The sequence below is a fragment of the Phyllostomus hastatus genome, unplaced genomic scaffold (genome assembly GCF_019186645.2).
Source record: "Phyllostomus hastatus isolate PE091 unplaced genomic scaffold, TTU_PhHast_1.1 phas_contig_65, whole genome shotgun sequence".
NCBI lineage: Eukaryota > Metazoa > Chordata > Mammalia > Chiroptera > Phyllostomidae > Phyllostomus > Phyllostomus hastatus.
The window spans coordinates 7,861,114-7,983,009 of record NW_025333932.1 but is presented as its reverse complement, the minus strand read 5'-3'; the positions used below and the strand labels follow the sequence as shown (position 1 = coordinate 7,983,009).

The 121,896-nt window shown below is 36.5% G+C and overlaps 1 protein-coding gene across 4 annotated transcripts; it reads right to left on the bottom strand.

Moving 5' to 3' along the window:
* Nucleotides 1-1,243: 1,243 nt before the first annotated feature.
* Nucleotides 1,244-107,896, bottom strand: PKIA (cAMP-dependent protein kinase inhibitor alpha). 4 transcript variants are annotated; one of them, XM_045849483.1, is made up of 5 exons: nt 107,710-107,883; nt 59,741-59,926; nt 35,521-35,647; nt 6,512-6,689; nt 1,244-4,690 (listed from the first exon to the last, which is right to left on the bottom strand). In XM_045849483.1, the coding sequence occupies exons 4-5, from the start codon at nt 6,660-6,662 to the stop codon at nt 4,611-4,613; spliced, it is 231 nt and encodes a 76-aa protein (XP_045705439.1). In that variant the 5' UTR covers nt 6,663-6,689; nt 35,521-35,647; nt 59,741-59,926; nt 107,710-107,883; the 3' UTR covers nt 1,244-4,610. The 4 variants fall into 4 exon arrangements, with proteins under 4 accessions (XP_045705439.1, XP_045705440.1, XP_045705442.1 ...); XM_045849484.1 differs by lacking the exon at nt 59,741-59,926; XM_045849486.1 differs by lacking the exons at nt 35,521-35,647; nt 59,741-59,926 and having other exon boundaries at nt 107,710-107,896.
* Between the last annotated feature and the right edge of the window lie 14,000 nt (nt 107,897-121,896).

The window sequence follows — 121,896 nt, the reverse complement described above, 5'->3', positions numbered from 1 at the left end:
TGCAAAAAGATAAAAAATAAGAAGGAGATGCATGAAGATAGAAAGCATAGATTACTATTTTGAGAAATATAAGTGGTGAAGGAAAGAGGGGAACTTGGAACTTGAGCATATTTGTGGAAAAGGGTCAAGTCAGTGAAGGGAAACATAATTAATATACCTCCTGTTAAGGTCAGAAAGAAAATGATTTTAAACCCTCAGATGAAGGGATAAATCTTAGATAGGAAGTGGGAGGCTTCCACTGTCAATGGGTTATAGTTAGATAGTTTTGTTCATTTTGACTTAACAATGAATGAGAGCTGGCCAGAATCCCAAATCCCCATATCCTGTACCAGATAGATGCAAAAAAAAAACCCCGCTAGCGATGATATAGCGGTGATGCAAACTTGCTGCACTGGCCAGCAGTTTGTCCCACATCCACATGTAGTGTCCTACCCTGTGACTCCAGTTAGATGAACTGAAAGATCTACAGTTCTCTTCTGTTCCTTTGGCTTAAGACCTTCCCTGGACCCACACTGAGTGCTGTGTGATGCTTACTTTCTCCAGAGCCCCACTTTAGTCTCTACTTGGTCTTTACTGACTGTATGTGGTAAAAATAATATGATAAAAAGAGAGCAACAGAAAGATAAAAGATTTTCACTTCTCCTTGCTCCTCCAGACCAAGATGTTATTCCTGATATAGTAAGATCTTGGGTGTCTGTGAGCATGATGTGTTGCTATTGACTCATTTTAAAGCTTTTTGGTGGAGTGAATGGGGCAGGTGCATCTGGAAGACTTGCACTTCTAGTTCTCTGGTTCTCAAATTGCTGGGATTGAGGATGGGAAGAAAGATATTAAAGTTGCATAGGAATGCTTTCAAGGAAAGAGAATGTTTGTGAGTGAATGTATGTTTGTGGGAGCTGGTGGAGGAGGGAATGTTGTAAAAACTTTCAAGAGATTCTGATAAACATCTGTCTTTCTTCTGGTATTAAATCACTGCCCTACAGATGAACAAGTAAGAACCACTAGAGTGACATTCGTGTTTGCAGTTTAAGAGTTGGCTGTGTTAGATGATAAAGTCTAGGCTCCCATTGGGGAATGGAGTCAGAAATAATCGGAGTAAAGCCCAGGAATAGGTGAGGCTGGAATGCTGGGTTTGTCCACCACAGGATGGCTAAGGCTTTGCATTTCTCCTTTATCACCCACAGCACTTTCTCAAGCAACAAATACATATAGCGCATTCAATAAATACTCTTAATAGACTGTGTACATTTCAGAAAAAAATGTATTCTTTTTAATATCAATTATGTGAGCATGCAACATTGCTAAATACAAAAGTCATACAAGCTCACAAATGACTTCAGAGACTGCCACTCTTTTAATTGAAGAATAATTTAGGGCCTATTGAGATACCATAAATCATAGATCCTTTCTTGTTTTCCCTTAATGACTATGCATTTGCCTCTATTACTATAGGTTTCACAAAGCATTCTACCCACAGGCAGTTCCATTTCTTTACCCTTTATCTGAAGAGAAATAAAAATGTCATTCATCTTTTAAAAGGATGTATTTCCACTGAGTCTGAGTAAGACTCAAGGGTAGGGAGTTGCAGTGCACAGCTCTTGGGGCATTGCCTAAAAATTGAAGGCTGCCTATTATCTATTGGAAAAAAATTCAATACATTTATGATAACATTATTCTGGCATAGATGCTTACAACTGATAAAATGCAAATCTGGTAAGTTCACATTTGTTGCAAATGAGTTGAAAAACTGAATGTGTCCTATTTCTAGTTAAATTCAATGGGCGACATGGGGCATTAAAAACATCTGAACAATGCTAAATTTATAGACTACATGCCAGAAAAATAACTTTTGGGAAGGATAACACAAAAAATAAATACTATTTGAATTTTTTAAAAAGCCCGCTTTCTATGATTTATACACATCTGTGTCATTACATAGGTAACTTTGAGAGAAACAATTCCCATTCCTTGGACTCAACTTCCTTCTCTAAAATATGGAGGCTGAACCCACCTGTCTGTCATTATTCCCTTCCAGAGAGACATATTCTGTTACTGGTTTTAGTTTTGTGGCCTGTGCAATAGAAACCTCCTTGGAGACAAAGATAGGTTCAAATCTTAATTTCATCATTTGTTAGCCTTTTAAACTTGGGAGAGCTATACCTCAGTCAGCCTTAATTTCCCAATCTGTGAAATGGGATAACACTAATAATTCACTTTTTAAATGAACTATTTGAGGATTAAATGGGAGCATATGTGCTGGGAAGTGATTAGTATGTTGGTTAGTTAATGGGCATTTAATGTGTAGTATCAGCCAGTGCCCTAGACTTCTACTTTCCTTCTCTCCCTAAAAATTCAATTCCTTGTATATTATTGACTTGCAAGTAAAGTATATTACAGTAAAATTTGGTAGATACTGTGAACTTTTGCTGTGTAACATTTGTAAAATAGCTGTTTTGGAAAGTAGATTTTTATCTTTCAGCTTGGGAATGCCTCTGGGTTTGAATACAGCAGACAAAGCAGCAGTAAGAGGTCAAAATAATTCTAAAGCTCCATACAACTTTGCAATTCAGCACTATTATATATTCAAAGACAAGCATGACACCACATGCATTAATCATAGTATATCACATAGGAACATCATCCTCTACATATACTCAGCACTAGTCCTAAACTACATAAAACCACATGAAATCAGAGTGGAATTCCACAAATTTAAGAGTGAAGAGAACTTAACCTAGATTCACAATAAAGCTATGAGGATATTGAAAAAGTCATTTTATGGGTTGGATGTTTTAAATGGACTACCAGAGATGGTCTAAAATAGCCTCAGAAACCAATTTTCCCACTTATAAGTCTATTAATAGGTAGATTTGTTTGAATTTAATTGGACATGTTGGACTCTTAACAGTTTAGATAGAAGGTAGTACTTTAAAACTTAATTTTTCTTCTATTTTCTGGGAGACTCATGCTATAACATTTTCCCCCTAGGAATCTATGATTGAGGACCAAATGATACCTATGCCCCACTATCCTTCTCATTTGAAAAGTACTGTAAAGGGAAAGGGTGAGGGCAGACTTATCTTTCATCTCATTTGCAAGTACAAAGGAGGGATGAGTTCTTGGTAAGTCCTTATACAGCTACCTGTTGAAATGCTGTTTAGCCTGCTTTACATGGGACTATTCTAAGACTTTGAGGACAGTTAAGTGGGCTCTTTATTGTAAAGTTCTTCCTGTTGTTCAGTAATTCATGAGCCAATTTATTATCACTGATAAGTGAGTTCATAATACTGACCAGAGGGATCACACAGCTTACAGAAACTTTCCAAATAAGAACCATGATGTCAAAACACAGCTGAGGCCATCAACAATATTAATGAGGATTTTGTTAGCTTCTAATTATGATGATTATTATATCAGAATGTAATTCACACTAGTTATTAGTAAAAGTTTACAAACATTAAAAAGTGCATAATAATATTTGGATCTGATAGGGCTGAAAAAGGACAAGAAAAACACAACACAAGGGTGTTAGCTTTGTGATTGGTGTCCACATGATTGCAAGGAGATCATTTTCTCCATTATTTTCATTTTCCTGTGCTGTCTTCCAAATTTAAACATTGTGAGAAAAATACAGCATTGTGAGAAATTTGATTCTATAAGAATAAAACATTTCTATTAGTTATTATTATCTTGGCTGTTCTTTTCTACCTTCCCAATTCTTTAAATCCTCATAATTAAAGATAAAAATATTAGTTGGGAAAAGTGTTCCACTTGGGAATAAAACAAGGTTTGCAGGTGAAATTCTGGTCTGTGCAGACACCAAACAAACTGATTTCAGGTAATATTCATATTAATGGAAAATTCCAAATGCCTGCATAAAAAGCAAAGGAGTCTTATTGAATCTATTAGACTTAATTGATCCATCAGCAGTGGATCAAGGGGAAAGATTGTTAAAAAAAGTATGTTCTATCCTGTGTACACCACCACACTATGGAAAAGAAAAAAAGACAGCCCTTTAAAAAATGAGTAGTATAAAAATTCACAGTAATGTACATTATTTTTGTTTTTCATGAGCAATCAAAGAAGAGGGCAGTGCCGAGCATCTCTGTTGTACAATACAAAAGAGTGTAAGTAACACAGCAGGAACACATGGACACAAAATGCTAAAAACAGTGCTTTCTGTATGGTATTCTTACTGGGTGAATACTTGGGCCAGAGATAGTTAAACTCTGGGGTTCAACCAACCCTTTGCAATTACACACAATTAAATCCTCTGACATTGGGAGGGGCCAGATGCTATAGGGAGAATCATCATCTAGGTCACTGCTACTGTCTACAAGCATTTCATCATGTGGTCAAGTGAAAGGATCCATACATAATGATGTCCAGACACAAGCCACATGACTTCAGCCATTGCTAATGACAAGGGCAGAGAAGAGTCTGTCTGCAGCCAGAGCCTCTGCCCCCATGTTTAACATGACAGCGAGCAGGTTCCTGCTGTGTGGAACAACCATGTTCTTTCTCCCTTTGTCGCTCATGTATACAAATGCAATCCAACCAGGCCTGGAGAGCTGAGACATGGTCAGGTAGAGGAAGATAAAAGTGGGGTATTAGCTTTCAGATTTGGCTGCTTCCCCCTCAGCTTCCCCACTCTGTTCTGTTGAGCTTCGTTGAGCATCTTCCTCACCTTCTGTAAGAGACAGTGGAAAAAAGAACAAGGGTGAAATAAACACCATTGCTTATATTTACCCACCCTCAGTATATCACATTGGAAATTGACAAAATATTCCGAAAGTCTGAAATTCTAATAGAGAAAGTGTGTTATCTTTGTAATTAATTACCCATCAAGAAAATAGTTTAAGTTGGCTAGCTAATTCTGGTTCTGTGAACTTGGGATAATGTAGTTCAAAAACAAAATAATAGCTGAATTTTTACAGTGGTTAGTGATCATCTATGTTTTTGATAAATAACTAGGAAATCTCATGCCCAGGTCCTGGCACTCATTTTTAAAAGGTTTACAGGTTACAGAAATCACAAGTGTCTTTGGGCTGAAATCAGAAGTGGAGAGCAAGTTTCACTTTTTATTCCTGACTTTTTTATTTTAAGAATTAAAAAATGCATTTTACATTATTTATAGCACTTGATGATAACCCAGCTGATTTCTCAGCAGTTTAATTAGTTTAAATAAAAAGCAACCGTGGAAGATGAAAGGTCATTATGCCAGCTGGTCAGTCCCTTGTTACACAGTAATAATGACCTCTGCCCTGCCCTTTGAGCACCTACACACTACTCCAATAAAACAACCCTCATAACTGCACCGTCTGTAGCACTTTCAGTGAATGACTTGGCAAATACTGAGATTAAACAATGCTTTCTCTCTACATTCAGTCACTTCACCTGAGTGCAGGCTGTAGGCAATCCTTGATTCAATGACTCATATTTTTGCATGTGTTAGTTCACTACTAAGCAACCAATATAGCTTAGTGGCCAAAATATTTTGGTGATGCTGCAATTATGTAAATCATAACAAGGCTTGCTAAGAGTTTGTTATCATAATTCAAATGCATAGAGGTATGTGGGCTGGTCCATTCAGGGGTGTCCAACCTGTGGCTGCAGGCCACATGTAGCTCAGAATGACTATGAATGTGGCCCAAAACAAAATTGTAAATTTTTAAAACATTATGAGATTTTTTTTTATGATTACATGTCACAATGTATTTAATGTGTGGCCCAAGAAAACTCTTCTTCCAGTGTGGCCCAGAGACACCAAAAGCATGGACACTCCTGCAAGTGATTTATTCTTTATGCTTAACAAATACACATAAAACATCTCACCATATACCATGTTTTAGAGAAATTGAAAGTAATTGTACACTTAAAAAAATTCTGTTCTAAAGGGGACCTAAGGGGGTCAGGCATTACATATTTTGAATATGTCTTGAAAATAAGAAGTGTAGATGAGCAGGCAACAAAAACTTGATAAGTAGAAGATGTTCTAGTAACCAAAGGAATAAATTCAGATTAGGTCAGAAGCAATAGAGTAGACTATTTAAAGATGAAACTGCTGTATAAATAAAAGATGAGGAATTTAACTCCCATGGTGCTTGGGACTTCCTACGTGATTTTTCTAGAGACTTTCTGGGTATACTTCTCAGGGTTTAGCATAATGCTACAAACAGAGCCAAGGCTAAATAGGTGGCTGTTAAGCCAAGGTAAACATGGGATAGCAATATTGTCAAGTATAAATTAAAAAGAAGGTGAACACTAAAGAATTTCAAAGGAAGTCCCTCACAATTCTCAGCTAGTGATATTTTGTCATTATAGTTGTCATTATTGAACAGTTTTTGAGGGGGAAACCCTGTAAAGAGAAGTCACTGACTTTTATCCTGCTTTACGCTGTTTATAACTCTATAGGCTACTTTTGAAGGTGGTTTGTCATATCTTAATCCTACTTAGTAAAATGCTGCAAATCATCCCTTATTCATAGAGAAACATGTGTCAAACAGCTTACCTGTCTTGTTGATATCAAGACCTGCTAATTTCAAGGCTAATTCATTGCTGTTGCCACTTGCGGAGGAAACCAGGATGTCATGTATTGCATTTCTTCTACCTGTTCTTCCCGAAGCAATAAAATCTGCATATGTGGTTTCCACATCAGTCATTGCTAACAAATATCCGCATAGCAGGGACTGAAAAAAACAGAGAAAAATTAACAGGTAACTATAATGTTGGTCAATGGTAAACATTTAACCAAAATACATTAAATTATGATCCTATAATATGAATATGAAATAATTATCTTGCTTACATGTCTACAAAGCAAGCGATGCTTTGATTCTTGATCAAGAGTCAGGGAATGTTTTTGTAATGAGCCTGATAGTAAATATTTTAGGTTTGGGGGGACATATGGTCTGTGTCTGAACTACTCAACTCTGGTTGTAGTGCAAAAGTAGTCAAAGATAATATGTTAAACAACTATAATAAACAAACTGTGTTTATAAAAATGGGCATAGGGCCAGATTTGGCCCACATGCCATAGTCTGTGGCCACCTGGTTTAGATTATAAAATTCTCCTTCTCTAACACCATTTTAGTCAGTCCTCTACTCCAGAGAGGAGAAATTGAGGTCAGTTGCATACCGAGGTCAGGGGGAGAGTGGAAGTGGTCCATCCTAGAGGTAAGGAGTAAGCAAGCAAGTGCCTTGTCTGCAGAAAGTCTAAGAACAATTATGAAACTGACCAAAGTCCAGTTTGCTTTCTATCATCACCATAGACCCAGCAATTCTAAACCATGTCAGGGATCAAATACTGCTCCCAATTCAGGACAGCTCCCATGTAGCCCCCTTGGTAAGCCATTGCTTGAGAGGAATAACAATCTTTCTTGACTGGATCATTACAAAAATTTTTCTGAATAAACTTGATGATACATATCCTTAATTAAAGACACAATGAAGACAAAATATTTTCAAGGAAAAATATGCAACATGTATTAACAAAAGAACATAAAATGCAAAGCTTTAATTTATTTTTCTATCTTTAAATTTTTATCCTTCCTTGAAGGTTGAAAGAGGGATGGTTACTAAGATGAAATGACTTTCTTCTTTTTTAATCATTTTCTTCTTTTTAATTTAATTATTGTTCAAATACAGTTTTCTGTCTTTTACTCCCATCCCAGTCCACTCCCCAGCCCTCCCCACCTCCCTCCCATTTCCACTCACCCTAGTTTTTGTCCATGTGTCTTTTATACTTGTTCCTATAAACCCTTCCCCCTTTCCCCAGAAATTCCCTCCCCTCAAAATAATGACGTTTTGTTGGGTTAATTTGTTTAAACAGGACTTTTAAAATAACACAATTTCCCTCCTATTCCTAAATGTTCCTATTACATTTTACTATAGTTTAAGATTAAGAACTCATACCATTACTCAAGAGAAAGTAATCTTTTCAAAACGTAAGTATGGAGGAAGCTAAAAGTGTAGAGCCCATACATTATCATGGATGTGCACCCTGCACTCTGAAATAGCTTAATGCCATTGACAGTGCAGTTGAGGCTGCCAGCACATTCCTTTAGGCTGATTTCTTCTCCCAGTGCATATTGAGGGAGCTTCTAATTCAACCTCAAGAAAACTTGTTATATTCTCTCTTCTTTAAAGCTGACAGAGGAAAGAGGGAAGAATTATAGTATAATACAAGCTTTGAAATAGGAAATATTTGTATACTATATGCTTTACTGTGACCATATTATGGATAACATCAGTTTCTTTTCCCTTGATTGTATCTACCATTCATTTTTATGAGAATATGATTTAATGGTTGTTATAATTTTATTTAAAATATCAAAATGCTCTTTAGAAGATCCTGGGTTTAGTCCTGGTTCTGCCACTGGGTCATGGAATTACTTTTGGAAAAATCACTTGACCTCCTGGTCTTCACTGTTTTATAAGTAAAATGGGACAGCTGAGTGATATTATCATTAATGGTACTTCATATGAAGGTGTAAAAGCAATGACCATTCAAAACAATATCATATCTAAAATCTTGAACTTGGAAATTCCTTTCTGTGACCATAACCACCTGTTTTTTCTTTTCCTCTTATTCTTTTTCTTTCTTTGAAAATCATACTTTATTATTTAAAAATATGTCAGTTGTATCCTACCAAGGCATCCTTCTCTCTCTCTCTCTCTCTCTCTCTCTCTCTTTTATTATTGTTCAAGTATAGTTGTCTTCATTTCCCCCCACCACTCTCCTCCAGTCCAGCCCACCCTCAATCCTTCCCCCATTTGGCTTTGTCCATGTGTCTTTTATACATGTTCCTTGATGACCTTCCCCATGCCCCCATTATTCCCTCCCACTTTCCCTCTGGTTACTATCAATTTGTTCTTTATTTCAATGTCTCTGGTTATATTTTGCTTGCTTGTTTGTTCTGTTGATTAGATTCCACTTTTCCTCTTACTCTTAATGAATCTGGTCACATCTTTAATTCTTTTAACCCTTTTAATTTTATTTTCTCCTAGATCCAGTTTGAATCACCCACCATTTCATGTAACCTCTAATTAGTATCAGGAAGTCCCTCTGATCTACAGTGACCTCGACCTTATTAAGCCTCACCTGGGAAAACAGCTCAGTGCAATTTCTCTGATCTCATTACTGGGTGGCTAGTGTTACCAGAAAAAAATCACAAAATTGTGCCAACTGGCTCAACTAGAAATTTTTGACACTATTATTAGTATACACTCTGAGTTGCTGGGAAATTCTTTTTTCACCTCTAGTTGATTCTTCCTTTTGCTTTTCACTGTGAGGATTCCAAACTCTTTTCTGTCCACACAACCAGACATTACCTGCCTCAAGAGATGACTTAGATATTTCTTTTCTGAAAAGATATAGGACATATATTGTAAGTTTTCTTATATCTCATCTTTCCAACACATTTCTTAGTAAATCACTATTCTTTGTTTTCTAGATGAACTAAGCTCTTTGTTTTGGAGGCATGCTGCTTTTTCTCTTTTCTAACACCTCCTTAATTCATCCATTTTTTTTCTCAGTAATTTGAGTCTCGTTTCTTCTCAAAATCTCTTCCTTAAGTTTATAAGCATGTTCAAGTCTTCTTTTACTAAAAAAAAATTGAACTAACCATTAAACAAATACGCTTTCTTCAACCTTCACTCATCTTTGCATTGACTAATCTTTTTCCTTCATTAAACATCTCAGAAGGGTTCAGCTATTTTTATTTTCACTTTCTCTGAACAAACCTTTATAATTTTTATATTTCATTGCCTTTTATATAGTGTATTTTATGGATACTACTTTCTTATAGATCACTGCAGTGATCTGTGTTAATATGAAGTAACAGCTTAATGCTAAAGTTTCCTGTGAGTGCCCATCCTGTTTGAGCTTTCCACAATGCATGACACTACCAGCTACATTCTCCTCGAAGAGAATGTAGCTGGTACTCCCCTAGCATAAAATAGCAACTTACAGAGGCATGTTTGCTATTATAGGAATCAGACCTATCTGTATTTGAATCTAGACTTTCTATTAACTTGTTATGCTATGTCTAATCTCTCTGTACTCAGTTCTTCATCTATAATATATACTTATATTATAGATGTACTTAGATATACTTAGTAGTCAAGGTGGCTATGAGAATTTATTTGGATTATGTATCTAAAGAGGCAAACACGATGTTTAGCACATGATGGGGAGGTGCTGATAAAAAACCAGTGGTCACTTTCTTAGCTTCCATGATATTTTACTATCCTGGTTCTATCCTATTTGACCTGTATATTTTTCGTGGATTTCTCTTTCCTAGAGTCGCCTGTTAAAATAAGAGAATATTTTGTAGAAATTAAGGACCAGTCTTTGACCTTCTTTATTTCCTGACTGAATAACTCATCTAATCCTAAAGCATTAATTCCCCACTATGGATAGTGCTGAAGTGTGCATCTCTTATTCATACTGTCCTCCCAAGATTCTCGCTCATGAGGGAAACTGCTATTGAATAGTATTTCCACTTGGTTTTGCACAAGCATTTCAAATTTAATGAAACAAAATAAGACAACAAAACACACAAAGAAAACTGGCCTTATGAATACATTATCTTGGAGTATATTTTTACTCATATCTCCCACTTGATATCCATATCTAATCATTTACCTAGGTCATGTTGGTTTTTATTCAATGTCATTCATATTTATTTCTTGTAAAAGATGGAAAAGCAAGGATTATTGCTATTCATACAGAACCACATTTGCTGCTTTAACTTCAATCACTCAGTTGGATAGAGTGAAAGATAAAATGATGACTGTGAGAAGAGCTAAAACATCCCCTTCCCTTTAGCATTTATGAAATATATTTGCTAGACTGATGTGCACCCAAATTTAAACCTTTAAGGTAACATAGAAACTAAATGCTGGGCATTTAATTATGGTAGCTATTTTGATTATTATAATAATAATAGATATTATTATACAAGTAGTATTTTATTTTTTATTATATTTTCTTTCTCCAGGCAATAGGCTTCTTTTTCAGTAAAAAGAATAACTGACAAATAACACCTAAAGGAATATGAGAATGAAGGAAGAGTAAAATTATATTTTTAAACAAAATACACAGATGCTATGAACTCTATGTATTTTTCTCTCTCCATTATAGTTCTTTTAGTGAATTCTGATCATATGTTTGAAAATAGTTATTTTTATATGCATGGCAGCTATGTTACTATTCTCTTTCAGTTAAACATGTAGGCACAGCTCTTTAATTACACCAGATATACCACTGTATAATCACTTGGAGATTTGCTTAGAAATTCTGGGGGGAACTGCTGCCAAATGATGTTTTCTGACAGATATTCACCAAAAAAATGACAAAAGTAAAAAAAAATTCCAGTAAATGTCAGAAGCTGGTAGAGGTTTAATAGAGTAGTAATTAGCACATAGTGTGGATTTATAAAAATAAACAAATTGGAATAAAATCTGGAACATTTACCAAAAGTGGGCTTTGCTTCTTCAGTAGAGTTTCCCTATTTATGTTACTATAATTAGAATTTTTCTAGACATGATAAAATGGTAGTATTGGGTATAAACAAGATAACATGCTATTTTTTTAATACCCAGTTTTACGAAAGAGCCAATTGTACTAATATTTACAGTCTGATTAGAGAAGGAAAAAAGACAATTTGTTATTTAAGTACTATGTTATTTAAAGGCTGATTAAATTTTAAAACATAAATATCTAAATATTGATGTCTAAATTTCATAAAAATCCATGACTAAGAAATAAGCTTGTTCCTTTTTTACTACTTCTTTAAAAGGCCCTCCTTTCTCACTCTTTAACAAAAGAAGCCATATATTGGTATTCTAAAGATTCTTCCTTTGTATAATGGCTTTCTAAACTGAGATTTGTGATTCTGCTGGTCTCTTCCTTGTTTATGCCATTACCTTTTTAAATATCATATATACAAATTATTAGAGAAAATAAACCAATATATTTTACTCTAGCAGAATTTACAGATTTAGATAGATTGTAGGAGGCTAGGAAAAGCATATACTTACGTCTCCTATATTAAACAAATTGAAGCGTTTCACATAGATGTATCCTAGAAGAAGTTGGGCCTGTGAAGCTGCTGAAATGATTTTTATAGTGACATTGAGTCATGAGCCAAATGGTGACTGGATAACATGCTAATTTTACTCCTGTAAATGGGGACATATGAAATGAGACTCACAGACTTGGAAGAAAGAATGGAGAGAATGCCATCAACATGTACTGAAAACTTTCCTTCTAATATGAATGGCATGATTTAAGATTAAAAGAGAAAGGAAGTTCTTCCTTTTAAGCATATAACTTCTCAACTGTTACTTTATTAAATCATGGGAAGGGTTAAAATCCCTTGAGTAAATTACTGTGTGCTTAGGGTTTGGTCTACATTAGTGTTTCTGAAGTGTTTTAGTCTCTGATTTTCATTACATTCTCAAAAATTATTGAGAACTCTAGTGAACTTTGGTTTACATTATTATGTCTGCCAATGTTTACCATATGAGAAATTAAAACAGAAAAAATAAATATTAACTACTTAAAAATATAGATAATAAGCCATTAAATGTTTCCATTAATGTTATTAATGAAATAACATTCTCCAAATCAATAAAAGATTATAAAAAAGGCATTGTTTTACATTTTGAAATTATCTGGCTTAAATCTGTAAATGTCTGGCTTAATAAAAGACATTTGGTTGCTCACATCTGCATCTACAATCAATTTGTCTCAATATGTTGTTTTAGTTCAAGTATATGAAGAATATCTGGCCTCACACAGATTTTTGAGTTGGAAAAGTAGAGTGAATCTTAATAGCCTTTTGAGATAATTGTGGAATTAAAAAAAAATTTGCAATGTGGAATCTAAAACCTTGTTAATATGCTTTCCAGATTCTGTTTTATAAAATCTACTGTATACCTAGCACTTTAAATGGATCTTTTGGCTATGCAGATCTTTTTTTTTAATATCAGGTATTGGTCATTTGGTAAATATTGGTTTACTGGGTTATATAAAATTTATAGATTCTATCATATTTCATTATACAATAGTACATTTATTAGTATAGCTACCGCTCTCATCAGAAAAGTCTTTAAGAAGTGGGAAGCTGACAAATTCACAGGAACAGAAAATAAGTTTTCCAAAATTGTAATTTTTGTTTGAAAACTCAGGTTTTATCATTGACAACAGGTACATTTGGATTTTTGCATGCCTTGAAATAACAAGCTCACATTATTCATTTTTAAGAAAATCTCTGCCAAATACCCAATTTTGAGAAACCACAGTTTGCCAGTCAGTTCTTTCAAGTAACAATTTTGATTTATGAAAAAGTTGCTAGTTCTGGCTCAGTACAAGCATTCACAGGGCTTTACTTGGGACAACCATGCCTCTGGTATGCATCAGGAGTGCCTTATGACTTCCCGTTTCATCACACAGAATATTAAAAAGACCTGTACTTAAAGTCAAGATTTGACAAAATAACTTTTTTACTTCTTCATCAAGATTCTGTGTAAATCTTGCATTTAAAAATATTAACTGTGAGTGTGGGGTGGTGAGGTATACAAGGGTTACTAGTAGAGTTTGGTGCCACTGACTTGACAAGTGCTGAGATGCCAGCATTCCCCCACCATGCTTTTGTATTGGCGGTGCAAATATCAGATAAGTAAAAAAAGCAGATACCATTAGGACTGTTAGAAAACTTATTCTGAACTTGTGGGCCTATTGACAGTGTCTCAGGGAATGGCTGAAAGGGCTCAGAGGACATGCAGGAATCCAGGGACTAAACTTTGAGAACCATTCATGCACACAGTAAAAGGAAGCTATTTGATAAACACTATAAATTAGAGAAGGAAATCCTTTTATAAAGAATTAAAGCAAATAATTAATTCCTAGAATATTCTAGAAGTATCAGCTGATCCATTTCTATGCTAAACGTTATCCATTTTTTTCTCTTATACTGTATAAGGCTATCACTTGCCCAATTGAATCTTAAAACCAATCTAGTAGCTTGTTTCCATAAATAGCTTCCTTTTTTTTTTAAAGTGACCTGGATTTCTTTCTTTTTTTTTTTTAAGATTTTACTTATTTATTTTTAGAGAGGGAAAGGACGGAGAAAGAGAGAGAGAAACATCAATGTGCGGTTGCTGGGGGTCATGGCTTGCAACCCAGGCATGTACCCTGACTGGGAATTGAACCTGAGGCACTTTGGTTCGCAGTCCGAGCTCAATCCACAGAGCTATGCCAGCCGGGTTGTTTCCATAAATAGCTTCTTAATCTCACAAGTCAGAGGGCTTCAAACTAAGTCTTAGGAACTCAGGACAGAGTTCCATAACTTGATGCTACTTCAATTCCCTATTCTCTTGAATTGGTCTATCGTCAAGTCACACTTTGGAGTAAGTGACAGCAAAGAAAAAAATTGAGAAACACAACTCTATAAATAGAAAGAATTGGAAAATGTCCACAAAAGTCTCCTCTGTTCAGGGATAATTATATTTTCTGCACCAGATCATGGCTTGAATGCTCTAGACTATCATTTGGTATGACAGAGGCCTGTATTCCCCTTCAGAGGAGTTTGGATAGTGTCCTATGAAAACCACACTTAAAAAAGTGATCTTAGACAAATACCATATTATCTCACCTTTAACAGGAATCTAATTAACAAAATGAACAAGCAAGCAAAGTATAACCAAAGACAATGAAATTGAGAACAGGCTGACAGTGACCAGAGGGGAGAGGAGAGGGAATTGTAAGGGAAAAGGGTGAAGGGTTTGCAGGAACAATTATGAAGGACACATGGACAACAACAAGGAGGGATGGAAACAGGGAGGGAGGTGAGGAGGGTTGGGGTGGTGAGAGGGGTGGGGGGGAAAGGCAGAAAACTGTGCTTCAACAACAATAAAAAAATGTTAAAAAAAGAAGGTGATCTTACATACTGAGTTGTATCACCAAGATATACTAGCATCTATTAACTAGGTCAAGCCAAATTGCTTTTTTTCTATTCTAAATGCAAAGCAATGAACTTTGTTACTACAAAACATTGCTAGAATAAAATTGGCTCAATATGAGAAAAATGTATGGTCTTTTATTGGTTTTTACAATAAGATTTTTTACTGATATTGTTAGAGATAATATCCCATCTCTTTAGCCAGGGGAAGTTATTCACCCCTTCTCTGACTGTCACTGTGTAATAAAAGTTTTCATTCATGAAAGTTCTGCCCTGGCTGGTGTGGCTCGGTGGATTGAATGCTGGCCTGCAAACCAAACCAGAAAAGTTCCAATATTTGATAATGATTACTCCTCTCAATTTTATCCCTATTCATCAATTTATTTCTGATGTGAAATTGTGACCCTTATACCTTCACATATTGTTTTATAAATTCATAACGTAGTCAAATATTATCATTACTTAATTTCTTCTCAGAAACTTTCTTTAGCCAAGATTCAAATCTTGTTTTTTACTTCCACGATGCTTAGCAAATCAAAACTTTATAATGAAAACTCTAAGCCTATACATTTTATGAAGCCAGAGGCCCAGGCTATCTACATTGAGGAAATATTTTCTGTCTACGTTGGCAACAAGTAACCTTAAAGCTACTCGTAAGTAGCTCATCTCTAGCTCACCCCTTGTATCATAGCTAACAACAGCAATTTCTTTATTTTCCTGTAGTTCTTCATTTATTTTTCAATCACAGTCTGCTTTCAATATTTCAGTATCAGTTTCAGCATATTGGAGACAGCAGATTCAGCAGTATCCATCAGCATAACGGTTAAATAGTCAAGTATTTTACAGAGTGGCCCACCCCAAAATTTTAAGTACCCACCTGACCCCACACACAGTTATCACAATATTATTGACTATATTCCCTATGTTGTACTTCACATCCTCATGACTAGTCTGTAACTACCAATCTGTACTTCTCAATCCTTTCACTGTTTGCAGTTTTATTTATATTCTATTTTCTTACTCTTCACAGATAATCTTGCCTACTAACTTTATGAAGAAGTAAAGGTCATGCTACATAAATTTTATCAATTCCCCTTGATTATCATATCAAAAGTTGTCCCTCTCTTTATTCAAGACCTTTTGCCCAACATTAACACCTGACTGGTGCTTGATTCTGTATTCTCTCCCATTATTTGTCCCCAGTGCTGCCTTGTGCTTTCACAGTCTTATTTACCCTACTTCTCCACTGCCCATAAAGTGGCTTACATTTTCCTTGTTGTAAAGTAGTTCCTTATTTTTAACTCTGTATTCTCTTTAATATACTCACACATTTTATTTTCATTTAATCTTAGACTTACAAGAACACAAGTGGATAGTAATTGTTTCTAATTCCTCTAGATTGCTTTACTTTTCATTCCTATGTCTTACGTATCTATCAATTTACTATTATTGTTCTCTTGAAGACAGATTCTTACAGATTAATCACAAAATTCAATTGTCCTTTTACAATAATTATCTGTATTAAATTGTACATGGCATTTTACATTATTTCTCTCTTCTGTAAACATTTTTCTCCCTTGGCTGCCACAGATACTGTATTTTTGCTTCCCCTATAATTATCTTGTCATACTTTTTCTTGTTCTTTCCTCCACTTACCTCTTAAAGAATCTTTATTCTCTTTTTTATTCTTCATGTTCTGTTTGGTAATCACATTCACCCAAAAATCCTTAAGTGCCACCTGCATATCAAATCTATATGCTTAGGGCCTGATATTTCAAGAATTTTCACTGCCTATTGAATATTCTACCATTGATGTCCTTGAAAACTCAAATTTAGTAAGTTCAAAATTGAACTTCTTGATTCAATTCCACCTTCACCCTCGAAACTATTCATTCTCCTCATGTTGTAGTGTATTAGGTCTGTTGGGAAAAAAGTCCAACCATTGTTAATATAACGAGAATGACATCAATGTAACCTGGCAGCTCAGGTAGAGTGGACTGAGATGTACATGCATGCATGAACAATGACAACTTCACTGTACTAGTCAGTAGGGGCAATAGATGCTGTCGAGTGAGCATGTGTACTGTGTGGATGTCTCATTCAAAATGATTGAGCAAGCCCTGGCTGGCGTAGCTCAGTGGATTGAGCTCAGGCTGGGAACCAAAGTGTCCCAGGTTCGATTCCCAGCCAGGGCACATGCCTGGGTTGCAGGCCATAACCCCCAGCAACCGCACATTGATGTTTCTGTTTCTCTCTCTCTCTCTCTCTCTCTCTCTAAAAAAAATAAATTAAAAAAAATGATTGAGCAAATTGAGCAACAAATCTGCATCCAATTTTGCATTAAGCTGGAACATCCCTCTGCAGAAACTACTGGGATAATTCAGAAAGCTGCAGCTATGGGCAACTGGAGACTGGCAGATTCATCACAACGTACCTGCTCAAGCATCAGGTGCAGAGATTTTTGGCCATCAAATCACCCAGGTGACTCAGCCCCCCTACAGCCCATATTTGGTGCCCTGTGACTTCTGACTTTTCCCAAAACTAAAATCACCTTTGAAAGGGAAGGGATTTCAGACCATTGATGAGATTCAGGAAAATATGATGGGGCAGCTGATGGTGATTGAGAGAACTGTTTGAGGTACCAAGGTGCCTACTTTGAAGGGGACTGAGGTATCATTGTGCTATGTACAATGTTTCTTGTATCTTCTTCAGTAAATGTCTCTTTTTGCATAGTACATGACTGGATACTTTCTGGACATATCTCGCATACTACCACTATTTTCTCAGGCACCTATGACAGAAATCTTAGGACTGTCTTCAGTTACTTTATCTCACTAATTCTTCACAACCATTTTGTAAATCTCATTGTTTTAATTCTATTTATTCAATGTCATGTTAGTATTCTTTCCCTTCTTTTTCTGGATATTACCTTTGTCATCTCTTTCTTGACTATCACAATTGTGGACCAACTGCTCACTTAATCTAGACCTACTCTTCTCCAACTTATCCTAATGAATAACTTTATTACAGTGTTTAATTTGGCACTGTAGAAAAATTATTTTCATAGTACTTTCTCCCTATATCATGTTTTTCTTGAGATCTGGCTCTTTAATTTTTGCATCCCCACAATGTTTGGCACAGGATTTTATATGTTGTTTTTACATCTATGAAAAGTATGCCATTAATCTGTTTTTAATTATCTTAATATCCTTATTGGCTAACTACATTTGTCAAAGTTGTTCTATTCTCAATAATAAAAGTAGGCTGAGAAAACATGTTCCATTATTCCTACTCAGTTTATTTTCCTGTCTTGTGGTACTTTTAATTTAAGAAGGTGATGGGTAATCATTTACACTAATATACATTTTTCTATATATTATTAATTATAACAGAGGATTTTAAAAATTAAACGCAGCTCAAAGCACTCTAGAATTCTTTTTTTTCAAGGGAAATACATATTTCCTTTATTGTGTTTTTTTATAATTTCTTTTTTTAAGATTTTATTTATTTTTTAGAGAGGGAAGGGAGGGAGAAAGAGAGACAGAGATAAACATCAATGTGTGGTTGCTGGGGGTCATGGCCTGCAACCCAGGCATGTACCCTGACTGGGAATCGAACCTGCAACACTTTGGTTCACAGTCCACGCTCAATCCACTAAGCTACGCCAGCCAGGGTGCACTCTAGAATTCTTACTAATTTATCCTATTTTCACTTTATTGAGGGCTACCTCTTTTTAAGGTATTTTATTTTTTCCAAAATATATATGACTAAAGTAGAGAATTAATAGAATTTGTTCTGTCCTCTTGTTAAGGCTTTTTACATCATTTATTTAATATTTCAAAGGGTTTATAAATTATTTATCAGCTACTCATTGCAGCATCCCTGCTGGGACAGTCAATTAGCTGAAGAAGAAGTACTGAGGGTTGGCAAGTGACAAGTAATATTACTTGCACATTACAGATGAAGAAACCAAAGCAGAGAGAAGTTAATTGAGTGGACCATGTCTTACACAGTCAGTGGTAGTACTGATGTAAGACTGGGAACATGGGGTTATTCACATCAAAGTCAAAAAAGCATTAAGAGCCTGGAGCTGGGGCTGTCCTTTGCTATATAATACAGTACTTTCTAAATCATTGTCTTATATTCTCCTTTTGTGGCTCTGTATGAATCCAAGGAAGAAAAATACTGTTAAACTACATACCTTTTCATTAAACTAACACTAATTTTCTTTCTTTTAAAATATTTTATTTATTTATTTTTAGACAGAGGGAAATGGAGGGAGAAAGAGAGGGAGAAAAACATCAATGTGTGGTTGCCTCTCACATGCCCCCTTCTGGGGCCTGGCCTGCAACCCAGGCATGTGCCCTGACTGGGAATCGAACTGGCAACCCTTTTGTTTGTAGGCTTGTGCTCAATCCACTGAGCAACACCAGACCAGGCTAACACTATTTTTCTTATGTCAAATAAATATTTAGCTTCTAAAAGTATTTTAGAACATTGTCACATTTCTTCTCAAAATAACCCATTATTAATACTTTCATTTTTAAAATTACAATGAAAGGTCACATCAAACCCAGTAGTTTTATTTTGGAGGGCAGGATCTCTTCCAACTTGTAACAATGACCATAAGAATTACAGAACAGTTTTTGTTTACTAGTGCATTATCAATAATAACAAAATACCATATATTTGCCAGGTATGACACTAAGGAGTTTATATGAATTATATAACTTAAATTTCTCAACAACTGTATCAAGTAGATAGTTTCATTATCTCTCAGTTTTAAAGATGAAATAACAAAGGTTTAGAAACATTAAGTCATGAAACTGTAAACTGATTTAACCACTTACTAAACCAGTTGCCATTTTCAATAGTTATTTGAAAGCATACTAAACAGTATTTTCTGTTGATGGATTCCCACTGAGGTTTCTTTTTAAATATGTAAGCACTTCACATATGATTTTTGAGACATTACTCTATAAGGTGATATTTTATTGACATCCCTATAGAATCTGGCTTTTAATACTACCAACTGATATACATAATAATACGTGACACCACCATCTCTTCCTTGATTTCTACATTTGTTCTCCAAACATTTTACATCCCAACTTCATGTATCTGGTCTACTCATCCAGGTGATAATTCTCATCTTCATATACCTCACTGTCAGGGCTGCCTTGTGACAGTAAAAGCATACCTGCTAGGAACTATGGATTTGAGAAGGAGTCACAGAATTGTTTAAGATCTGAAAAAATAATTCTAAAATGTGGGAAAAATCTGCAAAACTTCAATAAAGATCTATTTAATTAATATTTTATCACTAATATTGGTACATTTCATCAACTGCAGTGTCACTTAGCTCTCATATATTTAGTTATCTATAAATTCTATGGAATATTTGATTTGGGTGCATTTTAAGGCATTTGATAAGAGGTAGAGGGGAGCTTGCAAAAGTGCCATTGCCTAGGAATGAGGCACAGACGTCACTTCAGAAGGAGGCTGCAGGCAGGAGAATGAGAGAATGGACGTACACTGGAAAAAACTGTATGGTATACAAAAGCCAGAAATTCATGACTTACTGAGTGGCAAGCATAAATGTAGGGTACTTTAAAATGAGACTATGGGGATGGCTTCTAGATTTGCAACTTGGATAAGTGATAGGATGGTATGCTTTGGTGAATGCCAGAGAAACAGTAACAGTAGCAAAAACATAAGAATGGCACTTTCCCCTATCGCAGTGCCATATTTAAGGAAATACAGTCTTATTTTCCTTTGTGAATGAGTGAAAATGCATTGATTAAACACACACATACCCACCCATGCTGACACCTGCTCTTCTGCAATTAAGTATTTTCTGCATAGTGTTTAAATATCTCTTCCAATTGAAATAGTGCTTAAACACTCCAATATGCCTCTTTTTGGCCAGAAAGAAAAGCTGTTGCTATGACTATGTTTGAACATATTTTAAATATATGTACAATCATTGACAATTTATCACTTTGCAAACTAGTTTCCTATATAATATTTAATATCTCCCCTTATTGAAAATGTCATCACTCAGTATTACAATCAAGATTTTCATCCTTATTACGTTTGAGTATTAGAATTGTTGATATCTTTATTAACATGATGATCTTAAGCACAAAGTTTAATAGTCTTCTTCTCCACCATCACTATCTGTTATTTAAAACATTTTCCATACATTCACTTTAAATGGGATTTTCAGATTTTTCAAGCTTTTGAAGTCAGTGGGATAGGCTGTACAGAGAAAAGGTAATGCTGAAGAACAGCCATATGAACTAAACAAATTTAATTAATTGAGAAAGTATTAATGTAGCTATTAAGAATTATATTTTTATTTTTTGAAGGTTATCTGTCCAATTTTCCCAACATCATTAATTGAATAAACTTAAAAAAATTTTAATGTTTTATTTTTCAAGTATAGTTATCTCCATTTCCCTCCCTACACTCTCCCTCACCCAAGCTATCCCCACCTCTCACCCTCGATCTTAGCCCTCTTTGACTTTGTCCATGTGTCTTTTGTACATGTTTCTTGACAACCCTTCCCCCTAATCCCTCCAATATCCCCTCCCACCTCCCCTCTGGCCCATTATGTTTTTGCCTCCTCTGTCAAATATTAATTAATATTAACTATACAGGCATGGTTTATTTCTGGGCTCTTTATTCTGTTTCATGGATCTCTATGTCTGTTTTTTTACCAGGACCTTATGTTTTGATTACTATGGCCTTATAGTATAGTTTGATATTAGGTAGTGTGATTCTTCCAACTTTGTTCTTCTTTCTTAAGATTGTGGTTGCTATTCAGGGTCCTTTGTGGTTCCATATAAAGTTTTGGAATATTTGTTCTAGTTCTGTGAAATATGAGTTGACTAAAAAAATCATTTGGTATTTAAGTAAAAAATAGAAGATACATTTTTCATTTTTGCAAATAACTTTATTGGATAATGTATTCACAGTTTGATTTTTCTGCCTTCTTCCATCTTTTAGGCACTTCATAATTCATTCTTCCCAAAATTTTTATCTTTTTGAGCAAAGAACTATTCCAGGTACTTTTTGCAGTCTTCCAGGGAATTGAAGATTTCCCAATAAAATAATTTTGTAAAGATGGAAATAAATGGAAATCCAAAGGTGCAATGTCTGGTGAACATGGCAGATGAATGAAAACTACCTGGTCAAGCTGTAAGTTTTTTTCTTGGTCATCAAAGAAATAGGCAGTCTTGTGTTATCCTGATGGAAGATTATGGGTTTTCTGTTGACTAATTCTGGATGCTTTCCATCGAGTGCTGATTTCAATAGATCTAATTGGGAGCAGTACTTGTTGGAGTTTTCATTTGGTTTTCTGAAAGGAGCTCATAATAGAGGACTCCCTCCCAATCCCACAATATACACAACGTCACCTTCTTTGGATGAAGACTGGCCTTTGGTATGGTTGGTGGTGGTTCATTTCACTTGCCCATGATCTCTTTCATTCCACATGATTGCAAAGTAGCCACTTTTCATTGCACATCAGTATTGTTTTCAAAATAGAATGCTTTCCTTACTTTTAAGTAGAGAATCACATGCAGAAATAAGGTTAATAAGTTTTTGTTTTGTTTTGTTTTGTTTCGTTTTGTTTTGCTTACCTTATGTGGAATCCAAACATCAAAGCCATTAATATAACCAGTCTGGCACAAATGGTTTTAATGCTTGATTTGGATATTTTGAGTATGTTGGCTATCTCCCATGCAGTATAATGCTCACTGTACTCAATTAATGTCTCAATTTGATCTCTATCAACTTCAACTGGTCTACCCTACCATGGAGATCTCCAGACCAGAGCATCGCAAACCACTTTTGACATGTTTGATCAGTTATAGGACCTTCTTCACACACTGTACAAATCTTTTGTTTGTTTGTTTTGCCTTTCAGTTGCATTTTTACCTTTCTTGAAATAATGAAGCATAATGTGATGAAAATGTTGAAGCATAATGTGATGAAATGCCTTCAACCCAGGCATGTGTCCTGACTGGGAATTGAACCAGCAACCCTTTGGTTCTGAGGCCAGTGCACAATCCACTGAGCCACAGCAGTCAGGGACAACCAAACCTTTCTGAAAACCCAATATATAATTGGTGTCTTGATAGGAATTTCAATGAATCTATAGATTGCTTTGGGTAATATGGACATTTTAATGATGTTAATTCTTACTACCCATGAACATGGTATATACGTCCACTTATTCATATCTTCTTCAATCTTCTCATGCCATATATAAGAATAAACTCAAAATGGATTAAAGACTTAAATTTTAGACTCAAAACCATCAAAATCCTAGAAGAAAACATAGGCAGTGAAATCTTTAACATTTCTCATTACAATATTTTTTTCTGATGTATTTCCTTGCAAGGGAAACAAAAGAGAAAAATAAACAAATGTGATTATATCAAACTAAAACATTTTTGCACAGCAAAGGAAACTATCAACAAAATGAAAAGACAACCCACTGAATGGAAGAACACATTTGCTGAAACATATGATAAGGGGCTAATATCTGAAATTTATAGAGAACTTATAAAACTCAACACCAAAAAAACACAAACAATCCAATTACAAAATGAGTGAAGGACATGAATTGACACTTCTCCAGAGGACATATATATGGCCAACAAAAATATGAAAAATGCTCAGTGTCACTAATAATCAGAAAAATACAAATTAAAACCACAAGAAGATATCTCACACATGTCAGAATGGCTATCATCAATAAATCAACAAATGAAAAGTACTGGCAAAGTGTTTGGAGAAAGGGGAACTTTTTAGCATTATTGGTGGGAATGTGAATTGGTGCCAACTACTGTGGAAAGCAGTATGGAATTACCTCACAAAATTAAAAATGGAACTGCTTGATGACCCAGCGATTCCACCTCTGAGAATTTATCTGTACAGACCCAAAACACTCATTTGAAATAATATATGCACCCTTACATAAATAGCAGTGCTATTTACCATAGCCAAGATTTGTAGGCAGCTCAAGTGTCCATAAGTAGATGAGTGAATAAAACAGCTAAGGTACAGTTACACAATGGAATACTACTTCACCATAAAGAAGAAACTTTTACTCTTTGCACGGGTGAACCTGGAGAACATAATGCTAAGTGAAATAAGCCAATCAGAGAAAGATAAGTACCATGCAATTTCACTCATGTGAAATCCGAAAAACTGAGCTAAGAAGCAAAATAGAGACAAACTCAGAGAGTAGACTCACAGCTCTGGGGTAGAGGGACTGAACAAAAAGGAAAAAGAACTCATGTGCATGAACAACAGTGTGGTGATTGTTGGAGAGGGAATATGGGTGGAGGTAGAAGAGGTTATAGAGGGAGATAAATGGTGATGAAAAATACAATAAAATAATTAAAAAGAAATATACATTAATATTTATATAATATATAATGAGTATATTAATAAATAGATTAAGATGAGATAATCTACTGAATAAAATATCTTAAAATATGTATTAAAAGATATAGTCAAGTCACTATGTTAATAAAATTTAATTTTTTTTGTAAAGTGATAGATTAATAAATATATTTCAGTCCAGAAAACAAGTTATCTGGAAAGCATTATGACATTTCATAGATTATCAAAATCACTTTACTATCAATATAGATCATCTCTTCTACCAACTCTATTGTAAATATTGTAAATTATCATTTTGACTATATTTTATTACTAAGTACATTCAAGAAACTATTTAAAGTGCTGAACACTGGTTTTAACAAATAAAAATACAACTTATCTGAAATTACAATCAAATCAGAAATTAAAATATCTCCAAATAGAAACTTTTCAATAACTGCAGTAAAAAGTCCTTGAGTGTGAAGAGTTTCTATTTTTCTAGTTTGTGCTCCAAATTTCACAAGAGGATTCTGAATATGCATAATGCAATATACCAAGTAAATATTTAACAAATAAAAATTCTTGAATTTATTACCTTGTAATACTGATTATGATTTCTTGTGTATGAACATGTAAAAGATTTGTAATTTAACATGAATTATTCATATCTTTAATTCCCATATTATTTGTATCAAACATACTTATTTGAATGCTAATTAGAAGACCTCATGTTCTCCTGTTTTCTAGGCTATCATTTTGATATCACTTCATCATTCATGCCACCTCTTGACATGTTATAGTATAAATGAAGAATAAAAACTCATAGAACAAGCACTTGCAAAAGAATGAAATAAAACAGTTTTCAGATATGAAATTAGTGCCATGTTAAGTTACACATCTATTTAAGTGCTTGATCTGAAGAAAGCCCTCAAACCATGAGCGGTGAAAGACAAATACCATATGATCTCATCTTTAACAGGAATCTAATCAACACAACAAACAAACAAGCAAAATATAACCAAAGACACTGAAATTGGGAACAGGCTCACAGTGACCAGAGGGGAGAGGGAAGGAAATTTCAGGGGAAGGGTTTGAAGAAACTAGTATAAAGGACACATGGCAATAACAAGGGAGGGTGGAGATGGTAGGGAGGTGGGAAGGGCTGAGGGGTGGGCTGGGATGGGGGTAAAGGGCAGAAAACTGTACTTGAACAACAATTAAAAAAAAAACATGCTGCACATGCAAATCACCTAAAGTAACTTTTACCAATTGCTGGGCCCACTGTCATATCTTATTTTTATCTAGGTTATAATAATTTTTTGACTGAGCACTCTATTTTACTGGTTGCAAAGGCAGCACACTAGTTGATAGTAAAGCATGTGTGTGTGTGCACACACATATACAGGATTCCCACTGGTTTAACAAAATGTGGGACAGGATGAATCATACTATAGAGTTTAAATGCCATTTACCAAGTTATTAAAGTACAGTCAAGGAGGGAAAATAATTTAAAGACAACTCTTTTTTTATTTACTCAAAAAAAATCTTGAAGAAATCTTTAGGAAAGCGATACAAAATGCTAGAACACAAAAATCATGTTGCTTTGTTTACTCCCTAGTTCGTAACAATGCAAACAACAAAAGTTAACCTGGAATTTAAATTAAGGAGGGCTATATTATATTAGGTACAGCCAAACATGATCTAATTTGCCATTAAGTTTTTTAAATATCAAACTTTTGTTCTCTTACCTCTCTCTATCTCCCTTTATGTCAACTGTTCCCCCAGCCTTGTTGCTCCTACTAAAATGTGTTTCTGTGCTTATTGTTTTATTATAGTTCAATAATAAAAGATCATAAATGCAGGGCAGAGGCATTTCAAAAAGGAAAGAAAATGCCTCTACACTTTTAAAACAGAGATAACATTTCAAAATGAGATACAAAAAGCAAAATTAAAAAAATTTTAATTATGGATAAAGTTTCCAAATAATGTTATCATCCCTCATAAAGAAGCAAAGAGGAATGAGGCATCATGGGAATGTGGTATTGTGGATGATGAAAATAAGCTGTTATTGCAATTTATTATAGATGCCACATTCAAAGGATTTAGAAGACAAAGGTTTTAGTGCCATCGTTATTACTTGTTTCCCATTTGATGCTGGGAAAGTAATATTTACCTCTTGGGTTTCAGTCTTCATGCTTCCAGAATGTGGTTTCCCAGACTAAGGAAAATACTTAAAATCTTTTCAAGGTCTATGAGTTGCTGACCTTTCTGTTTTTGTGCCCTTTATAAAACCCAAGTTCTCACAAAAGATAGCATCCTTCTAAAAGCCTTTACAGAAAGGAAAAGCTATATATAGAAAGTCCATTCAGTGTCCAGGGGTTTCTCCAGTCTGACTGCTATTTATAACAAGGTTTGAGCCTGTAGAACAACACACTTTCCTTAACTAATAACTGCCCAGCCTTCTTGGAGTTAAAGATAAGTTTTCTATTTTTCTACACATTGATTTAAGAAACTGTTGGAAACAAGAATTTTTTAAGTGTACTTATTGGATCAGTCAGTTGTTATGCGGCCTGGCATGGAATGTGATTTAAAAAGTTGCATTTCTGTTTGGACATACATATAGTCTGTTTTGATCATAGACCACTTATAAGATATACATGTACAACCATTTTGAGCTCCCACTGTTAAGTATTCATTCTAATTTTTTCCTTATGAATTTCATGTCAATTTACTTGAATTTCAATTCAGGTAGAAATTTATAAATTTCTGTTAGAATTTATTTTTATTCCTATGACTCACTGATTTTATTTCAGTACAGAAGACTTCGCCAAATTTATAAACATTTGATACAGTTAAAAAACAAAAGAAAAAATAATCATAAGAAAAAAACCTAACATAAAAAATGAGAGAGAGACAGAGTAAGTGAGTTGATTTTGTGGAAGCTGCAGTATGCTAAATTTTAAATTCCTTTTTTAATAAAATGGATTTTGTTCCTCTTGGGAGTACATGAGATAGCAACAGCAGATTATAAAGAGATAGCTGTTGTACTATGGCTGTCCTATGTACCTATGGAAAAATATAAATAATAATTTTAGCAGCTAGTGACTCTGAAATTGCCCTTAACTTAGTCTTTATAAAAATACTCTTAAAATTGTGTTTTATAAATAATATGACACAAGCTTATAAGAGGGAGTTTCTATCCATATTCAAGTCACTTAACAGTAGGTCTAGACAGAAAAAGATGGCAGCAAAGTAGGTGGGAGAGGATCCCAGTTCTCCCTGTGCCCAGCTGGAACACCTAGCCAATCTTCTGAGGAACAGAGTGAACAGCCAATGAAATCCCAGCTTATATGAAGTTTGGAGGCCAAATAGTGTAGAGGACATTGAAAAACAGATGATGAGGAGATTGCATTAGGATAAGGTCCCTGGGATCTACGCAGACACCTAGGCTGCTGTGGCCCACCAACCGGTGCCTGCCACAGGATACTGGGAGAGTTACATCACCAGCTCTCTACTTTATTAGCCCAGCACTAGGAGGAACCCAGATACTTGAAGTCACTGGGGGGAATAGAGACAAAGAGAGACACACAGAGGTGGCATACACCTGCTGGGACTATGGACACTGGCTAGGTCATTACCAGAGACATTGGGGAGCAGGGCAATACCTGGAGAAGAGGGAAGAGCTGGGATGTGTTGGACCCTGACCCAGATAGTCTAGAGACTTGTTAGAAAGTTGGGCTGTGTGAAAAGCTGTGTGCTTGTTAAGAATGGCAGGCAGCTGCTTTGTAAGGAACTCTCTCAGAGCAGCTTGCTCTCCCCAAAGGTGATTTGAGCTTCCAGCCTGCACTTGACTCAGGCCGCTAGCCTGGCAGCTGAGTCATGCCACTTGCATGGTGGCTGACTGGTAACACTCGCCCTGCAGCTGATTCTTGTGGCACCACTTAACATGAGGCTGATTTGAGCTCAGTGCCAGAGCTTGAATCTTCCAGCTTGCCCATAGGCTGAGTGGTGCGGCTTGCCTGGCCATGGGCTCTGGCCAGAGTGGGCTCAAAAAGAGCAAAGAAGAGGTACACTGCACAGACCTCAGTGGAACTGGTGAATTAAAGGCACAGGACTGGTGCAGATGGACAGTGGGGACCTGGCAGCTCAGAGAACCTAGACTGGAGGCTGGACTACTGTGAATATTGTGGCCCACACCTGGCTCCCACCCTTGCAAAACCATAAGAAGGGAGAAAAGTGAAGGGAGAAAAGTGAAGAATGCACAGCACCTCTCTTCCTGTGGTATCCAGGAAAACTAGCAGAACTTGATCAATGGGTTTGAAGTCAGTAGGAGGCTTATTTTTTTTCTTTCTTCTCTCTCTTTTTTTTCTTCCCCAAGTGAGATAATAAAACAAGAAGTTGTGAAAGATACAGAGACAAATCCAAAGGGGGATCACAAAGCTAACCACAAAAACTGAGAAACTGAGACAAATGTCACTTTGCTATCCCATAGAACTGGCATTTTATTGTTTATTTCTCTTATTATTTTTCATTATTTTTACTTCTTTTATTTTATTAGCATTTTTTAAAAAATTTTAAATTAACAGTTTTTAAAAGATTTTATTTATTTATTTTTAAAGAGAGGGGAAGGGAAGGAGAAAGAGAGGAAAAAAAAATCAATGTGTGCTTGCTTCTTATGTGCCCCCTACTGAGGACCTGGCCTGCAACCCAGGCATGTGCCCTGACTGGAATCTAACCAGCAACCCTTTGGCTCACAGGCCACGCTCAATCCACTGAGCTACACCAGCCACGGCTTATTAGTATTTTTTAAATTTCTCTTGTTTCTGTTTAGTTTTCTTCATTTTATCTCTCTGTTTAGTTGCATGGTTTGACTGGTTTTCCTTATTCTCTCTTTATTTTATTTTAATTTTCCTTCTTTCACTTCACTTGTGTTCCAATAACAGAGTACTCTTGATCAGGTACTTTCTGTTCTGGTTATCCAAATCATATATTTCTTGTCATATTATTGTTGATCCAGTACTATTATAAATAATTGTTGTTCCATACAATTGTAAATACTACACAGAAACCCTCCTTGATCTAAGGACACTTTACTTTATTCCTGAGCTTTATTATTATTGTGGTTAACTCTATTCTCTCATACACTATGCTTACTTTCTATCCTTTAATCTCACTTTATCTCATCATCTAACCTTGCACAAGTGCTCTGTTTTCTGGATTCAGCTCACAATCCTCCTCCCCCCTAACAAGAGTCTTATCTCTCACCTTTTATGAAAAGTGGGTAGTTGGGTGACACATCACAGTTAACACTATACTTATCCAAAAATCTCCCATCTCTTCTGTACTTGTTGGTACTTTAAATCCAATAGAATACTCTCCTAACTCTCTGTCTTAATCCATTTTGTCTACCCCTCAGCCATTGATCACATACAAGAATAGGTGGGAGCTGCAAACATCAGTATACCTGCTGGAGGAGAGAAACCACCAACAGAGGAACCACCAAAAGGTAAAAACCCAAGTACAACAAGAGAGGCCACACAAACAAAAGAAAGGCAAACCTAGAGCATCCAGACAAGATCAAAGAGACCACACCACTGAATCCCACAGAATTCCTACCACAGAAGTTCACCCTACAAAGACGGCTAGCAAACTGAAATATCATGAAGCACAGAAACAAACAAAAAGAGTCAACTAAAATGGGGAGACAAAAAAAAAGAACATGCAATCAAAAAAAATGAAAGACTCCCTACTAAAAAAGCTAAATGAAATGGAGGCAAGCAAACTATCATATACAGAATTCAAAATAATAGTTATAAAGATGCTCAAGGAACTCACTGACAACTACAAGGAACTGAATGAGAACTACAACAGTATGTGAAAGGAAACAGAAACTATAAACAAAACCAGGAAGAAATGAACAATAACATCTCAGAAATAAAAAACACACTAGAAGGAATTACAAGTAAGCTGGATGAAGGAGAGGATCGAATCAGTGAGCTGGAGGACAAGATAAGAAAAAACACCTAGATAGAGCAAGAAAAGATACTCAGAAGCAATGAAGAGGAGTCAAGGGAACTGCAGGACAACATGAAATGTAATAATATCCATATAAAAGGGATACCAGAAGGAGAAGAAGAAGAGCAAGGGATAGAAAACTTGTTCGACAAAGTAATGATGGAAAACTTCCCTAATTTGATGAGAGAAAAAGTCACACAAATCCAGGAAACATAGAGAATCCCAATCAAGAGGAACCCAAAGAGTCCCACTTCAAGACACATCATAATTAAAATGGCAAAATTCCAAGATAAAGAGAGTCTTAAAGGCATCAAGGGAGAAATAGGAAGTAACGTACAAGGGAGCCCCAATAAGACTAGCAGCTGACTTTTCAATGGAAACACTCCAAGCCAGAAGAGAATGGCCTGGAATATTCCAAGTAATGAAAACCAAAGGCCTGAAAGCAAGAGTACTTTATCCAGCAAGGCTCTAAATTAAAAAGAAAGGTGAAATAAGGAGTTTCTCAGATAAAAGAAGCTTCAAAGAATACACCTCCACCAATCAGCAGGGCAAGATATGTTAAAGGGACTGCTTTAAGAGAAGAGAGAAAAAGAGTGAGAGAGAGGAAGACAAGTACCAAAAAATGGCAATGAATAAGTACCTATCAACAATAACTTTAAATGTAAATGGATTAAATACTCCAATCAAAACATTGAACAATGTCCTAGATCAAATGGACTTAACTGACACATATATAGAGAGAGCCTTTTATCCTAAAGAAACAAAATATACATTCTTTTCAAATGCACATGGAACATTTTCAAAGATAGACCACATGATAGGACACAGAACAAAACTCAACAAATTCAATAAAATTGAAATCATATCAAGCATTTTCCCTGACTACAAAGAATCTAGAAACCAACCTCAAGAAAGAACTCAAAAACACTCAAACTCATGGAGACTGAAGAGCATACTATTAAACAATGAATGGGTCAAGAATTAAATTAAAGAAGAAATCAAGAAGTTCTGGAAACAAATGAAAATAAACTCACAACAATCTAAAATTTATGGGATACAGCAAAGGAAGTCCTGAGAGGGAACTTTATAGTGATACATGCCTACCTAAAAAGGATAGAAAGATTTCAAATAAACAACCTAACAAGAACTGGAGGAATAACAACAAAGACAGCCTGGAGCAAGTAGAAGGAAGGAAATAACCAAGATCAGAGCAGAATTAAATGACAGAGAGACTAAAAGCACAATTTTAAGGATCAATAAATCCAGGAGCTGGTTCTCTGAAAATATAAACAAAATCAACAAGCCTTTAAGTAGACTCATCAAGAAAAAAAGAGAGAGGACCCAAAAAAACACAATCAGAAACAGAAGAGGAGAAATTACTACTGATAGCACAGAAATACAAAGGATTGTTAAGAAAGTACTACAAGGAACTGTATGCCAAGAAATTTGAAAACCTAGGTGAAATGGATAAATTTCTAGAAAAATATAATCTTCCAAACTGAATGAAGAAGCAGAAAGCCTGAACAGACCAATAACAGCTGGTTAAATTGAAGCAGTAATCAAAAAACTCCTGGCACACAAAAGCCCTGGACCAGATGGTTTCACAGGAGAATTCTACAAAGCATTTAAGGAAAAGCTAACCCCTATCCTTCATAGACTATTCCAAAAAATCCAAGAAGATGGAAGACTGCCAAACTCATTTTATGAAGCCAGCATCATCCCAATCCCAAAACCAGATAAAGACACAACAAAGACAGAAAACTTCAGGCCAATATCACTGATGAACATAAATGCTGAAATCCTCAACAAAATATTGGCAAACTGCATCCAACAATACATTATAAAGATCATATGCCATAATCAAGTGGGATTCATCCCAGGGATGCCAGGATGGTGCAATATTCACAAATCAATAAATGTAATACATCACATACACAAAAGCAAAAACAAAAATCACACGATCATATCAACAGATGCAGAAAAATCATTTGATAAGGCTCATCAGCCATTTATGATTAAAACACTCAGCAAAGTGGGAATAGAGGGAGCATTCCTCAATACGATAAAGGCCATATACAAGAAACCTACAGACAACATCATACCAACAGACAAAAACTAAAAACTTTCTCACTAAGATCAGAAACAAGACAAGGCTGTCCACTTTTACCACTTCTATTCAACATAGTATTGGAAGTCCTAGCCACAGAACTCAGACAAGAGAAAGAAATAAAAGGCATCCTATTTGGAAAAGAGGAAACAAAACTCTGATTGTTTGCAGATAACATGATAGTGGATACAGAAAATCCTATAGACTCCACCAAAAAACTGCTCCACCTAATAAATGAATTTGGAAAAAAAGTGGGATACAAAGTCAATATTCAGAAATCAAAAGCATTTTTGTATACCAGCAACAAAATATCAGAAACAGAAATCAGGAAAAAATTTTATTGTATAAAGCAACAAGAAAAACAAAATACCTAGGAATAAAGCTAACTAAGAAGATAAAAGACCTGTACTCAGAAAACTACACAACACTGAAGAAATTAAGGAAGACACAAGTAAATGGAAGCATATATTGTGTTCATGGATTGGAAGAATTAACATCATCAAAATGTCCATACTACCCAAAGCAATTTTTAGATTTAATGTGATGCTCATTAAAGTACCAATGGCATATTTCACAGCTATAGCACAAACACTTCAAAATTTATATGGAACCATAAATGACTTTGAATAGCTGCAGCAATTTTGAGAAAGGAATAAAGTAGGATGTATCACAGTACCTGATATCAAACTGGATTACAAGGCCACTGGAATAAAAACAGCCTTGTACTGGCATAAGAACAGCCACATAGACCAATGGAACAGAATAGAGAGCCCAGAAATAAACCCAAGCCTCTGTATCAATTAGTATTTGACAAATGAGGCAGCAGCTTAATATGGAGCAAGAACAGCCTCTTCAACAAATGGTATTGGGAGAGCTGGACAGCTACGTGCAAAAAATGAAGCTCTACCACCAACTTACACAGACAAAAATAAATTTAAGGTGGATAAAAGATTTAAATATAAGTTGTGACACCATAGAAGTTCTTCATAAGAATATAGGCCGGAAAATCTCAGATATTGCACATAGCAATATTTTCACTGATATGTCCCTTAGGGCAAGGGACATAAAGGAGAGAATAAACAAATGGGACCTCATCAAAATAAAAATCTTATGCACGTCTAAAGTAAACAGCATTAAAATGAAAAGAGAACCAACAGTATGGGAAAACTAATTTGCAGATGATACCTCAGACAAGGGTTTGATCTCCAAAATATATGAAGAACTCACACAACTCAACTCTAGGAAGACAAGCAACCCAATTAAAAAATGGGCAAGGACTTGAAAATACATTTCTCCAAGGAGGACATACAAAGTATCCAGAGAGATATGAAAAGATTCTCAGCATTGCTAGCTATCAGGGAGATTAAGTTAAAATAATGAGATACGACTTCACACCACACAGAATGGCCATCATAAACAAATCAACAAACAACAGGTGTTGGAGAGGATGCAGAGAAAAGGGAACCCTAGTGCACTGTTGGTGGGAATGTAGACTGGTGCAGCCACTATGGAAAACTCTATGGAATTTCCTCAGAAAACTAAAAATAGAACTGCTTTTTGACCCACTAATTCCACTGATGGGATTATATCCTAAGAACCCTGAAACACCAATCCAAAAGAACCTATGCACCCCAATGTTCATAGCAGCACAATTTACAGTAGCCAAGTGCTACAATCAACCTAAGTGTCCATCAGTGAATGAATAGATAAAAAAAACTGTAGTACATTTACACAATGAAATACTATGCAGCAGAGAAGGAGCTCCTACCCTTTGTGACAGCATGGATGTAACTGGACAGCATTATACTGAGTGAAATAAGCAAGGTGGTAAAGGACGGATACTATATGATCTCACATTTAAGTGGAACCTAATTAACAAAACAAACAAGCAAGCAAAATATAACCAGAGACACTGAAATAAAGAACAATCTGACAGTAACCAGAGGGGAGGAGGGAGGGGTAATGGGGGGAAGGGAAGAAGGTTTTTCAGGAACTACAAGGACACATGGACAAAATCAAGGGGGGTGGAATAGGGGAGAGAGGTGGAGATAACTGTGGTCGGGGGGGAGAGGTGGGGAGAGAAGGCAGAAAACTATATTTGAACAACAATAAACTTTAAAAAAAACCAGTAGGACTAATATAGGTAGTATGCTGAAGTGTAATGGGGTGATATGTAAATGGCTAAAACTAGAAAAATTCTGTCTGTTATATCAAAAGTCTGAGGTCCATACTTTCATCTCATAGATACTTCTGCCATAGACCTTGGCAGATCTAGACTTTTGGTTCTGTGTTGGCTTTATAATTAGCCTTAGAGTCATGGGGATTTATCTATACTTTAAACAAGTTTTATTGTTTACATTCCAAGTATCAGTTACAGTGCTGGGTCCTTCTAATACAGAAGTAAACACACAGGAACTACAATGATAAATACCTTTTCTACCATATTAACCTTTTTTTCATTAATCATCCATCAGTCATCCAACACGTCTTCACATTGAGTACTAACTAGGGGTCAGGTGTTAATCCTGGAGGATATAACTGTGAATGAGATGGACAGGCCCTGATTTTGATGTCACTAGGGTCTTTTATCTTGCCATAAAATGGGATATCTTCATTATTCCCTTTGCTCTAAATTTTTTAATCTCAAGTTGCTAATGAAGATAAAATTGTTGTCTTTAGTTTTGCTAAGCAGCTATATCAAGAAGACAATCTATGAAGATTATTTGTCTTAGGAGAAAGTACCCAAAGGGTTAATCTGCTTTCTACTTAAACTCTGGGGAGTAAGCCATAGCCACCAAGATCACTAAGTGTACTCAGCAACAATGAGCTAAAAATGGAAAAAAAGCATCATACTGTTATTGTATCCCTTTTCCTCTAAGGAATTATCTGATAAACACCACAAACTCCAAGGGAATTGCAAACAGCTTCCTGTAGGGTAGGTTATATATCCACTTTTTTCCAAGCAGACATATGTCCAGCCATCACCACACTTTATTTAAGGTGGTTGCAAGTATGAGATTGAGGTCCTACCTGAGTGGAAACCTTCTTGTCCTTAATTCATTGGCTATGCTGGATTTTTTTTCTTTGATCAGACCTTCAGACTTCTACCAGAAATTGCTCCTTTGGGGAAACCAGGCCTTCCCAGAAACTCAAGAAACTGAAATGGAGACAGCAGGAGAAAGGGAAATTAACTACACATATAGATCTCAGTTTTTTAAAGTCTTAAGTAAATGTTCAAGCACAGACTTGTAAACAGTTTAGTAAAAAATTAAGGGAAATTCAGTTTATAAGTCTGAATACTCACAAAGTGAACACATGAAAAGAGTCCAGGTAGCATTTGGGTCTTCTAGCCAAGCAAAGACTTCAGAAAAAGCCCAGGTATCATTTGTTCATTAAGACGTAAAGTGACAGCAAAAAGACAAGTTTTCTTATCTTTTTAAAAAAAAGTTACCTCCTTTCTTTAATTTTTGCCTAGATTTTCAGGAAATTATTGATTTGACTAAATTTAATTACTCATGAAAATAAACATAGGAACTTGCAGAAGGATATTTCACAGAGACCTTTAATGTGCAATGTCCATTGCATACAAGCACTGTGACACACAAAAGTATACATGTGCATACATGAGCATGGGTGCACTTGCGTCTCTTTTTGTGATGGCATGGAGGGAAGAGGCTAAATCTGTTGACTGCCAATCAGTGGTTTAGAAAGATAGTTATTAGGGTAAAGGGAAGGCTACAACAAGTGAAGCAATAAAATCCTGTGGCTGTGCTTCCAAAATAATAATCACAGTGTTTTGAGTAACTAAAGGAGTAAGTGGTCTCCTCAAATTATAGTCACACCTGTTCCAGAACATCTGCCTATAAATTCCACACCATTATTCATGGAAAACAAGTGGCAGTATCTCTCCTTCCCTTTCTCCATTGGCCATTCTCACATACATTATTTTTCTCCTTAAAGTTATGCTCTTTCCTACTGTTTGAAAACATTAGGATCTAGGAGGAATGACACATAATGTGCACCATCTTGGTACTTCTACTAGTGATGGCTGTGTAAAGAGCATTGGATTATTGGGGGTCATAAATTGTTTGGGCCTGTATTTCTTAATGAATATGTAACTATTCTTGATCTTTATTAATATTGATGTGGAAAGAAAAAATTAAGTAACTCTGAAAGGATTTGTAACATTAATCCAAAAAGCAATAGTTCTTAGTATCACCTCTTTGGAAGAACCCACTGAATAAATCAGACAAATTGTCTTTAAATGCTGACTTATTTTCACTGTTTAATCTTTTATATGACTCATGTATACCACAGGCATGATTCCACTCCAAAGGCAAAGATGATCTTCAACATTGATTGTAGGCAAAGACTAAAGTACAGGGAAATATTAATGCCAGATGCTGTAAACAATTTTAGTAAATGAATTTTATGTTATCAAAATTGATGTATCTTTATTCCAGCCTATAAAGGCTTCACTTTCATACATCTCCTAACCAACTTTTTCCAAAACCTCACAAGGAAATAACACTATCATTTCATTTATGTTCATCAATTTATTTTTAAGTATATTTTACTGATTATGCTATTATGGTTTTCCCAAATTTTTCCCTTTACCCCCCTCTGTCCTGCAGACCCCATTCCTCAGCATTCCCCACCCCTTAGTTCATGTCCATGGGCTGTACATATAAATTCTTTGACTTCTCTGTTTCCTACACCATTCTTAACCTCTCCCTGTCTATTTTAAGCCTACCAATTATGCTTATTCCCTGTACCTTGTCCTCCATCTTCCCTTCCTCCTCCCCACTGAAAACCCTCCATGTGATGTCCATTTCTCTGATTCTGTTCCTCTTCTAGCGGTTTGCTTAGTTTTTCATTTTTATTTTTTTTTGGTTCAGTTGATAGTTGTGGGTTTGTTGTCATTTTACTGTTCATAGTTTTTGATCTTATATTTCTTAGGACCTCCATCCAAGATCACTCTGTCCAGCAAAGCTATCATTTAGAATGGAAGGGAAGATAAAGTGCTTCTTTAATCAGGTCAAGTTAAAGGGGCTCATCATCACCAAGCCCCTATTATATGAAATGTTAAAGGGACTTATGTTCATCAATTTAAATTGAAGTTGACATTTATAGTTTCCAATGATATTGGCATGTGTGTTACTTTTACAAATTGCTTCTTTGGCAAAATCTGATCTTCACAGGGACCTAAAAAGCCATTGTCTTATATAGCTTTGTAGGTAGATTGCCAAGCATTTTACTTAGAATGTTGAAAAGGCCATTCTTTCTCTGTCTTTGCTATTCAAAGGTCACTCACTATCTTACTTTTTATTAGGAAACTTGCAAATGTTTCATAAAGTTATACTACTTAATGTTATTTAATGTGATTAAAATTCAACATTCTGTCTATAATATGGTTCTAATCTTACATTATTTTTATTGGTGCCAAATATGGAAGTTATCAAAAGAGTTTTATGCTTAACTTTTAAAAATAGTAAAAATAAGTTATTCAACAACATTTTTCCTTGTTTTTTTAAACAGCATTTTATTCCTAGGCAGGGCACACCCATGAGTTGACCTTTTTTTTTCCCCTTGTACACTTTACTCATCTGTTGCACTAACTTATGTTTGTTCTACTTCTCAAAAAGTAGCATTAAATCATTCATCCATGTACTTATTTGTTAAATGAAACTTTTTAAATTTATTTTTATTTTTTTTATTTTTTATTGTTGTTCAAGTACAGTTGTCTCCATTTTACCTCCGCCACTCCCCGCAACCCCAGCTAGCCCCACTTCCCACCCTTGATCCTACCCTGCTTTGGTTTTGTCTATGTGTCCTTTGTACATGTTCCTGAAAACCCTTCCCCCTTTTTTACCCCCATATCTCCTCTCACCTCTCTTCTGGTTATTGGTCAGTTTGTTCATAATTTCAATGTCTCTGGTTATATTTTGCTTGCTTGTTTGTTCTGTTGATTAGGTTTCACTTATAGGTGAGGCCATAAGGTATCTGTCTTTTACCACCTGGCTTATTTCACTTAGCATAATGCTCTCCAGTTCCATCTATGCTAATCTTTATTGAACTACTACAAATGACAAACAGAAAAGGCAGAAAACTCATCTGGGTTGCAATGGAAGTAATGATTTAGGTTAAAATCTTTCCTGATAATAGGTGTAACTCAATTTATTGGAAATCGCATTTCATTGTGAGGATTTACAGACTCAGGGAAAATCAACACCTAAATAATAAGAAATAAAAATAATAGCCACAGCCCTGGCTGGCATAGCTCAGTGGATTGAGCATGGGCTGCGAACCAAAGTGTCACAGGTTCAATTCCCAGTCAGGGCACATGCCTGGGTTGCAGGCTACAGCCCCCAGCAACTGCACATTGATATTTCTCTCTCTCTCTCTTTCTCCCTCCCTTCTCTCTCTAAAAATAAATAAATAAATCTTTAAAAAAATAATAGCCACATATTTAGTTCCTGCTTTACATCTGACAGTAAAAGAAATCTCTAAAATCATAGTGATGCTTTGAAGATTGTTGATATAAATAACTGTAATCTCCTTACATATGAAAATAACAAGGCTCAGAGATATCAAGATACTTGCCTAAAGTGAAATGGCCCAGAAATGGAAGAGCTGGAATTAGCATCTTAGACTTCATAATGCCACACTCTATGCTCTTAATCACAATACATGTGTATCTCATGTGTATCACTGTGTGTGTGTGTGTGTCTGTGTGTGTGTGTGAGAGAGAGAGAGAGAGAGAGAGAGAGAGAGAGAGGGAATTAGTTTAATAGAGAACTTCTGAGAAATGGCAAATATTGCCAGGTTTCCATCAACCAATAATTTAAGAGTTAAAAACTATGCTAATAATTGGTAGTCACATCACTAAACTAAGGATCTTTGACTTTTGAACTAAGAAAACAAAGGCTTTCAGAGGGTTAGTCCAAATTTTATATTTACATAAGATAGTTATTACACAGGGCCAAAGATGAATTTAATAACTGAAGAGCTCTGAAAATAATGGAAACATTCACACTAGCATAATTTCATGATGTGGATAATAGGGGATATAAGAAGCTGGAAAATATACCTGCATATTCATTTGTTTTCATTCTGTGAAGGACAAATTAAGTGAATAAAAATGAGAAAAGTACCTGGCTGGCGTAGCTCAGTGGATTGAGTGCGGGCTGCGAACCAAAGTGTCGCAGGTTCGATTCCCAGCCAGGGTACATGCCTGGGTTACAGGCCATAACCCCCAGCAACCGCACATTGATGTTTCTCCCTCTCTCTCTCTATCTCCCTCTCTTCCCTCTCTAAAAATAAATAAATAAAACCTTTAAAAAATGAGAAAAGTAGAACAGAGTGGTTAGCAATTTTGGAACTTTGCTTAATCTCCATACTAGGAAATATTAAACAAACAAAAAAATCTTGAAATTATATATTTAAAGCACTAACATGTGCATATGGTCTCTGTACTGAATAACATGGAAGTATGAACTGTTAAAAAAGTTTAATCTTCTCTGATGATAGAATCATTTTTTATTTGAAAGTATGAAATATAATAGTCAGAAACCCTTAAGAAAAGGGGTAAAAGAAACTACATTAATCTTCTTAAAAATAAAAATTATAAAATAATATGTGATATGTTAAAGAATGCTTTGAAAACAAATAGAAAATTCTCATTACTATTACAGAGCTCCTAAAATTTTATTTTGGTTTAGTTTTTAAGAAATATTTTCATGTTTACACAGGGGTTGTCAGAAGGTAAACAGTATTTTAAAATCAGCTTTCTCCATTCTTCCTTCATTAAGAATTATTATATTTTGCCATACAGTCTTATAACTATAATAGAATAACTAATTTTCTACTAAGTAGATATAATTTTACTTTAATAAAACATTTTCCTATTGTTGACTATTAAAGGTGGTTCCAATTTTTTTGTTATTAGAAATGACATGCCCATAAGCACCTTTATTTATATAACAATTTTCTAAATATAAATTATTAGAAATTTCTAGAATTTTAATTAATGTGTAGAAACCATGAACATTTTTACTTTTTTAGAGATTTCCAAATTACTTTTCAAAAGATCAAACCAAATTATATTCAAAGAACTTTGTAGGGAGAGGTGGGGTGGTGGGGAGGGGTGAGGGGGAAAGGCAGAAAACTGTACTTGAAAAACAATTTAAAAAAAGAACTTTGCCAACAAAATATATATATTAATAAACTGAAAACTCATGTTCAATTTCTTTAAATATTTTATAACTAATGATGTTGAACATTATACATATAATATGTACATATATGTGTAAAGTACTAATTATTTTCTCTTGTTTGTCATTTCTCACTATTTTTTGTCTTTTTGTAAGAGAGCTAAAGAAAAATCATGTGGCAGGGAAAATTGATATTCTAATAAATCAAACCAAGTTCAAATGAATTTTTAAGACTGGAAATCTGTCCTGACTTACCAGTAAGTTCCTTCTAATTCTCCTTAATGACTATTTTTTATTTTATTTTTGAAATTATATGTTATCAATTATGTTATTACAGTTCTGATTTTTCCCCCTTTGCCTCCCTCTACCCAGTACCTGCCACTTTCTTAGGTCTTAGGATATCCCCTCACCATTTTTCATGTCCATGGGTCATGAATATAAGTTCTTTGGCTACTCCATGTCCTATACTGTACTTTACATCCACATGGCTATTCCATGTCTACCTATTTGTACTTCTCAATCCCTTCACTTCTTCATCCATTCCCCCACAGTCCCCTCCCATCTGGCAACCATCAAAAGCTCTCTGTATCCATGATTCTGTCTCTATTCTTTTTGTTTGCTTGGTTTGTTTTTCAAATTCCATTAATTAGATGTATTTTTGCCATTTTATTATTCATAGTTTTGATCTTTTTCTTAAATAAATCCCTTTAACATTTCATATAATAATGGTTTGGTCATGATGAACTCCTTTAGTTTTTCCTTGTCTGGGAAGCTCTTAATCTACCCTCCTATTCTAAATGATAGCTTTGCTGGGTAGAGCAATCTTGGCTATGGGTCTCTGCTTTCCATCACTTTGAATATTTCTTGCCAATCCTTTCTAGCCTGCAAAGTTTCTTTTAAGCAACCAGCTGACAGTCTTATGGGAACTCCCTATAGGTAACTAACTGCTATTATCTTGCTGCTTTTAGAATTCTCTCTTTATCTTCAACCTTTGACATTTTAATTATGATGTGTCTTGGAGTGGGCCTCTTCACATCCATCTTGTTTGGAACTCTGTGTTTCCTGGACTTGCATGTCTATTTCCTTCACCAAATTTGGGAAGTTTTCTTTCATTATTTTTTCAAATAGATTTGAAACAAATCTATTTGATTTTTTTCTCCTCTCCTTCTGGTACCCCTATGATGTGAATGTTGGACCTCTTGAAGTTGTCCCAGAGGCTGCTTACACTTTCCCCATTTGGGGGGATTCTTTTTTCTTCTTGTTCTGATTGGTTGTTTTTTGCTTCTTTATGTTCCAAATCATTGATCTGATTCTTGTCTTCATCCACTCTACTGTTGTTTCCCTGTAAATTGTTCTTTGTTTTAATTAGTGTATCCTTTTTTCCTGACTGGATCTTTTTTATGCTGTTGAGGTCCTCACTAAGTTCCTTGAGCATCCTTATAAATAGGTTTTAAACTCTGCACTTGATAGATTGCTTATTTCTATTTTGCTTGTCTCTTTTCCTGCAGTTTTGATCTGTACTTTCATTTGGGCCATACTTTTTTGTCTCTTCATCTTGGCAGCCTCTCTGTATTTGCTTCTATGTATTAGGTAGAACTGCTTTGACTTCATGTCTTGGTAGTGTGGCCTAATGTAGTTGGTATCCTGCGGAGTCCAGTGGCAGAGCCTTCCCTATAGGTGTACCTTTTGTGTGGGCTGAGTACACTTCTCTATTTTAGTTGAGCCTTGGTTGCTTTTGGCAGATCAATGGGAAAGAGTTACCCAGGCCATTCAGCTGCAAGCACCAGCTGTGACCAATTACTACCAACCTATCCATGGAGGATAAGCTGTGCAGGAACAGGGTGGTGGTACTCTGATGCGGTCTGTAGCTGTCCACTGGATGTGCTGACTCGGAGGTGTCCTGAGTAATGCAGACCAAGGTCAGCCCCCAACAATGTTTTGCTCAGGGCCACTCTGCCTGACCTTATAAAGCAATCTTAGATAGCTGCTACTTATGCTGGGCTTGGAGATTCCCAGGCAAAGCCAAGCTATGAATCTAGGCTAGCTGCTGCTATTCAGGCCTGGGGCTCATTGAGGCCAACTATTGCTTATTTGATAGGATATGAGAAGTCATGAAGCATGAACCAAGATAAGCCATTCATATGGAAAAGAAGCTTGGGTGGGCCCATACATTGTGTGGGGAAGAGTCTCTAGGGATCTCCAAAGTGGGTCAAAAAGTGTTATCAAGTTGATGGAGTCTCGGATATGGCACCAGTTTACCAGCTCTGTGGGAGGAGGGTTCAGAAGGACAATGGCCTCTATTCACCTTGATGCCAGACACTTCAGTTCCTCCCTGTATGCCGTGGTGCTTTTCAAAGTGCTACCTCAGTGCTGGAGCTTAGAAGGAGTGAGTCTGAGTAGGTGAATCCATGTGTAGGCTCTTTAAGAGGAACTGCTTAAGGCTCCAACACTTTCTTCCATTGACTCTATTCACACTGGTTTTGAAGCCAGAAATTGTGGGGCCTTATCTTCCTGGTATGGGAACCCTAGGCTGGGGGGATTGGTGTGGGAAGGGACTCCTCACTTCTGAGATATCCCTCCTGAATTTTTATCTAGCACACATGGGTGAGAAACCAGCCAGTTCCATGTCTGCACCCCTCCTCCAGTGTGTATGGATGTGGTTTCTTTAGATGTGGTTTCTTTAATTCTGTGGTTGTCTGACTCGATTCAACTTGATTTCTGATGGTTTTGAGTGATGGTTGTTCTGTATTTTAGTTGTCATTTTGATGTGTTTCTGTGAAGACATGAGCCATGTCTGCTTATCTTGGCTAGAAGTCCTCTCCTTAATGACTATTTTTTTAAAAGCCTTCTCTACTTTCCTCAAGTATCCGTCTGTTGTCTCTACTTTCTTTGCTGTCAGCTGATGAGTTGCCTCATATCTCACTAAGAAAATAGAAATCAGTAAATAGCCCACTGTCCAGTCCATTAGTTCATTAACATTCACACTAATCTTTGTATTTCCTTTTATTACAAGAGTTAAAGTTAAAGTTAAAATACCATTTGCATTACCTATGGTATGTATTCCATTTTCTCTCATCTTTTCAAGTACTTCACAGCACTGCATTTTCTATGAGCTATCTTCCTTATGAATTATTACCATCAAAATTCAAACTCATTTTAGACGAGTAGTCACACCTACTTAGAAAGCATACATACAACATGAAACCCTCCCTTGATTCTTGCATATCTTCTCTATCTACTTCATGGCTGAGCTTTTCAAAGTTATCTTCATATATCATTTCTATTTCTGGTCTCATTAACTCTATAAGTTATTTCATCTGGCTTCTCTAGCTCCAACTTCCTTGCCCAGTGTGCTGAAGTTTTCCTGATGAAGGTTACCAGAGATCTCCATGTCAGCACAGTCACTAGATAGTTCTTGTCCCCATATTTTTAGGCTCTTTTCTTTAAAAAAATAAAACAAAAAACTATTTGTTTTTATGCTTGTGTATATTTATATTCTCACAATATTCTACCTGACTGTATTTTACTGGCTCTTCTTCTTTAATCTGATTTTTAAACATTCTGCTAGTTTCATTTATCATCAGTGGCATATACAACTACACAAAGGATTATTCTCAACATTTCAGTTTCATATAACAATACTAGTCACAACAGCCAATACCTCTATAATGCTTACCAGGTACCAGACACTATTCTAGGACACTGTTTTATATATATGAGTTTATCCTTCTCATAAACCTGTGAGATAAGCTTTATTATTTTTACCATAATGCAAAAGAGGAAACTGAGGCATTGAGAGGTTAAGCATTATTTCCCCAAGGTCACATGATCAGTAACTGGTGATGCCCTTAGCTGAGTTAATGCTAGAACTTTAGAGTAGGCAAGTTAAATAATGTCTTACTGATTGGCTTCAAGTGAACAAAATTTAATTAATGCTTTGTAAAATATCAGAAAACAATGGATATTCTGTATTGAATGGGAACAAGCAAGTCAAGTATCAGTGACTAAGTATAATTAATGTTATTGAATGAAATTATTTGTTCTTTTTAAACTTCAAAGATTTTATTTATTTCTTTTAGAGAGAGGGAAGGGGAAGAAAAGCAGGAGAGAAGTATCAATGCTAGAGAGAAACATGAATTGATTGCTTTTTGTCTGTGCTGGACCAAGCATGGAACCTGCAGAGTTACAGAACCACCATCAATGGGGAAATTCTTCAGAATAGACTTCCAGGTCCAAGATTTCCCCACTGGGTACATTTAAACAGTGAGATGAAAGAGAAACTCCAAATAGAGAATTAAAAGTGTGGGAATTTTGGAGGATAGCACCTGGGAGCAGGACAGAGAGCTTTGACTCTTACTGAGGCCTGGAAAAGAGAAGAGAATTGATCCCCCACCTGTTGTCTGGGCTTGTCCCAGCACCTGTGGGAAGCTTCCTGATTTATCCTCTGATGTTCAGAGCTTCTGAGTTTACTCATACAAAGGGGAAAGTAGAATATATACCCATTCTGAACCAGCAGTGATCCCCCACCCCAAGGAAGCAAGTGCCTAAGTTTCTGGAAAAGACTGAAGGGGTTGGCTGTAATTAGGGGTCACTCTCTTCTCACTGATTACACTACAGACTGCAGAACTGCCAAAGAGGAAAGTTGCTAGTGCTATCTCAACAGACCTGGTCTCATCTTACAGATCTCATCAAAAAGCTCTATAGAGTAACAGCAACCTCAGGGAAGGGCAGAGAAGCTGAAAGGAGGAGGCTAACAACAGGGAGCCCTGGCTCTTAGAACTGCCATTGGCTCCAAGCAGGAAAGAGCTGACTCTCTTACACAGATTGGTCCCTTAATGAAATGGGTGGCTAACTCTTCAGAAACTATTCACTACTGGAAATAATCTTGGACAGATAAAGATGTATGGCACAGGGGTTGGGGAACACATGCACCATCTTCCCTGAAGTCTGAACAGCTCCTCCTAAGGGAGATCCAGGGGTCCCATCCTCCCTGGTGCATTAGAAGCTCTCTCAGAAACAGATGGGTCAGTGGCTAAGTTAAGACTAATAGCAAGACCACAGACAGAATCAGGTGCAGGTGGTACCTCAGTATTTTTGGTCATTAGTTGACCCACCCCTGGGCCTTATGCTGATAAAAAGCCAGCTGTGTAGAGCAGCAAGGACGACCCTGAACACAGTAAGCCTGAAGGAAACATCCACAGACTAGGTCACTTGTAGCTTTAAACAGGCTACCTAGAACTACACAGGGAGAACATCTGACATTAGCCTCCACCAGTTTCAGACACTAGACTTGTGTCCAGAAAGAGAACTTAGAAAGCATACACTAAACTCTCCTGAGATACTTTCCACTATTATTTTTCATTAATTTTTTCCTTTAGCTTTTTAACACTTTTTCCCTTATGTTTGTTCCTTTTCTTATTTTCATTTAAAATTTTATTTTCCCCTTTCTTTGCCATTTTATGGTGATTCTTTGTTTCTAGTCCTTACTTTATTATTTCTCCTCCCTCTATCCTTTCACAATCATCTTTCTTTCCTTGAGTCATCTCATATCCCTTTTTCCTTCCTTATAATATTCTTATTACTTTCTACCTTTATTATTCTTTGCTCATTTGTCATTGATATTGTTGTTGTATTTGGGGGTTGTTTTTGCTTGTGTGGGTTTTGTTTTCTGTGTTATTTTGTTTTCTTCAGTCAGCACCTGTAAAACAGCATACAAGATGTGGTGAGGGTTGTGACTCTCAGTCAGCCAGCTGGAGGGGACAACTCACCAACAAATTGGTCAACAGCAATTGAAACCCAAATACATCAAAAAAGCCCACATAAACTGCATAAAGCGCATTCTGAGAGCATCCATCCCTGTCCTTGTGGGGTGGCCTTCTGTGGTAGGAATCTTCTGGGACTCAGTCACAGTATCCTTGACTCATCCACTGTGACTTAGTCCCAGAAGATTCTTACCACAGAAGGCCACCCCACAAGGACAGGGAGTAGGAGTAGATCAATTTAATACGTAGAAACAAACAGAGTTACCTTCAACTGGGAGACAAAGAAAAAAACCTCAGTTGAAAAGAAAGGAGGAATTCCCAGAAAAAGAGCTAAATGAAATTCAAGTAAGCAATTTATCAGACATAGAATTCAAAGCAATAGTTATAAGGACGCTCAAGGAACTTAGAACCTCAAGGAACTTTATGGGAGCTATAAGGAACTTAGTGAGAACTACATTAGCATGAAAAAGGACATAGAATAAAAACAGGTGGAAATGAAGAATACAATATCTGAAATGAACAATACACTAGAAGGAATTAAAAGCAGGCTAGATGAAGCAAAGGATCTAATCAGTGAGTTAGAACACAAGGGAGAAAAAAAATCCAGTCAGAATAACAAAAAGAAAAAAGACCTAAAAAGAGTGAAGACAGTTTAAAGGAGCTTTGGGACAATGTGAAATGCAACAATATTCACATCATAGGCATAGCAAAAAAGGAAGAAAGGAATAGAAAATTTGTTTGAAAAAAATAATGACAGAAAACTTTTCTAAAATGATGAAGGAAAATGTCAGGCAATTTTGGAATTACAGAGAGTTCCAATCAAGACGAACCCAAAGAGGCCCAATCCAAGACATATTGCAATTTAAATGGCAAAATTTGAAGACAAAGAGATAATCTTAAAGGTAGCAAGTGAGAAACAGGAAGTAACATAGAAGAGAACTCTGATAAGGCTAGCAGCTCCCTTCTCAACAGAAACAGTACACACCAGATGGGAATGCCAAAAAATATTTCAAGTAATGATAAGCAAGGACCTACAACCAAGACTACTCTATACAGCAGGGCTCTCAATTAAAATGGAAGGCCAAATAAAGTGTTTCCCAGATTAAAAAAGGCTAAAGGAGTATATTTCTACCAAACCAGTAACACAAGAGATAATAAAGAGATGGCTTTAAGAAGAAGAGATAGACAAAGAGAGGAACACAGGTACAAAGGGAAAAGTGGCAATGAATGAGTACTTATCAATAATAACATTCAGTATCAGAAAAGATGGCAGAAGAGTGAATGGAAGTAACACAAACCTCCTCCTAGGACCAATCTGGAATTACGATTAAATTGTGGAGATATCACCCAGAACAAACAACTGAACAGTAGCAAAAGAGAAGGCTTATATAACCTTGGATAGTCAAAAGAGTCAGCTTCAGCCCATCCTGGTTGGTAAGGAGTGTGGTGGAGACCTGAGAAGGCTGGCTGCACACCCCCAGGGAGCAGTGCCAGAGGGATAATTAAGTGGCTGCTTGGATCTCCCTGAGAAGAGTGATGTTGGGAACGGCCCTGACTGGTATCAGAGGCTGAAACCCCCACCTAGCTAAAGCTAAGGGAACGCCCTTGGAACCGTGAGCCAGCAAGGAGACAAAAGCTTGTCTTCCTGGCAGGAATGCTGCTTCTGCTGCTTTATTCATGACTGAACCCCAAAAAGCTTGGTCGGTTAGCCAAAGACAGGTAAGATTCCCCACGGGGGGGAACGACCTAAGCCAGGCACGATCACTTTGGGAGGCCCCCCAAAAGAAGGACTTGAGGGGCTGCAGCAAAAGGGGGTGATGGACCCTCACTCCTCGGCTTTGACAAAGTCTGAGTTCTCAGCGTCTGGAAGAAAATCTCCTTATCTCTCGGTTGCCTTAGTTCCCTTGCTCCACCTAAGCCTGAAACAATGACAGGGTGGTGCAGCTCAGTACTGAGAAGTGCGGATTCCCCAGGTGATCAGGCCTAAGAAAGAATATGTAAATTACTGTGAAACCTTCTTTGTTTAGAATGCTCTCAGTTGAATGAGAAGGGTCTTAGGAGGAAGTTATTTTGTTCCTCAGTCTTACAGCTCTTTGACCCCCAACTCAATAGACAGGCAGAGTTCTTTGTTTTCTATAGTTCCTTACTTCCCCCTAATGAGTACTGTACTTTACCTGATTTATTATGCAAAATGAGCCCAATAAAAGCAGGTATGGACTGTAAATCAGCGCGCTCCCCCACTAAGGGGGGTGGCCATTTCGTCCCTACTTCTCCACAGAAACTAGTTTGTCTCTGTGCATGTTTTTTCTCGCGTGTTTATCGTCGAGCCATCCACAGCGTTCCGTGGTCACTGCTGACCGGTGACCCACGCGCAACAGCTGAGATCTAAACCCTAAGCTGGGTTTCCCAGCCTAGAGCACCAGAGCCCAATAAGTACACATATAACAACCAGTGGCAAAAACAGTAGGGTTGCTCTCTGCCAGAGACGGATGGCTAGAGATGCAAAGAGCTGTTTAAATAGGCAATGCACACATTTTCATTTTCAGCCATTTACTCGGGATGCTGGCAAATGTGGGGCAGAGTGGGTAGAGACACCTGAGGGAATACTGGGGACTGAAGCTTTGGGGAGAGAACTGAGAAAGTAGACTCTGGGATGCCAGTGTTGAGTCATCCCCCATAAGGCAGCAGCCATTGTGTTCAAGCAGACCACTCCCCTCTGACCAGCACCAACCTGAGGGAAAACAACAGCAACCACCCTAGGAGGGATTCTGCCCTGATCTATGGTGTTTAAGCCTGACTGCTGAGTGCAGAGTGACTAGCTTAACAACTGAAGGAGACAGCCACAGATAGTAGATACCTGGAAGTCTTGAAGAGGCTGACTATGGTCATACAGGGTCAACATTTGACATCACCAGAGGCAGATCCAGAAAGAAAAAACAGTACTAAATACTAGCAGCTACTGAGATGAAATCCACTATGGTATTCTCCATGATTTGCAATATTTTCTTTCCTGTATAGCTTTTTAACATTCATTTCTTATCCATCAAGTTTATGCATATTCTGCCTTCTTCATTCACTTTTCCATTCATGAGGTAAATTTTACTTTCTCTCTTCACATTGCTCCAGATCCCAACTATTATTAGTGTTCCTCCTTCTACCCTCTCAAAAACATTTTTCTTTTAGTAGGTCATCTTATATCCACTCTCCTTTCTTAGAACAGTCCTAATCTCTTTACACCCTTATTAATACTGGTTCATTTGCTGTTGGTAGTGTGATTGTGGTGGAGGGGTATTTTTGTGAGTGTGGGTTTGTTCCCTGGGCTTTGTGGCTTTGTTCTGGTAGTATCTGCACAACAGCAGACAAGACATGGTGAGTGGATTGAACCTCAGGCAACCAGCTGGAGGAAAGGACCCACCAAAGAATGACCCAACAACAATCAAAACCAAATTACATCCAGAAAACCAACATAAATGGCACAAAGGGTGTCGCAAAAGCAGCAAGGTCAGGGGATTAAGGAGACTACATTACTGAATCTGACAGGTATCCTACCATAGAAGATCACACCACAAAGTCAGGGAGTAAAAACAGATCATCTTAAGAAGCAGAAGCAAACAAAACAAATCTCACAAATAGTAGGAAGACAAAGAAACAACACCCAATTAAAAGGAAATGAAGAATCCTCAAAAAGAGTGCTAAATGAAATACAGGCAAGTCAATGATCAGATATTGAATTCAAAACAATGGTTATAAGGAAGTTCAATGAACTCAGTGAGAATTACCAAAAACTACAAGGAAGATATGAGGAATTTACTGCAAACTATATTAGCATGAAAAAAGACATAGAAACTATCAAAAAGAGCCAAGAGAAAATGAAGAATATAATATCTGAATTGAAGAACACAGTAGAAAGAATCAAAAGCAGGCTAGATGAAGCAGAGGATCAAATAAGCAAGCTGGAGAACAAGATAGGAAAAAACTTTCCAGAAAGAGTAACAAAAGAAAAGACTCAAAAAGAACAAAGTGGGGTTAAAGGAACTACAGGACAACATGAAACATAATATCTGTATAATAGGGATACCAGAAGGAGAAGAAGAAGAGCACAGAATAGGAAACCTGTTTGAAAAAGTAATGATGGAAAACTTCCCTAATTTGATGAGAGAAAAAGTCATACAAATCCAGGAAGGATGGAGGGTCCCAAAGAAGATGAACACAAAGAGGTCCACTGCAAGACACATCATAATTAAAATGGCAAAATTCCAAGACAAAGAGAGAATCTTAAAGGCAGCAAGGGAGAAACTGGAATTAAAATACAAGGGTGCCCTTGAAAGGCTTGCAACTAACTTCTCAACAGAAACATTACAAGCCAGAAGGGAATGGCAAAAAATATTCCCACTAATAAAAAGCAGAGGCCTGCAACCAAGACTACCCAGCAAGGTTCTCAATTAAAATGGAAGGCAAATAAGGAGTTTCCCAAACAAAAGTAGACTGAAAGAATACGCCTCCACCAAACCAGTACTGCAAGATATGCTTAAGGCACTGCTATAAGAAGATGAAGAAAAAGAGTGAGAGAGATAGGAACACCAGTACAAAGAGGGTAAAATGCAATGAATAAATACCTATCAATAATAACCTTAAATATAAATTGATTGCTCCAATCAAAAGACACATAGTAGCTGAATGGATAAGAATACATGACCTGCATATGCTACCTACAAGAGAGCCAACTCAGAACAAAAGACATATACAGACTGAGAATGAAAGGTTGGGAAAAAATATTCCAAGCAAACAGACTGGATAAGAAGCTGGGGTACCAATACTTACATCAGACAAAATAGATTTCAAAACAAAGGCCATAAAAAGAGACCCAGAAGGACACTTCATAATACTCAAGGGAAGAATCCATCAAGAAAACATAAACATTGTAAATATAAATGCACCCAACATAAGAACACCCAAATATATAAGAAAAATCTTGGAGGATTTTAAGAAAGATATCAACAGTAACACAATTATAGTAGGGGATTTCAACACCCCACTATCAAAAAATTGATATATCTTCCAAATGAAATATCAACAAGGATATTGAGGCATTGAACAATGTCTTAGATCAAAGGACTTAATAGATATATGTAGAACCTTAGATCCAAAGAAGCAAAATACACATTCTTTTCAAATTCACACGGAACATTTTCAAAGACAGACCACATGATAGGACACAAAACAAGCTTTAACAATTTCAAGAAAATTGAAATCATATCTAGCATTTTCTCATACAACAGGGCTTGAAACTAGAAACCAACCTCAATGAAAGAACTAAAAAACATTCAAACTCATGGAGACTGAATAGCATGCTATTAAACAATGAATGGGTTAATAATGAGATCAAGGAAGAAATCAAAAAGTTTCTGGAAACAAATGAAAATGAACAGACAACAGTCCAAAACTTTTGGGAACCAGCAAAGGCAGTCCTGAGAGAGAATTTCACAGCAATACAGGCTTACCTATAAAAGATAGAAAGATTTCAAATAAACAACCTAATCCTACACCTACAAGAACTGGAGGAAAAACAACAAACAAAGCCCAGGGCGAGTAGAAACGAGAATATAATCCATATCAGACCAGAATTAACTGATATAAACTAAAAGAACAATTCCAAGGATCAATAAATGCAGAAGCTGGTTCTTTGAAGAGATAAACACAATTGACAAGGCTTTAAGCAGACTCATCAAGAAAAAAAGAGAGAAAACCCACATAAAATCAAAATGAAAGTGCAGAAGTAACAACTCTTACCACATATATAAAAAGGATTATGAAAATTACTATTAACAGCTATATGCCAAAAAATTTGATACCTGAGTGAAATGGACAAATTTTTAGAAATATATAATCTTCCAAAATGGATTCAGAGATAAGCAGAAAGCCTGAACAGACCAATAACATCTGGTTAAATTGAAGCAGTAATCAAAAAACTCCTGGCACAGAATCCTTGGACCAGGTGGTTTCACAGGAGAATTTTACAAAACATTTAAGGAAGAGCTGACTATTATCCTTCACAGACTATTCCACAAAATCCAAGATGAGGGAAGACACCCAGACTCTTTTTATGAGGCCTGTATCATCTTAATCCCAAACCAGGTAAAGACACAACAAAGAAAGAAAATTACAGGCCAATATCACTAATGAACTTACACATTAAAATCCTCAACAAAAATTATTGGCAACTGCATCCAGCAGTACAAGATCATACACTATGACCAAGTGGGATTCATCCAATGATGAAAGGATAGTACAATCATCACAAATCAATGTGTAATACATCATATAAACAAAAGCAAAGACAAAAATCACATGATCTTAATAGATGCAGAAAAGCATTTGAGAAGGTAGAGCAACCATTTATGATAAAACACTCATCAAAGTGGGAGAAGAGGTAGCATACCTCAACATAATAAAGATCATATATGATAAACCTACAGCCAACATCATAGTCAACAGGCAAAAATGTAAAGCTTTCCCCCTAAAATCAGTAAAAAGACAAGGATGTCCACTTTCACCACTTTTATTTAACATAGTATTGGAAACCTAGCCACAGGAGGAGAAGTAACAGGCATCCAAATTGGAAAGGAGGAAGCAAAACTGTTTGCAGATGACATGATTGTATGCACAGAAAAGCCTATAGACTCCACCAAAAATCTACTTGACCTAATATGTGAATTGAGCAAGGCAGCGGTATAGAAAGCCAATATTCAGAAATCAAAGAAATTTTTGTACACCACTAATGAAATATCAGAAAGACAAATCATGAAAAAATCCCATTTGCTATAGCAAGAACAAAAATAAAGTACCCAGGAATAAACATTACCAAGGAGGTAAGAGATCTGTATGTACAAAACTACACAACACTGAAGAAAGAAATTAAGGAAGACAAGCAAATGGAAGCATATACCATGTTCATGGACTGGAAGAATTAACATAATCAAAATGTCCATACTAACCAAAGTAATTTATAGATTCAATGTAATCCCTATTAAAATACCAATGACACATTTCACAGATATGGAATAAACATTTCAAAAATTTATATGGAGCCATAAATGACCCCAAATAGCTGTAGTAATTATGAGAAAGAATATCAAAGTAGGAGGCATCACAATTCCTGATATCAAACTATATTAAAAGGCCATTGTAAACCAAAGACTCTGGTACTGGCATAAGAACAGACACATAGACCAATGGAACAGCATAGAGAGCCAAGAGATAAACCCATGTCTCTATGGTCAGTTAATATTTGACAAAGGGGGAAGAAGCATAAAATGGAGTAAAAATAGCCTCTTCAACAAATGATGTTGGGGGAGCAGGACAGATACATGCAAAAAAATGAAACTCTACCACCATCTTACACCATACATAAAAACTCAAGATGAATAAAATAGTTAAATATAAGTCATGACACCATAAAAGTCCAACAGAAGAACATAGGTGGGAAAATCTCAGATATTCCAGGCAGCAATATTTTCACTAATATGTCTCCTAGAGCAAGGGACATAAAGGAAAAAATAAACAAATGAGACTTAATCAAAATGAAAAGCTTCTGCACAGCTAAAGAAAATATCAGCAAAGGGTAGGAGACAAATACTATATAATCTCACTTATAAGTGGAACCTAATCAACAAAACAAACAAGCAAGCAAAATATAACAGAGACAATGAAATTAAGAACAAACTGACAGTATCCAGAGGGGAGGTGGGAGGGGATAATGGGAAGAAATGGGGGAAGGGTTGTCAAGGAACACGTGTAAAGGACAGGTGGACAAAGTCAATGGGTGGTAGGATCAAGGGTAGGAGGTGGGTATGGCTGGAGTGTGAGGGAGTGGTGGAGGGAAAATGGAGACAACTGTACTTGAACAACAATAAAAAAAAGAAAGAAAAAAATTACAAAGACAAATGAAAACATCAGCAAAATGCAAAGAGAATCAACCACATGGGAAAATATATTTGCCAATGATATCTCATATAAGGGTTTGATCTCAAAAATATATTTAAAAACTCATATGACTCCACACCTGTTAACAAACTATAGAATTAAAAGATGGGCAGAGAACCTGAACAGACACTTCTCCAAGGAGGACATACAGAGGACCCAGAGATATAAGAAAGGATGCTCAGCATCAGTAGCCATCAGAAAGCTGGAAATTATCTTTGGAAAGATGAACAAAATTAACACACCTTTAACCAGGCTCATCAAGAAAAAAAGAGAGAGGACCCACATAAATTCAAAATAAAAGCAGAGAAGTAAGAACTCTTACCACAGAAATACAAAGGATTGTAAGAAATTAGTATGAACAACTATATGTCAAGAAATTGGACAACCTGGGAAAAATGGATACATTTCCAGAAACATACAGTCTTCCAAAACTGAATCTGAAAGAAGCAAAAAACTTGACTAGACCAATAACAGCCAGAAAAATTGAAGAATTAATCAAAAACCTCCCAGCATAGCAAAGCCACGGACCGCATGGCAAAGTTTACCAAACATTCAAAGAAAATCTAATACCTACCCTTTTCAAACTATTCCATAAAAATTCAGGAAGAGGGCAGACTTCCAAAGTCTTTCTATAAGACCAGGATTATCTTAATTCCAAAAGCAGGTAGATATAACAAAGAAAGAAAATTACAGGTCAATATTGCTGATGAACATAAATGCTAAAATTATCCACAAAATATTAGCAAACTAGATTCAGCAGTAAATTAAAAAAATCATACATCAGGATCAAGTGGGATTCATCACAGGGATGCAAAGATGGTACAATATTTGCAAATCAATAAATGTGATAGATCACATAAACAAAATGAAAGACAAAAATCACATGATGATATCAAGAGATACAGAAAAAACATTTGATGAAATCTGTACCCATTTATAATAAGAACACTCAGCAAAGTGGGAAAAGAGGGAGCATGCCCCAACATAATAAAGGCCATGTATGAAAAACCTACTGCCAAAATTATACTTAATGGGCAAGAACTAAAATCATTTCCCTTAGGATCAGTAACAAGACAAGGGTGTCTGCTTTCACAGCTTCTATTCAACATAATATTGGAAGTCCTAGCCACAGTGTTCAGACAGGAAGAAGAAATTAAAGCCATCCAAGTTGGAAAGGAGGAAGCAAAACTGTTGTTATTCACAGATGACATGGTAGTGAACATAGAAATCCCTATAGGCTCCACCAAAAAACTACCTGACAAAAGAAGTAAATTAAGCAAAGTAGGGTGATACAAAGTCAATATTCAGAAATCAATGGCATTTTTGTACACCAACAATAAAATGTCAGAAAGAAAAACTAAGGAAAAATTTCATTTACTTTAGCAACAGCAAAATTAAGTACCTAGGAATAAATCTAACCAAAGAGGTAAAAGTCTTGTTCTCAGAAAACTATAGGACACTGAAGAAAAAAATTGAGGAAACTACATGTAAATAGAAACATATACTGTGTTCCTGGGTTGGAAGAATTAACATTAAAATATCCATACTGCCCAAAGCAATTTATCAATTCAATGTAATTCCTATTAAAATACCAATGGCATATTCAGAGATGTAGAACAAATATACAAAAAAAATATATGGAACCAAAAAAGACTCCAAATAGCTCAGCAATTTTGAGAAAGAAGAATGAAATTGGAAGGATTACAATACCTGATATCAAACTATACCAAAAAGCCACTGTAATCTAAACCATTTGGTATTATCATAAGAACAGACACATAGATCAATGGAACAGAATAGAGAACCTAGAAATAAACCTGTGAGTTTATCGTCAATAAATATTTAATAAAGGGGGCACAAGCATACAATGGAGAAAAGATAGTCTCTTCAACAAATGGTTTTGGGAGTAGTGGACAGGTGCATGCAAAAAAAAAAAAATAAAACTTGACCACCAACTTACACCATACACCAGAATAAACTCAAAATGGACAAAAGAATTAAATATAGCCATAACACCATAAAAGTCCTAGCAGAAAATATAGGCAGTAAAATTTCAAACATTCCTCATATCAGTATCTTTGCTGACATAACTCCTAGGCCAAGAGAAATAGTGAAAAAACAAAACCACTGGGACTACATCAAATTAGAAAGCTTCTGCACTGCTACTAAGGAAACCATTGTCAAAATGAAATTGAACAATAAAATAATTTAAATTAAAAAAGGGAAGGAAAAAATGAAAAGGGAACTGACTGTATGGGAGAACATATTTGGCAATGATACATTGGAGAAGTGTTTAATCTCCAAAATATATAATGAAGTTACATGATTTAATACCAGGAAGACAAACATTCCAATTTAAAAAAATGGGCAAAAGATCTAAATAGACACTCCTCCAAGGAGGACATACAGATGGTCCAAAAACATATGAAAAGGCACTCAACATCACTAGCAATCAGAGAGATACAAATTATAACCACAATGAGATATCACCTCACACCTGTCAGAATGGCTATCACTAGTAAATCAACAAACAACAAGTGTTAGAGAAGATGTGGAGAAAAGGGAACCCTAGTGCACTGTTGGTGGAAATGCAGACTGGTGTAGCCACTGTAGAAGACAGTATGGAATTTCTTCAAAAAATTAAAAATGGAACTGCCTTTTGACCCTGCAATTCCACTTCTGGGAATATACTCTTACACTCCCCAAATACCAATTCAAAAGAACTTACGCACCCCTATGTGCATAGCAGCACTATTTAAAATAGCCAAGAATTGGAAAAGCCTAAGTGCCCATCAGTAGATGAGTGGATCAAAAAACTGGTACTTTTACATAACTGCATACTATTCAGCTAGAAAAAAAAAGGGAATTCCTATCATTTGGTATAGCATGAATGGAACTGGAGAGTATTATGGTAAGTGAAATAAGCCAGTTGACAAAAGACAAATACCGTATGATTTCACTTACAAGAGGAATCTAATGAACAGTATAAACTAATGAGCATAACAGAATCAGAGGCTTATTGAAAGAAGGTAAAGAGATTAGTCAAAGAACATATATGAAAAAGACCCATGGGGATGGATAGTGGTGTGGGGATTGACTATGGAAGTGGAGGGTAGATTGGGTAGAGGAGAGCAAAGGGGAAAAATTAGGAAAACTGTAATAGCATAAATGATAAAACATTAATAATAATAATACATAGAATAAAAATAAAAGATGGAAATAAAAAAATAAAGTGTTATTATAGATAGGGGTCATATATTTAACCAATTCTCAAAGAGACAAAGACCAACACTGATGTGGCAGAAAGAGCTTTGCTCTAGAATTAGATCAGTTTAGGTTTGCTACTTACCATAATTAGGTAACATGAGCCTGTTTCCTATCTGCGAACAGGGATAACGTTATTACAGAAGGATGTGGTTAAGCTGAATGACAGATGTAAATGCTACACCCTTTCAGATTATAAGAACATGCCTAGTAAATGTTAAGTGATCTGCAGTTTCCTTGAAATGGATGAAATCTGTTCTCATGTCCTTCATACTATTTCTTAGCTAACAGTCTAAATATCAAAGCATTATCTAATTAAAAATTATTCTTGTCCTTTCACTGTCCATTTGTACTTACAACATATTTTCCTTGATGAATTGTGTCAATATTAGTGATACTTATAACTGAAGCCATTACTGTTCATATGTTTAAGACATTTCATGGGCCCTGGCTGGCCTAGCTCAGTGGATTGAGCACAGGCTGCAAACCAAAGCATCGCAGGTTTGATTCCCAGTCAGGGCACATGCCTGGGTTGCAGGCCAGGTCCCCAGTGGGGGCCATGTTAGAGGCAACCACCCATTGATTCTCTCTATCTCTTTCTCCCTCCCTTCCTCTCTCTAAAAATAAATAAATAACATCTTTTAAAAAAAAGAGACATTTCATGGGAGATCAATCATTACACACAGTGATGGCTCTGCTGTCTCTGTCAGAATTGAATGAGATATAAAGTATGTCCTAATTAGAATTTACTTTCAAATATGAAGACACCAAATGGCTTAAGATATTGATGGGAAAACCTTTCTTTTATGTACAAAATGTTATTTTAATTTGCTCTGGTGGGGAAGAAAGACAGCTTATAGTCAGTCTAATTTGTATCTTATGATTGACTTAAAAGAAAGTGTCACATTTAGAAAGATAAATAAATCTGTTTTCTTTAATCAGTAATGCATAGTTACAAAAATCCTCTTCTGAAAGTGACAAAGGCAGGCACTGTCTGGCCTGCATGTCCAGACTCTGCTGTCATTGTAAAGGCTAATAATCTAAAATGCAAATAGAGTTAGCACTGCACATGTGGTGATGGAAACAATTTGTGTACCAGCTATTTCAACAACAGGCTTGCAAACACAGCACATGAGTAGAAAAGTAAAATTGATGCCAAATGTGAGTGAAAGTAGAATAAACAGAATCACAGCTGATCTTTGGGGATCAATTATATTCCTGAAGAAAGATTGGTGTGACTTATTCTTAGTTAAATGGAGAACACAGGTAACCTGTGTTATTATGTTGATACCAGGATACTACCAGAAATCATTTGTGATAATATCTGTGGTAGGAAGAATACCACAGGAGGAACTAATTTATAGGAATAAGTAATTGAATAAATTAATATTTTATTTTACTTTGGCAAAACTGTATCAAGTTGGGTTTTCTTGACTATGTTAATAATGAATAGAGATTAAAAAATAAGTTTGGGGTGTTGCTGTTGTTTGTTTTTCCAGAGTGCAAAACACACATGAAAGGGAGAACGTTATCTATGGATGTGGGATAACTGCTCTGTGGACTATACCTCTGTGGTAGACGCATTCAGTCCCGGTCTGAAAGAAGGAGACACTGGGTTCATCATTTCCACACATCCACAAAACAATCACGCTCTAATGCAAAGACATGAATAGGTACCAGGTGTGTTTTTTTTTTTCAAACTGTAAGAAGAAACCTCCCTCAGTGTTCATTCAAAACCTCAGTTTTTGTGTTATCAGGGTACAGAGTTCCTCAGCAAGCAGTACATGCTTATAGGAGTGCTTTCTTTCTACTGTGAATAGCTTTCAGCTTCTCCACAGTACCTATCTCCTGCCTATTTAATGCCTTTATTGATGACCCAGGAAACTTTCCCAGTGGTACCTGTTCATACTATTTTGATCACCTTAGCATGTTTAAATCACCTACTTACTAGGGTAGGCTGTGCATACGAGGGAGGACTACCCCTCAAAAACAGATTTTTTAAATAAAAAATTGTGTATTGATTCTTACATTTTTATACTTCAGTCACCTTCAAAGCACTCTCCATTGGATGGAATACACCTTTCAAGATATTTTTTCCACTGCGCAAAACAGTTTTCGAACTCGTCGATTTTGATGCCTTTTATTGCTTCTGCCAGTTTTTGTTTCACTTCTTCCACATCAGCAGAATGTTTCCCTTTGAGGACTTTTTTCATCCTGGGAAATAACAACAAAAATATCGCTTGGGGCAAGATTATGTGAATAGGGAGGGTGGGACACAGGGGTCATGCCATTTTTTGGTCAAAAACTGCTGAACATTCATCTCAGTGTGGGCAGGTGTGCTTGTAAATTACCCATCATGAAATGAGCAAATGCTTTGAAAGAGTCTTCAAAAAAATTTCACTGAAGCTGAACGCAGCCTCTCACAACACCAGCTGGTACACTGATACAGATGGGTTCCTAGAACACTCAACTAGCAAGGGAAGCCTGTACTACACAGGGCCTGCCCTCCAAAAGATAAGTCCATTTTTATGGGTCCCCCCTTGTATGTGAGGTTTAAATAAAAGAATGTCTGTAAAGTACTTCTGACTGAGCTCACAGCATAATATGAATAGTCAGTAGCTACTGACTAGCATTATTATTATATCATTTATATTTAAACCAATCTGTACTAATTTGGGTGTTGCTTCATGATTCTCCGTTTCTACCACAATACCTCTGTTTTTGGTCTTCAACTGGAGTAAAAGAAATAAATGAAGATATACTGATTATCCTTAGTGAGAAGCTATACAGGGTATAGAATTATTGGAGCATAAGACTAAAACTGACTTAGATTTGAATTCCATCCTTGTCACTAACTTGGACTTCCCTTTACCTCAGTTCTCTTACTGCAACTTGGATATAACAGATGTTTTCAGGAAATTGTTTAAGGATAAAAAATAATTAAAATAGTGTTTGGATGCAGAAGAGGCATTTGTTGCCTCATTTAATGTAAATTGTTAGATAATGTGATTGAATTTTGAGGATCTGATGACAGCTAAAATTAAATAAACAAATAAATAAATTGTTCACAGCATTTTGCATGTAATTTTAGGATTTTGCTATTATAAAAATCAAAGCTTTCAGTTTGCACAAACAACTCATAAAATTGTTACCGAGAAAAGAATTATTGTTCTTGAAACACAGACTACCATCCTGGAGAGAACAAGCAACATTTAATGTAGTCAAAATTTTGGTCAAAACTGTAATGATGTCTCCATCCGGTCTGGAACTGAAATTCCAGATACAACTTTCCCCATCACAGGCTTGAAAACTTGGCAAATATTGAAGTGTAATCTGTAGTTGAAGAGCTTCACTTCCTTGTCTCTAAAATGGGTATGTTAATACCATCTGATAAGTGCATTGTGAAGATTGAGTAAGAAAGCAAAAATAAACCCTTCTGATACCTGACAGCCAAGAAATACATCTTTCTGCTCTTTTATTTCTTTTTCCTTCCTTCTTTACTCATCTCCTCTCCTGCCTCGAGTTTGCATTGCTTTATGTCCCATGGTACTGGAGTCATTGCCATGCTTCCACTCAGATAATCTCATATAACTTCTAGTATAAGAAACAAAGAAAGCCTAAGAAATTACTAAGGTAAGCCCTGGCTGGCGTAGCTCAGTGGATTGAGCGCGGGCTGTGAACCAAAGTGTCGCAGGTTCGATTCCCAGTCAGGGCACATGCGTGGGTTGCAGGCCACAGCCTCCAGCAACCGCACATTGATGTTTCCCTCTCTCTTTCTCCCACCCTTCCCTCTCTAAAGAAAATAAATAAATAAAATCTTTTAAAAAATTACTGAGGTAAACAGTGCATTATTACCTCATTTTGACAACTTGATTTGTCCAGAAATATAACTATTGATTCTTCTTTACTAGTTGCTTCTTACCCATGGGCACATATTACGTGTGTATCAACTACGTTAAATCCCTAAAAATGTATCTCTGTTGTCATTTTGCATTCCCTTTATATCCTATAGCTTTCCTAAAAGTAAACTCTTATTTCTATCCTTTTTAATACCTTCAAAACTTATTTTTTTTTAGTTTTACCTGTTATTATATTTTTATTACCATTTAGTCCCCTTATACTTCCCCCTCACTGCAATCACCACACTGTTGTCCACACCCATGAACCATTTTTCTTTTTTACTTAATCCCTCCACCCCTACCTCCCTCTCTTTAGCTATCAGACTGCTCTCTATCAATCTGTCTCTATTTTGCCTATTAGTTCAGTTTGTTCATTAGATTCCACATATAAATGAAATCATATGGTATTTGTCTTTCCCTGACTGGCTTATTTCACTTAGCATAACGTCCTTCAGGTTCATCCATACTGTTGCAAAGGGTAAATTTTTCTTCTTTGTTTATGGCTAAGTAGTATACCATTGTATAAAAGTCCCATAGTTGTTTTATTCATTCATCTGCTGATGGACACTTGGGCTGTTCCATAGCTTGGTGATTTAATAGTCATACTAATTGGAATTACATTCATTCTTCTTTGCTTTTTCTCTGATTATATCAAGTATCATCTGACTAGCTAATGAAACAGATTTTCTGAGAATGAGGAAGGTAAAGGGGGAAAAAGGATGAGTAAGATAAGACAATTAGTGAAAGCTTTAGCGGTAATAAAACTAGTAACATTAGAGTTCATTAATTAGTGATCAGGAAAATTTTGCCATGCATTGTCATTAATTGGCCAACTAGAGTGATTAGGCTCACACATAATAAAACAGCAAAGAGAGAAAAACTCTGCTGTTCCTGCTGTTCCTGTCGGTTTCTGCTTGTTGTCACAACAATTTGTGAATTGTTGTGAATAAATTTTCTTCATACGTTTAGTGTTACAGCATCGTAAATTCCACAATAAGAATGATTTAAGATAAGTGTAAAATCCACGCAAAGTACAGGAGTGTTCTAAACTCTGAAAAATTAAAGCAAATTGCTATGTCCTGGCACCCCTCTTTTTGTGGAATGTCAGAGCCAGCTTTCTTTTGATTCAGAGCTACTGTGCTCTAGAGAAAGCCTAAGAACCATCAGGCAAAGCACGAAGCTGGCTTGATGAAATTAATGCTTTTTCTTCACTTCTTAGCAAAGAACAGAACATCTGATAAAAAAATAAAATCCCACTTTTGTTAAAAAATAGTAAATTATGGAATGCTATAAAATTGATTATTGATTTTGACTACTAAATACTGACCCATGTAAATGAATTGGAGTCTAGTTTTGCTATCTGATTCTAACGTGAAATGCATTCATATTCAGGAATCATTTGAAAACAAATTTTTTTGGTAATTGAATAATGGTAATGAATAATAAGATCAATTTGTTTTTATTTATATAATTGTTAAATGTAAAATAATAAAATGTAGACTTTTTACTTTTTCATTTTAACTTTGCATGTGAGACAAAGAAAACAGTGCTTTCTGTCATATCTTAGTGTTTGCTCAATTACTACCATCCAAATTCTTAACTGACAGTATTTCCTGTTTGTGTCTTTTCAGAACAAACCCCTTGCCTGTCAGTGCCACACACAAAAAATCAGTAGCCATAGGAGCCCTTTCAAGAAGTCACTGTTATTGATCCATCCCTCAAATATGACCCAATTTAGCAATAAAATGATGTTGAAATTAATAGTTTCTTCTTAGTGTGTTAATAACTTTGGTGGGTTTACATATCTTTTTGAGATGACAGAACTGACTTCTATACAAACACACACAAACACATATACACATCATCTTAATATCCACTTTCCATCTGTAGTCCACGCTAAATTTTCCCAGCCATTCACCAACACCAAATCCACCTTATCCAACTCATTTTCTGTTTGCTGGTTTGGGTTCAAGAAAGTGGGAGCAATTTTCATGTCTGCTTTAGCGAACTATATCCAATAAGGAATGATTTTTATTTCTGATTTCTGGTATCGTGAGCCTTTCATAAAATTAATTCTCTCCAACTATATGGCTTGCAGGACTCATCTTACGATTGGAGATTCAGAACAGTTCTGATGTCTGAAAATGTCTTCCCATCTTACTCACTGAAGCTTGACAGTCACCTCTAATCCCTTTATTTCTAAACCTTTAGCTTACTCCAATCTTACTTTCCACTGAAATCTAAATACTCTCAGACTTTAATGTTTTACTCATTTTTCCTCAGTCTGAATGATCCAAAAGCAAGTTTTGATAAAGCATAGGAAGGAAGAGAACTTTGGTGCATAAGGCTACTGTGGAGGGTATTACCCTCCAAAATATGATATTTTAGTATTTTGCTGTGCATAATGTGCTCTTTTTGCCCAAATTTTTGAGGGAAAAATAAGGATATGCATTATACATGGGTAGTACCTGAAGTACCTTGTATCTGTTTTTGCATTTTGTAATTATTTGTTACATAACATTTCTTGTACCATAATATGTTAAAAAATAAAGGCTAAAATTCTTTTATAATACACAAAATAAATATGTAAATATAAATAAAATTGAATTAAAAATTAAAATGAAAGATTTTTTCTGAAAGTTTGTGCCAAAGACATGCATAAGCATTATACACAGCAAAATATGGTAAGTAACACAGAGAACAGGAGAGTAAATCAACTCACAGAGAAAAGCAGCTAAAAAAATAGAGCTTGATGAAACAGGCACATCACAGTTTTGCCCAAGGTCTATTCTAATTAATTAGAAAGGAAAATTCTGAAGATGACTGCTATCCCTGTGTACAAGTTTGCCTGCAAAGCATAACTTATAAATGCTCTGTGCCTTCTGCATATTACAGAATGTATACTAGGATTCAAACAGGGCAAGGACTACACAGATTCCCACATGGCCTCATCCATGCACCATTTTAAAGTCTGCCCACCTTGAGCATCAGAAACTGAATTGTAGAAATCTGATTCCTATGATTTTAAACTTCTTGTTTCACAAATTTGAAACAATATTTTAAAACTAGGCTCTTCAAAAAGACCACAAAGAAGACTATATTATTATTATCATTATTATTATTTTCAATAAATATTTGTTCATTTTATTGAATATTTCACAAAGACATATATATCTGGAATGGAAGAGCCTGCAGAGGTCTTTTACCTGGTGTGTGAATCACCTGAACTCTACTATGGCTCTGTGCTTAACCCATCATCCTTTGAACACTTATTTCATTAAAAAGATCATTACTTTACACATGACTCTGTATAGGTAATGAATTCAATATTTATTTTTGAATATATTAATTTTTTATTTTACTTATTGTTTTTTCTAATACCATTTATCTCCCCTATTCCCTCTTCCACCTCCACCCACTCCCTTGCCCCCACAATTACTGTTGTCTATGTCCATGAGTTCTCTCTCTCTCTAATAGACTCATAGATAGAGAGTAGGCTGACAGCTCTGGGGGAAGAGGGTGGAGGGATTAAGCAAAAAAAAAAAAAGACTGTAATATTATTCATTGCAAAGAAACTAACACTACTGTAATGTATTATGAATGTTCCTCTAAGTAAATATTTATATATTCCATCCTCTAAAATTTATATATGATTTTGGTGTTAACCATAAAATCCCTTACAAATTTGTTGAAGTTCTTTGCTACAAAAATATGTCCCTGCCTTAAATCACAGTTTCCATATTAGTGGCATCCACATACCCCAGCAGGTTAATTTTTACTCTAGGAAGCTTCCAGTAAGCCACTTCATTGAATCATGGATAAAATGCAAATGGCAGAGAATTTCCCACTTCTGTTCATAATTTAAAACATTTTAACTAGAAATGCAAAGTCTTCATTGATGATTTCTGTAATTTGCTCGCTTCCTAAACCAATTTGCTTCTTACGTCAATGTTAAGTTTCTGTATTTAAATATCTTTGATTCACTTCTAATGTGTGTTTTCTGTTAAAGAGTTTGTCTTCCTTTAGAATTATTAATAGAAGTGGTATTTCTGTGGGATGAAAAGAGTATCTTCCCTACTGCTTAGCAACAAGTACTTTCGGACTACATCCTCAGTTTCACAATCAAAACCCTGGCCTGACATTAATCGTGGGATTAAAATCTGCTTTCACTTCATTGTGATGAAAATATTTACATCAATTTCTTTTTGTTTTAGACATGGCATATAGGATCCAGTGTGGGTGTGGCCCATGATTCTGCCTCGAAGACTTGTTGCTTCCTGCTTCTTTATTAATGCACCTTTTACCAGTTACTGGGACCAGCTTTGTTTGCTGCTGTTGGTTCCCAACAAGTCTATATTATGAAGCATAAAATTATTTCTTTGCTCAGTCTGTAAGTTATTTCACTCCCCTCCCCTCCCCTCCACTCAACACACTCTTGTTTTCTGCTGCCTATTTATGCTTAACATCTGTAAATAGTCCATTGGGTTTGTTTTTATAGTGGACTGGTTGTTGTCCAAGATTCTGCTGTTGATCTTGTCTGTTTAAGGATAACCTTTCAATGATGTTATAAAACTTCTCAAAAAATGGAAAACAGATGTGCTCAACTAACCATCTACTAAAGACTTTGAAAGAATGCCAGTTGTTTTAAAATAGAATGGCTTGATATAAAGGGCTGAAGCATATTACATCTGCACCTGCATATTTTCTGCTCCCAGAACTAAAAATCAGTTCTACACATATAATCAGACACAAAGAAAACCTAAAAGAAGCCATTACAACATTTTTCTGCCAGTCATTTGAACAATATTAGTGTACGGACCTGATATTTCTAATATTCACATAAAGATAGTGGCTAAGTAACAAATTCAATAAAGCAATCAATTCTTCCATGAGAGAAAGAAGAATGATGCTACTTAGAGTTGATGGTCATGGACATGGACTATTAGACCTGGAAGGAATATTGGAAATGTTCTTTTCAAGAGGAGGAATGTGAGGTCTACAATGGTTAAATGACTTGTTCAAGACAGAAAAAGGACTAGGATCAGAGCAGTGGTCTTCTGCCTCCCTATCCAGGACCTGAACTTATTCTTCAAACTTGTTGAGTGTTTACATACAGGGATGTCTAACCTGTGGCCCAGGATGGCTATGAATGTGGCCCAACACAAAATTATAGATTTACTTAAAACAAGAGATTTTTTTGTGATTACATATCACAATGTATTTAATGTGTGGCCCAAGACAACTCTTCTTCTTCCAGTGTGGCAAAAGGTTGGACACCACTGAATTGAGACCACGTGTACTGGATTTATTTCCATTATTACTAATAGAAGCAAGCCCATGTTTTTACCGGTATTGTAGTGTAAAATCAGCCCATTAAATTAAACTAATCAATTTAATTAATCTAGTATTCCCAAAGAGACAGAGCTTTGAAAGCTTTTTGTTTGTTTGTCTGTTTATTGGAAATGGGAATTAGATAGATAATCCATATATATTTCAAATTCAAAAAATAAGAATAAAAGTTTTGATTTTTGTGTTTTTATCGTCTAATTATATATGGTGACATAAAAGTAGAACACTGAAGTTATTAGTAGTTAATTAGATATATCTGTAGTATTTATTTTTTGTAAATATCTTCCTTTATATGTTTTAAAGTTTTAAAGATAATAAATGGGCATAGAAATATTATGCATTATCAAACCAACCCTGATAGTCTTTTTTAAGTGCCCTAAATTATGTAAAGGTTGAAAGTACCATTGTTTTGTCTATTCTATAGAAAGTGGTTCATGTTTAGCTATGAAATAATGGCACATCATTCTCAGACATAGTTCTTGCATTAAAAATTCATTTTCCCATGATGTATTGTCTTTTCACAAAGATTTATCCCAAAGAGTTTGCTTTTTTCAGGTTTGATCACTCTTCACTATTATTCCCATGCATATTCTAGTTAAGGGTGCTTGATTCTGTTGCCAAGCAACCCTGTAGTCTTGCTGGGGCATGATGATGAACTAATAATTATTTTAAATATGCCTGTTTGTATGTGATCCCTTTAATAATATCCTTGTATTTTTGTCCATAGGCTTTATTCTAAGAAGCTGTATGAGAGGGCTCTTCATTTTAATATATGGTTCTATAGGGTATAAGTCGTAGAATCGTGTTTTCCAGAGGACTTGAAAGAATGCCAGCAGGGTACTGGAAAAGTACATGCCTTACTTCCTCCTAGTATTTTTTTTTCTGGTAAAGGGTAAAATCACTCAGATGGCAAATCAAGGAAATCACCAAGGATTTCACAGAAATGTAAAATAAACAAAGATAGTCTTTTGCTGACTAATTTTTTCCTTCTCACATCAAATTCTTAATAAAAATTGTCAAGCCATATTATTTTAAAAAATAAGTTTCATATAAGCTTAACAAAGGTGTTTCAATTTTATCAGGCTTTCAGATAAACTAAATTGTTAATTGGATTCTCTCTCCCTGCTTGTTCTTTGCTCAGACATCCCTCCCCAGTTCAAGAATACCCCCCTCTTTTAAACAGTTTCTTTAACTAGAAGGGACTGGCACCAGAGGTTTTAACATTTCCTGCTGATATATAGGGACATAAGGGGATTACCAGCACATCTCTTGCAGATGGGGTTAATAACATTCCCAAACTGTATCTGAAAAAAACAAAAAAGTTGATTTTTGAAGCAGGCTTTTTATGTGATAATGGAATCAAATAAACAAACATATTTCTTAAGCATCACAATGTCCTAAATTCACGAGAAGAGCCCCATTATGTCATCTCCATGTCCATACAATGTATAGCTGATGATGCCGCCAAGAGACATTATCTCTTTGTGGTGATACCAATCATCAAAAGTTTTAGAAGGTATCCCAAAACATTGCCTGCCTGCTTTATAGCCTTCCTTATTTCTAGCATTTAAAAATACATCTAGTCCTGGTTGGTGTAGCTCATTAGATTGAGTGCCAATCTGAGAACCAAAGGGTCACTGGATGGATTCCCAGTCAAAGTATATGCCTGAGTTGTGGGCCATGGTCCCCAGAAGGGGGAGTGTGAGAGGCAACCACACAGTGATGTTTCTCTCTATCTCTGTCTCCTTCCCTTTCCCTCTCTCTAAAAATAAATAAATAAAATCTTAAAAAAAGAAAGTAATCTTAAAAGTACATCTCATATTCTGTCAATTTTATTTATACTTTGAGGGTGATCCCTTCTTAGGGGTCACATCAAATACACAAAGTTAAAATTTTCCATTATTTTTCTCATTCTCTAAAACTATTATATTTTAAGTTTAAGGCAGCCAGGTTTAATGACTTTATAACTTCAGGCCATAAAGGTGAGAGTTGAAATCTTGGCTCAGTTTTATAGCTATATGGTCCCCATAGGTGTCAGTTTCCTTATTTACAAAGTGGGGTTTGTAATGCTTTCTTCACAGATAAAGGATTCAATCTGATATGATAACATGGTGTCTACCATATAGCATGTAGTATACACTAAATGTGAACCTCCTTCCAGGGGTATCCCTCCTTTTAGTTTTCTAAGATTCACTAGAAAATTTATACATTGTAGGAACACCTGGCCTTAGAAAATATTCCCTTACAACCTTCAGTTTATTTAAAAAAAGGCTCTTAATACTTTTGTAATTCCCACATTCTTATTTCCCATGTCACCACCTTTCTCTGAGTTTATTTTAGAGTTCGGTTTATTTTATCAGGTGATGATTAAGGTACAGTGAGGTCAGGGCCATTACAGTAGGTCCTGAGGTTAAAAATATAAACAATGGTTGTCTTCATGAAGCTTGTAGTCTAGTGTCCAAAAATTGCACTTTGACTTGATACATTTGTGACATTGGCATGCATGCCTGTGCCACTATGAAAACAGCACATCAATTTTCTAAATCAGACTAGGGAGAATGGGAGTTTAAGGGGTTACCTGTTATCATAGGCTTTTCTCTAGATTTGAGAAATAGATCTGAATCACAGATTTGTATCTGTGTTTCAGGTTTGAATTAACCAAGATGGCCTTCAACTTCAGACAGATTTCTTCCTTATGATGAGCCTGAGACCTCCACTTACTTAGAGCATTTACTTTGGAAAATTTGCAATCATAAATTCTTTCTCTGCCCCTTTGACATGTAAATCTTCTTCCAGCCTCTGGACAATTTTACAACCAAGGAATGTTTTCCTTAAGGACCTGGGAGCCATCTTTTTGAAATGTAATCATCAAGACGGATAGGACCCCTATTCTGTGTGGGAGAGTAAACCCAACTTCATTAAATGCCAGTAAGTAAACACAGGTGACCTACCTAATCACACTGACCAATCTCCACTCCAGGACTATTCCACTAGCTCACTCCAGTGCTGAAACACTCCTCCAACTTTTGATTCAGTAGAACTGATTCTAGTCCCTTTACCCTATTGCAATAGTCTTGAATAAACCTCCCTTTGCCTGTTCAATTCTCCTTTTTGACAGGATGTATCCAGGTTTCCTACAAGGGGGAGAAACTGATTTTTGCCTAGTATTTACTTACTTAGATCTAGCACTTGGCCAACTTTTGTAATTGCTGGTTAAAATAGGCCCATCATGCCAATGCCTAGAGGGAAATATTTTCACTGGCTCTGAACTCCTTCAACAGAACAAAAAAAAAAGGAAATCTCAGAGTTTATTCAGTATCTTGTAATTGTGACTAGAATTATTTTTCCAAAATATATTTCTTTATATTTATGCACTAAATGTGACTTTCCCTCAAAGAGACTGTGAGTCGACTAAAGTATTCACTCTTCCTAGTAACTGTAGTCATTCTTTTGGCATTTCAGTGACTTCAAGGGTTCAGAATAATGAGTGAACTTGAGAGCTGTTCATTGTATTCACCATCTATAAATTACTCAACCAGAACTCCCCCTGCTGTACTCTCAATGAAGCTCACTACAGGATAAACTCAGGCTCTGGACTCATGTGTGGTCTAAGAAGACTTCAGCTAATAATGGTTTTAGGCAAAATTTTGGATTCTATAAATGGATGGAAATTTCCAAAACATCATAATAAATTGTAAATTATCTCCAAGAAAAATTGAATAATAAAACTTTCTAAAGATTGCTGTAGAAATTAAACTTAAATTTAATTCTAAGGTTAATAAAAATATTTAACTTCACTTTGATACTTTTTCAATATAAAATTTATAAAGCCAGAATTTGTGTACATCTGGTATACCAGATTTTTCTTCTTCCCCCAAATGTTTTACTAACATATCATACAACATATGGCACCTTATTTTAAAGAAACATGGGAGAATGATTTTGATTACCTCATCATGCAATATGGAAATTCTTTACTTCTAACTTTCTTGGACAGTTTTTAAAAAGATGCCAATCATGTAAACCTTACAAACATCCATATACATACATCTTTCTTCTTGAGGAAAAGGCATATTAGTGAAAATAAGTGGTAATTAAAGTTAATGTGTTAAATTTATGTAGTTATAATATAAGATATAGTAGAAAAGTGGTTTTAATATAAAATATGTACATTTTTCAAATATACTGGAGATTTATAAAACCATTCCATAGTACATATGTTTGTCCATTATGTGAGGTTTAGAATATACTTTACTACCTGAATGAGCTGAGTATGATATTTTATAATTATACCTTTGCTTTTATCATATGTTGTGAATGCAGAGTCTTTGATCAGAAACATATCACATGCATTATAATAGCATCATAATTGGAAAATGCAATTATTCTTTTAATATATAATTTAACATGAAACTAGGACAGATTTTCAGCAATGAAGGGAATTGCATATATTTGACTTTTGTTGGCAGGCCTGTTTCTCCCTGTTAAGTACCCAGTCTTCATATTATACTTCAGTGTGCTCTTAAGGAAATCCAGCTTTCTTTGTTCTGTTTCTTTCTACAAAATATTTGGCAAACCCATAGTTATTAGCTCCATGTGAAGTGGTTGTATATATCAAAATTTCTTCACAAGCTCACATAATCTAGGTATTGAACAATCTGTCCAGAATCCAAACAAATTCGCTGAAGAATTAATTATGCAAAAAATCTTGTAACATACTAGATTCCAATGAGTTGCAGTTTTATTAACTTTATATTACCTGGTAAGCTCAGATTGGGTCCTGGAGTTTCTTTAATTTACAAATGCTTAAGAGCACACTTTAAATGCAGTTATATTATAAAACTATGATATGAAATGCAGTAGAAATATCAGCAATAAAAGGAGAATTAGTCTTGTGTGCCCTTATTGTTTTATGATGAAGAGGGAATCTCAAATCCATAATGAGGTTATTAGTATGTTTCTGATAGTAAGTTCTTATCTTCTGAGAGAGAGCTTTAAACATTATATCTGTGCTGTTTAATTTTTTTAACCTAAGATACATCTTTAGAAATAATATTTTGTTACCATAATAATTTCAGACATGTCAACTTTTTGTAGCTATTTATCTCAGTATTTGTGTGAGATAATTATGAAGGCATTTATTAATAATTTTAAGAATACATTTTAATAACAATTTAGTGTTAGACTTTTAGAGAATAGACTAAGGTACTTCTCCTGGTTTAAATTATACAAGTGAAAATTCTGAAGTTAAGTAAATTGTACAAAATGTGTTGCTGTTTATGAAGTTAAAGAAACTAAATTTAGATGACCCTCATTCCTTCATCACATTTTAATTTCATTCAGATTAATCTGGAAAATTTTATCAGGAGGTTTAGTAATAGTTAAAGGTGGAAAATATTTTACTGTCTGGCTGATTTATTTATTTATTTATTTATTTATTTATTTATTTATTCATTGTGGTGGTTAAATTTATTTGTCAACTTGGCTTAGCCACTGTGCCCAGATATTGGTCCAACATTATTCTGGATGTGTCTGTGATGGTGCTTTTCAATGAGATTAAGCATTTAAATTTGTGAAGTTTTTTTAAAAATTATTTTATTGTTCAATTACAGTTGCCTGTATTTTCTCCTCATCCCTCCCCCTCCCCCCTCCAAACCCACCTCCCTCCATTGCTTCCACCCTCCCCTGTGGTTTTGTCCACATGTCCTTTATAGTAGTTCCTGAAAACCCTCCTCCCTTCTGTCCCCTCCCCCTCCCCTCTGGCTATTGTTAGATTGTTCTTATTTTCAATGGTTCTGATTATATTTCATTTGCTTTTTTTCTTTTGTTGATTATTTAAAACAATAACTAGGACAGGGTTATATAAGTCAAGTCAGTGCAAACAACATCCTGGCCATTCCACCTTAAACACTGTAGAGTAAGTGGAGGCAGTCTGGCTTTCTCACCCAGGTATCTGGGTAACTAAGAGGAGCAGTGTTCCCACAGCCTTGGAGGGGCTTGATAGTCTGTGTTCTCACTGCCTTGAGACTGGGTCCCATGAACTGTTCCCATAACATGAAGAGGGCTCGCATGTGCAGAATTATGCTATGTTATGTAATGTTCTGGCAGTTTTCTGGCTTTGTTCCCCTCTAGTACTTAAATAGGTAGGGACTCCCTGCTGGGGGCGAGGATGAGAGACAAGCAAGGGGACAGGTGCCACAATAGATGCTACTCTGGGGAGCAAGGGCCATGGCATGAGACATGCAGATAGACACACAGCTTGCAAGCTTGCAGCATGTGTGGCTCACCCACCTGTGAATAAAGGCATGCCAGACATCCCAATGGCTCCATGAATATTTTTCCATCTGCATGAATACCATGAACCTGTCAGGTCTTGAGTGGCCGAAACACAGTCACTCTCCTAAATTTAAAGTTTATTGAATACTCACCTTTTCTTATGTTTTTCAATTTAGAAAGCCTCAAATAAGTAGCAAGTTTTTAAAGCAGTATAACAAAATTACAGAATAATTTTGTGAGATTAAATTTTCCTCAATTGAAACATAGATGTTTAAGATATATATTAATTTATTCTAGTGAAACCTTATACAAGGTGGGGCAAAACTTTGTTTATAGTGAGTATGGGAAACACAGAGTTTATGCTTATGTTATTATTGATTAATTATTGTATTATTTTCCATAGGAACAAATTTAAATCTACTTTTGCTCCACCCTGTATTTTTCAATAGAAAGTCTTCTCTTCCGTGTTCCATATGGTTCTTTGTGTGAAAAATTTAACAAATATTGATTCTACTAATTTTTTCTGATTCAAAACTCCAATGCAAGTGATAATCAGATGTATGACTCAGTAGACAGTAAGCTCCTGAAGCATTTTTTAACCCATGTGTATGGCTTTTACATGAAGCATCAGCTCAGTAAGTGCTGAATGCATGAGTGGGCAGATCCCAGTCCCGCATTATCATAATATCTGCATTCTTGTTTAAGAATCTGAGGATAAATTTTGTGGTCAAATGCCTAAAAATGTAAATAGATTTTAATACTTTCACTTGATTTATAACATGACCACTGTCCTCAGAAGATGGTTAAAAAGTTTAATTTTACTTTGGCTTCAGAAAACATACTAAACAGGTTAGAAGAACCAAGATATTTAGGGTTTGTATATTTAATTGGTTTGAGAACTGAATGAACAGGTATTATTTGTAAGGATAATCAGGTTCCATTGCAATGATATGGCATGAAATGCATGGTTTTAAACTTGATCTACACCTTATTAATTTTGGCTTATTTCTTAATGCTTCTCCATGCTGCCATGCAGCAACTTATTTTAATGTAATAAATGATGTTATTCTCTCTGTGTGTGCATGCTTATATTACACAGAAAACTAGAGGCAAAAGTTAATATATGGTATGAGAAATGCGATACTATGGGTATATTGCTATTTATGATAAACTCAGGTTTACATTAATTAACCTCAAAATGAAAAAAACATGCTAATTAGAATTTTCTCTTTAAATGGAATTTCTGACAATCTCTTCCTCCTTAGCCATGTGGTCCTCTATTTAAGCTGCTTATTTGTGCCAGATAATAAAGTTGTGACCACCAGAGTATGCCATAGAAGAGGCAGCTTTTCTAAGTGAAGTCAAGAAACCACACATATTTTTAGCATGATCAGAAAATTAGCAATTTTAGTATATTAGTTGCTAGTAAGAGCCATGAGTTTTATTTGCTATTCAGGAAACTTTCATTGTATAAAGAGAACCACAGCATGGCCAGTGGACTGGGCCAGCTTTTGTTAACTATAACAAGCCTGGGTTTATAAAATAATACCAGAGGCATTCTTAATCTAAACTAAAACAGAATGGGATTAGATACATAAATCCTTGCAGTAGGTTTGGACACTGATCTGATTTGTCATTTAGGATAGGAGATCAGTTTAACAAATGAGACAGTGAGATTGTTGGAATATGTCCTTTTCAAGGACGAATTTACAATGACTTCAATTGATGCTATCAGTATTTCCACAAGCCTGTATTTTCAAAAGGCTATATATAATATCACAGAAGAACACTGAAACACATAATTGAGTTTTCTAAAATATGTTAAATCTCTCTTGACAAGGAGAATGGAGCTCTTTTATTAATAATAACCATTATTATCATTATAAAATTGAGTATACTACCATTAATATTTTTTTACACAATGAAGACAGAGTGACATCACATCAGCATTAGTTCACTAAAATCTAATCAGAACACAGAATGTGCTGAGCCTAAACTAGAGATTCTAATTCTGATCTTAAGTTTATGCTAGTTTATCCCAAACCTTTAGCACACCGGTAGCAAACACAAGTCCCATGGGCTGTATCCGGTCCTCCACTTTGTTGAATCTGGCCTGACACCTTGTTTTTACCTGGTGGCAGTGTGGAGCTCTCACTTAGCTGTTACAAAGTAGCTCCATTTATACAATCCTAAAATTACATTCAGCCCTTTGAAGGCAACTGTGAGGCTGATGTGGCCCCGGGTTAAAATGAGTTTGACACCCCAGCTACCAGAATAGTGTATCAAACTTACTGTATCTTATCCCTCACCATATCAGAAGTATATCAAAAAAGGTCTTGTTAATCATCTCCATTAAAAAATCTGAGCCATGTCTTTTCTATGTAATCTTTGGAGGTTGCTATGACAATGGTATTTCTAGCTCAACCCACAATTCATATTCTTTAGCTCTTACCCAAAGTAACCTGGGTATGCTTGCTAGGTTTCATCTTCTGAGATTACAAAAGATATTCCCAAATTTCTCCAGAGACTGGGATTGGAAAAAATAGCATTATTAAATGTTAGATTTTAAAAAATCAGATTTTTCCTATTTAAAAGTTCTCTTGTAACATCAGGCATAATTCTATTGTAGATACAGAAGAAATAAACCTAAAACCTTTTTTGCCAAGACAAACACACATTCACAAAGCCCAGTCAGTTTTTTCTCATTTGGGTGCAGGATCTCTCTGTTGGAATGGGCAGTTACCATCTTCAAAATGCTAGACTAAGCCACACATATCACCATAACATCTCCAAATTTTGCCTGTTTCCCAGATTATAAACTTGAGAACAAGCTTTGACTCTTAAGCATCTGCTATGGTCCGGATGTGTGTGTCCCATTACTGACAGTATTTAGCTAGACAATGGGAGCAAATGGACTTAGACACTGAGCCTAATAAAATGGGAAGCATGAGGCTGTTTGCTTCACCAGTAAGCTACAACTGTTCACATTTCAGGTGACACAGCACTGCTTTGCCACAAGAGGATTAACATTCTTCCATTCCCCCTTCAGTAGTGGTACCAGTTTGTTGCGGGTGCAAGGTGAGGTGCTGGATCATAGAGGCCTGTCAGTCTAACTAGGAGATGTAAACCCATCCAAAGCCCACAAAAGCCTGGGAAATTGATTAGTCATTTTGAAAAAGCACCTGGTCTATCCCAAGCCCAAGTGAATATAATCCCAGTAGAAAAAAGAAGCTTGCAATCTCTCTCTCTCTCCCTCTCTCTCCCTCTCTTTCCCACCTAGTGATGTACTCACCCATTTGTTCATGTGCTCTCTCACCCGGGAGCATGTGACCATGTGGGTCTAGCAGCTACCAGGGCCTACAACATGTAGCTTAGTCTCCTAAAAGAATTATCTATCATCTATCTATCTATCTATCTATCTATCTATCTATCTACCATCATCTTGCTCAGGACCTGCACTTGCACCTCTTCTCTCCATGGCCATGTGGCCTTAGTAGCCATGTGGCCCATGACATCCAGAAGGGAGCCTGAATACCAAAGCACAGCAATGGGCTATAGCTGGAAACATGCTAAGCTAGCTGGACACTGGACTGGACTGGACTTTAACATGAAGCAGAAACTCTGAACACTGGATTTTGTGTTGGCCTTACTGAAGACAAGACTGGACCTTTTCCATGATGGAACAGACAGAGATCGGACATTGGGAAGTCAATGTCCGAGGAACCCTCTTAATTTTACATCATCAATAAACCACACCACAGAGCCCCATCCTCCCATGAGGATATAAGAAAATTCTTTTTCTGGCAACACCACAAGAACTCCTTTCCCACCGATAACACTCCCAAAATTCATATGTTGAAATTCTGATGTAATATGATGGTATTAGTAGATGAAACATTTGGGAGGTACTTAAATCAAAGGGGTAGAACCCTTGTAAATAGGATTAGGGCCTTATAAAAAAAGGCTCTAGAGAGGTCATTTCACCTTCTACCATGTGAAGACACAGGAAGAAAGTGTGAGTTTATGAATCCCCAAAAAGGCTTTCAACAGAAAGCAACCATGCTGGAACATTGCTCTTAGACTTCCTACTTTCCAGAACTGTGAACTTCCCAGTTGGTGGTATTTTGTTGTACTGGCAGAATTGGATTAAACATCTTTCTTCCCAAGTTCTAGACTAATTACCCACTTAAAATTAATGTATTACCTCAGTACACATGAAGAGATGCCAGATGAGGCAAAGTCTAGAAAGAAGGTTTCTGAAGAATTTTATCCTGATTTGCTGAAGAGCTTCCTATGGCAGTTCACTCATGGCAGTGTGGGACAACAACATCTCTGTTACCCACTATGTTTCATGAACTTGAATGCCTCTCCCCTCTCCTTTGAGAATTATTCTAGATTGCTTTGAGACTTACTTGCTTGATCTTTTAACTGCTTATTGTCATAAATGCCTATTCTCTTGACTTTGAGGAACACCCCGTGTTACTCTTAATCCCCTCGCAATTTAAGAAGTGTACAACAATGAAGAATAGCTTATCATTATGAGAAAAAATTAAGTGGATTGGTGTTTCCTTATTCAACATTTATGGGTAGTTGCCATGTGCCAGGCATTACACCTCTGTGCTTTTGATGCTAGAAACAGTGAACAATATGTTATGAAGAGTAGGTTAAGTGACATCCATCATGAAATACTTTGGAGAACAGGATACCTGACTCATGTTTTGATGAAAACATTGGAGTGTGAAAGGAAACAAAAAAATTTTAAAAATCTACATTCTAGGCAGAGGCATAATGAGCAGTGGTGGTTCTCAAGAACTGCTGATAGTTAAGAATGACTAGGGTATAAGATGCCAAAGTCTGCAGTGGATAACCAATTGCAAGGATATATCACATTTCCTTCTTTCATTCTAGAAATATTCACTGAGTGACACTTACGTGTCAATGATTAGTGCAGGCTTGTGCAATGAAAAAACTGAGACCCTACCCTCCTGGCATTTTCATTCTACCTGGAGAAGAGACAGAAAATAAACCAGTACAAAATTTAATGGTTGTCTGGTGGCAAGAAATGGAAGAAAGTATATCAGGGATGGGATAGAGTATTGTGTGAATGTGTGCAAGGGTAAAAGTGTGCACTTGCATTTGCCACCATTGTTCTCTTAGGATGACCACCACCTCACTGATGAGGTGACATTTTACAACAGACTTGAGGGTACTCTATTTCTTTCAATTATCATGCCCTCTGTTATAATATTCTGTTGGTATGATTACTGATTACTTTTCTAGAACATTTCTAGTAGATGAAATTGTAAATGCAAGGGCCTTAGGATGGGGTAGTGCTGTGTGTTGAAATCACAGCAAGGTGGTGTTGTTGCTAGATATGGAAAGAGTGAGAAGAATAATGGATAAAGTGAAGCTAGCTGATGGTGGAGGAGGGGGTGCATATAGACAGTGTTTTTAGATTCTTTTAAAGTACTTGTTCTGACATGGCTTCAACCCCTAAGAGCCAGGGAAATGGCTAGCCCCAGGCAGTAGAGTACAGTTACCTCATATTTTTAGATACATAATTAAGCTTAACATTCATGGAGAGAGACTTCGTTGAGTCTTTATATGCTTTTTATCTTACTATATCAGAGTAACAGATAAATCAAAAGAATTTTTATGCAGGGAAAGCAACATCACATTTGTGTTTTTTTAAATAACAAAAAAGAGAAATTACCATTAGTATTTTTTTTATCATTAGTATTTTGAATACTAGAAAGACTAAAGCTGAGAGGTTAAATGGTTCATTAACTGTAAACTGGGGCATAAGAGTGGGAAAGGTTGGAGTGTTCTACCTGCTGTCCTAGGACTGTCACTCACTCAGAGGACCATTTACTATCAATAGGCTCTCTGGAGCAGCAGTGATTATTTTTCTAATAGCTTGGGTAGCTCTAGGAGGATGATCAGAGAAGGGCTGGCTTCATCTTTCCATAGCTCTCTTATTCCACTTTCCAAATTCCCAAATCTTTTTATTGGAGCAGTGATATATCAGATGTATACCAGCAGCAAAAATATTTCCTAGGAACTTGTTAGAAATTCAGACTTCCAGGTTCCAGGTGTCCCCAATTATTGTTTTGACAAGTCTTCTGATTTACACTAACACTTGAGACTCATTGGGGGAGAGAGAGAGAGAGAGAGAGAGAGAGAGAGAGAGAGAGAGAGAGAGAGAGAGAGAGAGAGGGAGGGAGGGAGAGAGAGAATGCCTTCCAATTATTCTGGAAAGTAAATTCAAGTAGTTTTTTATATGGGATTTTACTATAGTGTTTTCAAATGATTGGAAGCAACCACAGATTGAAACAGTAGTTACATTAAGGCCTCTTTAGCAATCTCACATCATGGTAGTTCTCCTATACTTTGTTCTATGATTTGACAGGTCATTTCCTCATAGGGATGACTCACAACAATGCATCAGATAAAACTCTTTATATTTAAACAATGCTTTCTGTTCCAAGATGTCAAAATGCTTGACAGGTAGTCAAAATGAAGCTCACTAATTATTTTTAACTCATGGCAGTAAATAGCCTGCAATTACCATCACTGATATTTATTACCATCACTGATACAACTGAAGGAAAAATATAATTTATTTTTGGTTCCCATAGGATTGCAGTTGATGAATTACTCACTGACTTCTATTATATCTCAATGAGAGATAATGATGCTCATTAAGAAAAATCCCAAAGAATGTTTTTACACTTTCTATGATTAAGCTTGATTTTTGAAATATCACCTGGGCCATTGGACATTTAATTATGGGTTTTAAATGAAGACATAAATAAGTTCCATTTCTTCTCTCACTCCTATTTCTCTTTCCCTCCCTCCCTCTCCCCTTCTCTCTCTCCTTACCTCTTTTCTTTCCACAAAGCAACTAAATGGGCATATAACAGTAGGGATCCAGACTATTCTGTTCATTATAGGAGTGGGTAATGTGGATTCTCACAATAACAAACATCCTGGTTTTGAATACTATGCTTGTGCCTTACTAGCTGTGTGGCCATTAGTAATTTATTCAGTCATTCTGTGTCTCAGTTTGCTCATCTGTAAAATAAGTAACAGTAATGCCCACCTCTTAGGGCTGATCCATTTGCTTTTAGAAGAGCATTTAGCACAGAATAAGCACAGTTCATATTATTTTTATTTCTCTGTATATTTAAAATTTTGGACCCATAGTCTTAAAATCTAATATTCACTGATATGAATAGCTGATGGGATAAATGGAAAAAAATGATATAGTAATTGTTGCATTGGTTTCTCATTTTATTTTTTTAACTGAAAAACAGAATCACCATTTCCTGGCAATATATGTTATCAAACAGTCCAAAGCTATATTATTTTTTTTGAGAAGCCACTGAATATTTGAAATGAAGGTAGAACTAAGAAATAGTAGAAAATCAACTTTTTGATTTTACTAATCCCAAAAGAAAAGTGAAAATAATGTGACAACTGCAGAGGAGTCATACGGAAAGAATCTCACATATGCACACCATACTTGAAATTGAAATGACAGAAAATGACTAATTCTTAAATCAAAAACCTTCACTAAAATTAAAAACAAATGGTTTCTTTTTCTTGCTTTCTTGTAGGCGGTGAAAGAGAACTTGGTACATGTCAGACTATTTTAAAAAGCAGATTACAGTGGTAATATTTCAGAAGCATAAAAATACTAAGGCAGATTTCACAAATGTCCTGTTTAAAATAATTTTATACTTAACAGAAACTTTGTAGAAATGCATTAAAATTGTCAACTGTAGCACAGGAGAGAATTTTCTGTGAATTTTAGCTATAGCCTTTTATTACATGGCCAAGTGTTCTAATTAGGCTGCAAATTACATAAACGATATTTTAGTTTGGAACAAATTCACTACCTAAGTTTGACCTGGTAAATGTTTGTGTGTGTGTGTGTAAATAAAAGGATATAATCTCCTGAATATCAGAATTATGTCAATACAAACTTAGACTGGTATATTATTTAACTCAGGTAAGCCATCAGCATTGTCAATGTTTGTTTATTAAGCAAGGCAGACCTTTAGGTAGGAGGCATGGCTCTCTGGAGAAGTTGATATACACCAGATATGCAAACTGGAAAATGGTAAAAAACAGACAATCTAGATTTTATTTTTAAACCTAAGAACTTGTTTAATGTGTTCATCTCTTTTGGGTTGAAGAAAATAGCTAAAGTAGATTTTCCTGCTTCAGGCTCCAGGGATGAAGGACAATAGGTAAATTTGTGACTAGAGGCAGAGCCAGGACAGGAGTATTTTCATTTTTGCACTTACTCTTAGACCTGTCCAGTTCCTGCAGCATAGAAGAAGGCACCAGATTGGCCAGGGCAGGAAAGAAATTTGGATTCTGGCCCTGCTACTTAATAACTTTGTGCACTGCTAAGGAAGGCAAATTGCTAAACTTCATGAAGTTCAATTTTCCCCTCTGCAAAATGAAGGTAACCTTTGCTCTACCATCTTTAGAGTTAGGATTGGCCCAAAGAGGTGATGGATATAAAATTGCTTTGAAAATTATATACTGCTTTAAAAATAATATTTATCATTGCTATTTCAGGATAAAAAAACTCCCTTTCCTCTAATATATTCGGTATTATTATGGCCAGCCATGATCTTCCATAAATTGACATAAAATTAAATATTTTAACAATGCTTAGCATTGTTTACATGTTAAAGAGCAGGCACATTTCTTCTTAAACATTTCTCAAAGTAAAACATACACATTTCAAGGGATTTGGAAATACAGAATGAGATCAAGAGGAAATAAAGGCCACCTGACTCTCTACTTCTTGAGTTAACCATTGATAATGGATTTTTAAATACTCTTTAGGTATTTTTCCTTTATGTGTGTGATATTTGAAACCAAGTTGTGAATATGCTTTATTTGTTATTTAACATTCTTCTATTTTCATTCAACATTTCACAAACAGGAAATTTCAATGAGCATTTTCCATATTGTTTTTTTTCTTTTTATTTTAATTGTTGTTCAAGTATAATTTTCTGCCTCTTACCCCATCCCAGCCCACTCCCTCACCCTCCTGTTTCCACCCCACCTTGTTATTGTCCATGTGTCCTTTATACTTGTTCCTGCCAACCCTTCCCCTTTTCCCCTGAAATTCCCTCCTCTATATTTTTTCTTATCTAAGTATCTTAACATATTTAATTGTGAAGATTATCTGTGACTATTATATAAATGAATAAAGTACATCATAGATAACCTTGATAAATATATTAGAAATTCATATGCTATAAAGTATATTACTGCTTTGTGTCTAATCATTTCAAATGTTTTAAAGATAATTATAATATTTACATTTAATTAAAGCCATGTACAATTTTATTTTAAATAAAAATTAAATACTTGCACTTGAAAGCTGACATAGAAGCTCTAGAACACTTCCTTCTATTTAATTGAGGAGGTAGATATAAAAGCACTATAGGAATATAGATTATACTAGAGTATAAATAAAAATTGGGACAAATACTACAGTTTAGTTGGCTACTCAATATTCTGTTACTAAGTTGCAATAGCATATTATGGAGAATGACTGAACACTTGTAGTCATCTGCCAATTAATAAGATCACATTTGTGTGGTATAATGAATTTATAAAAGTGAAATATCAGGTATATTTTATTGTTAAAGATTGCCTGCCAACTTGAAAGTTATTTCATTGGCTGTGCTCTGAATTATATCATTTTACTGATGTCCAAGAGAAATCTTAGTATGTGATTAATAGGGCAGAAATGCTAAGCCAGGGATATTTTTATCTTTATAATGCATTTATTTGAGATAGCAATTATTAGAAACCAGAATAATAATACCTATCAATAACCATCAAATTAATTTTGAACCTAAAGTTTTAACAATTTCAATAGATCATTATATTTACATATCAAATTAAACTTCTTAAACTAGTATTATAATTGATGAAGTATTTATATGAAATATTATATATAATACTTCAATAAATTAATAAAAAGAAAAAATAAGAAATGTCATTAATATTTGTGTCTTAGAAAAGATTTAGAAGGAATATCTGATAGTATGAATTAATACGTGCTTAATCATATTACTCTTATTTATAAAGCATCCAAACATACACACCTCTACAAGATTATACATCTTTGACATTAAAAGAAATGTATTCCAGAATCAATTTTCAAAATTCCACTCAATTGTGCTTATATTTTCTAATTGAGAGGTCTTGCCTTTAAGCATTTATAATCATAGCACTAATGCTAAACAGATATGAAGCAGTGGGAAACCCAACAATCCAACTCACAACATTTAATAATATCAGCCTCTGTATAAAAGTATTATGAAACTAAATTCCAACAAAACAAAACCAAAAATAGATGTCATTAATAAACAAGTATCTATTTTAAAACATCTAGTTAATAGTACACTACCTGGGATAGGGTGGTGAGGAAGTCTGAAATAAATGCCAGACCAAGTTTGGTTCCCTTACTTGAAAAAATTACAGTATATTAGGTCTATGTTCTAATTGAGAGCTATGTAATATAACTGTCACTCTCAAATTTCTAGTTTTACTAGGAGAGAGCATTTTTTTTTTAATTTTTAAAAATGTTTATTGATTTTAGAGAAAGAGGAAGGGGGAGAGAGAGAGAAACATAAATGTGAGAAACAAATATTGATTGTTGCCTCCCATACATGCCCTGACTGGGGATCAAACCCACAACCTAGGTACATGCTATGTACAAGAATTGAAAAGGCAACATTTTGGTGCACATGATGATGCTCCAACCAACTGAGCCACACTGGCAAGGGCAAGAGTGTATTTTTTAAAATAATAAGCACAGAAAAAGAGCTAGAATGTTCCTTAGTGCAGTTTCCTTCCCCTTTCCCTATACATTCTCCAACAGAAAAAGTGGTCAGAGAGTCCCAAACAAGTTGGACTCAAAGAGGCCTACACTGAGAAACATTATAATTAAAATGACAAGGCTTAAAGACAAGGAGAGAAACCGAGAAGCCACAAGAGAAAAGCAGGTAGTTATACACAAGGGAGCACAAGTTAGAGTGTCATCTGATTTCTCAACACAAACATTTCAGGCCAGAGGAGTAGCATTATATATTCAAGGTGATGAAAAGCAAAGAGCTACAACCAAGGCTACTTTACCCAGCAAGGCTATCATTTAAAATCAAAGGAGAAATAAGGAGCTTCCCAGACAAGAAAAAGGTAAGAGAGTTTGTTAACACCAAACCAGCACTACAAGAAATGTTAAAAGGCTTGTTTTAATGAGAAGAAGAAAAAGAAAGGAAAAAAAAGGAAAATAGTCTAACAATAAAATGGCAATAAATACATATCTATCAATAGTTGTCTTAAATGTAAATGGCTTAAATGCTCCAACCAAAAGACATAGGGTAGCTGAATGGATATGAAAACAAGATTTGTATATATGCTGTCTTAAAGATACCTGTTTCAGATAAAAAAATACACACAGACTAAAAGTAAAGGGGTGAAAAAAGATATTTCATGCAAATGGAAGGGAAAAAAGGCTGGGGCTGCAGTACTTATATCTGACAAAATAGATTTTAAAACCAAGGTTATGGTAAGATACAAAGAAGGACACTACATAATGATAAAGCAGAATCTGAATATTTGAAACAAATCTCAATGGACATAAAGGGAGAGGTGACAGAAATACAGTCATAGCTAGGGATTTTAACACTGCATTGATTTTAATGGATAGATCTTCCAGGCAGAAAATCAACAAGAAGACAGCAGCCTTAAATGATACACTAGATCTAATGGATTTCATTGATATCTTCAGAGCATTTCCCCTCAAAGCAGCAGAATATATATACTTTTCAAGTGTACATAGAATATTTTCTAGGATAGATAACATGTTAGGACACAAATCAAGTCTCAATAAATTTAAGAAGACTGAAATCATATCAAGCATCTTCTCTGACTGCAATGCTATGAAACTAGAAATCAATTACAATAACACTGAAAAACACTCAAAGACATGGAAACTGTAAATCATATTATTAAACAATGAATGGGTCAACAACAAGATCAAGTAGAAAACCAAAACCTCTTTGAAACAAATGAAAATGAGAACATAAGAATCCAAAATCTATGGGACATTGGGAAAGCAATCCTGAGGGGAAATTAATAGCAATACAGCCTATCTAAAAAAAAATAGAAGAAGAAGAAGAAAGAAAAGAAAAAAAGAAGAAAAGAAAGGAAAAAAGAAAAGAAAAAACTTTGAATAAACAATATATTTTTATACTTAAAGAAACTTGAAAAAGAACAAGTAAAGCCCAAAGGGAATAGAATGAAGCAAATAATAATGATCAGAGCAGAAATAAATGAAATGAAATCTAAAAAAAAGATACAAAAGATCAATGAATCCAAAAGCTGGTTCTTCTTTTTTACTTTTTTTTATTAATATTTAAATACAGTTGTCTCCATTTTCCACTACCACTTCACTCTGCCCTACCCATGCCCATCTCCCACTCTCAATCTTACCCCCCCACTTGGCTCCATCCATGGGTCCCTCATACATGTTCATTTACATCCCTTTCCCTTCTATCCCACATTATTTCCCTCTCCCCTCCCCTCTGGTTACTGTCAGTTTGTTGTTGATTTATATGTCTCTGACTATATTTTACTTGCCCATTTGTTTTGTTAATTAGGTTCCACTTATAGATGAGATCACATGGCATTTGTCTTTCACCACCTGGCTTACTTCACTTAGCATAATACTTTCCAAGAGCTGGTTCTTTGAAAAGGTAAAAAAGATTGACAAACCACTAACCAGACTCATAAAACAAAAAGAAGACACCAAAGAAATACAAAGGATTGTAAGAAAATATTTTGAAAAACTGTATGTCAACAAACTGGACAACCTGGCAAAATGAATAAATTCCTAGAAACATGACAATCTTCCAAAACTAAATCAGGAAGAAGCAGAGAATCTGAATAGACAGATTACAACTAGTAAAATTCAGGCAATAATAAAAAATAAAACAAACAAACAAAAAAACTCCCAAAAGCACTTCACTGGATGGCTTCACAGATTAATTTTACCAAACATTTCAAGAACACTGATGCAGACCCCAGCTCATGGGGTCCGCGACATTATGGATGGGGGAGAGACATTCACATGGACTACCGAGTCCTGTGGAGGAAAAGGGTGAGCAGCTTCGCTCTCAAGGGGAGCAAAAAGCTGTGGCCTCTGCCATGACAGGCCTTTATTTCTATCTCTCTGCACATACATGATGGTGCTCATTTACTAAGCCCTGTTTGGCTTTAGCTGGTTACCTTTTCCAAAAACAAAGGAGCCAATACCACTAATCACAGCACAGAAGAGGGATATTTGCAAGTGAAAAGGGAAAAGTAGTTGAACTAGTTATACTTGTTGGTGGAAGGTTTAGCATGGGTTTTAGGAAGTTACAGTAAGCACTTGCTGTCTCAGTTCAGGGTGAGGGAATTTTTAGCAAAAAGCAAGGCTCAGAGTGGCCTAGGTACATTGCAGGCCTGATTTCCCACAGGAGAACCTATCTGTGGGCATGGGTCCTGTGTATCTCCGAGGGGAGCTGGGCCCATGCCATGCAGAACGGTCTCCTACAGTCACCTCCTATTTTCAAACTATTTCATAAAATTCAAGAGGAGATAAAGCTCCCAAACTCATTCTATGAGGCCAGTATTATCTTAATCCAAAACCCAGTTAAAGACACTACAAAGAAAGAAAATACCCCTGGTGAATATAGATACTAAATTCCTCAACAAAATATTAGCAAACTAGATACAGTAATGCATCAGAAATATCATACATCATGATCAAGTGGGATTTATTCTGGGAATGAAAGGTTGGTACAACATTTGCAAATCTGTAAATGTGATTCACCATATTAAAAAAATTAAAGATAAAAACCCCATGAGCATATCAATAGATGCAGAAAAAGCATTTGATAAAATAGCACCCATTTATGATAAAAAACTCTCAGCTAAGTGGAAGTATAGGGAATATACCTATACATAAAGTCCATATATGACAAACCCCCGCCAGCAAAATACTCAACAGGAAAAAACTACAAGTTTTCCCCTTAAGATCAGGAACAAGACAGAGATGTTGGCTTTTACCTCTCTTATTCAACATAGTACTCGAAGTCTTAGCTATAGCAAACAGACAAGAAGAAGAAATAAAAAACATCCAAACTGGAAAGAAAGAAGTAAAACTGTCATTATTTGCAGATGACATGATACTGTATTTAGAAAACCCCAAAGATTCCACCAAGAAACTACTAGAATTGGTAAGTGAATTCAGGAAAGTAGCAGTATGTGAAATTAATATCCAGAAATTAATTGCATTTATATATGCCAATAACAAACTAACAGAAAGAGAAGTTAAGAAAACAATCCCAATCACAGTTGCTTCAAAAATAACAAAATACCTAGGAGTAAACCTAACCAAGGATGTAAAAGTTTGTATTTGGAAACTTATAAGACACTGAAAGAAAGAAATTGAAGAAGATATAAATAAGTGGAAGCACATTATCATGTTCATGGATAGGAAGAATTAACATCATTAAAATGTCCATCTACCCAATGCAATCTATTGATTCAATGCAATTCTTATCAAGATTCTAGTGATGTATTTCACAGAACTAGAAAAAATATTTCAAAAATGTATATGGGACCACAAAAGGCTCTGCACAAAAACAGCAATCCTGAGAAAGAAGTACAAGGTTGGAGGGCTCATGCTACCTAATATGAAACTATACTATAGGACAATAGTAATCAAAATAGCAGGGTGCTGCCATAAAAACAGACACATAGATCAATGGAACAGAAGAACAGAGAGCCCAGATATAAACCCACAACTTTATTGTTAATTAATATTAATAACTGACTATTATTAACATCTATAAATAGAGGAAGCAAGCACATACAATGGGCTAAATATAGTTTATTCAATAAATGGTGTTGGGATAATTGGACAGATATGGGCAGAAAAATGAAATGACCAACTTCTTTACACCACACAAGAATAAATTCAAAATGAATCAAAGACTTAAATGTTAGACCTGAAACAATAAAAATTGCAGAAAACATAGGCAGAAAAATCTTGGACATTGTTTGTAGCAATATTTTATTAGATATATCTCCTTAAGCAAGGGAAACAAAAGGAAAAATAACCAAATAGGTACACATCAAACTAAAAATTTTTCTTTGTGACAAAGGAAATAATCAACAAAATAAAAAGACAACCCACAGAATAGGAGAATATATTAACTAATATATTTGATAAGGGGTTAATATTGAAAATTTATAAAAAACTTATAAAACTCAACCCCCAAAAATAAATGACACAATTAAAAAATAGGCAAAGGACCTGAATAGACACTTCTTCAAAGAGGAAATACAGATGGCCAATAGACATATGAAAAGATGCTTCACATCAATAATCATCAGAGAAATGAAAATTAAACAATGAGATATCATCTCACACATGTTAGAATGGCTATCATCAATAAATCAACAAATGACAAGTACTGGTGAGGATGTGGAGAAAGGGGAACCCTTTGCACTGTTGGTGGGAATGCAGATTGGTGTAGCCATTGAGAAAAGCAGTATGGAGTTACCTGAAAATATTAAAAATCTGAAGGAAACCTAAACACTAATTTGAAAGGATATAAACACCCCCTTGTTTATTATAGCATTATTAATATGGAAACAGCCCAAATGTCCATCAGTAGATGAGTAGATAAAACAACTATGAGGCATTTACACAGTGGAATACTACTCAGGCATAAAACAAGAAAATTTTACCCTTTGCAACAGTATAGATGGACTTTGAGAACATTATGCTAAGTAAAATAATCCAGCCAGAGAAAGACTACCATATGATCTCAGTCATATACGGAATCTAATGAACAAACTGAACTAACAGGGAAAATGTGGACAGACTCATAGATGGAGAGCATGATAACAGGTACTGGGGGGTGAAATGGTGGAGGGATTGAGCAAAAAAGAAAAAACTCATGAACATGGACAACAGTGGAGAGAAGTGGGTATATAACAGGGTGCAGCCAAGAGGGGGGTGGGGGCCAAATAGGGGTTTGGAATGAGGCCCAGAACTCAGAGTGTCCAGGAAATATTAGAAAGACACATAAGATGTCCTCACTCCTTCCCCACCTTCAGGTGTCAGTTGGGGGAAGGGACAAATGGAGCAAGGCCATTGAGAGCTGGTTTGCATACCAACAGCTTTTCAGCTAACCTCTGGCATGGTCATTTAACATATCTATAACCTTTAACTGGTTGCATAGATATGTTAAATAGCTGTGGCCATGCTCTGACCCAGTGGGATGGAAGTAACTTCCCCCCCACCCCCCAAGATGTAACTGGGAGGCAACTCCCCCTAGTTACAGCACCCACATGAGAGCTTAAAGATGATTGGCTCCATGACATGGGGACATGCCTTCCCATACTCACTATGGCAGCCCAGTAAAGCTGGAAGGATATGAGAGTGCTGGCAAGTGTAGCTGATTGTGGGAGGAGTTGGAAATGAGACTGCAGAGGAAAATTGGCAAGGGGATTTAAACCCAGACACAGCAGCCATTGAAGAGAGGACCATAACCAGTGCAGAGAGAACCACGGGACTGTGGCAGTGCAGAGAGAACCACCTGGTCTTTAGCAGAGTGGGGACTCCTGCAGCCCTGTGAGAGAGAATCACCATGTGTGTTTGGCAAAGAACCACCACCTGGCTTTGGTAGAGTGGTGACCCCCCTCCTTGCAGCCATTGTGAAGAGAGAACCATGACGCTTTGGCAATAGAAAGAGGAGCGCTACGTGCTTCTGGCAGAGTGGGGACCTTGGCAGCCTTTGAGAAGGCAGGAGCACGCGGCTGTGGCAGAGCACAGAATCATGCAGCTGTGGCAATAGAAAGGAGAGCCATGAGGCTGTGGCAGTGGAGAAAGGACCATGCAGCTGCAGCCATGTAAGAGAGAGCCACGCACTTCTGGCAAAGTGGGGACCCCTGCAGCCATGTGAGGGAGCCACATGGTTTTGCCAGAGTGGGGACCCCTGCAGCTTTAGCAGAGAACAACCATGTGGCTTTGGCTGGAGATCCCGTCAACACAGCTGATGGTGCTGGGAACCGAGGGAAACCTACCAGCCAAGCACAGATTACTGGAAAGAACTGGGGGCTGCCTAAGCCACAGACTTCTATTTCTTTTCCTGAGATATGGTACCCCAGACTGGACAAAGGGGGGAAGGAAGGACTGTGTGTGTGTTTATGGGTGTTTTAAGGGACTTTGGGATTTTGATGAAGACATTAGGTCACTACTTTAAGTCTGTATAGCATTAAATAAACATTTTTTTTTCATGAATCTCTGGTATTGAGAGATGTCTTTCCTATAAGGCGGCAGATAATCGAGTCTGGTAGGGGGTCCTTTCGATAATAGTATATTGCCCTTGGCTCCCTGGTCTGCTCTGTAACAGGTATAAGAGGACTGAATGGTAATGGAGAAAATACAATAAACATTAAATCAAAAACCAAAAAGTGATAAATACCTAAAGAACAGATGTGATGATTCACAATGAAACAAGTCTATTCTGAATCACTCTATTCAGTGAGAACAGTTCAAGTTAGAATTTTTAAGACACTGGAAAATTATCACATTTACTACAGGTATAGAAGAATATTTGTTATGCATTGTAAATTACTCTAAGCAGAAGAGCTGATGGAAGGCCAGAACCTGAGTGGATAAAATATAGTCATATAATCAGGAGCATGTTCCAAGTTGAAAGGCAACTGTACCACCTGTCTCACAGAATTAGATAGTAGATATAACCCAGTAAGATCAAGGTAAAAATATTTTAATTAAATATATATTAAATTAAATGTATAAAATACATAACATAGCAATCTGAAATATATAAATACATATTCATATTTATATATTAAAGAATGAGTTAGAAATTTTAAATATATTTTTAACTGTTAAAAAATAAACAGGCAGTGGAAAGTATGTTTTCATTGCAAAACCTGACTCTGAAAACAAGGATTTTATTATTTATTTATTTATTTATTTATTGTTGTTCAAGTACATTTTCTGCCTTTTCCCCTCACCCCTCCCCACTACCCCAGACCTCTCCGCCTCCCTCCCCCACTTCCAAGCCCTCATGTTGTTGTCCATATGTCCTTTATAATTGTTCCTGTAAACCCTTCATCCTTTCCCCCCTTTATCCCCTCCCCTCTCCCTTCTGATCACTGTCAGCCTGTTCTCAATTTCAATGTCTTTAGCTATACTTTACTTGCTTGTTTGTTTTGTTGATTAGGTTCCTGTTAATGGTGAGATCATATGGTATCTGTCTTTCACTGCCTGGGTTATTTCACTTAGCATAATGTTCTCCAGCCCCACCCATGCTGTTGCAAAGAGTAGGCACTCCTTCTTTCCTTCTGTTGTGTAGAATTCCATTGTGTAGATGTACCATAGCTTTTTGATCCACTCATTTTGATGGACACTTGGGTTGCTTCCAGGGCTTGACTGTTGTAAATTGTGCTGCTATGAACATTGGGGTGCATAGGTTCTTTTGGATTGGTGTTTCAGGGTTCTTAGGATATAATCCTAACAGTGGAATTGCCGGGTCAAAAGGCATTTCCATTTTCAGTTTTCTGAGGAAATTCCATACTGTTTTCCACAGTGGTTGCACAAGTCTGCAATCCCACTAACAGTGCACTAAGGTTCCCTTTTCTCCACATACTCTCCAACATTTGTTGTTTGTTGCTTTGTTTATGATGGCCATTCTGACTGGTGTGAAATGGTATCTCATTGTGGTTTTAATTTTGCATCTCTCTGATGACTAGCGATACTGAGCATCCTTTTGTATGTCTCTGAACCTTCTCTATGTCCTCCTGAAAACAAGAATTCTTTAAGTCCTTCTCCAAGAACTTGTCTGTTTAAATGAAATTCAATGATACTATAATCAAAAATTTAAAACTGAAAGAAAATGCTCATGAAATAGACATAAACACATGCATATATGTATATATAGTTAAACAGATAACTGGTTGAGTGTAAGTAATATATAATACATACAAAATATATAAATGTATTTATATTATACGTACATACATGTATGTACATGTATATTTAAAAAAGGTATTTTCATTGTTTGCAACATTTCATCTTAGAAACAGACTATGCCCAAAAATTTATGCCTCAAGACTTTAGTAAATTGCTAAAGAATTCAGTATTGAGACAGGGATTAACAATATTAGCTTAGAAATTTAGGACAAACTTATTCCTATAATGATTTACACTGTTTACTTGAAAGAATATGGTTAGGTACACATTCATAACCTCTACCAATTAAAATAAATTAGTTATTGAAATTTGGCTCAAGTTGTTAATCACCAAATTCTCAGTTTTGAACAACTGTGGCTTATGCATTAGACATAAGGTAGCTTTTGTACCTGTTTCCTTAAACTAGAAAGCCCATATCAATAATAAAAATCCATATAAGAAAAAAAGGAAAATTATGTCCTCTACAAGACCAACAAAAATTGTCATCACACTGAAGTATGTGTGTATGCAGTTTTTATAGGCAGGTGTTTCTGGTACTAAGTTTTCACATTAATCAAGTGTGAAATTTCGTTTCAGTTTTTAAATTTTTAATTTCACTTTAAATGTGTTGCTACTGATCAAATTGATTCAGTAACATCAAGTCATGAACAACTCATGAGAAAATTTACATTTTCTCTCTAAAATCTTTAGCTTCAGTAAAATTAAAATGTCTCATATACCAATAAAAGAACTTTGCATATAATATGCACTGGAGTTAGGAGTTAATTTTTCTGTTACATAACTTAATAATATTAACAGGAAGAAACTTCTTCAGTAGTTACACATTCAAAAATATATTTGGCTATATAGCAGATAATTAGCAGGATATTCAAAATCTTTTCTTAGAGGAAGTCATTGTTAACAAGGCTTTATAAATTAATGCTGCCTTTCCAGGAACTTTACCACTGTATTATTAAAAGAAAAAAGTCAACTAGTTCTTTTAAGTAAGGGAGATTCCCTTTTTATTTGACACTTGCTTCTGAAATCAACACCTTATTCAACAACCTTAATATTATTTCTGATAATGAGTGAAAAGATTGATTAGATATATGGTACAATTAAGAAAAAAATAAGATGTAGAATTAATAGCCAATTGACTTTTACCAGGTCATTCAATCAACTACTTACAGAGTTAAAAATAGAAGCTAGCTAAGTCTCATTCCCACAGTTAGTGCTAGATCAGAGCCTAACAACTTTGTACTGTGGTTGCCTCAGTATCTCCACTCACTGCCAGTATCTCCACGGAGATATCTTCCCATGAGATTTAGAGTCACTTCAAGGCTTAGTTTAACTAACACAGAGAGATGCAGGAAAACAAGTTCATAAACATATTGGTAGTGAAATCTGGTTGTAAATTGCCCATGACAATTAAAACAATAAAATTGAAAACATTTATTAACCCTTACTATGTTTCAAATATTATACTAGGTTCTCTTTTATGTTATTTTTAATCTTCACAACACTGTGATTTCCCTGTTTTAAATATCAGGAAGGAATTCACAGAGGTTAAGCAATATTCCTTGTGTCAAAGAACTAGAAAGTTGTACAGGTAGGATTCACACAATGTGGGATATAAAGACTAAATTCACTTCCTGAAAGACATGATTTGGGTATACTGGTAGCCAAAACTGCCAGAAGTAAATAAAAATTAAGGAGACAAAAGGGCCCTGGTTGGTATCGCTTAGTGGATTGAGACCAGCCTTCAAACCAGGGAGTTTCTGGTTTGAGTCCCAGTCAGGGCACATGCCTGGGTTGCAGGCCAGTTCCCCAGTTAAGGGGCATGCGAGAGGCAGCCACACAATGATGTTTCTCTCCCTCTCTTTTTCCCTCCCTTCCCCTCTGAAACTGACAACTGAAATAAATGGGGTCTTTAAAAAAGAGAGAGAGAGAAAGGGAAAGGGAGGTCTTGTGATCAACATAGTTTGAACTTAATGTTTAGAGCATTTTTACTGACCTTGAAAATGATCAAAAGCTGTCCGAGCACTCTAAGAAAAAAATAATCAAACTGAAAAACTGGTTTTATAGTGAGGCATTTTGAGATCAACCCAATTGCTTTGTTTCCATAATATTGTACTACCATTTTATATCATTTTACATTTTATTTATTAAGTAGAAATTTAAATATTTAAGTACTTTTTCTAAACAGGATAGTGACTTTTTTATTTCTAAATAATGGCCGAGACCCCAACTTCCTCCCCTTACTCAATGGACTGTTTAGTGTGAGATCATTTAAGTGTCCTATTTAATTTTTGTGGTGAGATAGTGACTTTGTGCAGTTCTATGATAATGTTACAGGTCCATTATCTGAAATCTGCAAGCAGGTAGAAAAAGTTTTAAGTCTTCTGGCCAAGATGGAGGCATAGGTAAATAAGGTTTGCTTCCTTGCACAACCAGAAGAAGGATAATAACCAACTTAAAAACAAAAAACAACCAGAACTGCCAAAAAATGAACTGTATAGAAGTCCAGCAATCAAGGAATTAAAGAAGAAACATTAATCCAGACTGATAGGAGGGATAGAGACAAGAAGCTGCAGAGAGAAGGCCCTGGGCAAGGCAATGGCTGGTTGACTGGGCAGTCCCACATTTACATGCAGATAGGCTGAGAGGAACAAATAGGAAGTGAGACAGATCCCACAACCCAGGGTTCCAGTGTGGAAAAGTAAAGCCTCAAAACCTCTGGCTATAAAAACCTTTGGGTGTTGTGGCGTCAGGAGAAACTCCCAGTCTCACAGGAGGCTCCATTGGAGGGGCTCATGGGATGCTAAAACATACACAAGCCACCCACCTGGGAATCAGTACCAGAAGGGCACAATACGCCTGAGGGAAGTGAGGGAATTAACTGAAAGCAGGGTGAGAACTGAGAAAACTTTTGTACCTACTCTGCCCCTTTTCCACATACAGTACCACAACTCAACCAAGTTGGTTACCCTGATCTGGCAAATACCTAAGGATCTTTGCCTTACAATGTAACAGGTGTGCTGAGACAAACAAATATGGCCCCAAAGGAAATAACAGATCAAAACTCCAGAAAGAACTAAACAATGAAGAGATAGCCAAGCTATCTGATGCAGAATTTAAAACCTTGGTAATCAGGATGCTCACAGAAACGATGGAGTACAGTCACAAAATAAAGGAAGAAGTTAAGGCTATACAAAGTGAAATAAAGAAAAATATACAGGGAACCAACAGTGAAAGGAAGGAAACTGGGACTTAAATCAATAATTTGGAAAAAATAAACTTTCAACCAGAACAGAATGAAGAAACAAGAATTTTTAAAAAATGAGGAGAGGCTTAGGAACCTCTGGGACAACTTTAAATGTTCCAACATCCAAATCATAGGGGTGCCAGAAGGAGAAGAGAAAGAGCAAGAAATTGAAAACTTATCTGAAAAAATAAGGAAGGAAAACTTCTCTAATCTGGCAAAGGAACTAGACATGCACATCCAGGACGCTCAAAAAGTCCCAAAGATGTTGCATCCAAGGATAAACACACCGACACATCAAGACTAAAGATAAGGAGAGAATCTGAAAAGCAACAAGAGAAAGGAGAGAGTTACCTACAAAGGAGTTCCCATAAGGCTATCATCTGATTTCTCAAAAGAAGTCTTACAGGCAAGAAGGGGCTGGAAAGAAGTATCAAAGTCATAAAAGGCAAGAACCTACATCCAAGATTACTCTGTCTAGCAGAGCCATCATTTGGAATGGGTGGGCAGATAAAGTACTTCCCAGATAAAGTAAAGTTAAAGGAGTTCATCATCACAAAGTCCTTATTATATGATCTGTTAAAAGGACTTATGTAAGAAAGAAAAAGAAGATCAAAACTATGAACAGTGAAATGACAACAAATTCACAACTATTAATAATTGAACCTAAAAACAAAAACAAACTAAGCAAACAACTAGAATAGGAACAGAATCACAGAAATGGAGATCACATGGAGGTTTATCAGTAGGGAAGGGGTGGAGGAGAGAATGAGGGTAAAAGGGAATAAGAAGCAAAAATGGTAGGCACAAGATAGACAGGAGGAGGTTAAGAATAGTATAGGAAATGAAGAAGCCAAAGAACTTATGTGAATGACTTATGGACATGAACTAAGGGGGTTGGGGAATGCTGGCAAGAGGGGGGCACAGGGTAGAGGAGGATAAAGGGGAGAAAAAATTGGGCAACTATAATAACATAATCAATAAAATATACTTAAAAATCTTTAGAAAAGGAAAAAATTCAATCAATGGGGATTTTGCTTTCTCTATGATTGTATTCTTTTTAAAAAATGAATTTATTTTTTATTTTATTTTTTCCATTACTATTTATCACCTTTACTTTCTTCCACCTCCACCTTCCCCCTGAAATCACACTGTTGTCTGTGTCCATGAGTTTTCTTCTTTTTTTAACAATTTTATTTATTTTTAGAGAGAGGGAAAGGGAGGGAACCATCAATGTGTGGTTGCCTCTCATACACCCCTACTGGGCACCTTGCCTATAACCCAAGCTTGTGGCCTTACTGGGAATTGAATAGGCAACCTTTTGGTTCATAGGCAGGTACTCAATCTACTGAGCCACACCAACCAGGGCACAATCTTTTTCTTTTTTTGCTGGATCCCACCATCTTCCCCCCTCCCACACCAGAACTGTCATCCTGGTCTCTATCTATGAGCCTGTCTCTATTTTGCTTGTTAGTTCAGTTTATTCATTAGATTCCACATAAAAGCGAAATCATACGGTATTTGTCTTTCTCTGACTGGCTTATTTGGCTCAGCATAATGCTTTCCAGGTCCACCTATGCAGTCACAAAAGATGAAAGATGAGTGGATAAAACAGCTATGGTACATTTATACAATGGAATACTACTCAGCCATAAAATATGATTGTATTCTTTACAATGTGGATGAAAAAGACATGGAGATAAGATAACCACTGATTAATACTTTATGATTAAAATCTGTGTCTTGATTTTGAATAATCTAAGGTCCCAAATCCATTGCAGTTGAAGAAAGGAGAAAACATATTTTTTCCTGTCCTGGATACATGGACTGTGCTTGGTTGAATAGCTTGAAGTGTTTAATAGCTGTATCTCCAACTTTAATATGTGTCACCTCTAATTCCAACTTTACTGAAACTTCAGCAGGAAGAAAGTATGGATTGACAAGAAACAGGAGAAAGGGTAGTCCCAGCCTTAATTAGTCCTCACCAAACCTATGAAAATAATCACAATGAAGTTGTATAAAATACCAGTTATTTTGTAGTGGAGGGCAGCTTTTAATAACAAATGGTATTGATTCACTTTTTTCTTAAATAGTTTGTAAATTCTTATAAAAAAGGCAAGTACAAAACTTATCATCTGTGATACAGAAATATTTATGCTCTTGATATATTACTGTTTTAAAATAACTGTTTATATTTATTGACTGTTTAGCATAGTATATAATACCAATAAGATACCTAGAAATCTCAACTCTTATAAAACATACTAAGTGCCTTTCTTTGCTATCCTGCATGTTTTCTAATATGGAGATAATATAGGAAATATAATTTAGATTTCTCTTCTATAACATCACAGCATGTCTCAACTAACTTTTATCAATGGAGATTCTCTGTAGGTACATATTTATTTATTACAAAACCATTTTGTGATGATCATACAGTAATTCTAATAAACATAGATAAGCCACAATAATTAAGAATGTCAGTCCCATTTCATTTCAGCTTCTTCCACTGCAGGAAAGCACATGTTAGATGATGGTAATTCCCCCAAGAAGAGCTCACTTTCTTGAGATGAAAGATTAGCTTGGATGAACAATTGGTTTGTCACAATTTATTTTTGAGTGCAGTCACTTTTTAAAATAGTGCTAATGCATCCTTTTCAGAATGAATCCTTCTAAAAATGCATTATTCTCCTGTGAATGTACCTTATAATTAAAAACCCATTATATAATTTTACTTTTCTCAACTTTTCACATATTACCATATATAACAAATATTAAAATTCTTAACTCTTTACAATCTGTAACATTTGATAAGCCTTAAATCTGAATTTGATTTAAATGTGTCTGACTGATTATTATTATCCCATTACTCAATGGGATCCAACCACCAATTCAGATTTAACATGATTTCTGCAAGTCCTGGCAAGATAATGTTTGTGAATGGAAAAAGAATATTAACATCCTGATAGTTTTTTACTACATTTCAATGATCAGAGAACCTGAGCATGAAAGATCATGGAGAGAAGTATAAGAAATGGCATGAGAGCCATGACTGACTTACTACATTGACTCAGTCAGAGTCTGTTCCCCTACAATAGAAAACATAGGGGTAGGTTGTGGTATTGCTACTATTGCAATGACCAAAAGAATGACACTTCTAGCTTCAGGTTCAAAGCCTCTACAGTGTGCTGTTTAAAATATGGGTTTCTGCTGGAAATAAACCCAAGTCTTTATGGTCAATTAATATTTGACAAAAGGGGCAGAAGCATAAAATGGAGTAAAAATAGCCTCTTCAACAAATGGAGTTGGGAGAGCTGGACAGCTACATGCAAAAAAATGAAACTTGACCACCAACTTACACCATACAAAAAAATAAATTCAAGGCGGATAAAAGACTTAAATATGAGTTGTGATACCATAAAAGTCCTAGAGGAGAACATAGGCCAAAAAGTCTCAGATATTCCACACTTCAATATTTTCACTAATAGTCTCCTAGAGCAAGAGACATAAGCAAAAGAATAAACAAACGGGATCTCATCAAAATAAAAAGCTTCTGCACAGCTAAAGAAACTGCATTAAAATCAAAACAGAAACAACCATATGGGAAAACTAATTTGCAGATGATACCTCAAACAAGGGTCTGATCTCCAAAATATATAAAGAACTCACATGACTCCACTCCAGGAAGACAAGCAACCCAATTGAAAAATGGGCAAATGACTTGAAAAGACACTTCTCCAAGGAGGACATACAGAGGGTACAGAGATATATGAAAAGATGCCCAACATCACTAGCTATCAGAGAAATGCAAATTAAAACCACAATGAGATCCCATTTCACACTGGTGAGAATGGCCATCATAAACAAAGGAACAAATAATAAGTACTGAAGTTGTGGAGAAAAGGGAACCCTAGTACGTTGTTGGTGGGAATGCAGACTTATGCAGCCACTATGGAAAACAGTAAGGAATTTCCTCAAAAAACTAAAAATGTAACTGCCTTTTGACCCAACAATTCTACTATTGAGACTGTACCCTAAGAACCCTGAAACACCAATCCAAAAGAACCTATACCCCCCAATGTTCATAGTAGCATAATTCACAATAGCCAAGTGCTGGAAGCCACCTAAGTGCCCATCAGTAAATGAGTGGATCAAAAAACTATGGTACATTTACACAATGGAATTCTATGCAGCCAAAAGAAGAAAGGAGCTCCTCGCCTTTGCAACAGCATAGGTGGAGTTGGAGAACATTATGCTAAGTGAAATAAGCCAGGTGGTAAAAGAGAAATACCATATGATTTCACCTATAAGTGGAACCTTATCAACAAAACAAACAAGCAAGCAAAATTCAACCAGAGACATTGAAGGAAAGAACAGTCTGACAATAATCAGAGAGGAGGTGGGAGAGGGATAATAAGGGATAGTGAGGGGGCCATCAAGGAGTATGTATGAAGGACACATGGACAAAGCCAAAGAGGCTGGGTTCGAAGGTGGGAGGCAGGGATAGGTAGGGCAGAGGGGGTGCGTTGTGGTGAAAATGGAGACAAATGTACTGAACAACAACACCAAAAAACAAACAAACAAACAAACAAGAAAACCTCCCTATATAATGGATATAGTCTACCAGCAAGCTATAGGGATAAATTGTAGAATTTGAAAAATGGGAAAATAATTAAATAAAAATAAAATAAAATAAAACAAAACAAAACAAAACAAAATAAAATAAAATAAAATAAAATAAAATAAAATAAAATAAAATAAAATAAAATATGGGCTTCTCATTGCTTATTCAGGCAAAAATCAGAATGCTTATTGGTTTTATGCCTCCTTTTTAAATGAGGGTTTTATAAGCAGCAATAAAGATAAATGATAAGAGAAAGAAAAGGCATACCTTAAAATACTATTGTGAGTGTCTGGGGTGTGTTTATGTTCTTGCCATCCATCAGCCTAGAGAGCTTACCCTTTTAGCATGTTAATGTTTAATTTGTGTAAAACATGATGCAAGCCCCAGCAAGCTCATTTCTATTCTGTGGGACAATCTAAATCAAGACAGTCTCCCTCTGAGGTGGGTGGTTAAAAGACTTGCCAATTTTGTTCATACTTCAGATATTACAACATTCTGTAATTTAGCCTATATAAGACACTTCCACTGTTGGGCATAAATTATTATCTTTTAGGATAAATTAAAAAGAATACACTGAAGAGAAACTAAGGAAAAAAACAGCAAAATAAAAGATTTACCATAATGCAGGTATTACTATAAATTTGAACTAAATTTACCATAAATTTGAAATAAATTACCATGAATTTGAACTAAAAAATAGACCAAATTTCAGATTAGGCTGGATACAAATGACCCATTGCTGGAGCTTAAAAGCAAAACAAATCAAAACTAACTATAGATGCTTCTAGTTTCCCATGTTGTTGCTAGAAATCTCTACTGACATATGCAATGCACTGTGTAATATTTCTGAAGCAATTTAATGGATGACTGAGAGACTTGAAATCTTTCAGTACTTGTGTGTAGTACATTTCCTCCATGAACTAAAAATGAACAAAAGTGATAATATTGAGACTATTTCCTTGCTCAAATCCTGTCAAATAGATTACCTTGTATCACACATGGTTATTTTTAAGAATGTTAGAAATGGTTATATGAAAAACAGAAATACTCTCCATTGAAAAAATGTATGATTCTTAGTCAATATACATATTCAGATTACGAATATGTATAATCTCTGACCCAACAATACCATTCCATATCACTCCAAGAGTTTTTCAATCAAAACTAAAAGCACCTATATATAAAGACATGTACCTTTATGTCCATTACCACATAGCTTGAAATCATAAAACAAGTTGGAAATTAATAAATGCTAGTCAATGGGTTTTGGTTGAATAAAATTATGGCACATTCACAGTACACATTATTTGTTAGGCATTTACTACATGTAATATGGTAGTGTTACACATTAGATATCATTAATATAATAGAAATACAATATACTGAAAGTGTTTTGCAAGTATAAATTACTATAATGTGAGTATAGTTAAATCTCATTTAGCCTTAAAAAGAATGAAATTCTGATACATGTTACAACATAGATTAACCTTCTGGACATTATGCTAAATAAAAGAGGTCAGACATAAAAGGACAAATACTGTATGATTCCACTTATATGAGGCACCTAGAATTGGCAAATTCATGGATATAGAAAGTAGAATAGGATTTACCAGAGGCTGAGGGGAAGGAAGAATGAGGGGTTATTGTTTATTGGGTATAGATTTTTTATGTGGGTTGATAAGAAAGTTCTGAAAATTGATAATGGTGATGATTGTTTAAGTTTGTGAATGTGTCACTGAATGCTGTGAAATGTATACTTAAAAATGGCACAATTTTCTGTTATGTACAAGGTCTGTCCAGAAAGTATCCATCCACATAGTAAAGATAAAGACATTTATCAAAGACAATAAAAGATATAAGAAACATTGTACACAGGACAATGATGCCTCAGTCTCCTTCAAAGTAGGCACCTTGGGACTTCACACAGTTTTCCCAATGGCCATCAGCTGCCCTGTTGTGTTTTCTTGAATCTTATTGATAGTTTGAAATGTCTTCTCTTTCAAAGATGATTTTCGTTTTGGGAAAAACCAGAGTTGCAGGGTGCCAAATCTGGGCTGTAGTGGGGCAGAGTTACCTAGGTGACTTGATGTTTCATTAAAAACTCTGCAAGAGATGTGATGCATGAGGAGGCACATTGTTATGATGAAGTTGCCAGTCACCAGTTGCCCATAGCTGCAGCCTTCTGAATCATCCAAAAAGTTTCTGGGGAGGAATATTCAAGCTTAATGCAAAATGTGATGCAGATTCATTGCTCTACTCACTCAGTCATTTTGAATGTGATGGCCATGCAGTACACATGCTCCCTCAATGGTGTCTACTGCCCCCACTGACTAGTACAGTGAAGTTGTCATTGTTCACACATGCACATTTCAGTTCATTCTCCTTGGCTGTCAGGTTACATCAATGTCATGCAAACTATTCTTATATTAACAATGGTTGGACTTTTTCTGGACAGACTTCATATATTATACCACAATAAAAAATAAAAATCTACTATCAAAGTACAAATGCACCTCATATTAGGCATATTATGATGAAGATTCCACAAAATAGCACTCATTTTAGGAACTTCTATGTACAGTTATTTCATAGTTTGGGAAATATAAAGAAAGCAAGAGCTTACATTGTCTTTTGGAGTTTTCTATCTCCATCTCTTCATGTCTGCTTTTTCTAGACTGATATTCTTGTCACACCTCTCTGAACAACAGCATCAGCAGGAACCATGCTAACTAGTACTGTTGTCCTCAAGTATGAGCTCAGAATTTTTAATGCATTTTTTAATGCTGGCAATTGTTTTAGACTCTAGGAGGGATGACCTAACTTATTATTCTTTCCTTAACTTGGCAAAAGCAAATATATTACTACAGAAAGTACTACCAAAAGGAAACAGTAACTATGAGACAGACACATGTCCATCCTAAGAAAAATGAATCTATTTCCAAGTAGAATACACTGCTCAGCTGCTGGCAGTGCTCTTCAGCATATTTGGCAGTGTAGTCATTCTAAGTCTGAGAACTGTTTCTGTTCTGTAAAAATGGTTTTGGTATGAAAACCCTAAATAAATCACTTGGAATGTGAACATTCAGAGCTTCCTTTAGGATTCCTTTTGCAAGAATTGAGGTGCACTGAGTCACTGTTCTCACTGTCACTTGCTTCCTGGTATCTCAGCTGCCTTTGAGTCAGTGCCAGTGAAGAACTTTCCTTTTGGTCCTAATGTAGGGAGGACAATAGAAGAAGGGTCTCATTTCAAGTACCAGAAATGTCTGGGCTAATAAAGAACACAGGTGTTGTCAAAGTGAAGCCAGAGTGGATGTGCTCAGACCATTTGCTAGAAGCCTTTATTGGTTCCTCACATACCTGCAATGTACACAGAATTATATGCATGTGTGTTTGTGTAAGTGCCAAGGGAATGAGAGCACAACCTTTACTGAATTATTAAAGGGGTGTTAAGACCCATACAGTTAAGAAGCACTGGAAATATTAATCACAAAATAATTTTAAACTTCTCTGATGGATCCGACCTTATGTTTTCATAATGCTTTTCTGTACTTTGTTATACTCCAAAGAGCAGTATGGTGATAAGGACAGAATCTCTGACATTTAGATGTTGATTCTGAATCTCAGTCTCCTCCATGAAAAATGATCATACAGTGGAAGGAAGAAATCAGATACCATAGATGACAGTCTCTCACAGAGTGCCTTGAACTAGAGAAGGGTTCATGAATATGACACCTTCCCCACTTATTCTTTTTCAACAGAATGTAAGCATATTAAAGGCAGGGAAATATCTTCTTTAAACTTTTTTGTTGTTGTTGTTAAGGTTTCCATGCTTTTTGATGTGTGTGGGCCAATTTCCATTTAATGCATGCAAGCTTACAATAACTTTTTTGAAAATAACTATCTGAATGTACTTTTATATTTTATTATTATATAAGGAATTTAAAAAATGAAGCTGGGACTTGTGCATATATTCAGAGCTGAACTTGGCTATTGGACAAAGTAGGTAGGTATGTACCTTGGGAAATGATAACCCAATTCTTCACTAAAATCAAATTGCCAAATAGCTACTATGCATATACATATTAGGCACTGTACTATGCTTTGAGGCAATAAAAAGTTGTCAATCCTGTTCTCCAGGGTTATTCCAGAAGAGGACAGCATGTTCACACAAAGGGATGGATCAAGATAGAAAGTGCCATAAGAATTTAAACAAGGGAGAAAACAGGGAAGGTAGGTATGGGGAAGACTCAGGGAAAAGATGGTGTGTGATGTGAGCAAGGCTTCAACATGCAGCAGGGTGAGCAAAAGGAACAAATGGAACCTACAGGCATGACCTCATGGGGCACAAATTGGAAATAATGACCACTTAGTTTAGACTGGTCCTATGGGACTTAACGAAGATTAGCAAAAAACTAGATAAAGAGGTATCACGGTGCCTACTATATATGACTTATTAATAACTAAACACAAATATTTAAAAAGTAACATAAAAAGAACTTAAAAATATAGACATAGCAAACAGGGTGAAGTGTTGTATAAATCTGGAAATAAAGAGGTTACTTGACAGATTTCAAAACTGTACTTTTTCTACCCATTTTCAGTAGAGGCACTGGTTGAAAAGAAATGACATTTCTTCTCCAGCCTTATTATTCCTACTTTTGCTTTCTTTCCCATTTTTCAAAATCTCAAGATAAGACCATTTGATTTTACCTTATGGTAGTCATGCAGCACCATAGAATGGCTTTGTTATGAGAGAGAACTTTGATTCCAAAATCTGTACTTTCTAAGTTACAGATAACACAGACTGTCACCAGGATGAATATTTTACATGAATATGAAAGGAGTAGATTGACTTCAGTTCCATCACATCAAACCTATAAAAGGGCTTCCATTTATTTAGCATCTAATAGTACACATCATCCTATTTTCATTTCTCTATTTTGAACACCAGGCAATTAATTTTTCCTCTCCCTAGGAGATGGTTAAAGAAAAGGAAATGAAGTTATAAATCAGTTTCAGTCATGAAATCATTCATAGATTTCTTTTTAGGGTTCTGAAATTAGAAACTTCCATTAGAAATTGTTAAATATAACAAAGTCCAAATTCAGTAATTCTTTAAAATTAATTATCTTCCTTAGTTGCACTGAACTAAAAAAATTAGATTTTCTAACTTATTTTCTTTCTTCCTGAAAAAGCTTCTCCAAGTCATAACTTCTCCAGTCCATAACTTAGTGGATTCATCTTACCTGTAAAATCACCAGGGCTGATGTCAACTTATCAAGTACCAATCCACTAATCTTGACCCATTTTTGCCAAAGGTCTTGGGAAACAAAATAATAGACACTTTCATTTTTCAACCATTATTAGAATATTCTCATGCACTATTCTTCACCAGAAAGATGCCTCTTAAAATTACAGAAATTTGTATTGTTCTTAAAATCAATAGCACTAACCTATATTTCATATATCTAGGGCTAACTTATTCAAAGTGAATTATTGCATTAATATTTGCTACCACCTAATATTTAGGATAATTATTTATATACTTAAATACTTTAAGATTAGGAAAGAAAGGCGATAAAGGGTTTTGTTGTTCTTGTTCTTTGTTCCCTGTTATAGTTGGTGTGCCTGAGTCAAATTCTAGAATTGTGAAAATTTTATATTTCAACCCAAACCACATTCAACACATAACAACCACAAGCCCAAATTGAAATGTGCCTGAGGTGTTTGTGGTCTCAGTTCTGGAGGGGAAACTTGGCATGGGATTTCTCCACCCCCTCTACTCCCTCTGCCTCATATAATGAAGATGGAGACAAAGAAACAAACTCACATCTTTCTAAAATGTATTTTATAAAATGGGAATATGTATCTAGAAAAGCAAAAATAATATATAATAGAAATAACATGATTTTTTAGAACCAACATCCTTTTCTAAAAGCAGCACTTAAAATGGAAAGTAAGCAGAGATAAATTTGTAGCTATAAACCCTGCCCCTTTTTTTCACTGATCTTCTGTTTTAATTTGATAAAATGAAATTGCATGGCTGTTCAGTAAGAATGTCTCTCTAATTTCAAGTTTAAAGATAACAAATATTTTAAATAGAATATTGGCACACAGATACCCCACAGTCTGGTTCATTGCAACTGTTCTGTTGGTGCAGTGGCACATTTGAATCATCACAGCCATTTTAACCATTTCACAGCATATTATTTAAGTGTGCATCCCTGGGTGGCAATGGGAATAGGCAATTGGGTTCAGCAGCACGGCCTGTGGGAAACCCTAGGACAAGCGTCAGGCATCCTTCAATGGAGAGGTCAATTTGAAGCTCGAATAGCCTGAGCCTTAGGCTGACCAGCTCCCATGACTTTCTGAGTGCCTGTGGGGAAGCCTCTCTAGAAACTCTTTTGAGGGTTACTGGAGAATCCTAGGACAAACATATTGCTTGTTTTGGTAAGGAGGACTTGCCCAAACCTGACCCAGCTAGATGTCTCACAACCCAGCTGGGCAAAAATAGCTTCAAGAATAACTGGATAACATGCACATTTCAGTTCCTACCTATGCCTGTACACAGGGGGCCAGTGACATAGGATGGCCTCCTCTCTCACGCCCCCCCCACACACAGATTCTGCTGTCCTGGAAACCTTTCTGGTAGCTCAGTGACTGCAGTGAAGGGAGTTACTGCAAATCATGTTGGTAATGGGCTGAAAGCAGAGTTTCTGATGCTGTGTATTTGAGGGAGGGACACGGGTAACAGTACAAAGAGAGAATACCAAAACTGGGGTAGGGCACTGTCCTTTCTGGACAAAATCAGTCATGAAATAGAGGTGGTGGATAAGAGCTGACCGGCGATGGCCTGTGAATGGGTACAATATTACCCTTTCTGCTCCCCACCCCCTACCAAATCAATAAGAATGACAGACAGAGAGAGAGAGATGATGGTAAATGAAGGAAGAAGTGAAGACCAGTGCTGCTCAATCAAGCTGAACCGCAGGAGATGAGAGAAATTTCTTCACTGATTTAAGACTTCCTGTTGGTTTCATATTGAAGTAAGTGTGGGACACTGAAATCTGCACAGACCCATTCTAACAGCTGGGAAGGGAGAAGCCAGAGTCAGGTAGAAGGAGAAAAAGTTCCAATTGCTTCCCCAGGCTGCTGCCAAGCACCTGCTGCTCTCAATCCGGAAAAGATCCCAGTGAAGGCTGAAGGTAGAAATGTGAAAGTAAAACTCCAGTTATCGTACATCTGGAAACCCCTTCCATGTCTAGCACAGACATGCTTATCTTTAAGCGTACAGAGGCTGGAGGCCCTCTTTGTCTGCCCAGTAGTAGTACTAAGGGTTCTCCAATCTCGGGCACTGGTCTGATTAACATTGCCATTCTGGTTGTTGTTCCTTTTTTCACACAGAGTGCCGCAGCGACAGTCCCCTGGTCTGCATCTCAAACCCCATTATTAGCCCAGCGGAAAGCACAGCGATGCTTGGCTAAGGCTAGTAATAACAAGGCTGCTTACCTTCTCGGGATCCAGTCAGCTCACGTCCATGGAGCCCGCAGCAGTCCGGCGGCAGAGCCTCCACTGGGGTGTGCACGGTCACCGCGGCCCCCACCCCACCTGCCGGCTGCAGCAGCTGCTCAGCTGCCCAGACCCACCGCATGAAGTCATCCCTGCCTAGGGCAGGATCGCCACATTCCGCGCCAGGCGTGAGGGGTGGAGAGGGACCTCCCCTGGCCTCAGGGAAGGGCTCCTGGGAACTGTGGCCCACGACCACTATCCCTCTGGGTTTTAGATTTATTTCCTATTAATGCTTTTATGGAGGAATTATCACAGACTGTGGCCCGAGAGAGAAGAGTTGGAATGACTTTCTCTGCAAAACTCCTTTCCTCCGAGTGCGCCCCTGTCATTTGGGCTGCATGGGCAGATCCATTCCTCTGTGTGGGTTTCCTACCCTGCTCTTTTTCCTTAATGGTATTGTTCTTTTCGCTGAATTCTGAACTGGGTAGTTTTTTTTTAAGCTAAACATTCAAATAATCCAGAATGTTTTAAGTTGGTCATCCATTTCTTTAAGCCCTTGTGACACGCTCCACCCTCCCACAACACACTCGGCCAAAGCGCTCTCAATTGTGAGAGCTGGCACCTCTCTCCCTCTTGCCTACGTCATGGAAGAGAAACTCCCAAAGCCGTGGAGAAGGAGCATTGACCAGAGAAAGCACTCCAGGAAACAGAGAGGGGTCTCCCCAGGATTTGTTTCTGTTTAGTGGGGCATTTAGCGGACAGGTGTTCCTTCTGAATATCCTCTTCTACTCTCCCAACCCCACCACTTGAGCTGGCTGCTCTGCTGACAGCTATAATATTTGGAAACCTAAAGCAAAATCCACATTAACAGATGGCTTCATCTCTTTCTCTCTAAAAGGATTTACTAGAACTGGCCTTGGGAACAAGATGCGCATACAAGCACAGAAACCCCCTTCCTCCCTCTTTAAATAGTCACCAGCTTTTAACAGGCCTCCTACTCGCTCACGTCCTCTTCCTCTCCCCCTCCCTCTCCCTTTCCCTTTCTCCTCTGCCAACCAGATCAGCAGTTGAGGGGTTAAGTGTGTGTGTGTGTGTGTGTGTGTGTGTGTGCGCGCACACGCGCGCGCGCGCAGGGGGCGGGGCGGGGCAGTGAAAAGCCAAGGATTTGCTATCCTTACAGCAGAACCAGTGTGGGTACAGAGCATCTTTGATACAACAGTTCTATGTGAGCAGATCCTTCATTCAACCTGCCTTGCTTTTGGAATTGGCCCTCACCAGGTCCAGCCTTACAATATGCATTGACCAGCAATCTGAACAGGGCACTTACTGCACACAGCCCGGGAAGTATCTTTGTTCAATGAAATATTCCCATCCCTCTGGTGATCAGTCACCAAATTGGAAGGTAGTGTAGCGAACAGGGTTACAACAAAAGTCAGTAAGAATTTTTGGCCCCAGAATGTATGTTTGTTGAAAGCTAGAACAAAGTAATTCATCTGCCTGAGCCTCCCCTTCATAAAATTAGGCAATTAATATTAACATTGCTTGGGGGGTTCCTAATTTACATCTAAGGAGTATGTAAGATTTGGATGAGAATATGACATTTTTAGTTTCATTAACCTCAAACTAAAATGTAGCATTTAGCATTCCCTTTAAATATACATGGAAACAACAAACTACAGGAGTACTAATGACTCCTAGTCAATAATATTAGGAGTACTTGTGACTCTGTTACCAATGAAAGCCACAAATTATTTTCTATTGCAGTTTTTATAGATATCTCTGAAGCAGGAGACAGCATAGGAAGAACTCTGAGACTGCAATACTGTCACTGGCCAGCATTTAGCACCCTGGTTGCCAGGAAATGCCTTTTACCAATTAGGTGGACTAAATAGTAAACTGAGGCAGGGAGGAGGAAAGAGACAAGTCTCACATGCTAACTCAGCAGTCCTGAGCCTAGTCTGCTAATCTTGCCAGGTGTTCCAGTATCACAAGAAACACTGTATTAGCAAGAAAGAAAGTCCTTGAAATACTATGTAACATTTCCACTATCTGGGAAAGAAAGCCTTGAAACTGTGTTTTCATCCCAAGGCCTGAATGTGAAAGAGGGTCCCCGGTGCCCGAAGAAAGAGTCCATAAAACAACTTTGGTTAATTGCCTACCTCAGGTCACTATCTGTTTTAGGAGGGAGTCCCTGATGCTTACAGAAAGAGCCCATAAATAACTTTGGAAAGTGCCCCAATTTTAATCAACTGTCAGGTATTAGTTTTACAACAAGATGACCAAATGGGATCTGGAGCAAGATAAGAATTCGGGCTAGCAAACCCCCAGGAAAGCTGGTACCACATTTACCTGTTAATCAATAATCAATATGTAACTTTTTCCCCTCCTATCCCAACAACTATATAAGTCCTGAGATTGCTCTTTCTCCGGGGCTCAGGATTCTCTCTCTCTCTCTCTCTCTCTCTCTCTCTCTCTCTCTCTCTCTCTCTCTCGGTAGGGGGGTCGGGGGGGGGGCTCTTGGCTCTCACGCCATAGGGCCTCTGGCCACCCGGCCTCAGGCTGCCCAGGGGCTTGCCACCCTGGTCTTCAGCCTCTCTTGCTTTTCTCACCCTGCTTTGCCCTGAAACTTTCCCCTTCACCCCCTACTCTACCCAGTCCTGTTCTCATCCATGGAAGCAGACCACTAATAAACTGATTACATACTACTAGATTTGCTGATATGTAATTCTTTACATGCATCAGCAAGGAGAACCAGGTCTCTCCCATCAACATCTCCAAATGTCATTACTCTGATATTCAAAGAAAATCATCAATATCATTTTTGTTTTATTGAATGAGCTATAGTTTAGAATAGTTTTATAATTTAATACAGGAAAACTAAGGAAATAGTACAAAATTCCCATATATCCCATTCCCACTTTCCTCTATTATTAACATCTTACATTAGTATGGTATCTTTGTTACAATTAATGAACTAGAATTGATACATTAATGTTAACCCAAGTTTGTACTTTATACAGATTTTTTGGGGTTTTACCTAATGTCCTTAATTCTGTTCCAGGCTCCCATCCAGGACACCCCATCACATTTGTCATGCCTCTTAGGTTTCTCTGATTTTTCTTGTTTTGATGACCTTCACAGCTCTGACAGGTGCTGGTCAAGTATTGCCTCATTATTGTAATCTCTGTCTGATATTTTTCTCATGCTAAGACTGGGGTTATATGGTTTATTGGGAGAAAAACCACAGAGGTAAAGCATCATTTTCATAACATCATATCAAAGGTATATACTATCAACATGATTCATTACTGTTGATGTTGACCTTGATAACCTGGCTGAAGTAGCATCCCAGATTTCTCTACTGGGAAATTACTCCTCCACCCCTTCAATTTGTACTTGTTGGAAGTCACTTTGTGGAGCTCACACCTAAGGAGTAGTGTTAAAACCACCTCCTTGAGGGTGGAGTCTATGTAAAGTATTTGGAATTCTTCTGCACAGAGGATTTGTCTACTCTCCCCCCAAATATTGATTTATTCAATTATTTATTTATATCAGAATAGACTCATGGATATCTATTTAATGCTTTGGATTTTAATTCCTTGCTACTTTGTCTTGTTGTTCTAATTGTTCCAGCTTTGACCATTGGGACCTGTTTCTGTTGGCTCCTAAGGCCTTTTGGGATATGTGTGTGAGAACACTTTCTTACTTTCTGGCACTACAAGACACTCCAGGTTTACCTTGAATTATTTCCTGCCCCAGGCCTAATATCAGCCATTTCTCCAAGGAACCCTAATTCCTTTTATTGAAAAAAATGTAAATAGAAACCAAGGTCTTGGCTCTAGGTATCCTGATTGCTAATGGGATATCATTTGTTTAGGCTCTCTTAACTGAGAAAGCAAATAAATATATAGGTATACTAACCCATACATGTACACACATCTGTAAATGTTTTGATATATATCTGTATTTATATTGAACTAAATGAGAGCACACTGATTTCGCCTACTCTAATCCATTAACGCATGGGTCATCTTAGCTTTCTCCCCTTGTCTATCTGTAAATTCTTTCTCCAGTAGTGAGATATGTGGCTCCCACCACACATTATCCATTTACTTAATTGTTCAATTCCAGTTAATGTGTAAAGCAGTTAAAAATAGTTACATCTTTTAAATTAGTTTAAATATTTCACCTAATTCATTTTAATCTTTTAAAATGAATTACATCTTTTTAATTAGTTTAAATATTTCATCTAATTCACTTCATTCGATACATTTGTGTATCACCAATTTAGTTTTTAAAGTACTGTAAAAACTGCATTTTAAATCGGTAATTAGTTTTTTTTTAAATTCTCTACAGTATATTTTATGAATTTAAAAGTGCTATTTTAAGAAGAGTTACATAGGCTTCCCCAGATTATTAAAGGGATGCATAGGTAGTAAAAAGGTTGCAATCCCAACCATTGTGAGGTTGTAATGAGATGATGTGAAATTGCCCTACTGACATTAGGGGGCACTCACACTTAATAAGTGTTATCCTTGCCCACCTGGGCAGGCTTTTATCTCCTTTTACAATTCTAAGTACCTTGGAAAGAGAGCAAGCTAAACCTTATGGTTAATAATGTGTAATTAAGTTGAAGGATTTGCTAGGGATCAGATATTGGAGGTAAAGGTTCATATAAAGTTAAGGCAAGAGAGGATGAGAAAGTGAAGGGAACCAGAGGACTGAAATGACTCTGAGTTCAGTGCTTTTGCAGTTGAAGAGGTATGGTTTGGAATCCTTCCATTCCCAGACTGAATGTGTCTCATTTTTTAAATAAGGACAACAGTAGTGATTACAAATGTTTTAAATTTTTCTTCAATTAGTCTGAGGCAGTTGGGTTTAAGTGTGATGACTTGGAACAGTCCCAGACATATCTTATTGTCTCTCCTGGTGCAGTTTCTATTCTTTGAAGCCAGACTCACTGGAAGTATAGACAGTTTCTTGCAATAATTTAGGCTTCTCCATTTATCAGACTATGCTTGCCAGGAGCATTTTGTTCATGGAAAAAAATTGGTGTTAATGGTGCTAAGAAAAAGACAGAATTAGTGATGTTAAATGGCAGGAATTAACATCTTAGTATCTCTGAGAAAATACAAGATCTGTCTGGAAAAAGTCCAGCCATTGCTAATATAAAGAGAACAGTTTATGTGAGATCAGTGTAACCTGGAAGCCAAGGAGAGTTGACTGGAATGTGCATCTATGAATAGTGATGACCACAGTGGGGGTGGTAGATGCCACTGTGTAAGCATGTGTACTGTGTGACTGTTGCATTCAAAATGACTGAGTGAGATAGTTCAGAACTTCTGATCAAGATGTCAGTGTAGGGAGACAAGACTCACCACTTCACACAACCACATCAAAATTACAAATAAATACAGAACAGCCATCACTCAGAATCATCAGAAATCAAGTTACATGGAAGTCTGACAACTACAGAATTAAAGAAACCACATTCATCTAGACAGGTAAGAGGGGTACAGATGTAGAATAGATTGGCCCCACACCCATGTGTGGTGGATAAAAATTGAGGAGGGATATCTCAGGAGTGAGGAGTCCCAGTCCCAACCAGGACCCCCAGCCCAGGGTTCCAGTGTTGGGAAGACAAGTTCCCACAACTTCTGGCTACAAAAAAACAATGGAGATTGAGTCAGTGGAAGAAACTTCAGAAGCCCCAAGCAGTTCCTGTTAGACAATGCACACACAGACTCACCTATTCAGACTCACTCCCTCTGAGCTCTAGCACCAGGGCAGCAGCTTGAAAGGTACCAGTGGTATACTGGGGAAAACTGAAGTGTTTGGCATCAAGGCGAGCAGAGGCCATTGCCCCTTTTCTAAACCGTTCCCCCAGGCAGCCACAGAGCTGGCAAGCTGATGCCATGTCTGAGACACCATCAACATGGCTAACATTGTTTGGCCTACCTTGGACATCCCCAGAGACTCCACCTACACAACTTATGGGCCCACTCAAGCTGCTTTTGCAAATAAATGGCTGGTCTTGACTCATGCTACACAACTTCCTAAATCCTCATAAACAAGCAACAGCTGGCCTCAATGAACCCAGGCCTGACAGTAGCAACAGCCAGCCTAGATTCATAGCTTGGCTTTGCCTGGGACTCTCCAGGCCCAGCACAAGTAGCAACTATCTCAGATTGCTTTATAGGTAAGACAGGGTGGCCCCAGGCAAAACACAAGTAGGGCTGACCTTGGCCTCCACCATCTAGGAAACCCCAGGGCTAGCACACCCAGTGGAGAGCTACAGACTACATCAGAGTACCACCACCCTGCCCCTGCATAGCTGGTCTTCCATGGATGATGGAGGTTGGTGGTAATTTGTCACAGCCAATCCTTTCAGCTGACTGGCCTGGGTGAAACCCTCATATTAATCTGCCAAAAGTAACCAAAGCTCAACTCTAAGAGAAGGGTGTACTCAGCCCACATGAGGGAACACCTGGAGTACCCAGCTTGGGTGATAGGGAAGGCTGTGCCACCAGACCCTATAAGACACCTATTACAATAGGTCACACTAACAAGAGAAAGCAGCTGTATCTAATACAAGGAAACAAATGAAAGCAGGCTGCCAAAAGGAGGAGACAAAGAATTATGGCCCAAATGGAAGAACAGATCAAAACTCCAGAAAACAGCCAAGTGAAATAGAGATAAGTAATTTATCAGATGCAGAGTTCAGAACACTGTATAAGGATGCTCAAGGAATTTAGTGAGGACCTCAACAGTATAAAAAAGATACAGTCTGAAATAAAGGATACACTAAGTGAAATAAAGAGCAATTTACAGAGAAACAGCAGTAGAGTGGATGAAGCCAAGAATCAAATCAATGATTTGGAATATAAGGAAGCAATAAACAACCAATCAGAACAAAAAGAAAAAAAAGAATAAAAAACATGAGGTCAGTGTAAGTAGCTTCTGGGACAACTTCAAGTGATCCAACATTCCTACCACAGGAGTATAAGAGGAGTCTAAGAGGGGAAGATTAAGAATAAGATATTGGAAATCTATTTGAAAAAATCATGAAAGAAAACTTCCCTAATCTGGTGAAGGAAATAGACATGCAAGGAAACACAGAAAGCCCCAAACAAGATGGATGCAAAGAGGCCTACTCCAAGATGCATCTTAATTAAAATGCCAAAGGTTAAAGATAAAGAGAGAATCTTAAGAGCAGCAAGAGAATAGCAATTAGTTATCTACAGGAAAGTCTGCATAAGACTATCAGCTGATTTCTCAAAAGAAACTTCTCATGCTAGAAGGGATTGGCAGGAAATATTCAAAGTCATGAAAAGCAGGGACTTACAGCCAAGATTTCTCTACCCAACAAAGCTATCAATTAGGATTGAAGGGCAGATAAAGAGCTTCTCAGACAAGAAAAAATTAATGGAGTTCATCATCACCAAATCATTATTACAGGAAATGTTAAAAAGATTTATTAAAAAATTTTAAAAGGTCAAAACTATGAACAATAAAATGACAAAAATACATATCTATCAAAATTGAATCTAAAAACAAACTAAGCAAACAGGAAGGACAGAAACAGAATCATGGATACAGAGAGTGTTTTGATGGTTGCCAGATGGGAGGGGTGTGTGGGGGAATGGGTCAAGAGGTGAGGGGATTAAGAAGTACAAATAGGTAGATACAGAATAACCATGGGGATGTAAAGTACTGTATAAGAAATGGAGTAGCCCAAGAACTTACACACATACCCATAGACGTGAACAATTTTGTGGGGATTTCCTGAGAGAGTAGGGGGTGCTGAGTAGAGGGAAGCAAAGGCTGAAAAAGCAAGACAACTATAACAGCATAATTAATAAAATATAATTTAAAAATGACTAAGTTAGTAGAGCAACAAATCTGTATAAAATTTTGTGTTAAGTTTGAACATTCCTCCACAGAAGCTATTTGGATGATTTATAAGGCTTTCAGGGACAATGCAATGAGTGCAGTGCCAATAAAAGTTAGGCAGAAATGCTTCAAAGATGGTCAAGAATCTGTGGAAACGATCCATATTCTGGAAGATCTTCCACAAACAGAACACCTGAGAATATTTAAAGTGTAAGGGCTGCAATCAACAAAGATTGGTGACTGACAGTATGAGAACTAAAAGCTGGTCTGGAGATTCCAAAAATACTGTGTCTGAGATTGTGATGCAGGATCTTGGCCTGAAATACATCATGGCAAAGTTTGTTCTGTGGCTTTTGCTACAAGAGCAGAAGGAACAATGTGCTGCAGTTGCTAATGACTTGATTAAAACCACTACCAATAAACCAAATTTCTTTATAACCAGAGATAAATTGTGGCCTTATAGCTATGCTCCAGAAACAAAGGCCTAGTCATCCCAATGGAAGTGACCTGGCTTTCTGTGCCTGAAGAAGGCACAGCAAATCACAGCAAGATCAAGACCATGTTAACTGTATTTTTTGAATTGGGAAGGTGTTGTCCACCATGAATATACTCCTCCAAGCCAAACAATTAATCAAGAGCACTATTTCAATATTTTTTGTTGGTTGAGAGATGCAAAAACAGCCAAAGCTATGGGCAACTGGTGTTCAGCAGCTTCATCACAAGAATGTACCCACTCATGCATCATATCTCCTGCAGAGATTTTTGGCAAAACACCAAATCACCCAGGAAAAACAACCCCCCTGCAGTCCAGATTGTGAACCCTGTGACTTCTGGCTTTTCCCAAAACTAAAATCACCTTTGAAAGGGAGTAGATTTCAGACCATCAATGAGATTCAGGAAAATATGACAGGGAAGCTATGGTATTTCCAACAAAGGAATTATAGAGTGTTTTGAACAGTGGAAGAGACACCTGGAGAACTGTGTGATGTTCCAAGGTGCTTGCTTTGAAGGGTACTGAGATATCATTGTCCTATGTACAATGTTTCTTATATCTTCTTCAATAAATATCTCTATTTTTCATATTACATGGCTGGATACCTTCTGGACAGACCTTGTATAGTGTCTGCCTCAGATACCATATCATGACAAAAATCATAGGGGAACTACAAAGAAAAAGAGAAATGAGAGATGTCTCCTGCCATAGATAGAGATGGGGTCCAGTTTCATGGTGGTCACATACAAAGAATTGGACTGACCACACAGATATTGTAAAGTAAAGCAAGGGGGAAATTTATTAAGAAAAGTACTCTTCCCAAGACATGGGAGCAGCCCACCCCTGCCCAGGGGTTGGCTCTCTTCTGTTGAGTTGCTACAGGCTTTATAGGTTTTTACTTAAAATTCTACACATGCAATATTCCACAATCCTTCTTGATTGCCCATTTGTGGAAGAAACCACAATGATAATTATTATCAGGTATCATAAAGCAATCTTTGGAAATCAGAATGCTGATTGATGATAGCTGCAGAGTCTTAGGATTTTGTATTCTATCTTCTGCCTCAACTTGCCTCTGAGAGACATGATTTTCAAAATTTCCTTTTTGGGGTTGCTGAGGGAGGATGGTCAATTTTTCTGCATCTACTTCCTGCTGCTATGGCCTTACATGTTGACGATTTTCACTCCGAGAACAGGGTCAGTCTACCATCCAGTGCCAGGAATCAGGATTTGTACCTTTGCATATGGTACATGGCCCTGGAGGTGGCCTATTGCAATCTGTTTCTCAGTGTCTGGGCATTTTCACTTACTATGTTTGATTTTTTTGCCCTTGGCAGCTTTATGACTTTCCCAGGTTACCTTGAGGTGTCTGGACATTGCCAATTTTGCTGTTAACAGGTAACATTAGTAGTTTGACCTGTTTTCCTTCCTTTGTCTCACATTGGTTCTGCTCTCTCTTTTCTTTCAAATCATGATTGTTAAAGAATGAGAAGGCAATATCTATCAGGTAGGCCATAGGAGTTTGTGGGCCCATTTGTAATTTCTGAAGCTTTCTAAAAAATCAGAGCTGACTGGCTAATAAAGTGTTGTCCTATTAATACTTGGCTCTACAGACAGGATGGGTCTCGATTAGTATATTTCCAGAATGCCTCTACCAGTCAGTTGTGGAATAGAGCAGGGTTTTCCTCTTTTCCCCATGTTACCTCTCTGATTTTATCATAGCTCACTGGCTTTTTGATACAATTTTTCATTCCAGCCAATAAGCACTATATCATGGGGTTTTTTTTTTTGTTTGTTTTTTTCCTCACCCCTGCTGTACTGTAGTCCCATTTGGGGTCCTGATCTGGGACTGCCTGAGCTTCAAGTCCTACATCATTAGGGTTTTGAGTGGGTAATTTTTCTATATGTTTGTGGGCCTTCTTCCAAATTTATTGTTTTTCTTTTGGAGAGCAGCAGGTGGTCAGGATTATATATAGGTCTCTCCAACACATATGAAATGCAAGGGTTAAGGTTTGGAATTTACTAGTGAAGCATGAGGGATCCTCAAGGAAGTTTCTTATCTGTCTTTGTACTGCTGCAGGTCGGTTATTGAAAAGGGTACAGATATACAAATAGGGACTTCTGACTGTTGCTTCCCTTAAGGGAAGGGGAGGGCAGGAGTGGTGGGGAGATATGAAGCTCTGCGCCAAGTATGCCTCACTAGGTTTCTTTTCAGCTGCTAATTTTGTATATGTTGGCAAGTGGAGTGGAGGAGAGATTAATTCTGAGGTGTGAGCAGAGGCTTCATGATTCTGGGGCCTACTTGGTTCCCCCTGAGAGACAGGTGGGGAACTTACAAGGAGGTCATCTAGGATATTATTGTTGACCTCTAGAGGGGCTGCCTTCCTTGTCCCACAGTGAAGGGCTGGATTGTGGTACACTGTCAGGAAGTTTTGAAAATAGGAAACCTCTGACCATTTGCCTAACTTTTTACTAAACAGATCTGATTGGAGCATGGTGATGGGAGCTTTGCTCCCATCTTTAGGCTAAACTTCCTCATCTCCTATTTTATACTGAAGCCAAGCCATATTACAAAGGAAAATGAGCCTCTGTTTCTTGAGATTTACAGAGTCAAGTTTTTCCCAATTTCAGAGAATGCATCTCAGTGGGGATCCTGAGGAGAGAGAGGGTGTATTACCCATCTTGTCCATGGTATACCTGGGGAAGAGGGGAACTCTCTGACTCCCTAGAGCCACACCCCTTTGTTTGCCTAAAGAGTTCTCTAATGAGTTACAGGGCTTCCCCCATTATCCTTATAGTTCTAAGCTACCAGACATCTCTGGTGATAAAAAGGCTTGGGTGTGCTGGCCAGCAGAAAACAAAGTAGAGCTGCTATGGACTGATTGTACCCTTTTTCCTGGTATCTAATTAGGAAGCTTTGGTTAAATTGCACATAGGCTGCATCATGAAGAGTCCAGGTAAGTTAGACTCCTGAAAAAAGTTGTAGGGAGGGTACTGTACCAGTCACTTGAAACATTTTCCAAGTCTAAAATTAAAGTTGTTAAAATACTAGAGAGAAAATTGATTAACTTGACACTGCTCGTCATAATTGATTAACTGTAACTAGTTTCTCAGCTCCTCCTGAGTGCAGACAGGGCAGGAACATTCAAGTTTATCTATTTTAGAAACTTAACCTGGGTTGGGAATGCCTTCAAAAAGATTTTAAAGGGCTCACCAACTTTGACCTATGTTCAGCAAATGCAGTTACAGATGAGACACAATGGGAAAAGGGACATATGGAGACAAAATTCAGCAGGTGAAACAAGTCTTAGGAGGAATGTGGTTGGTTTGTGAATGAGGCTGATAGTACAAGGGGACATAGCAAATAATGGAGGTGCACCCAACAATCCTTTCCAAGAGTTACAATAGTCCCAAATAGAAAGCCTTGGTAAATGGACAATGTTATATTTTATACTTTAGAGTGTGCCTTGTTGCATGAATATTGTCTTGTGCCTGTTGCAGAGCTAGTTTCTAACATTGGTCAATTGCCATGTAATCCTCATATGTCTTTTAAGACACAGGCGCTCTTTTGCTTTTTAACTGCCTGACCCATGCCTGCACAAAAGTACAAACTTTCTCCAAGGAGTCAGGGTATCCCAAGGCATAAAGGAGACTGAGAGAATGAAAGTCTCCTCCAACCACTGGGGAGAGTAGAAGGTGTTGTCTTACCACCCCGCCATTCCACAGAAGACCTACTGGCTGGTTCACCAAATTGATACAGATGGAGACAGGCTCTAGGCTCTTGGTGGTCATGAACAAAGAATTGGACTGACCGCACACATATTGTAACCTATGGCCTAGGAATAGTTCTCTTCTAGTGAATGGCTTTATAGGGTTTTATTTAAGCTTCTACACTTGCATTTCCCACAACATCCTTGATTGCCCACATGAGGAGGAAACCACAATGCCAATTAATATCAGGTGTCACAAAGTGATTCTTGGAAATCAGGATGCTGGCTGATAATAGCTGCAGTATCTCAGGGTTTTCTATTCTATCTCCTTTCTCATTATGTCAACACACAGGATTTGAATCTGTCTTCTTGGAACTTGGCATACACCAGTAAGGCAGATAATTGAATTGATAGAGGCTAGCATGAGATGAAAGAGATCATTTTTTTTCACTCTATAACTTTTCATTGCACGATCCTTTTAAAAAACTATCTTTGTGCCATGGCTCTAAGGTCTATAACTCTTCCTTTTGATATTCTGGAACTAAGAATAAAACAGCCTAATGATTTTATGAGCCTCAGCAAGTGACCGTGTGAAGCCAGAGCCAGAGGCCCTATGTGACTGAAGCTGTCAGCCACATGACAACCACTATGGGTTAGGGAGTCCATTTCTGAAGAAGCTTATTTAAATGCAAATACACTATCATGAGGAGTAACCATGTATTGAGTATCTTATTAGTGGCCATTAATAATTTAGCAGAGATTAGCTTCTCAGATTTATTGTGCAGAGATGTCAGGGCAATCTGGCCCCAGCATCTGTCATCCACACTGCCAAGCCCCCTGTTCTCATCACTTCATAGGGGTCTTCCTATAGCTAGAAACTTGTTTCACTAGAAAAGAGTTGGTGGACTCCTTTAACTTGACCTTCTCTGGGAAGCGCTTTATCTACCCTTCCATTCTAAATGATAGCTTTGCTGGATAGAGTAATCTTGGATGTAGGTCCTTGCCTTTCATGACTTTGAGTACTTCTTTCCAGCTCCTTCTTACCTGTAAGGTTTCTTTTGAGAAATCACTGATAGACTTATGGGAACTCCTTTGCAGGTAACTGTCTCCTTTTCTCTTGCTGTTTTTAAGATTCTCTTCTTATCATTCACCTTGGCTAATGTAATTATGATGTGCCTTGTTGTGTGCTTCCTTGGGTCCAACTTCTTTGGGACTCTCTGAGCTTCCTGGACTTCCTGGAAGTCTATTTCCTCACCAAGCCTTATTATATGATTTGTTAAAGAGATTTATCTAAGTCAAAGAAGAAGATGAAAAGTATGAATAGTAAAATGACAATAAACTCATAACTATCAACAACAGAGCCTAAAGAAAAAAAAAACAAAAACAATATAAGCAAACAACTAGAACAGGAACAGAATCACAGAAATGGGGATCACATGGAGGATTATCAGCAGGAAGGGGGAGGGGGAGATAGGGGGAAAAGGTACAGGGAATAAGAAGCATAATTGTTAGGTACAAAATAGACAAGGGGACGTTAAGAGTAGTATAGGAAATGAAGAAGCCAAAGGACTTATATAAATGACTCATGAAGCTAGGGTAGGGGGTAGGGAATGCTGGTGTGAGGGTGATGCAGGGCAGAGGGGGATAAAGGGGGGAAAATGGGACAATCATAGTATCATAATCAATAAAATATACTTAAAAAGAGTTGGGCATGTACTATACAACTGTCAATATTATTTTATAAAATTTTGACTTACGTGAAAGGTTAAGGGAATTTCTATAATAATAGCACATGTCTGCAGGTGTGTGTCTGTGTGTGGTTGTAGCTGGTTGGCTTGGGTTGATTCATTATGCTCTACAGAAATCTTACAGTTTTATGACAAATGTCTACTCTTTCACTGAAGTCAAAAAGTATCTCATGTAAAATATATACAAATATAATTTAGGAATAGAAAAGCTATGGTAATAGAAATAGAGTTGCTTTCAAGTAATTATAGATAGGCTAAGATTTTCTGCATTAATATGAAAGCACAGATATACAAGAAAACACTCATTTAGAAGTTGTTAAAGGTATTGAATAGTATCAGCAGA

What these genes read in the sequence shown, in the direction of transcription:
- PKIA (XM_045849486.1), bottom strand. Translation starts at nt 6,662, where the DNA reads ATGACTGATGTGGAAACCACATATGCAGATTTTATTGCTTCGGGAAGA. An exon ending in TCTTGATATCAACAAGACAG is followed by an intron (nt 4,691 to 6,511) that starts GTAAGCTGTTTG and finishes TGTCTCTTACAG; the next exon opens with AAGGTGAGGAAGATGCTCAA.